We start from the raw sequence: 142,570 nt of genomic DNA, 5'->3' as shown, positions 1-142,570 counted from the left end.
TGCTTGAAATTACTCACAATTGCTCCTGGCTGAACACCTGGATGGGAGCTGCCTTACACCTGCTCCTGCGTAGCAGCTAAAAAGGTCCACGACAACCCATCACTGGATTGAGCGAGCAGCTCGGGAGTGGGCAGTGGTTAGAAACACAGCGTTCGGATCATCCTTTTTCAAGCACCGCGCTCTGCCTGCCAGGCAGGGACAAAAGGCCGGTCCTCACCATTTCCCAGCAACTCACCGTGGGAAGCTCATTCCTGCTTGCCCTGGGCTGGCTGTCAGCATGGGCTGGGAATGCAGCCACCGCACTGGGATCCACAGGGCCTCTTTCTGTAAGGAAACAAAGCCGTGCTCCTTGCACAGGAGCACTGCAGGGCTCCCTAATAGCTAGCCATAGACCAGGGCCCTGCTGTGTGAAGAGCTGTAAATACCAATAAGGATGGCTGCTGCCCCAAAATGCTCCGAGTCCCACTCAAGCATGAGATGGGGATCACATCTGCTGCTCGCTGGAGAGTTTTCCATGTCGATTGATGCAGCATCGTTTCCCACCACCTCCACTCTGTGCGTGTTGTGGCTATGTGCAATCTCTACCATTAGCATTTGAGTGCAGAGCGAGGAACATCGTTCCTGCACAGAAGAGGTCCTCCATCTTTCTGGGGAGCAGCCCTAGCACAAAGTGGACAAATACATTTTAGGACATAGCTTCCGATACAAGCAGTTATGGGAAATCTGACCACAGGCATGGATGGTTACCCCAACCACCAGCTTCAAGGATCTGCAAGATTAAAGATTTAATGGCTTTAAAGATTTAACATCTTCAGCAGCATCCTTGGTTGCAGCAAGCACACAGCCATGACAAGCACATTTGCTCCACAGTACACGTGTGTCATGTACTACCCCGTGTTGGCTGGTGGGAAGAAATCCAAGCAAGCTGAACTGCATTGGGCTTGTTGCACAGCTCCCAGTCTTGCTATTTAGCGGAGCGCTCCTTGTCCATCCTCCTTCCCTAAAATATACCACAGCATTCAGCTTTTAAAGCTGGATTTCTTGGCTATTGCAAGCAAGTAAGCAGCTAGCAAGGACGAGATCTAAGGAAGCATAGCGTGGGCTTTGCAAACTCCTTTGCTCTTCCTCTGGCCATGGGGTCCCACAGGGAAATCCCCTATGTGGGAGCCCTGAGGAGGGGTTGTGCTTACAAGGAGGATGTTTAGCTCAGCTTTTCTTCAGGTCAAGGCTTGCACAGGAACATGCTTCCTTCCAGAGAGGAGCCTGGATGCTTTGGAGGCAGGGAGGGGAAAGGGAAAAACATAAACACTTAGAAAATGCAATTTGGCCTTAATGGGATTTACTTTGTGCCTATGGTCTCCCTGAAGAGATAACACCACATAACAGATTGCAATTCATTAAAGGTGGAACAAGGCATTAGGGGAAAAAAACCCCACCTTTAAGCAGAGCCCATGTAGTTTGTTGCTGGGCCCAGGAGGAGAAGGACATGGAGCAGAGCAAAGCTTTGGGCATGGGGGCTAAGCTAAGTGGCCAGTGAGCAAAGGAAAGGGGCATTTCTCAGGCTATTTCAGTGCCACCGAGCTCCACAACTGGCAAGAGGGGATGTCATGCGTGGAACGGAGCTGGTGGGCCTCTGCAGAGGTCTGGTTGCATCTATGCTCAGGGCTGCAGGAACCAGAAAGTTTCAGCACCATCCTGTTACCTTCAAGCCAGGAGAAATTTCCTTTGCCTCTCTGCGCTCAGAGGTTAGGTTTCAGGAGGCCCATTGACATGCAGGCTAGAGAAATAGCCTGGTGAGCAGAGATCCTGAATGCACATGGCTCCCCTTGGCCTGGTGGGATCTGGGGGGCTTTGCACGCCCAGCAGCACCCAGTGCTGAAGATGCTGCAACCACCATGGCTGGCTTTTGGGGCCAGGGCAGCACGGTGCCAGCCCTCTGTGAGTGCAATGCCCTTGGAGGCCATCACAGGAGGACGTTTTCCTGTGCAAGGATGGAAGATTTCACCCCACCTTCAGTGAGGTCTGAGGGAGACAGATGCTGGAGGTGGGTGAGGAGGTGCTTGCAGAGGCAGGAAGGCGCAGAAATGTTCAGAGAGGGCAAGTGATCCCATAGCTGTGGCCAGTGATGCCATTATGGCAGTGTGGAGCCTTAAAAAAAAACAAAAACCACCCGAACTAACAAACCCCCCCAAAAACCTACATCTGGACACCCACACAGCATCTTTGTGGCCTCGTGGGACCTTGGCCCGGGATGTTTGGGATCTGGGCTCCCTCTAGAGGGATTTGCACAGCCAGCAAATACCCACACCGTGGCCTTGGGGAGGGGATGGGGTGGGAGCCCAGGGCACAGTCCTTCCTTCCCCTGAGGTCCTGCTTTGCATGGGGTGATGGTAAGAGCATCCCCAAATTGCACTGAGCCAACACGAGCACCTTCAGCTTTGCCAAGGGAGATGGCAGGGGCAGACACTCAATATGTCCCCGGCTCTGCCTCCAGCCTTGGCACTCACCAGCGCAGCGGCCAGTTGCTGCTGAAGGGCATTAGTGCTGCATAAGGCAGCAGTTGCAGGTCTGCCCTTTGGGAAAGCTGTGGCACTGGCAGCACTGGTGCCACGGTGCTTCTGGTCAGCCAGAGACAGCAGAGCCCTTGAGGTGTTGATGTATCTGGCGGCCACACATCACTCAGGCTTGCAAGAAGGTTGTTTACATCAATTGCTTAAGCCAAGCAGGATTTGGGGAGAGGGGTGTTGGAAGTGACTTTGCTTCGTTGGTGCAGGCAGAGCTGAATCCATGCTTGGAGATCCTGTCAAGGGGTTGGAATGATTTAAGGCCAAGCACCATGTCCTGCGGTCAGAGCAGCAGGACTACAGCCAGGAGATGCCTGAAGGCAACTGGCCTGCATGTCCAGGAGAAAAAAGCTTAGATGGGCAACAGAAACTAGAGCAGGGGGTCCCACCAGGAGACACATCCCACCATGAAGCTCCCAGTTTCAGACACCAAGACAAACTCATCATCAGAGTGGTGCTGTGCTGCCGTGAAGGGCAGCCTCAGAGGATGATCCAGCCAGAGACCTATGGTGCAGCTCATCACCAGCCAGGCTGCTCCTGGCTGGGAGTGGTGGCAGTGATTTACCGTTACTGACTTGTCCTCACATACATATGGTTGCTCTTGCGTCAAAAGGCATTTTCACTTTCTAATAAACCTGCTTGACAGCCCTCTGAGATATTTTGTCATAAAGGACGATCGTAAAGCTTAAGTTTCATTGCTAATAACTTCATTACAGCACAGACTGCCCAAAGCAATGAGGCACTTCAAACACATCCATAAAAAAAAAAAAAGAGCCATGTTAACTCATCCTTGAGGTTTTAATTAGAGCAACTGTAGGTGGCAGGTAGGCAAGTCTGCAGCATCTCACAACCTTTGCGACAGGATCTTGGCTCTCTGGCTGCTCAGGCCAAAGTTGCAGATAAAGAGAGGTCATGCATCAAAAAACAGCACTGGGAAAGAGGGTTTGGCTGCTTTTAAAGTCTCATAGAACAAAACCTCGCCTACAATGCAAGGTCCAAACACATGAAGTAGCAGGACACCTGAAATTGTCCCCAGACCCTTTCACAGAGGACCCTGCTCCACTATGGCAGAGCCAGAGGGGACGACGATGTCTGAAAGATGAGCAAAACCTTGAGTTGTTCGTCCGCGTACGAGTCCCAGCTGCCTTGGTCACTCCGGGAGGCACAGGAGAAAGCTAGAAAAAGAAGACCCACAAGAAGTTGCGCTCCTCCTGATTTCCACCTGCTCTGCTGCTGCGACCAGTTTTCCCCATGCAAACACTGGGAGAAGACAAGCAGCTTGCAGCAGCCTGCTGGCCCACAGGCTCCCTAGGAGCAGCAGCTCCTCTCGGAGTTTGCGGCTGATGTTTTTTTCGCTAACCTGCACTAGATGGAGCCCTACACCCTCTCTTGAAAGCCCCTTCGCGGCCAGAGAGTTTCTCCTGGGCTGCATTTTCAGCTGTAGTCTTCGATGGGAGGAGAAAGGGCTCTTCAGGGGATGTTTTCTGCAGAGGCAAATCACGCCGCACGGTGGCAGTGGGATTTGGAGAAGCAGCCGTCTCTAAGGTTGCGTTGAAATGCAATGGGAAATGCTTAGAGGACGAGGAAGTAGAGCAGATAGAGTGAAGGGCAAGGCCATTTGCCCTCTGCCTGGAAGGTCCTGATGTGCATGGATTTGCCCTCCACAGAGGAATCACATCCCGGCAGAGGATGTCCAAACTTGCCCTGACCAGGACTTAGCTGAAGGAGGACACTTTACCCCTCTCCAGCTGTGACTGTGGGCACCTAGTTTGCGGGCAACAGCTTCCAAAAGTGTCCTGGGAGCTTCAGCGCCTCACAGCAGAGGACCACAGTGCTTGTGTCCCCTCCTTCCCCCCTTCAAAACCTGAGTGCCAGCCCCAGCCAGCCCTCCCTCCCACAGCCAAAGCCATGGGCTTGGGCAGTTTGTTGTAGCAAACAAAATGCAACCTCTGGTGCCTCAGCTGGAGATTGTGGAGCTGCAGCGAGCTGAAGCATGAAGTGGGCCAAATGACAGGCTCTGCCCCTGTGGAACACCAGACACTCTCCAGCACCCTCCTGGCATCAGCCTGGTGAGCCAGCCGGTGCACCAGGCGGGAGGACACCTCTTTTGAGTTTAGCAAACGAAGCTCTTAAGTGGAGCTTGTCAGCCAACAGATAAACACACTTAGATTGTGTTTATCACCCTTTGATAGAGAATATGACGTGCTTATGTATAGCATGGAAGTGGAGAGGCTTTCTGACTGTGCAAGAGAGCTACCCAGCAGTGGAGATGGGGCTGCTTTGGGTGGAAAAAGGATTTTCAAGGTTTAAATGATGAATTTTTTTGTCTGGTTGCCATCGCTTGTGTTTCTTTTGCCAAGGTGGGCTCCTCGTCTTGAAGCGTCTGACCCACGAGTCAATGCTTTTGCATTTGTTGCCCTTTTGGAAGCCTGTTCAAGCCCCCATGGGGAGATAGAAAACATTGCCCAACAACAAGTCTTTCCTGAAAGCCACTTTTGCAGGGCAAAACTCCCAGAGAGGCTGCCTGTACCCCATGCCATGGATACTTTCAGCATATACAGCGTAAGACGTCTCCGTTGACAAGCTGTGAAGAGCTTTCAAGAGGCTCTTTATTGCTCTACACACCCTGGCTGTGAAAGCTTGAGCAAGCAGATTGGCTTTGTGAGAGTCAAAAGCCAGTTCTCTGCTCAGATGTGGGGGTTTGGGCACTGCCACCCTCCCAACCTTCGTTAGTATAATTTCAGTGTAACAAAATAGGATCTTAAGCAGGCATTGCTGCCATGGGGGAATGGGGTTGTTTCAGGTAGGTCTTTCTTCTGAGGCAACAGGTCCCCAATTTTTCCTGGGTTGACCAGATCTCTCCTTGCCCTCACTTCAAGCCTTGGCACTGTCCAGGCTTCCTAAAGAAAAATTTCCTGGGCACACAGAGGAGAAGCAAACAAGGCTTGGGAACCACAGTCAGAGTTACAGGCTGTGATCTCACCTAGCCTTGTCCAGCCACCAGGTTCAACCCAGAGCAGATCCTGGGATCCAGTGCAGAGCCGATCTAAGGAGCATTGACAATGTCCACTGGAGACGCCACTCGCAGCAAAGCAGCAGCAGCAAGTGCTGTTCCAGAATCTGAAGACCCAGCATTTCTTTGATTTGTGATCAATCAGTGTTGAAAGACGGGAGATCTCATCACAGTTGAGGAAGAGAGCTGCCTTTCTATCAGAGGAGGGCAAAGGAAAAAAACCCCACTTGTCTCACCAGCTGAGTTGGAGTCATTTCCCTGACCATGTCTATCCCAACACTGTGGAAGACAGTATGCTGGCAGCCATTCCAGTCTCGCACAACACCAATTATATTTGCCTTTTGAGAGACATTTGAAGATCAAGAGGATTACAGAGGGGTGTGAGGAGATGAGTAATGAGGAAACAGCCTTCAGGAGACTGCTGGGGCCAGTGAGGAAGCTATCTGAACCCTTTATGCCAAGTCTTGTGTCTTCCGAGAGGCTCAACCACTTCTACAACTGGACAGCATCAGTGGAAGAGGGCGAGAAGTAGAAGCTCCTTTTTCCCCCATGGGCTTCTCTGCTCTACACATCAAAGGCAACATCATGGGAAATCCCACAAGTCGGCCTCATCCTAGAGATGGTCTTTCCTGGTGAGCGTGAGGACTCCCTTTACGCCAGCCCCAGGTCCAAGGCTTGCTGGGAGTTGTTTCCCTGCCCTTAGGCATCAGATAGCCCCACCGGCTGGGCTGAGTCAGTGACGGTGTTGGAGCACCGCTGCCTGCCTGTCCCTCCAACGCCTCTGTGTTTCCTGAGGCAAATGGGAGGAAAGCACTATTTAACTTAATGCTGGAGGTTATAGGTGGGACTAAAATTCATCTCACCAGTGCTTGAGTTTCATGTAGCTTGAGGGCTGGTGTGAGCCAGCCCCAGGATACCACATGCTGCTCACTTCCTCCCATTTAACAGACATGAAACATGTAAGGGTTCATTAATATTGAAAAAAAACCATCTCACTGCACCATCATGCCACTTTGAATCATCTCAACTGACTGCAGCAAGGTCTCTGCACCCATGAGTGAATGACTACGTGCAAGTCACCCTTGATATGCAGCCAGCACATTAAAACCTGACAGGATTTTAACACAGGCTCCCTGGGGAGATGCTTGGGGCATGTACCCCAAGGCCCGGGTTGCAATTCCTGGCTGCTTGAAACCTGCACATTTGTTATGCAGCAACACCTCTGCCTGGATTATGCCCTCGGGGGGAGCCCCAGGGACAGGTTTGCAGGCAGAAAACAGGGTGGTGAGCAGGGCTGGCGTCCCATGCAGGGACACCGGCACAAGCATCTGAGCCAGATCGCCAGGGCAGCTCAGCAGCAGGAACTGCTGCAGCACTGTATCATGGGCATTTTTGGGATGGCTCTTTGCTTTGCTTTGGCTCCTCTCTATACAAGCTGATAATGTGCAACCGATACTGTGCTCAAAAACTTGCTGCAGGGAGCAGGGAAATCCATAAGCAGCCATGGCTGGTTCTGCAGGATTTGTTTTTTGCTGCAGGGTCAGGAAACAGCTGCTGCCTGGCATCAGTGTCCCCACTGCCACTGCCGGGTGGAGCTGCTCCAGCATGAGGGACACCTCGGTCTGGTGGCAGCTGAGGCCAAATTTCCCAAAGGGCAGCAGGGATCCTCCCTGCCTCCAGCCTGGGATATGGGCAGGAGCATCATATTGCTGAGTGCTCTCAGCCACCCTCTTCCTCCTGCTCCTCCATGCAGGGCTGGTGCTGGAAGAAAAGGGAAAAGGATCAGATGCTGTGGAAGTCCTGACCTCATTACTATGCTGCCTGCATACGTTTTGTGGTAACACTGTGATAATTATCAAATGCTTCCTTTCCATTTTCCCAGTCAGGCACCAAAATTATTGCCATCACCCTGTCTCCATGTCTCTGCAGGAGTGCCCTCAAGGACTGCCTTTGCATTTGGCTGAACAAGATATTCTTGTCTGAGGAACCACAACGGTGTTTTTCCTGGTTTTCCACCCATCCTTGTAAACCACACCAGCAGCTTTTCTTCCTACTATTTTGTGGGGTGCATTCTTCTGGCTAGTGTTATATATGAGGACAATATGCCTGTCATTTCCCATCAGCTTTTGGTTAGGTGAGCCCAGTGCTCCAGGTCAGAGAGCTGGTGTGCCTGATGGAGTGGTAGCATGAGGAGATATGCAAATACAGTATCCCAAAACAGATTGGGTGGTGTCTTCCCAAGGAGACATCATCAGAAGCATCCAAACAGTGGCTTCTTGCATAGGGGTAGAAATGTCCACAGCATCACTGATGTGTAGGGCCTGTCCTGGGTACCAAGGAGTGATCAGACAATAACACCCCATGCAACACCTCTACCTGCTCAGCGGGTGATGGAGGACATGTGTAGCCCTAAGCCAGCCTGGCCATTGCAGGTCATTGGCACATCAGGCATGAACTGTGGGGTTTTCTGCGCTCACCTGTGAGCTGACAATTAGTCCTTGCACAAACGCTCAACTAATTTATGCATGAGTGCTCAAGTAGTTCATGCATGAGCACCTATTTAATCCATGCATGAGTGCCCCATTAATTTATGCACAAGAGCCCAAATAGTTAATGCATAAGCACACAATTAATTCATGTGTGAGCACCCAATTAATTTATGCATTATTGCCCAATTAATTAATGCATGAGAACCCAATTAGTTGATGCATGAGCACCCAAACAACTCAAGCATGAGCGAGCCATTAATTCACACATGGGTGCTCGAGGAGTTCATGCATTAGTGCCCAACCTACATATGCCTTAGCACCCTCTTTATTCATGCATGGGCACCCAATTAGTCCATGCATGGGTGTCTGATCAGCTCATGCATGACTGTTTACCTAGTACGTAATTGCTTATATTTTCTTTTTCTCGTTACCAGACTAATGATTAGAAGTTTCTGTTAGTCGGCAATAAATTAAATTAAGTAAAAATCCCCCCCCATAAAGAGCATTTTGCCAGCTGGTGTGAAAGCATGGTATGGGAAGGGGCTGCCCTGGTGATGGGGATGGTACAGCCAGGAAAGAGGGTGCAGGCGGTGGTGCCGTGGCAGATGCTCCTGACAGCAGCAGTCGCTGTGCTTCGACAACCATTACAGCTCCCCTGCACTTTGCTTGGCGTGCGCTCTCTCTGTGTCTTCCTGCTCTTCTTGTTTTGCCATTTAAATGAAGGCAACATGGTGCTTGCACCCAAGGTGCGCTCACATCTCATGCAAAAGCAGGGACCAACCCTTTAGCACTCATCACACTTTTAAGACTGCATAGCTACATCTGCACTAATTCTGAGCTTCCAGTGCGAAGCCACACACCGAACCTTCCTGCCAATGGGGACAATCCTGCTGTTCTGCTCTACAGACCTTGCAGAGTACCAGGAACCCCCAAGCCCATCGCTCTGACTCCTGTAGACTCAGCTGATGGCTACATGGTGACCATCTCCTGACCCTGCCAGGAGACACGCATAAAACCCATCACACTGCTCTCTTCCAGCACTCACAGTTCACAAGGGTAAAAAATATAAGGGCGTGCTGGAAATACACTATGACTTTGCCCCTGCTGTTGTTATCAGGCATGCAGCAGGTGTCTCCTCATGATTTCCAGTCTTCTTTAAAGGTGTCCAGGATGAGCTTTTGTCTGATGGGACTTTTCATACCGAGTCCATCACCATGCCTGGTGGGAACTTTCTCATGCCAAGGGTAGTAGGATGGGGCAGAAACACATTTGCAGGGGGCAAGGTGCCCCCCCGAAAGGGGACACACACACACACACACACTGGGTCTCCCAGGAAGCTGCATTTTTGGCAGGGACCACGGCCCAAAACAACAACAACACACGGATGTTTTCTCCATGCTATTTTTAATGGTCTTAAGGTAAAACATCGGGGCGAGGAAGCCAAGGCTCTGGCTCCTGTGCCGATCTGGCACAGCTCTCAGACATCTCTGCTCAATCCCTCTGTTCCTCTGTCAGCCCTAGGGCCATCTCATAGCAAATTATTCCTTTATTCTGTTCCTGCAAAATATGCGTTGTCACCAAGGAGAGCAATAGCAGCCACAGGCACAAACACACACATTTTTTTTTCTCTCTTGGATAAAAATAATTCGTGCCATGGGTCACTTAAGTTAAATACTTTCCAATAATGCCCTTTTTTTTTTTTTTAAGCTCAAATTTTTATTAGAACAACATTGAGACAAAACAAGTTACCTGCTAATGTCACTGTTGCTTCCAGCACTCCCTAACCCTAATCGGTCCCATCCTGAGCAGGCAACATCCCTTCTCAGTTTGTTAAACATCACATTTTACCAGCTGCTTGGGCAAAGGTCTTCAAGAACCTTTCTTCCCAAAGAGGAGGGAAAAAAGACAGCGTCCTTGTGTGGCTTTTCAAGGGTTTTGAGTCAAAGTTTCCAGGGGGAATGCCCATCATGCTATCACATGGCTGATGTGTGCTCCGGCTGGTGTCTGGGCTCTGCCGGGAGCAGGGTCAGGCTCTTGGGCTGCTCCAGCTTTTTTTCCCACATGTTCAGCCCATGCATGAGTCCTGCCAGAGCCCATAACTCTTTGCTGAGATGCCTTTGACAGAGGGAGCTGAGCTAATCTCCCGGCACGGGGCTGTGCTGGCTCTACACAGATAAAATAAATATTTAGCTTGAAAACATCTAACAGTTTTCAAAGAGCATGGGATGGCCCAAGCATGTTTAGACTGTGTGCATAGCAAAAAGCGCTGATGCCTTTAATCATCATTGCATGTATTTGGAGTTTTTATCTGGAGATCTTCACAGTCCTCCACAGAGAGCCTTGTCCTGTTCATCTCTGCCTTACAGATAAGAAAACGGAGTCGCAGCCAGTGAGGGCTGGATTTGCTCCAGCTCCAGAGGATGAGTGTTCAGGTCACCACGTTTTTGAGCCAGCCTACGTTGTGTTTCCTCTCCAAGGCCAATGCTCCTCCGATGAGATGCCTTGGGAAGTCACAAGGCACCAGCAAGAGTCTCATCCATGTTTTCCTGCTGGTGGTGGCCAGCGTGGCCGGTGTCACTTACGCCTGTATCTCAGCATCACTGCCCATATCTTGCTATGCCCATCACCCCCAGCTGCAGCCAGGCAATGGGTTTGCAAAATTGCTTTGAATTGCAGATGAAAGGCAATCCTGCTTTGTGCTTTGGTGCTTTGCATCATGGTGTAACCTCTCTTCTCTCCAGCAGGCTCATTTTTATTTATTTATTTATTATTCTTTTTCACAGATGCTTTAATATAAAGTAATTAGTACTGAGGGTAGCATCAAGCCGGGAACAAATTAGGTCATAACACAACATCTCCTCTGCCTGGGTGCTCTGGTTTTGGGGACCCCAGCAGGAGAGCCTCCTGCCTGCACTCTGCCTGAGCTCCATAGCCAAGAGCATCATGAAGGGAGTGTGGTGCCCTGGGGCTGCGGGCAGGACGGGCTCTGGGGAGCACCTCCCAGAGCATGCTGCTACTGCTGGTGATGGTGGTGGAAGATGTCAAAGGGAAGCCTGCCTGATTCCAGCATCTCCTCCGCTCTCATGGTGGCTGAGAAAGAGCCAGCTAAGCCCTAATCAAAGAAACAAGGCAAATTACTCTCTAGAAGCCACATGGGCTTTAATGAGAGCCTGATCCAGGGCCTTATATCCCCATTTTTTTTAAAATTCCTTTTGAATTAACACATTTGCTCTCTCAGTTCAAATGTATATTTCCCCTGACCCACAGCTTCTTCCATGCAACATTCTTCCAAATCAGATTTTCCCAGGAACTGTTACTGAAAACAACTATCTCGCAGCTTCAGCAGCATCCAGCCCAGCTGATACAGCCCTCCGGAGAAAATATTGCTAAATTGATGGGTCATCCTCGGATGGAGGCTGCCAGGCACAGAGCAGGAGTGAGCCTGGGCAGGAGCCGGCCCCAGGCAGGGGAAGGAGGCATCCTCAAGCATCCCTGGACTCAGCACTGGGGGTGTCTACCCAATGGTGGTTTACAGATCACCCTACTTTTCCCTATCCCCCTATTTAGCCACAGAGCGAATCCTTTCAGAGGATAACAAGTGTATACCCAGCTTTTAGTATCAGAAAGCAAGGTACGCCTTTGTGTCCCAGGAACCATGTCATGCCTGGCTTCGACAGCCCCATCCATCTTCCAGCCCCATGTGGAAGCAAGGTGGCCCAGGGGACTCAGGACACAGCCTGGGCTGGGCTATGAGAAACACAAGCATCTGCCAGGGCCCTGAATAGCCTTTTCAGAAACAAAACTAATTTTTCAGGCTTTGGGTTCTTAAGGCCACCAGCTTTCCAAGAAATTTTAAATCTGGTAAAATTCACCCAAATCCTATAATCACTCGTGGAAACAAAGGCTGGACTGATTATTTTTGCTAAAAAGTTGGCAGGTTTCCAGCTTCATGAAATGCAGCTTTGCTGAAAGAACATGGTCTTGTGGGCAAAACTGCATATCAGTGGGTTTTAACAACAAACGAAAATAAGGCATTTCAGGAAAAAAAGGGCCTTTAGAAATAGCCTTGAGGCTATCTTTAACCCCAAGGCTGGAAGAGGAAGGTTCACACTTATTTTTCATCTGTTTCTCCCCCACCCCAGCTAAAAGACAAAGGGGCAGGTGGAATATTTTTAGGCTCCTGTCCCTGCCACAGATGCAAGGAAAGCCACTTTTCCCAAAGCTGGCTGGAGTGCTGTGTGCTGAGACAGCTATGGGAACCTCTGCCTCCCCCAGCTCCAGGGAAATAGTACTTGGAGAGGGTTTTGGGGACCAGGAGCTTATTTGTGGGTGGCCAAATGGGGGTTGGGGCTTGCTCAGCCTAATCATCTCGGGGCAGTTGCCAGGGGCTTTCTCGCAGGGAGATCTGCAAAAGATTAACTGGGTTCTGCTGCAGCACCTCATCATCACCACTCAGGAAAGGCCCCCTGAGGCTCTCCTCACAGCTCATTTTGGAGGGGTGAGAGCAGGCTGAAGAGCAGCATCTGGCCCTGTGCCACCCATGGCAAGGTGGCCACAGGAAAGGGGCTCACACACCTCCTTGCCAAAGCTGTTCCTCAGCTCTGGGGTGCACAGATGGACAGGGAGACATCTCGCTCCCTGATGCATCACTCTTCTCCAAACCCTCAACAATCTTCCAGAAGTGCAAGGACCAGAACTGCACAAAGCCCTCAAGATGTGGATGCGTGGTAACTTTAGAGAGGCACGAGGGTGTTCTCAATTTTACTCCTTTCCTAACCATCCCTGATACATGGTTTGCCTCTACTGCTGCCAGATGTGGAAATATCTGGGTGAGAATAGCTACCATAGCTCCATGCTCTTGTGCCTGAGTGGCAGGGGCCAGCTCAGAGCATGTCACTTGAAAGGTGAAGCACAGCCTAGTTTTCCCTTTATGTATCCTTTGGTACATACCTGCAATGACTTTCACCTATAATTTGCACTGTCCACTTTCAGTTTCGTAAGAGCTTTTTGCAATTCCCCAGTCAACCTCCTCTTTTAGCATTGTAAATAACTGTCCATCATCAAAATATCCCTTGGTTTTTAATGACTACATTATCCAGCCCAGGTCTAATGACACATGCCACCAGCAACCTCCCTTCCTGGAGAGAAACACCCCTCTATTTCCTAGCTTTAATCACCTATGGGAAGATATTGCCTTTTATGCCATAGCTCTTGAGCTTCTTTAGAAGCCAGCAGCAATATAAAACAGTTCACCCTTACCTCTGTGCTTTTTGAGCGCTTCAGAGAACTCAGAGACGTTGCGAGACACAACTTCCCTCTACAGAAGCCCTGTTGACTCTCCCCAGCTAATTTATGTGTTAATTTTATTCTGTGATAGAGTTTCTAGTCATTTGGCCAGTACAGACATCAGGTACAGACACAGAGAAAGCCACTGAAGGCTTTGTTCGATGTCCTGTGGAAAGGCAGTGCAGCTGACCTGGTCCAGGAACTGTTTGCAAAGCCCTTTCTTAGGAGGATGCAAAACCTTCCAGGGCTCCCCATGCATTAACTGTTGCACAGCCTCACAACAACTACTCACCTTGCCTGGACCCCTTAATCTACACACCAGTAGATTTAATACCACTGTATTAAAGAAGGCAGCTTATGGAGAGGCTGCTGGGAATTTGCTAGCTGGGGTCTTGGGAGGCAGAGCTTGTAAAATAGAAGTTTAATGAACAGGGTGCTGGGTAGAGGAGTTTAAAGTCATGCATAGTAATCTGCATCACCCAAGTCTCTGCCTCTAAGGTTGATGAAGGCATGATCAGTGAAAGCAGCTACACCCAGGAGCATCCCAGCAAGCAAAGGGCAGCTGGCTCCAGCAGGGGACCAAGGCCCCTGCAGAACCCAGGGCACAAGCAAGGCAGGAGCCAGGACAGTTGCTTTAGATGATTTACAGAGTTAGTGGAAGAGTGGTAGAATTCACCAATTTATTTGAAAATAAAACAACATAAGAGAATGACAAGAGCAATTGCATTATATAGAGTTTGTTCTTTGTTAAATGTAAACAACAGCACATGTTATTTTGGAAGATTTTTCTTTTGTAATAGTATTGCAAGATATTCAGCATCTGAAAGCACCTGCCATGTAGAAACACTTTCCAGACACCAGTGAGACACCATCAACTCTCAAGTAGGCACAGGAAATAGAGGCAGTGGGCCAATTCACTCAATCCACTTTTAGGCTTCTTAATACCAACTCAGCAGCAGTAAAGCCACATGAGAAAGCACTGATCCAGGATGAACTCACTCCACCAGTTCAAAGTTGTTTTGTTTTTTTTTTTCTCTAAAAAGGCTTCCTTTGAAGCAGCAGGCTTTACCCCAGATCAGGTATCATCTCATCTGTACATCTAACCTCTTGCCAGAGTGGCTACAAACCACGCTCCAGCAGGAGGCATCCAGCCAGCACAAACTGGGCACTGCTGGCTCAGCACAGCTCAGGGAAAGGCAACCCACCACACCATCTCATCTGTCTTACAGGCAGAGCAGGAACAGCACAAATCTGCTGTTATTGTGGGTCCACAGACAGAGACACTGACATAGTGACTGACTTAACTGAGAAAGTCAGGAAAAACCAGAGCAGAGACCCAGATATCCTACTGGATGCTGAAAAGTGAATGCATCTTTGGTTTCTAGAGCTACAACAGGCTGCAATAGGATGAAGGCTTGCAGAAGTATTCAGTCACTCCTCCTCCCCCCCCTTCGATATCAAACATCAGAGCTGACACCACAAAGGTAGATCTCTCAAGTTGTAATATCTGTTCCCATCATGAAGAGGAGGAGGGAGAGGAGCAGTCGCTGCCTGCAGGAGATCTGCTCACACCACTGGGGCTTGCAGACACCCAGCACTGAATGGCCAAAGGAATGACAGACCTCCCACTGCTCACCTTGACTCCCAGGGACAGTTCACTTAATGCTACACTTTAAGAAAAATGAACTACCGAGGAAAGAATATGAACAACTGTCTGTGTGAGCCTGCCAAGTGCCTGTCAACAGCCCTCATTGCATTGGCAGGAGCAGAGAGTCACAGCTCAGTCATCACAAAGGTATACAGGGCTGTTCAGCTGAAGGACCTTTTCCCGCACTGATTCAGAGTCAAACCAAATGAAGGAGCATGCAGATTCAAGGTGGGGCTCTAAGTAGCTGATCTGAGGGAATGTGGGAGCAGGACAGGTTTGCAGACACAAGCCATCCGCATTTGGAATGGAAAGCAATAGTTACAGAAGAGCACAAGGCAATTGATACAGGAAGGAAGGACCAGCAGATGCCCAATTCTCTTTTCTCCTTTTAAAGGATCTGCCACAACATGCCAGAGGTCTCAGGCCACTGTGCCTGATGGGGCTGTGGTTTCTGGTGCTTCCAGTGGTCTCTTACAGTGTCTCCATGTGACTAGTCCCAGCCGAACAGCAAAGATCAAGCAAGTCACTGCCAGCAGAACAACTAGAAGAGAAACACAGAAGCATGTTAGTGCATGAAAGAAAGTCAGTGATTCTTGTCATACCCCAGCTCCCCAGTATAGGCAGCATTCAGGGAAAGAGGAAAAAGAAACCCCCTGTATAGGAATCATTACCCCCCAGAGTTCAGACTTTCATGGCTATCCAGTCAAACTTGCCCAATGCTTCCAGGTCAAGACATTTCTAAAAGGGAGAAGGCTTTATAGACACAGGAATAAAAATTTATTACATTAACAAAACACTCCAAGAATAGTTCAACTATATAAAAAGAAACATACAGTAGTTTGGGAAAAGCAGATTCTCGCCCTACCAGCCAAACAAGCTGAACCACTAAGAAAGAAGTTTTGCTGGTAGAAATGCCTACTGCAGGAACACAGCTGTCTGCCAGAGATCACACATACCTCTACATTCCTGGTGGCCATAACCACCAGGAAATGAGTCTCCAGTGCCCTCATGCCTTTGGCAGACAAGCTCTGCTAAGTCCTGCTTGGTGTTTTGAGGCATTACCAGGATCCAGCTGCCCTTACAGCATAAGGTTACATATACTGGAGTGGCTGCGATAGTGGTGCCAGTCCAGAAATTGGCTTTAGCCACTGGTATGTAACAGTGGGAAGGCTGAAGGATGGGAACATGCTCCCCTCTGCTGACCCTACTGTGGGAACAGGCATCTCAAACTGCTACAGCAGGATTCAGAGTTCACACAGCTCAGTCCGTTTTGTGCCAGGATAAAACTACTCATGATGGCATAGCTTTTGCCAGGCTGTGATTGTACAGTATTTGGACAGCTTAAGCCCTTTTACGATGGATGACTACACTCAACTCAGCTACAGTGGCCTGCAGCAACCAAATAATCCCAGGAAAACTTGTTAAGGCTAGCCTGAGCTCTGTAGAGGAGGGGAGCATGTGCAGGGTTTTGCATTGTGAAATTTAGACACAACCCCTCCTTGGGTCAGAATGCACTGCTCCTATATCCCAAATGATATAGGGCAAATGGAAGTCCACAGCCTTCATCCCAGCCCCACTTTTCCTCTGGTCTGCCCTGCATCAGATGGAGCTACCAGCAGAGGACCCAAGTGGATGGTGGAGAATTGTAGGGCAAACATTGCACCAAGAAGTGAATTTGAGGCAACACAAGGTTTGAATCCAGCCCCAAGGCTCCTGGGCAATGATTTCTGCTCTACTCTTTACTTTGCAGAATGAATACCTTCTAATCAATCCTTAGTTCTGCTTTTTACAAATATACTTCAAGAGGCAAGTCTGTCTTTCTGCCCCTAATAGACAGGAAAGGTGTGGAAGTGTTTACTGGCTGCCTTTTCCAAGAGCTGGAAACAATCCAAAAGACTCACCTATGAAAATGCTGTTTGTTGTCGGGGATGAAAACGAGAAGTTCTTGCATGCACTGCCAGTCAGAGCTATTATCAGCACTGGGTAGACTGTAAGGTTATAGCGGACATACTTGTCAAGAACGAAGTTTTCTAGATAAAACCTGTGAAGACAAAGACACCAAAGTAAGCATTTTCTCTGTACATTTTTTCCCATAGAAAGTTTAAGAAAGGAATTGGACAAACAGTGGGTTTTTTGCAGGCCAGTTTGGACCAGAGTCCAAAATTGTTCACTTACTAAAATTCAGAAGATTCATTAAAAAATTATCTAAGGTAAGTTTAGGGAAAAAATAAAGCCATGTTTCATATGTTTTCCATATCAAGCCCTCACCTGCAAACCTAGGGCAGGCTGGGCTCATGCAAGTCACAGCAACCTGTTCCTGGCCCACAGCGTGTGCTTACTGGCATCGCTGAGGGTCAGGGAAGAAAGGCTCTGCCCAGGCTCCAGGTTCATCTGCCATGAATTATAACAGAGGCCTTTGTACACTGTGTTGGTAAAGGGACAGACCATGAATGAATTGGGACAGATAGTCCAACCCATTTGTGAGAGGTGGAAGGGGTCTTTCAGGCTTGGTGGGAACCCATGAGATTGCTTACCATATTACTAGGTCAAGAGCAAGGATGCTTAGAGAAGCAGTTGTTGCTGTCTCATTGGACACATTCCACTTGTAGATCAACACAATGGCAAAGTTCAGCAGAGTGGCAATGGTGGTCCATGTTGCATACAGTGCCAGCCCATTCTGGACCTGCCACATAGCACAGCAATTAGACAAGCAGTAATAAAAAAGGTAATTCCTGGTTGTCTTTTGTGACCCATAGGTCCTGGGGCAGTTAAGCCAGTCTTCTGGACCTAGCTGCAGGGGAAGTCCCTCAACAGGGAGAAGAGTTGAAGCCTTGGAGTCCCCAAATTACCCCCGAGAACCACCCCAGTGGCAGCCGCAGAATTCCCTGTACAAAGCCCTGCGACCCCAGCAAGGAGTTCCCATCTGCACCCCAAAGCACACAGGCTGCCTGGCTGCCCAGCCCAGTTGTTGCAGGCTGCTGTAACTGGCAGAGAGAACAGTTTTCTTGAATCTCAGCCACCTCCCAGCAAACATCTTTGCCACATGGAGCCTCCAGTAGGCAATATCAAGGGCTGGAGTCACTCCTGAGTGAGGATGGGGAACCCAGCTATATTCCCCTTTCCCTGTGTTATACTGGTGTCTCAGGAAATGCAATAGAAGGGTGTAAAGAGCAGAGCCTGCTCCCAGTTTGTGCCAAGATATGTAGACACATTTCCAGCAGGGTTGGTAGGAACTTTCCTGTGCAGGGCCTCTCAGCTTTGCAGGCTCCCCCTCCACTGAAAACCCTCCTAGATCCTTGGATGGGCTTTTTCAGCTGACTCGCTTTCTCACTGAGCAATGCCATCATCAAGCAAAGGAACCAAAGGTGGTTAGAGCACACAGAGCAGCCATGGGAGGAACTGCAGCACGAGGTGTCCTGGATGGGGAGTAAGGGATCAGGGTAGCAGGTTTGAGCTAGGAGAGGCACAGGGAGCGAAACCAAGGAGTGATGGAGTATTAGCATGTTTATCTTATTTTCTCTGTGCAGTTTGCCAAACACACCCCCACTCTTCTCGGGAGAAGCGAAAAGTCATTTTCTTTCAGAACTTGGCAAAACTCAGAAAGGCAGCTGTATTTGAAACCTTGAGCAGTGCATACTTCCCCATATAAGAACTACATAATTTTTTGCAGTCAGATACCTGGGACATCACCATCAGCTACAGCAACAGAAGCCACCCTTAGCAATGGCTTTTCCCTCTGCAAGAAATACTGTTCACACCCCAAACACAAGTCTGGGCTGAAGTTTTCATGCTTCACTGAAAACTTCATTCTGTAGCAGCTAGAGAAATACAAGGGATATACCTTGCTCTGAATCATGCCCATGATGTCTGACCAGAAACAGATGTAATTAAGCCCATGTGCACCTGCAGCAGGCACAAGTTAAAGTCACAACAGAAATCTTCCCTTGCTTATCTTCTGCCATTGAATCTTTCATTCTTGATACCTTCAGCACTGCACAGAGGTTTTTAGCATTTACTAACAGCACAGCTTCCCAAATGCCACTTACTAGGATGCGGATGAGCCAGAGCTCAGCTTTGTGACCCTTCACAAGCCACGAGGAATGGATGCTCAAGGCTTGGTGTGAAATGAAGAGGGAGGCACACGTGGTAAAAGTGAGAGCTGCCAGGAACACCAGGGCTGGTAGGAGGTATCTAGGACAAAGAACATGCACGCATACAGTACACAATACATTTTTTTCAGTGGTGTCACAATGCCTTAATTCATAGCTTTAGTGTTTGGCCTTTACTGACTTTAAGTTAATCAGCCTTTAATAAAGGTAATCACTACATGTAGCCCTCATTTTGACATACTGCTGTTTTACTCTGTTAATCACAAAGTTATTTTCCTGACTGCAACTGATTTCTTCACCTCTTGACAGTGGTGCTTTTATAAGCCTTTCACGTGACCATGATTATGAAAACAATCCAAGGCAAGGAGCTTAACTGTATTTATGAAGAGAGGCATGGCTCCTGTCTTACCTGTGGAGAAAAACACATGGAAGAACAGTAGCTTTGAGGAAATCTTAGACTTCAATAACTGATCCACCTCACAGGCAAGATGAAAACTTTGTGCAAAAACCCCAAACTTTTACAAAGGCCGCCTGTCCCAAGGCTTGCCATAGAGTTTTACAGGTGTGATTAAGTGTTCACACGCAGTGGAAAGGGCAAAATGAAGTATTGAGCCAGTCCCAAAAAAAGGGTTAGAAAGCATTTGTAACAAAAGGCAACTTACTCTCGGTCCCACAGAAACAGCCAACCAACATTGAGGCCATTATTCAGAATCCACGCCACATAAAGAGGTATTGGCAGCAAGTCTGGCTTTATGTAGACACATCCAAGTTCATTCCTGCCAGGAAAAGTGGGTATGGAGAAAGGAAAACAATGCCTGCATTGACCAACCAAACTTTCCTGGCCTCATTTTCCTCATACTAACAGGGACCCTACATTGGAGTTAAATATTTCGGCTTAAATCAGACTCTCTCCTCTGCATCCTTCTCTGACACAATACATTCCCTGTGGCTTTCCCCATCAGGACACTGTCCCATGGTACAGAACTCTTTGCTGGTCTCTGCACCACCACAGATTTAGTGGGTACTAAGGATTGCTCCACAGATGCTGCAAAGCTTGTGCCACTGGTGGTGGTACCACTGGCATGGTCATGGGATTCTAGCCCAGTTCCTGGGGAAAAAGGCTTTTGGGATCATAGTGCAAGTGCATATGTGTATATGTTGTGTGTGCATGCACATACGTGTATATGGACTTGATCACTCTTGTACAAACACATACTTCATTCTTCCTTCAACCTTCAGCGTTGGCCAGTATCAACTGAGTGACTTCTTATAAGTCATGTGAAAACAGCAGATACACAAGACTCAAACTAAGCCATCCATGGTTCTTCTCAACAGAAGAGCTGCAATGTAACTCTACCCCACAGAAGACATCACAGAATATTACAGATATTGCATGGTCCTGCATGAAGCAGTTATTGATCTCATAGCCCCAGGAAAAGCTTCAAGTCCAGTTCAGTGACCCAAGAGACTTCCCAATGTCAATTCTCTGATCTCTAACAGTAAGTAACCTAAAAGCATTAGCTCCGTAATTCATTAATTTTGCCCCTGTGGATTCTCAGCATCTAGCAGCAGGTAAGTGCAGCTACTGGGTAACTCTGTCAGATCACATGAATCAGTGGAAAACAGGCCTCAAAAGTTTACGTGCTTTGTAACACGTCCACACATTAGAGCCATTCGTACACACCTCGAAATTGCTTCCCAGCTTTGGATGCTGAACCTAAGAGACGCTCCAGCAGCAGACATTCAGCATGTCAAATCAAGAGGAATTGCAGTGGGTTTACTCTGACTAGAAACCCCAGAAAAGGGGGTAAGAGACTGAGCTACAGAAAGGAAGAGCCACTGTCCCTCATTTGTACTGTAAGCAGGGAAAATACCTTCGACAGATCCCTGACAAGGCGTAGAGAAGCCAGGCAAGCTGCCAGGCATAGATGACATTCCAGATGAGGAAAGTCCAGCCAGCTGGTGTGAAGTCAGTGTTGTACTTCTCCGAGATGTTTCCAGGGGTTGTCCTGAACAGACCTGTGGTGGTGAATGTTATTGCAGGCAAAAGCATTACCACATACCAAGGATGGGGAAAGACTGCTGGTTTCCCTCACCCTCCAATCTTCCTCAAAGCTTAGTCCATACTTCAATGGATCCGAGGGAGATGAGAGGATGCCCTTGGTGAAAACAAGCTGTGTGCTGCAGTTGGCTTGCCTTCAGACACCCATTATGGGATCGCTGTCCCTATGGGGAACCCTGAGCACCTTCCCTCTTATGCAGAACCAGAAAAGCCAGTTGCATGTGAAAGCCAGAGAGAAGCACAGTGTCCATTTCTGACAGATTCAGCTGGGTAGTGTTCAAACCAAGCACCACTGCCCTCTACAAACCCACAGCAGCAGCCTGAACAGCTTCCACCAGTGATACAAGGGCAATGTATGCAAAGATTGCCTTTCACCTGCCACTAGATCCAGGTTCACCAGGGACAAGACCATTTACTTGGATTTCAAGGGACTGGATAGGGCTCAGGCACCTGGGTATAACACCTGGAGGATGCACCTGCTACTTCTATCTTTCACAGATCAAGGTGTATTTGGAGAAGTAATGAGGTAACAAACAGAGCTATCCCATCTAAAGACACCTTATATCATTAAATGATATAATGCACAAAATCCACTTCTGAGCAAAGACAGTTTGCTTGTATTACCTTTGAGTATCCCAGTGGCATTTCCAGCATTCAGTATCACCATGACCGTGAACGTAGCCAGAGACAGAAACATCACCAAAATCTTCAGCTTGTGTATAGCATCCATTTTACCCTGCAACAAATTTGAGATATTGTTTGGCTATCCTAATATATGCCTAAGTTTGTTCCACATGCAAGAGGTCATTTTAGAAATAACATTGTAAATTCCCCAGTTTTGACTGCTGACTTATTTGTGGTGTTTTCATAAGAACTAAAAAGGCCTTGTGTGGGCTAGTAGCATCTTTCTTTGAAACAGCATCCTCTTGAAAGCAGCCAGTGTCAGCAGCCCAGAAAATAGCCTAAAACCAGGGCAAGCAGCTGATACTTCCCCAGAATACTCTTTCAACAGCTCAAGGATTTCTAGCAGTAGTGTCTTTAATAGTCTCTCATGAGTTTAAGACTGTAAACTCTCCAGATCCATGAAGTAACCCAATGATCTGGGGAAAAACCTGCCTCAGTGTCCAAGATTGTCCATTAACCTCTACCAGCCCCTAGCACTGCAGTGGCTAAAGACCCCCATACAAGTTTCAGATGGAGAGCAAACACTACAAACACATGGGAAGGCTGCCTGGGTTCTGGACAGCCCTGACCCACAGAAGCAAAGAGGCCTTGCTAAGTTGCAGATCTGAAATGGGAAGCCATGGTTTGCCCAACAAGCAGCCTGCTCTGCCACCACCCATCCCTTACTGGCATAGTGCAAGAGACATAGCTCAGGTTTGCCTATGGACATATTGCAAAGGTTTTAAGGTCTAAATAATTAGTGAGCAAGTGTAAAAATGATCCCAGCTTATCTTACATCACTATTGCAGTTTTACTGAAGCAAACAGGCTTATCAATTTTGCCTGCTTTAGGAAGGAAATATGAGAACATTAAAGTCTTGGCTTTGCAGCCATGTGCCTTTTAGTCCAACATAGCTTTTCACATTTACCTCTCTAATCCTATAACTCCTACAAAATAACATCTTTTCATGGTGGTATTATCTCCTCATCTACTGGCTGCAAATAAGATTTAAATGCTTTAGCAGGTCTCAAGAACTTTATAGAATTTACAATCTACATACTACTTTTTTTTCAAGGTTTTTTAAGTAGTGACTTTAGCTCTCCCAAGTGATCTCCAGTAGTCCACCATTTGTTATATCAAGGAAAAGTTCTGTGCCACCTGTAAGAGTAAGCATACATGCATCCACACTATAAGCAACAGCTTTATTTCCCCTCACAGCTCAGCACTTGAGCTGCCTTCTCTATACAATAGCACTTCAATGCCTTCCAGGGCTGGCAGGAATAACCACCGAGTTGTTCCAAGCTGCTCAGTGTTGAACTAATAAATTCCAGTTCCCACTTCAGTGAATGGTTTTATAGATCCGGGCTTTGTTCATGGACTGAGCTGCATCCAGACACATCACAAGGAAGTGGGAGGGGAAATTGTTTTCTGTAAATCCATACAAGCTTTTTGCTTTTCAATTCCATCTAAACAGAAAACCACTTTTTTTTTTAAATTAAAATCCTATCCAGAAGAACTCATTTAACTCAAGATATCAAATCCCAATTAGATTTATGTCAGTCAAATCCCAAAACAACTTATTGTTTTCAACAGATACACTGAATTAGCAAATTCTGAAAAAAAATCCACTTGTACTATTAAAGTTATCATTTCTGACTCAGGAAATAAGTGACCTGCAGATTTCTGAAAGCCAGGAAAATGTAGGAGGGAAAATACCACTGTACACTTGTCCTATTCTTATATTCTTTCCTTGAAGACTGACTTTTGGCCACTCTAAACCAGCACATGGGACTAGGTGGTCCTTTGATCTTACTGTCAGGCCAAACCTACGTTCTCCTGACAGTCCTATAATTGAATTCAGCACCACATTTCTTAGCATATTTGGAGGAGACTTGATTACACAGCTTTAGAGAAACCCATACTTGTTTACAGAAGTCTAGGAGGAAAGCGTTATTTTAAAAGAGGTCAATAGTTTCACTGCTGTCTCTCACCTCCTGCCTCCCTCTAATTTATTGCCAGCAATAAACATCTGCAATATTTCCCTGCCTGCAGTTATCACTCAAATACCCTTTAGAAGAACCAGAAATATTACTCACAAGGATCTACACAGGCTTTTTGGCAGCGTCTTACACCTGTAGTTCAGCTACCACCAGTGCTGGGGAGTATCCGCCGCTCAACCTTATCTAAAGAGATTTTATACAACTTTCAGCAGATTAATAATCATGCATTATTAAAAAAAAAAAATCACAGTAGTTAGACATGCTTTCCATCTAAGCTGCAGCCTCCAATTGGCTAAAGCCTTCCAAAACCAAGCACTTATGCAAGAGAAATGTGATTACTTAACAAGGGCCTTTTATAACAGCCAGAGCAATGCACACTCCCAACTTGCTGGCAGACAAAAGCTAATGAGTGCACGCTCTCAGGCTCTTGCCTGCTTCATCCTTCCCTAACTCTGCCGTGAGGAGGGAAACTCACCACTCCAGTGCAAAATATTGCAACTCAAAATTGTAGCCAGGGCAGCACTCCTGTGTGGGAGAAGGAACACTTGGAGGGGTAGCTGCAGAAACAGCCTGCATTTGGGGTTTGGGGAAGCTAGAGGTGTAACACATAGCAAGGTCTGGATCCTCTGAGCAGCTACAGATCTTCCTATAGCCCCAGAGGGAGCTGAAAGCTGAGCTTCTCTCAGGACTTGGCACTCAGGGCATTTTACAGTGTTACACATTGTATAGGTACGAGTAACTTCTCTTGCACAGCAAGCACATGTATAGTAATCCTGTATTTTTATACTTCACATCTATTCCTTGCAGTGCAGCACATAGTCTGTTGAAAATCCCTGAGCCTTACGGCTGGGCTTTAAGTAATTTCTAGACCTGAAGGACTCTAGAAACCCCAGGGAGAACCTTCCTGATGTCAGAACCAGAAAGGAAGGACAGGTGAGAAGGTAACCCCAAACCTGAAGTTCTAAATAGACTTTTCCAAGATTTTTTTTTTTTTTAAGAGATTGGTTTCAAGCATATTGCACAAGTAAATTTTTGTTTGCAGATATGGAAAATGCTCCTGCCCCCCACTGCAAGCCAGTCCCACAGAAGCAGAGCAAGCCACACTGATCAGTCTCCACCTGCATCTCTGCCCACTACAGGACTGCTGTCTCACCACATCCACTCCTCTCATTTTGTATTTCTGCTTGTTTCCCCTGAAATTTAAACTATTATAGCCAGTTAAAAATATGCTTCAGCATCAAAATGTTATTTATCTTGTGCAACTACTGTGCCTACCAAGCAGACAGTCTTGCTGGGGATTCCTCCATATCAAATAAAGGCAGTGAATAAACTAGCACCTATCCTCACCCATTAGAGGCAACATCACAGGGCTAGGTATGAACCCTGCTAAGGCTTCCTTGGCCTTTGGGGTAGGGGTACAAAGCCTACATGAATATGGATTTGCCAGCTGTGGGGAAGGGCAGGGCATCCAGCCAGCACTGCCACTGCCTACCTTTTCTCAGTGAAGGTCTGAGGTCCACCCTTTGAAGGTCTGAGGTCCACCCTTTGAAGGTCTGAGGTCCACCCTTTGAAGGTCTGAGGTCCACCCTTTGAAGGTCTGAGGTCCACCCTTTGAAGGTCTGAGGTCCACCCTTTGAAGGTCTGAGGTCCACCCTTTGAAGGTCTGAGGTCCACCCTTTGAAGGTCTGAGGTCCACCCTTTGAAGGTCTGAGGTCCACCCTTTGAAGGTCTGAGGTCCACCCTTTGAAGGTCTGAGGTCCACCCTTTGAAGGTCTGAGGTCCACCCTTTGAAGGTCTGAGGTCCACCCTTTGAAGGTCTGAGGTCCACCCTTTGAAGGTCTGAGGTCCACCCTTTGAAGGTCTGAGGTCCACCCTTTGAAGGTCTGAGGTCCACCCTTTGAAGGTCTGAGGTCCACCCTTTGAAGGTCTGAGGTCCACCCTTTGAAGGTCTGAGGTCCACCCTTTGAAGGTCTGAGGTCCACCCTTTGAAGGTCTGAGGTCCACCCTTTGAAGGTCTGAGGTCCACCCTTTGAAGGTCTGAGGTCCACCCTTTGAAGGTCTGAGGTCCACCCTTTGAAGGTCTGAGGTCCACCCTTTGAAGGTCTGAGGTCCACCCTTTGAAGGTATTCTGACGAGGAAACCAGTGGCTTAAGTATGATTATTTCATATCAGCCAGACAATACATCATGCTCTACACACCGATCACAGACAAGAATAGCTCATACATAACCTGTTCCTTGAAGAAAACTAAGGCCTGAGCTTACAGCATGGTGACATTAACACCTTCATCTCCTTTTTTCACTTTGTGTATCCCCCCCAGATATGTTCAGTGACTCTCCCCATGTCCTAGAAACTGCCGTTGGGTTACAAGTTTATAAGCACTGTTACAGCAAGTGCGGGCCGAAATACAAGCAGAACCATTACGTACATCATATGGTCCTCTCTTCCTAGTATATTAAAGTCTACAATGCACTTTTTCCACACTGGACCATGTCTTATTCATGGCTCACGTGTGTATGGTATTCATGGCTCATGGTGTGTATATATGCATATATACATTTTTACTTATCAGATAGTCCAAACGACCTCACCACAATGTCAGACATTACATTTTCATCCAACAAATGGGTGGTTTGAAATTCTTCACTTAATACAGACCACTATCTTACAACTATTAGGCAGAGCTGATCAGGTAGGTCCATGCTGATCTAAATCCAGGGCAAGTTCTGCATGCAGGAAACATTGGCCAGGTCAGAGAACCAACAAACACTTTGATGTCCCATGTTCTTGCTGGTTATTTCATAATGCCTCTGTCCTGGAATGAGACAACTGGAAGCAATGCCACCATAGTGGTGGCCTTGTCCTCTTGCTGCAGTAAGCCTGGCAGAAGCTTTAGGCCCACATTCTGGGTTTCCACAGTTATTTTTTCAGAATAAACTGCAACACAGGCCTTGGATAAAATATTCAAAATTATTTTATCATGCAGCTCTACAGAAATCCCTAAAGTAAGTTTGTAACATACAGAGGAATATACTCAGTGCTTATAAATGTGTTAAAACTGAATGGCTCTTGCTTCGCTAGGCTGCACAGCGTTGCCAAAAGTGGGAATGCTCAAGTACAGCTACAGCTCTACGATACCAATGTCAAACTCAAAGCAAGCATTTATGGAAAGGCCCTACCTTTCTAGTATATCTTCACTGAAAGATCTTTTAGACTTATGTCTTCCACATCGGTTTCAGTTGAATATCCTTGCTGGCCTGTTGAGGAAGAAAAATTATATTGTCAGATGAGTGACAAATGCAGTTATATACATTTCAGCCAAGAAACGGCTGTTAATGTTTGTATGGACAGACAAAGCAAAGTGTGATACGATCCACATTCCCAAAAAGATGTGTCTTGAAATCAAGATACCCAGCAACAATGCTGAATGAAATCACTGGAACCAATTCCACAACACAGCCAGTGTTCAATACTTTTGAAGACAAGCTGCTTTGAATCAAATACCAGTTTGTATTCACCTGGGTCATGATAGAGGAAGATAGTTTCCAGTCAACAGTTATTTTACCACCATGGCAGTTTTCCACTGATAAGCAGAGGAATATACGTACTCTTTCTGTATTACCAAAAAATCTTTAAGAAGGGTCTATCTTTAGATCCCTCATTTGTAAGTTTCCCAGTGCAAAAAAAATAGGAAAAAAGTTGCTTTTCAAGAAGAAGAGATCTGCCATGCCCATCCCTCTCCATACACACTCCCTGCAGCAGCATGTTGTGTTCCACCAGCATCAGTGCACCTCAGACACCAGTCCACATGCAATAGTGGGACTGGTTGCAATGGGACCACAGCTCTGCTGTCATTCCCCCATGCACTAGAAAGCAGTGTAAGCATTTACAAGGTGCTGAGCTAGCATGAGCAGACTTTGCACTGGAATTAATGTCCTGCTGACAAGAGGAAGATCCTCTTTTTTTTTTTTCTTTTAAACATGAATCTTCCTGCTAGTAGCTGAAATAAGACATTATGAGCACAGATAGTTTTGAGTCCCAGCACAGAAAAGGGAAGCCAATTGCTTTCTACCTAAAGGTACCACTGTGGAGGCCCTGCCCTCAAAATAAACTCATTTTGCACAGTGCAGGAACTAAGGCAAGTTCATCCATGGGCAGCTCACCCACTTAAAGGCACACACCATCATTAGCAGGAAACTCCAGAAGCAAAGCACCAGAAAAACCACTTTTCCTCACCAAGGAAGACTCTAATGTCATCTAGGACAGAAGCGTTTCTCCTATCTGGAAACCAGCACAAATAGTTGAAAAAAGCTAGTGCCAGGGTAGTGGTTATATTTACTTCCAGCCCAGGAACTCAAAATAAAATAGCCTGTGAAAAGGAGATGCTCTCAACACCAAAGGATGCGCACAGGCAGGGAAGAGCTGATCTGAAAAGCTGAGTCCCAGATGCAGATGTGAGATGACCGATACAACTCCTTGTCCCAGATGCAGCCACCAGCAGGGATCCCTGGTTCAAGTCAGAAACTCTCATTGCCCTGACCCACACTGAACTGCATGCGGGACAGCCATCGCAGCTACCCTGAACACCTCCCCAGCAAGGCAGGAGCTCAGCAACTCCAAACCAGACCACCAAAGCCTTTTGTCCCCATCAGCAGCAATGACTGGTTTAAATCCAAAACGCATTCTGCATACTCAGAGCTCCAGTTTAATCTTTACAGCCACTTGCTTTAACTCCAGCCTCTCCAAATGTGCCAGGCAAACTGGCACCCAAGAGTCAGCATCTGCGTTGAAAATAATTTCCAGGCCAAGTTCAGCAAATGTTGACAACCAAATACACTAATCTTCTAACAACAGATCAAGATCCTAATCCTGCTGTGGGTTAATCTGGGTGCCTTCAGTGCCAGGGATTAGCCTTTCTACACTGCTAGAAGGGATGGGATTTGACCGGACGCACTAGGATGGGCACACAGTGAAGGGGATCTGTGTTAGCAATCCCCTTTGGGTATTTTAAGAAGGAAAATCATCTGATTTTTATTGTTGGAGAACAGAACAGATCCATTCTTTGGCAGTAGGGAAATCTCCCTAAGTTTGAGGGAACAAGAATAGTGATAGGAATCCACTACCCACTTATTTTCAACCAGACTTTAAGGCAGCTGCCATGCTAAAATTCATTGACTGATCTCCAAATCTTTTCACTGAGCTCTAGATTAAGGACATTGTTGTAAGCATTTAAGTAACTCAAAACTAACCCCTGCCCCACTCCTGTGAGAGAAAGAGCAGAAAAAAGACAATGCAATTCTGTCTTTAAGCTAAACTTTGAGACAAACAACAGAAAATATTCTCCCCAGATGTTCTCACTTACTGATTAAGTATTGGTAAGTTTGCCTTCTTCAAGGGCAGCCCAAGAGGCAGCAGCAGTGTCTGGCAGGCAGCATCCACAACATCAGACTGGAAGCACAGCAGCAGGCAGCACTTTCTGGAGCTGGCAGGCAGACTACAGGTACAAGAAACCAGAAACTCACCTGTGCCACCCACCCCTTCAAACAGGATGACTGTGAAGAGATGACAAAACCAGTAGAGTTAAGCAGGGATGAACAAATACACATTTATATGGCTTGATACCTCCATTTTGTAAGCTTTATTTTATTCAATCACATGGCACTACTGCTGCTCACAGGACTCCCCCGTGTCCTCCTCTGTCACTGAAGGAGTGACACACAACCAACAGCATCCATTCAGTACTTTCTTTGGCCAGCATCACTTCTGTATCGTTACTGATTTTAATACAGACATATTTGCCTCCTGGGTAGCTTTTCTCTGCCCTTACTGCTATCACCCTGAATGCTTCACAAGCTTTTTTTTTTTTTTTTTGTTCCCCTCACCACAACTCCATGAGAAAGAGCAAAAGGCGCCCAGGAAAGAAGCCCCTTGCACTGACAGCAGCACAGCAGGTGTCTATAAGCCCTCAGTGGGTATAGATAGCTATTTTGCAGAGCCCCCATGGCCACCCAGCGTGGTCAGGAACAGAGACAGACAGGAAGGGAGAAAAGGCACCTGGATTATAGTCAGAGCACAAGTTTTTCTGACTTCTGGTAGAGCAGAGAGCTGCCTTCATTTTATAGCTACAGCATCCAGGTCAGCAAAAACCTCTCACACAGAAAGCCTGCTTTGTAACTTAGGTGGCCTGATTTTCTTTATAGCATTTTTGTGGCACTTTATATGTTTAAATGCAGAAGTGTCACCTATAATTGACAGCATTCAATGCATCTCTCAAAAGGGCAACATGCATCTCAAGATGACCATCTAGAAAACGAGAAACACCACAAACATTTTGATTGCAATAGTTTTCCTACAAAAGGGCAGCATGAAGCGTAAACAGACAACTTCAATTCGCAGCAGTTGAGTGCCTGACTTTAGCATGAATACTCCTTTAACATAGCAATTTTGCAATTTAATTATCAAGGTATTATTTTAAAGGCAACTGGAGTATATATAAAATGCCATCACATGGCTATATATCACCTCCTACATGAATCATTAGCAGAACTGGAACATTTAGTTCCATCACTGTGGGACATTAGTAGAACAAAACTCAGTGCTAGACCTTACAGACAGGGAAGGTGATTTTTATTAAAAAGAATCCAATAAGTTGATTCTACCCACTCTCCCATCAACATACTTGCATGCACAGAGCTGTATCCATCAGTCTAGCCAGGATCACCTGTGTGCAGCAGGAAGCACATGTGATAACACCATCACCACCTCACTGCATCTCCTGGGCTCCTCTATTTTTTGGATGCATCTTTTATACCTTTTAGCAGTGGATACTACAATCTCGAGCCTCACTGTCTTGCCTCACCCTTCAAGAGTTTCAGGCAAAACTGAGTCTTCTGTTATCCTTATCTGGATATTTCACAGTTTCAATACTGTTGGTCATCAACTTGTCACCTTATTTCTAAGACCTCAATTTGGTTTTTGCCTTTTGTTTCTTTGCATGAAACACATGGGGTGGCTCTGCAGCAATACATGCCACTCCTTTAACCCTTCATCTGCTGTTTTTCTGGTCTCTTCAGCTGTGCATTTCCATTCACACCAATATTAGTATTTCTGTCAAAAATCTCTACATCAGGCAGGTGTTAATCACAAGATGCTGGCACAGCTAATACAAGTCAAAGCTGTTAACTTTCTGTGGACCAGGCCAGGGGACAACCTTGGCAACTAATTACACAGCTTTTGGCTGGCCATACAGATATATGGACATTGAAGATTTCTGCATATTGTGGCAAATTTCAGACAGCAGTGTCTCTAAGTGGTTCTCGTGTATATGTTACCATACAAGCTTCATTCATCCTCTTTCCCATATCCCTCATCCTTGCTTGTGCATCCACTCAGTGCACATCTGTCTCAGTTCTCATCATTCCACATAATTGCCCCATCCCCTTCCTCCTAGGGAAAATAACTTTTCTAAGGGCTGTTTCTGCCAGCTTCTACCTTCTCCTCCCCCACAACATGGATGTGCACAAGGATTTTCAGACCTATGACTTGACAGAATTATTTGGCTACTTTTCACAAAGGCAAAAAAAGCACACCCTTTGCTCCAGGTTGATCTTCCAGCCAAATTCCCAGGCCACCTTTCAGAACATGGGAGTGTTAAAATAATTAGACAGCTATTTCAGTCAGAAATTTAAGACAAAACATCAGTTTCCTCCTAAACTTCGTCAAAAACAGCAAGACCTTTTGTATTATAACTTCTCAGAAAAAAGCAAGCCTGAGGCAAGCAAGAAACAATGGAAAACAGCAGTAACAAGGGAAAACTGGAGCCAAAGAAGAAATTTTGGTTAAGTCAAATGAAGAAAGGGAGCTCTAGCAGGAAGCATAAGGAAGCTATAGCTGTAAACAATGTTGTCATTTTGGCCTACACAAAATGCATTTATTAATGAAGACATATATGCACACCCACATATGTAGATCCTCACAGAGTGCTCTGCAGCCTCTCCAGGGTCATGGAATACACTGCTTTTCTCACTCAAGCTGGAGACCAAGCATGCCCATGGAAAGCCAGCTAGAGACAGGGGCTTTACATCTCAAGGAGGTGAAATGCTGCTTCTCACAGAGGCTTTTTTTCAGCCTACAAAGGTTCCTGGGCCCCACCACACACCACTTGAGACCTGCCTACTCCTGCACAGGTAGTTAAGGACCTAATCCCAATGCATCTGGTGATTTGGGGTTACCTCTGTTTTGGACCTGAGGTGCCTTAGAAGAGGCTTATTCTTTGGAGCGACTGGAGTTCCTTCCTCAGATAACACAAGAAGGTGTCTAAAGAACAGGCATCCAGAAGGGTCAGCAGCAAGATCAGCCACCTCTTTTGAAAACCACTAGTAGCAAACTAATGAGGACTGAGCTCCCACAGTGTCAGAAAAAGCCAATGAGAGTCCCAGCCCTGTGCACCTTGGGAAGGCAGCATCAACTCCGCAACACCAGCCTCTTACCATATTTTCCACTGAACACCAAAAACCTGTTGTCTTAGTCCAAAAACCCTTCAGGGTTATCATGGTGTTACTTTTTGCAACTCAATCTTCAAAGCAGTGCCCGCCCTTCCTCCCTTTCTTCCTTCCTACTAATTAATTTTTAGTGAAACTTAATGTGTTAGCAGTTTTGATCTGGTTATTCTGTTGAGACTTGTCTGGAGTCAAAATCCACAAAGTCTCAGTAGTGCCATCAATGCAAGCTCACTCTCTCTGGATAATATGGCAACATCCTTTTCTTCTGCATTACAGTTTCCAAGTGTCTGAAAGTGCCATCAGCACAGGGCTCTGGTAGTCTTACAGTCTAAGGCACATTACTGGCATGGAGTGTGAACCATACCTAATACAGGTGGCTGACCAGTCAATCCCCACACCTCTTTTGTCAGCATTACAAGCTCAGACCATCACACAAGTTGAGGCATATCATGGCTTATTTTGTTTTAAAGTCTGTGGAAGTGACAGAGTCAGGTCCTATAGATCTACACAGCATCATTCTCACTAAGCGTATTTTTTTTTTTTTTAAGACACAGAAAGGTTATTACTGCAAAAGAGATTATTTAAAGGCTACATAATCTGCCAGTCTACCACGTGGCCCTGCAAAGCTCCTATGTATAAACACTAGCAGGTACAAACCCCACTTTGAGCAACTACCTGTAAGCAACTGGGAATCAAGGAGAATCAGGGCTAGTATTAATTATGAAAAGACTTGCTCTGACCACAGATACTTTCTTGGATACCTCACCAAGAATGTGAGAGGGAGAGCACATGAATTCCACCTTTAAAATTAGGAAATGCACACTGAAGAGAGCAAACCTCAACAGCAACATTTTTTTTCTGCAGGGTAAAATAGTCCACACCTGACATGCAAGACTGTTTTCCTTAAGTGGGTTTGAACCACAACAGCTCGTGTTTCCCTTCCTAATGCATTCATCCTTTGTGGCAAGTGTAGTTCAAACCTACCTGTTACAGTAATAAAACAAAGTAATAACTACTACATTCATCATTCATTATGATGAAAGGACGATCTGTCATGGCTGGATCACGTTATATCCATGTAGGCTATAAATCTCCTCTGACTTCACTCACCATAAAAAGAGCACTTACCCAATCAGAGAAAGCTACTGAGCCACAGACATGCTCTCAAGACATGTAAGTGTTTTCCAGGAACACGTCTCTCACTTGGCAGGATTCAGCTGAAAGGAGAACCCTGGGTGATATGGCACAGCAGTGAAAGCCTTCTTTTGCAATATACCATACAACAGAAAGTGGAAGTGTTTGAAGGAAGAGAATTCCAGTTTTGCTGGAGGAAGAGGCATCACAATCACTTAAACTCTTAATATTAAAAGCCATTACTCTATGCGTTCACACCCTATGCACACCATACTGAAGAAGCTCCACTTCCAAAGGCTGCTCCAGCTGCCAGATACACCTTTTATACATTAACATCTACATCCAACAGAAAAGGAAGTTAATATTTAAAACCAAACAAAACCCCTCAAAGTCTCAGTAGACTCTCCTACCTACACCATCCTGGCCATCAGCAGGAGGCTATCCACATACACCAGCAGGGTCTCCACAAGTACTGATGGTTTACTCAGACCCCTGGGTGCACAGCACCAGAACAGCCCTGCTACATTTCAGCCCTCCCAACCATCAGTGAGAGTCAGACTTATGCCCAAAAGGTCATTGGTCTCTTAAAATAAGAGAGCTTGGAAAAGAGCTCAGACCATGCCAGAAGGACAAGTGCTAAGCTAAGGCCTCCCAGCTAGACTGTCTGGGGGATCTTTGTGCCTTGCATAAGGCTAGAGCTTGTTGCTCAAAACTACTCTTTCATGGCAGTCACAGACAGCAAGATTTCATCATCAGTCAATAGAGTTTGCAGAGATGTTTCAGAGAAACCATCTCATCGACAGCTCTTAAGAAAACCTGTGAGACCATCCTGAGAAGAGGATTATAGATATAAAAAAATTCAGTGGGCTTGAGTCTTCACTTAACTGAAAGCAAAGACCAGCTTGTGGGTAGAAACCTAACAGACAGCAAGGAGGTGAGCAGGCTGAGGAACCCTGTGGTAGGCAACAGGGAGGCTCAACAGGCCTTGAGCAGATGGTGGCACGATAGGCTTCTCCACCTTCTTACAAGAGGATAAATCTGTTCATGATCTTAAATATAAACCTGTTCCCCAGAGGAAAATATTAGGTGAGATAGCTTCCGGGAGAAATATAAGCAGGAAAAAAAAATACATATATACATGTAACAAGAGGAACTCCTGTTGAAAAACCCTGGAGGAGATAGTTACCTGAAGGACAAGAAGTGGAAGAGTAGCAATAGCATTTACCTATGTTAGGGACCAGCACCGCCCCACAAAGGGGGACAAGGACACCCCGGCACAGGCAGTGCCCTCGCCCACCGGCACAGTCCCACAGTACCTGAGCAGGGCTAGGTGCCGGGAGCAGCTTCCATCAGCAGCCCCAGACACAGCAAAGGGGGACACCAAGTCCAGGCTTCACCCAGGGGTTGCAGTCAGTAAAGGGGGCTAGAGGCAAGCTACCACACATCCCCAAAGGCCCCACCCAGACAGCAAAACCAGAGACCAATTCAACTCAAAGCAGCCCAAGGCTGAGCTTAAATAGAGCTGCTGGGCAGAGGGTGTGGGTGGAGGCTCCAGCTGAGGCTGCTCAGAGCAATTAGGACCCATGGGTGCACTGGGAGCTTGTAGGGTTTTTTGCTGAAACCCCACAGCTGCAGCAGGTCACAGCCAGGAAGCTGGAGGAGCAGAAGCAGGTGCAGGAGCAGGAGCAGGAGGATTGTGTCCTCCATGAGGAGCAATTGCAGCTGGGAGGCTTCTTCCCATTGCATGCAGCAGCATTGTGCAGACATCTAGCAGGGCCTTTGCCTGCTGTGCAAATGAGGACGACTGACCACTACAGTCCTTTGTTCTTTCTTTTGTCTGGCTGCTGTGACTGTCAGGAATTATAAACATCAGCTCTAGGGTTTTTGGTGTTGGTGCCAAAAGGCAGAGCAGTCAGAAGCTGTACCTCCTCTTCCTTTCCCATTTAAAATGCTGCAGCCAAAAACTAAAAAGATTTTTCTTCTCAGTGCCACATAAACCTTAATGAAAAAAGAAAAACCACAGACTTAAATGCTCTGTGTCTTGAAAGGCTGTCTAAACTGGTGCTTGATGGGCATAAAATGCCCCTTCCCCCAGAGCTGTGGTAGGGAAGACCTCCAGTTTATTCCCCACTAGTGCCTGCAGACTTTTCTTCTCCCTCTTTTTACTTTTTTTTTCTTGTTTCTTTCACCCGCCTCCATTCACGGCACTTCTTTTGGCATCAGCATCCCCTTTCCTGGTGCCACGTAAAAATCCCTCCCTTACATAACGGAGCTTTTCACAAGGCCCCAGGGCAGCTCCCCTCTCTCAGAAAAAACAAGCAGCACATTCACTGAAAAGATCTGGGAAGGTCAAGCTTGTCTCTTTGCTTCCAGGCTTGGGATGCCACTGACACCCTGCAGAAATGCTCATCTTGAGAATAGTTAATAGGGAAAATGCCAGTAGGTGGTGTCCAAGAATTGCTTCTGAATTCCGTGATGCCAGTGAAACCTGTACTACACCCAGGGCTCCTCTCACAGCTGTTGGCACCTGCACAGTGGAAGGAGGTGCAGGGGGGCTGCGGTGGCATCTCCACTCACAGCACCTTCAGCTGACAGCTGCTGCCTTCCTCCAGCCTTCCGTCTGGTTTTCACAAATAAGCAACTTTTCTGGACATTGCTCCTGAAGCTCCTCTCTTTTGAGATTTCTCCTCTGAAGAAGGTAGCTGGGCAACAGATCAGGCCACCCCCGGAACAAGGAGCCAGAGTCTCCACTTCTCTCTTTAAGCACTTGAGGCAAAAAGCAGCACGTGGGTATCTTTAAGTGCCATCTGATCTGAAAGCCGTGAATCTAAAGTCACACTGGAGAATCTTAAACAGGAGATAAATATAGGTACATGCGTGTATATGTATGTAGCATCCAAAAATGTCGATGACCACTTCAACTCAACCTAGTTAAGACAGCAAGTTTTCAAAGGTACATTTAAACCAGAAGAAGTGTCTGCCGCACGTGTTTCTGTCCTGGAGAACATTGATGATGGCATAACCAGACACAGCTCGTGGCTTCTCAGCCACAGAGGCAGAACTGATCGTTGCTGCCTTTGGGATCTAGCCAGGTGTGGAAGGAGGGACTGGGATGGAGAAACCATGAAAGCGTGGCTTACTGCTTTGGCTGGCGAAACGGGCAGAGAGGAGTGACTGTTGCTGCGGCAAAGGGCTACTTTACCTTGCTGTCAACACCAGCCAGTATGGCTTCCAGGGCTCTTGTGACTGCTCTCCATCAGTCTGCTGCAACAAGTAACCTACACTTAATGCTTGGCCTGGCCGAGTCCGCCCTTTCTTAATGCCAGAAGCTCTCCCTTGCCAGAGCTGCACAGGGAAACCCCCTCAGCTGTGTGCACGTGTGCACCCAACCCACACCTTGAGACAAGCATCCCCGCGGTGCCTCTTCCCACGCTTGTGGCTCGGAGGGGCTGGCAGCTGCCCGGAGGAAGGAGTTAATCAGATCCAGGCAAGGGAGGTCACGGCAAAGGCCAAGCGCAGACTTTGGCTGTGTGAGCATAGACCGATGCTAGACCTGGGCACTGAATTTCAATTGTCAGGGCTATCCCTGGCAGGTGTCTGGCTTGTGCAATTTAACACTCATCCAGAAGGTTTCTGGGCATGGCTTGGGAATTAGCAAAAGCCAGGGAGAGCTCCCAGGAGGCCATGTGGAGTCAGTCATCATCTTTTGACAGCTGAGTGAGTTTAATTGTATGGACACAAGCTCGTCTCTGCCAGTTAGCCTCGGCACCAGAGGAAGGCCCTGGGTGTGATTAATTTGTTAGGATAGACGTGGCCTCAGAGAACTTCCTTTCTAACCTGGGTCTCAGCTCCAGCCCTCCTCTGACTTTTTTCTAACTTGCTACAGACAGCCAATTCCCTTCTTTTCTACCATTTTGTGATTCCCCGCGCAGCAGCACTTGCATATTTTCTGCCCTCATGTTGCTGTGCTCCTGCTAGTCCCTTTGCCCCATCCCAAGTTTCTCCTGTGGAAGCCTTTGGGGCAGGGGCTGTGTTCTTCCTGCAGCACAGGTGCCTGGCTAGAGCCCCATCCTCGCTCACCCTTAAGCTTTAGTGGGATAAAAATGACAGCTACATTGTCCCATAGTAAGCTGAGCAAATGCTAAATAGGTCTTCTGCTTGTGGCTGGAAGCAAAAACTATGATTCCTATTTACAGGTTTCTCTCTGCCATCAGAGTTACCCCTTGGCACGGTTATAGCTACTTCCACTCTCAGCTAAAGCAGGTATTGCTCGGGGAGCGAGCAGCAAGCTACCCGCTGGCTGTGCTAAAGCATGTTATTTCAGCCTGGAGTAGAAATACCTCCCTCTTTTGAAAGCCTCACTGCTGCAATGTAATAAGTCATCAGTAAGTGCTAAAAAAATCTCATTCTGGGCATTTTAACTTGATTTGCTTCCCGGAGTTAGATAAATGGCTGCAGACACACGCCACTGTGCTCAGGGAGCTGCAGGGAGAGGAGTCTGATCTATTGCAAAAGCTCAAGGTTACATTTTGACCCAAAACAGGAAAGGGATGTCACTTGTGTAGTGATAAATTCTCCTCATTTGCTGAGACAACTTCTATCACAACTGTAGGGAAAAAAAAAGGTAAGTAAGTCAGATGGGTGGAGAGACCTCCAGAGAGCCCGTGGACGTGCTGCGAGCACCTTGACTTCCACAGCTGTTATGATAGCTGGAGGTGCATAAGGAGGACACAGCTCAGCATAGCTCTGCACCCAGGCTGTGTAGGCACTGAGAAAACAGAGAGTTTGAATATTCCTGGCCCGGAGACAGCGAGAGGGGTGAAAGAGAGATCCCTTCCTCTGCTTTGGCACTGTTTATTCAGAACAGAACATTTTAAGGCTATCCTTCTCCATCGTCAGCCTTTTGGGAGAACAATGGCTAAATGCTGCCTTTGAGGAATCAGTGCCTGGCTTATCTCATCTCCGCACCTCTTAGTACAGGCTATTCTTCCAGGCGCATGGCTTGGCTTTTGGGAGCAAGGAGTCGCCCAGCGCAAGTCTCGATGGCCACGGGTCCTAGCTGTGCCTGCACGGATGGTGAGGGGCAGGTCAGAACAAAACCAATGCAGGTTGGAAAGCAAGAAGCCTAAGTGGATGGCATAGAGTGTATATCACTCTGGCTTCATCCTACACCACTGACTTTCCCGACTGGGATAAAGCCAGGAGTCCCAGGTTAGCAGAGCTGCAGTGGTGGAGACGCAGAGAGCAGCTGGGTGGGCGATGCCGCAGCAGGAGCCCTTTCCCACAAGCATACTTTAGGATTACTGTGAGGACAAAACTATGAGGAACAAACTGGTCTCTCAGACATACAACGTGCAGGTTCCTGACGCTGGTCCGGGTTCACTAAATGCCAGACCATAGGCAATAGGTGTATCCCAGAGCCATTTCAGCTGGCCATGAGACTGGCTGGCTACCCTTCAGGCCACCCTCAGCTTTGCCCCATAGGGACTTTTTGCCTTGTTTATCCCGCTGCAGTTGCTACCTGATAGAGATGGCACTGGGATCCAGTGACTAAGGCATGAATGGCAGTCAGGAAAACCGGTTTCTGTTCCCATCTCTGCTACTGATTTGCTGTATATCCATGAGTAGTTAATTAAGCCTCAGCTTTCCCCACTTTAGAACTGCGATAATTACATTTATCTCTCTTTGTGAAAAGCAAGGGCTTGGAGACATTTGGATAAAAGCCCTCAAAGAGCCAAGTGTTGTTATAGTTTAGTTAGTTATAATAATCTTGGTCCTCCCTGAATTTATAAAAGTTGTCCTGTTCCAGTGACTGTTTCATAGACAAGGCAGAAAAACCAGGAACATAATTAGAGAGTGACTCCATATTCTGCTGCGGGCTCCTTACATTGCATTTATTTGGCTAAACCCAGCTCACCTACAGCCTGCTAGTTACCTTGCACAGGACCCAAGGGAGCTGTCAGTATTGCAATGGTATGACCACCACTGCAAAGCAACTAGGTTTTTTGTCATGCTGTGCTAGTGATTAAAAAGCACCATAATAGCTTTTAAGTTCTGAAATAACAGTGCAAAGTACTAAGCTGCAGGGATTCTGGCATTGCATAAATGACCTTTTTCAGAACAAGGGTAAAAATAAGATGCTGCTCTTCAAAGGTGTTTAGTACCCTGATTTCTCTTTAGGTGCCTAAATTTCAAGTGAAACTGCGAGCTCTACAAAGCAAATGGTTCAAGTATTACTGATGTTTACAGTGATGAGCCACTCCAGGTTTTATGAGAGACTTTGTGTACAGGGCCAGTGGGGAAATTTTACCCCTTACGCTCTGTATGAGCTTGTTTCACAGACTGCAAGGTCCAGGCTTAATTTTCTACTTAAGTAATACTCCTGAGGACTTACAAAGTCTGCGGCAGAACTCACTGCTTTTGCTGCTAATAGATATTAAAATGTGAGCAAGTTATAACCTCTATATCAACAATATTTAATGAATTAAACAACACTGGGCAACAATCCTAGGCCCTGGGAACAGATCTGTGTTGTTTAATTCCTTAGAAAAATGCCTGGTTTGACCCAGGCCAGCCAGCAGTCTCCCAGATCGAGCCTGAACAACTGCAGGAGTTAGCACGGAGCACAGACCTTTCTTGACATGCGGTTTGCGTGTGCCTGCTCTGCGCTGGAAGCTTAAGGGCGTTTATGGTACGGACAAAACCCTGTAGGATGGGTCCCACAAACCTCAAAAGCTCTTTCGTGCTTTTGGACACAAATAAAGGAGATACATAGCAGAAAGAGTTAACCATACAGGTCAGATGTGCTGCTCCAGAACTTAAAAGCTCCAGAAGAAGGGGGAAGTGTCTGCATTTGCAAATGTGTGTGAGTCTCTGTGGGTGTGAGTGTAAACATGCACATTCAGGGGGAAAAACCTTCCAAGAAAATCACAGAATATCCACCAACAGATTACAAGGAAAAGAGATGCCAAAATCTTTGAATTAATTATTCTCAGTGAATCATTCTTACAGTTAAAAGCCATACCAGCATTTCCAGAAAAACTTTCAGTTCAGTATATGTAAACAAATGTAAAGAAAACAAATAAACAGCCAAGAAAATTTGAAGATAAAAGGCTTGAGATAATAAGATTAAAGATGTTAATTGGAGACTGCACTTCTACAGACTTTGACATTCGTAGCTGAGTTTCTACAAAATACTCCAGCTCTGACCTGCTGGCCTCAGTCAGTGTAAGCCTATAGCCCAGAAATCCTCTCGCCACAACCCACCTCACTGTGCAGGCTTTGACTCAGCAAAGCACAGAGGCACATGTTTAGGTGACACAAGTTTTACATTTGTGCAGGTATTTTAATGCATCGGGTCTGGGTTTAAATACATAATTACAGGCAAGTACCTGCATAAGTGCTTTGAACTTGGGCAGTGATCCCCAAAGGATGCATGTGCCCCCCGCCCCCAGCTTACTGCTCACTCTCTAGCTTGCTTCATTCCTCACCAAGGATGCCAGCATGTTGCCTTTCCCACCCCTGCTTCCTACCAAGACATCGCTCTCCTCCATGTGCATATCATACTTGCTCCTCATGTGTAGTCCATGATTTGAAAGTCTTGAACTAACAAGTTTCCAAAATAGATGAATAGTCGAAAGAATAGGTGGGAAGAAACAGGCAGAAATTTTATGGCGTGTTTATTTTACTTTACACCCTACATTTACAGCTGATGAACTCACTCTGTTGACTGTAGTCATCTATTGTCCTTAGTGTGGTTGAATGAATAGTTTTACCTGAAAAGGGAACCAATGAATTAAAGCATTCGACCTTAATTATCCCACAGTTTTAAGTGTTATTCAGGTGGTGACAGAAAATTCCTATCATTTTTAAGCCTCTGTTTTCCAGAAAACCACAGGGTGAGTGTGTCTACAAGAAAAGCATGCTCTTAAGATAGGCAATGAACACATCAGGGGTAAGTAGGCACGTCAGTGTGATTCTTCCCACTAAAAACAATCATGGTTTGCATGTACCATGCTATTTTAAATGTATTGCTGCACTATTGCTATTGTAATACTGCATCTGCAAGAGATTGTGTCAGCCAGAATAATAAGCCAAGAAACACACTAAGTCTTCCCCATTTTTTCCCTAACAAGTGCTTGTTCAGGGCCACTCCAAATGTTGAAAAAGATTAAAGATTCTTTGAGAAGAGTTCACACCTTCTGATACAGCCAAAACAGATGAGGGGAAAAGGAAAAGCTTGTGCAATAATAGAGATGGGCTAAGGCATTGCAACAAAAACATTTCAGCCTAAGAAGCTGCTACTGCGATCATTGGCTGCCAGCAGGGCAATGTGCCAAAACGCTTCTGAAATGTGACTGCGGTTGTAGATGAGCAATAAGAAAGTGTCTCACATACGGGTGCAAACCTCTACTATCCCAACATAAAATAAAGAGGGAATGCAAACGAAAGCCTTGTGTGGTTAGCTGGAAGACAAGCCCTCATTCCCTGACATGCATGCCACCTAACGAAGTGTGAGACAGAAGGGGACAGAAGTACACTCTTTCTCCAGCTTATAAATAGTGAAAAATCCTGCAGATGTAGTTCTTCTGAAACTGTTGCTCCAAAAATGAAAAAATCTGGCCTGGTTACGTAAGGTTTCTGCTGTGTCAGACCAGCTCTGCTTCAGACAAAGCAGGACACGACCATGCCTCCGGCTGGAATGCCAGCGGTTTAATTACCACCTCTGCCACCGACATCCCCGCCAACCTTGTACAAGTCATGACGTCAGCTGGCAAAATCTGTTTCGAGTCTGTAAAATTAAGGTAAGTACGTGCTGTCTCCCACCCCTTCTCCTGCCTTTGTGGATGCTACACCTCCCTGGGCAGAGCTGCTCTCCTGCATGGTGGAAACATGCAGTCCTAAGCACGGAGGGAGAGGGACGGGCTGAAATAAAATCCCCACTGGCGAATACTAATTGTTTGGGTCTTTTTCCCTCCCTCAGTTTCACATTTTTCCCTTGCAGGCTTTCCACGCTGCCCTAGCCTTGAAGACCTCTTCCGTAACTGGAGCTGGCATCAGCCAGCAGTGATGCTGTGTCTGAACGGGAAAGGAATCACAAACCTTCCAAGGCAGAGCTTTTCTGGCATATTTTCTGCTTGCTACCTGTTTACAGGGAAACGTCCTCAGGGCAGGAGCCTTCTGTGTCGTGGGTTATATTCTGTCGGTACCTTTCAGATAATAAAGCTGTTTTTAATTAAGACAGGCTGAGCAGACTGGTGCCGTGTATCTGCAGTGGGCACCGTGCCCAGGTGAGTGGGAGGTGAGACTGGCAGTCTGGAGACCTACTGAGGATCTCAGGGTTCAAACACGGGATTTATCTAGCCGATACTGGATATTTATACTGTAAGTGGCAGATCTCTGCTCCTTTATAACCCAGCGGATAGAAACAGATTATTCTAGACCACGGTTCATCCCATCCTAAAAACCTTTATACAGAGAACCTCCAGTGTCAAGCTGTTGGTGCTGGGGTTGGACAGCTGAAGGTGGTGAGATGAGTCTGACTCCAACTCACTTGACCCCTCACAGTTGCCCTTGTCAATATGGTGATGATGAGGATATATTTCTGCTTGGTGGCCTGTGAATGAAAAATAGCGTCAGGCTTATTTTGTTTAGAGTTATATTCAATTACAGTACTGGATTTCCCAACATATAAACAAAAAACATGTTCTTGCTAGCATAATTTATACTGATTCCCAGAACCATGCAAACACATGCATTTTTATGCTAGAATAACCACATGTACCTCTGCTATGCAAAGACTTTAACATTTGAATGGCATAAAACTGTCATTAAAACTAATTCTTTCTGCAAGTAAAGTTCCTCCACAAAAAGCATTTCTAAAGGAGCTGTACCCTCAGCAAAGGGGACCAGACACATATCCCTGTCAGAACACATGGAAGAAACAAGAACCAATATCTCGCTGACACTTTTGTGCTCTAAAGTCTGCCAGGTTAGGAAGTGGATTTACGCACAAAAGAGCTACCCAGCTATTCTCTGGCACAAATCAATGTGATAGAGCTGCTCTGATGGAATAAAAGCTTCATACAGCACTGCCATTATTGTATATTGACCTAGAGTGCCCGCGGGGTCTGTCCATTTAACTAGTGTACTACTTTCAAAATGGGGTTTGGTGTGTCCCATCATGCTGCATTTCTGCTTTTGGAAAGACCCGATGGATTGTCCGAATTGTTTTTCATAAGGATGCCAAAATCATTGCAGTTACTGAAACAAGTGACAGGAAACATGGGCACCTCAGGACCAGCCACCCTAGCAGGACACTAACTTATTATTCAGATCACAGGTTCTGGGAAAATATGGCAACCTGAGCGTTGAAGGGCAAATGGAAAGGTCAGCTCTTCTGCAGATTGTTTGGTCAGTAAATGCCCTTGCCCTCCAGCACTGCTTGTTTAAAAGGCATAGTGTTTCTTTAGGAATAGGAGTGGCTGGTGACCTTGATATTTAACTAACAATTAAATATGATCATTGCAATACAAGGCAAAAAAATCACTTTTTGACGGGGATGATTTTGGGAAGAGGGTTCTACAGGCAACTTTTCGGGACATTCAGGTTGCCCTTGGAAAGCCCTCTTCAGTTGGGAAGACCATACCACCCTGGGAGTTGCCTGCCAGAGCTGAAACTGCAGGAGGAAGCCACAGAGAAAAGATGGGGAGGTTAGGAAAAGGGTGTGATGTGGGGAAGTTGGAAGGAGCTGGGAGAGACTCAGCAGGGGGAACAGCTGGAAAATCTGCTTTATTTATTCAGTGGACAAACGAGGCAGCTCCTCCATCAATAACAATTACTCACCTTGGGCGCTCTGGCCACAGACTGACAAAGGGTTTAGGTGTGGTGACAGGAGCTCCCACACCTCCCTTCCAGGTGCCTGGCTCCTGAACCCCAGCTACTCACCTACACCTCCAATAGGAGGTGCCATAATTGCTGGCTAATTGCAATTAACACCTAAAATGGCCAATAAGGAATGCTAAGGAAATGGGTCCCCTCCCTCTTTGAGGTGGATTTTGAATCCCACCAGTATGTGGGCACAAAAGAGCATTGTTCCTTGCTTTACCTCTCACATTGCCACGCCAAGGTTCGATGCATCAACCAAGGGGACAAGGACACTCACCAAAGGCAAGGCAGACATAGAATTGCCATCTTCAGTCTAACAGAGATCAAGCCAGCACCTCCTTTCAAAGCGCCCACATTGGCTGGAGGGAGGGAAATATTTCTTGGCTCTCTTGACATCAGACCACCAGGCAGCGAGGAATGTTAGGTTCATGAAACAGGAAAGATGGAGGACCACGACTACCTCACCCAGTAGTAAGGATATTCTCCTGGTAAGGTGTGAAGAAGTGGGATCTTCATGTATCCCTTCTCCACCACCATTTGTGTATGTTCCCCAAATAACTCTTTTTGAACAACAGGCTGTAATGCCTTGCTAGTCCAAGGAACCTATTGGTAACCAGTGAAAAGGCTTGGTATTAAGAGAAGAATATTAGTGAAGCACCTGGGGATGTGAGACATTCAATATCCAAACAGTAGAATAGGAACCATTGCTAATGGGTGAGGGCTCTCCCCTCCACATAAATCATCCCACCAAGAGTAACCAGACACACCAGGATCCCACCCGCTGTAGGTCCCAGTGGAAGTGTCACTCACAGCATGTGGAGGGAGAAAAAATTCTGTTTAGCGAACTTACTTTCACTTGCAAATTCCATGTTGAGGTCTTATAATTTATAGTCTTCAGTACTTGTGAAAGCACAGTTTCTCAGTGCTTGGAGAGAAAGCATGTGAGAGGTAGGAGACCCAGTTTCTACACCACTGGCTTGGAGTTTTTACTTGGAAAATGGGCCTTGCTTTTCCTATCTGGAAAACTGAAGTACTACTAAGTCTTTGAGGTCTGCTCATAAACAATGCCTCTGGGACCTGTAACAACAGAAGTACGAAGAGATGCTCTAATAACAGAGATGCTAAACAGTATTATCATAGGTTGCATAATACAATGCACTATAATATTTAAAACATAAAGAACAAAAGTCTGTTCAGTTGATATATTACATCTGAGATTAGTAATCTGAGCAGCAAATGTATTCAGGTCTGCTGGCAGACACCGCAGAAGAGACACACAAGGCAAAGAACCTGCAGGGTTTCTGGTAACATTAATCTGCATTTATATAGCACATTTCACTTGATGATCTAGAAGAGTTTATTATTAAAACTCTCACAACCCTCCTGTAGGCTAAGAACAATGCTGTGTCTTTTTAATTGATGGGTAGCATGGACTTCATCAAGAAAAAAGAGTTGAAGGTCAAAGAGGGTGAATGTCAAAGCTAGACAACTTACCCCTACTACCCACCTTTTGTAACTTTTGTCTGAAGAAGCAGAAAGCAGACAGGGATGCACTATTAATCAGAAGGTTACACTGCAAGCCATTTCAAAGCAGTTTTCATGATTAATAGCTACCAGTTGTGTAGCTCAGCTTGTGACAAAGGTGGACAGTCTGTTCCCTGAGCCAAGGGCTGACCTCCCAAGCACAGCATGTCCAACAGCACCCTGCACACATACAGGTGCGAGGGGCAAGCCCAGACAGACGTCTTCACACATGCACAACCAGAGCACAGATGCTCTCCTACAGACAGAGCCAGGATCTTGGGTCCTGACTCCGATTGATTTTGCTGCTTCCAACAATAAGAGTAGAGAAGGAGAATCCACCAAATTCTGTCTAACTTTCAGAGGCAAATCCCTTTATGAAATATACTCTAAGATCTTCAATTAACTCATGGCCACATCACGCCATGAAACTCTATAGACTCATAGAGTGGCTGTCTTCTAGTGCTTAGAGGGAAAGATGCTCCCTCCTGAGGCATGAGAAGCACTCCTGAAATACCAGGCTTGTTCTTTAGAGCAATTGTTTTCAACTTTTGGCCAGTAGACCTGTGGCATCCATGGCCTACCTTTAATGGGTCCATTAAAGCTGAGAAAACCAACTTCTTATCAGTAGGTTTCAATTTACCATCAAGGAGGCTGAACAGCCCCCCAAAGTATTTTCAGAGTTCACAAATCAAAAAAGCTTGAAAATCACTACTTCAGAATTTCACACCAAAATTCCTGTTCCACCTCTCCCTCTCTGGGTAATGAGATATGACAGGACCATGACCCAAGGCAGCATGGCTGCAGGCATAAAAGTCTTCTCACTCAAGTTATTCACCAAATGAATAACCTGAATGAATCTCACTTCGTAGTGAGCCTCTCAGGGCTCAAAGAAGGTGCAGCTACAGAGTTGGAAGCCCAATTTTGTGTTTCCTCTTGGGAAAAATTTTCCCGTAAGATTAAACAAGTGTGGCTACCGAATCAGCATTGTGAACATCCTTGCTGTACCACCCTTTATGCACTTTCAGAACTCTGTTACAGAGAAAAAAGTTCAAAACCGCAGATCTACAATATTAAAACGTTGACTGATTGCATAGTTCCATAGGATAAGTTACACCCTATATTGCAATGCCAAGACAGACATGTCTGTGTGTGCATGCAAGGACATATTCTTTGTGACTCCACTAGCTCACAGTGATCACACCTGACAGAAAGGCTCAAAACTTCTCAAGTACCCAAAAGTTTTGGGAAAACAGACAACAAAGCTGAGGAGCCAGACTCCACCAGTGCCCTTAGTGAGGGCAAGGCTGCAGAGGCACCCTGCGATTGCACCATCAAAGGCCAACGTCAGACAATCCCTGGACTACACTTTAGACACAAAACTGGAGGAAACCAGGCTTCGCTGGCTGCACAGCTTGTGGCATGATTTGCTGCTCTCCCTGTAGTGTCACGGTGCCTTCATTACACTTGGGACCTGGGCTGTCCTGATGAGGCAAGGATGGGTTTCTTCTCCTCTGCTCCCTCATCTCCACCTGCAGTACAGGCTCGCAAGACTCTTGCCCTGCTTTGCCACTGACCTGCTAAACCACTTTCCCTCTCAGTACCTGTTTCCTCATCTTTGAAATGAGGATTATGACCTCTGTGATACGCTTTGATGTCCACAGATGAAGTGTGCTGTGGCACATATGTGCGTTCTCTCTATTTTAAAAGCTAGGTAATATATCGTCATGGTTTTTTTCTTTTGTTTATTCACCTTTATCATTAAAAACGGAAATCAGTGAACCACCCTGAAAAAAACACCCAGAGAAAACAATTTTGAAGCAGTGGATGGCAAAGTGCAATGCTTAGAAACTATAGGGCAGAACGTATTTGTCCACCCCACAGTTCACTGTTGCAATATTCCTGTTCTCTTCCATGTTCTAAGTCATGCACAAAACATCCTTCCAAAATAAATTATTTAGCCCTGAACTGCTGCAACGCACAGCAGGATGCTTGTCAGAGCAAAGTGTCACTAATGGAGGATACCTCATGTGACCCAGATGGGGAGACGAGTTCAGACTGCAACATGCTCTGAGTGAGAATACGGCACCTGAAAGCGACGTGCACAGGCAGTGAAACCCTGGCTTGATCAGCCACCCAAAGCGGTTTCCATCTCTCCTTTTCTTCTCAGGAATGGCCTCATTCCCAGCCTGGGCAGATGTGCAAACTGAACTGGGGTCTTCTAAAGGCACTGTTGGAGGATGAAGGGCAGTTGTCAGTCTTCTGCTGTACCTGCAGATGTTTGGGACTCAGTCAGATGCTGACTCTGCTCCTAATGCACCAAAACCACTGCACCACTTTGGACCAACCAGTGACATCCAGCAAAACCACTGCGTTGCCCACATATGATTGAGTGCAGAATTTGCTCTGCATATAACTTTAACCACTGGGGCTGGCAATTAAAATTTAAAGATGCGATTCCCATGTTCCAGGTTTCATTTGCAGAAAGCACTGTCGTGGTTTAACCCCAGCCAGCAACGAAGCACCACGCAGCTTCCCCCCCACCCAGTGGGATGGGGGAGAGAATCGGAAAAAAAAGTAAAATTCGTGGGTTGAGATAAGAACAGTTTAACAGAACAGAAAGGAAGAAACTAATAATGATAATAATAACACTAATAAAATAACATTAATAATAAAAGGATTGGAATATACAAAACAAGTCATGCACAATGCAGTTGCTCACCACTCGCTGACCGATGGCCAGTTAGTTCCTGAGCAGCGATCCCCCCAGGCCAGCTCCCCCCAGTTTATACACTGGGCATGACACCACATGGTATGGAATACCCCTTTGGCCAGTTTGGGTCAGCTGTCCTGGCTGTGTCCCCTTCCAACTTCTTGTGCCCCTCCAGCCTTCTTGCTGGCTGGGCATGAGAAGCTGAAAAATCCTTGACTTAGTCTAAACACTACTTGGCAATAACTGGAAACATCGGCGTGTTATCAACATTCTTCTCATACCAAACTCAAAAACATAGCACTATACCAGCTATGAGGAAGGCAATTAACTCTATCCCAGCTGAAACCAGCACTGTAAAACCAGAAATATTAAGGCAGGTCTTTTAACTTACAGATGAAGAATATTTTCTGTGGAGCTTCTCAAAATAGTAAACAGCTCCCACCCTGTCCTGCAGACCATGCAAAGCAACAGGAAGCCTCTTCTGGACTGAGCAGTGTCATGGTCTGTTTCGATCTCTCGCATTTACAGGACAACATACTCTGTAAATTTAACTATATTTTATGAGCTCATTAGGAAAACAAACAAACAAACAAACAAAAATGGCAAACAAGGGCTCAATCCCCTTCAACTGGAATAGCCTAACGTGGATTCACTCATTCACCACTTAATTCATTAGGTTTTGAACTCACAAGTTCTCTAATTCATAACTGGTAATCTGTAACTGATAACTTGTAACTTGTGCACTTATGAGCAAAATAGTTCCCGAGTCGATGGTGAGAGTGCTCATCCTTCCTCCTCCATCATGGTGCGGGTGTCCTCTGTATCACACCGGGATACACAAAAGCTTCAGCAGTCCGGCTGCTGTTGGAGCTGCTTCAAAAGCTTTTTGGGTGAGCTGACACATTTATACTGCCCAGCGTGGAAGTTAATCTATACCATTGCCATGAGTTAGGGGGGTCTGAGAAAACTGCCTGACAATCAGTGTGCAAGGAGGATGGCTGCAGGGGACAGCAAGCTGCAGGTGACAGTGGCTGCAGTGGACCTTTAGCCCTTCCTGGCCACCGTGCCCTGCCTATGCCTTGCCCTTGCTCTGACCTCATGGCGCTGCTCCAAGGAGATACCCAAAACTCACCAGGACATGGTCCTGGGCAACCTGCTCTAGGTGAGCCTGCCTGAGCAGATGTTGGACCAGATGACCTCCACAGGTCCCTTCCAGCCTGTGTGATATTGTGCTCTGGTTTCACTCCTAAAGCACCTCAACTCAGCCCTGATGCCCACTGGAAAGGATGCTGAACAAGGGATGATTCCAAACTCCTCCCCGAGGATTCATCACAAAACAACAGCTCCCCACAACAGAATATCCTATGGCAGACACAGTCAGAAGAGAGAAAAGGTCATTTTATTGTGGACATGAACTGTGGGGACGCAGCAGTCATAGCGGTTCAGCCAGTGAAAATGAATCAGCACCTGCAATGACAGTCAGAAAGCTCTGATAAATCCACAAAGGCAGGAAGAGGCAGGATTTTGTTCCCCTTTCTTGGGGAACACTGTTTACAAGGAATTGTTTATGGCCCAGGAGAGAGAGCTATTGCTGCCATTGGCTACGGAATGGCTCTGGGGCCTTATCCCCATGGGTAATGCCCTTAGAGACCTGTGCATGTGCAGAGATGCACAGTGCCCTGGTGCCACGCAGCAGGGCTTGATCGGGAGGCCCTGGGGAGCTGCCATGGAGTTCTTTCCAAACCCTGCACAGCACCATCCCTCGCCGTCCCCTGTCAGTGAGCTGGACTGACTTAGAGCAGTGTCGAGAGTTGAGAAAGATGGGCAGCAGAGCCTGGTACATACCTGGGCTTCCTGACCTTCTGCACCTTCCTGCATCTTTTCATTGGTCAATCCCCCAAAACTTTTTCTCTTCCTCCTCTTCTTTTCCACGTGGCTTTCACTCTCGCTCTCCCCAGCCCTGTTTTCTCTTTTTGGTTTCTTCTGTTTTCCTTGTCCTGGGGAGAGCCTGCAAACCTTTCCATCCCACAGTGGTATTAATTAGGGAAAGCCACGACCCACTGGAGTCAGTTCTGATTTTAACCAAAGCAAGCTCATTTTACCTTCTTTCCCCTGAACGGCTCGCCAGTTCTTCTGGGTGCCCCAGGGAGTCTGCCACGCTCTCGGGGGTGGTCAGAGGCAAAGCTGGAGGTGTCTACAACAGAAATGCTGGAGTTGGCGGGTGGCAAGAGATGACCTGCAGTCATAAGCGACTGTTTGCACCATTGCTACGTTAGCTCTCCAGAGCAGATCCCTTTGGCTGGTTTGCAGCAGCCACATCTTGCACAGACAGTCTCCCCGCCTCCCCAAAATAGACTTGATGAAGTGGGACCTGAGCAAAACCCCTCTGAAGTTGGCAGCTACTCCACCCTGTCTTTTTGTAGGTATTTTGTGGGCATTTTGTTTGATTAAGCACATGCCTAGTTGTACTGGGTTTGCATGGCAAGGTTTGGGGGGGGGGGGCTACAGGGGTGGCTTTTGTGAGAAACTGCTAGAAGCTTCCCCTGTGTCTGATAGAGTTAATGCCAGCTGGCCCCAAGACAGACCTGCTGCTGGCCAAGGCTGAGCCCATCAGCAACAGTGGTAACGCCTCTGGGATAACATATTTAATAAGGGAAAAAAGTTGCTGCAGCACAGAAACTGCAGCCAGAGAGAGGAGTGAGAACATGTAAGAGAAACAATCCTGCAGAGCCCCAGGTCAGTGAAGGAGGAGGGGGAGGAGGTGCTCCAGGCGCCGGAGCAGAGATTCCCCTGCAGCCCGTGGGGAAGACCATGGTGAGGCAGGCTGTCCCCCTGCAGCCCATGGAGGTGAGCGGTGGAGCAGATATCCACCTGCAGCCCGGGGAGGACCCCACGCTGGAGCAGGTGGACGCCCGAAGGAGGCTGTAACCCTGTGGGAAGCCTGCACTGGAGCAGGCTCCTGGCAGGACCTGTGGACCCGTGGAGAGAGGAGCCCATGCTGGAGCAGGTTTTCCGGCAGGACTTGTGACCCTGCGGGGGACCCACACTGGAGCAGGGGAAGAGTGTCAGGAGTCCTGCCCCTGAAGAGGATGAAGTAGCAGAGACAACGTGTGATGAACTGACCATAACCCCCATTCCCCATCCCCCTGTGCCGCTGGTGGGGGTAAGTAGAGAATTCCAGAGTGAAGCTGTGCCTGGGAAGAAGGGTGGGGTGGGGGGAAGGTGTTTTAAGATTTGGGTTTATTTCTCACTACCCTACTTTGGTTTGATTGGCAGTAAATTAAGTTAATTTTCCCTAAGTCGAGTCTGTTTTGCCCATGACAGTAATTGGTTGAGTGATCTCTTCCTGTCCTTATCTTGACCTACAAGCCCTTTGTTATATTTTCTCTCTCCTGTCCAGTTGAGGAGTGGGAGTGATAGAGCGGCTTTGGTGGGCACCTGGTGTCCAGCCGGGGCCAACCCATCACACTAGTGCATTTGAGAAACAACCTTGCCAGTCTTCCTTACTATGTATCATCCCGGGGGGTGGAGGAATAACCCGGACACCCACCAGCTCTACTGCCAGGCAGAGGCACAGCCGCAACTTGGCCTCATCAGAAACCCCCTCTCCTACATCAGACACACTGTCGTTGTTTGAGGATCTGACATATCTCTCCCATTTCAGACTCCACCACCCTATCTCCCCCTGCTTCATTGAGGACACCAAGCAGAGAGGGGGGGCTGTGCGGCAAGGCTTCTGCCCGATGCTTGGTGTCTGCTGTGACTGCAGGGATGTTTTGCTCGTCCAAATGCAGACCTAGAAAGAAAAAGCATGTGCAGCAAAGAAGTGACTTCTTGAAAGTAAAACAGCTCAAGCAAAACCCACCCAAAGCCCTACGTCACTTATGATTTCAGCCCTCTGATGCCCTGCCTGCAGTCTTCAGCTCATCTTGCAGAGCAAACCATTCACGCCCCAAGAGGCAGTGGCCAAAGAGGCCACAGGACAAGCGGGGCTGAGAGGACAACACTCGATGCCCAGCCATGCCAGAAATGAAGCTGACATTTCTGGCATTCCCAGCCCCAGCCTGTGACAACCCTCAGTCCCTCCTCTCACCTCTGGATCTCTCCATGAGGGCTGGTGACTCCTTGGCTGCTGGACAGGAAGGGTCAGTTGTCTCCTCCCCAAATTGTTCCCTGCAGTTCTCCATCAGAAACTCCACCAGCACCTTCACCTGCACACATCAAACCCTTGGTCTCAACCCAGCTGCCTGAAAACAGACCAAGCAGCCTTTCCCACTCCTGACCCTTGCTTCTGCGCAGAAGGCTGTGGCTGTGGGACTGCCTTTCTGGGCAGCCACCCCACCAGCATTTGCTCAAGGGAGAAGGCATCCAGAGACCTCTGAGCAGCCAAGCTCCAATGGGCCAGGAAGGCTGCAGCCAGCTGGCCAATACAGCGTACCTTCTCAGTGACCTCCAGCATGGCCTCCAGTGGGAGCAGGTCCTCATTGGGTGGGCTCAACAGGTTAGGCCCAACGCAGATGGCCAGGTTGCTGCAGCTCATCTTGCTGGCAGCTGTGTTGTGGCCGATATGCTGGAGGAGGGACAGCAGCCACTTCAGGAGGAGGAGATTGGCTACAGGCAACTTCTCGGCCACCGTGAGGGAACAGGAACACAAGATTAATAAACCAGATGTTGCCCCACAGCCATCCCCCAGGCTTGCCCGAGGGAGGTGGGAGCCAGCAGCTGTGTTGCACAGCTTTCCAGGTGCTCTCAGCCAGTGGTCGGGGCTCCTGCTCAACAGGCAGGCTGCTGCCCACACTTACGCTTTCAGGTCTTCCATCTTCTCCTCCTTGCTGGTCTTCTGCATGGCTGCCATCCAGTCCTCGTAGAGGTTGTTCACGAGGAGCTTGGAGGGGATGCTTCGGAGGAAGTCCTGCAAGGCCAAGGGCTCCATCTGAGCCTTTGAACACTCCAGGCCAGCCAGGACCTCCTCCAGCTGCAGGTCAGAAGCACTCACCTTCAAGATGATGGCCAGCAGCAGCACAGGCTGGCTTCCCAGGTCGATGTCTGCACCACGGTCCAGGGCCTCCCACAGCTCCCAAAACGCTGTCCTGCTGGCAGCTCTGTGGAATATCTCCTCTGTCGAAGGCACTTCCTACTGCAGGACAGCCAGCAGCTCCTGCAGAAGAGGCAGGAGGACAGTTGCTTGGCTGAGGAGCTGCCTTCCAGCAGCAGTGGTCAGAGCACTGCCCCAGACCTGGCTCCTTGCTGGGGGTGAAGAGCCCAATCTCCTGTCCCTAGAGCTCCTGGGGACACCCACCGCCTCTATGGAGGATCCGGAGGGAGGGCTGGGGACCCCCTGGCCAGGCTGGCTTACCTGGATGGGCTGGGGCAGTGTGCCAGCCTCCCTGCAGAGGGCTGCCAGGGACTGGCCAAAGAGTGTCCTGCTGCAGCCGGAGCTTGCCTGCCCTGGCACCTGGGCAGCAGCCAGGGTCCGACGCAGAGCAAAGGGCCAGGGCAACCCCCTCCTCCTCCTCCTGCTGCTGCTCCCTCCTGCTGCAAAGGAAAACAGAGAAAGAGCCTGTCAATGGAGACCACCAGGCCAGCGCTCCCAGAGACTGTCCTGCCCTGCCTGCAGTGTGGTGCTGAGCGGTGCAGCAGGACGGGCAGGAAGCCAGCAGCTGGAGCCGTGGCTCCAGCTCGGAGGCCCCTGAGAGCCAGCGTGCCACTGGAACAGCCTGGCCCAGCCCTCACCCTGCCCTCCTCCAAGCTGTGGGCAGCAGCAGAGGCTCTGTGTCCCCACAGAACCACATCTAGCAGCTGCTGTCCAGTGGGTGTCCTTGCTCCTCCAGGTCACGTCCTCCCTTAGGCTGCCCAACCGGCATGGAGAGACTCAAGGGACAAGTGAGCACAGCTGAACCGTTTACAGGAAGGTTGCCTTTCTTTCCAAAATGCACCTGGTGAGCAGCAAAGTCCCCTTCTGTTGCTAGACAGGACTGTCGGAGGCCCTTGCTTGTGATCAGCCTGTAAGAACCAAGCTGCGCTTAGAGAGCAGCCCCACAGCAGAAAGAGCCACCGGCAAGGAGCCACCCGGCACCAGCAGCCTGAGCGTGGCAAAGCTGGGACCCTCTGCCCTCCCGGGCTCTCTGCCTCGGGCGGCAGGTTTCCTCCCAGCGCTGCCAGTGAGGACATGCCACCATTCCTGGCAGCTCCCCAACCGTCTCCCGCTCCCTGAGTAGCATCATGGGACCCTCCCGCACAAGCTCACCCCACTAGCCGCACTTCCTTGGCACACCAGCACAGCCAGAGGTAGGTGAAAGGCAGCCATTCTCACCTTTGCCTGGCCCTCCATCAGCCCCTCCAGGCTCCTGGTGCTGAATGACCTCCACTGGGAAGAGAGAAGAGGTGGAAGAAGGTGAGCAGAGATGCCTCTCTGGGAGCGGCTCAGCTCCTTCTCCAGGAGTTTGAGTGATGGGAGTCAGGTCACCTGGGCTCTCTTGGCTCCTTCTGGTGTCCTGTGCACTGGGAAGGGACAGGGAGACAGCTGGGTGAGCCCCAAGCTGCCTCTTCTTTCTTGTCAGGCAGCTCTGCCTGAGAGCTGCCCACAGCCGCAGGGGCACCTCTGCCTAGCTGGGGAGCCATGTTCCCCTGTCCGGCTGCGCCTGCAGCATCCCCCCGGTTTACCCCAGCAGTGTGCCCACCCACAGCTCCTTCAGCGCCCAGGAACTGCAGAAAGAGAGGAGAAATAGCATCAGGCCCCACTGCCCCCCAGCCCATGGACAGAGGCAGGCACCTGCACAGCCCTGCCCCGTGGGGAAGGACACAGGGGCAGGATGAAGCCCTGTGGAGCAGTACAGAGGCACTGCCCAAGCCCTGGCTCCCTCCATCCTGCTAGAGCAGCTGCTTTTGCCCTTCCCTTCTGGGGACCAAGAGGTGACCAGGGGATGCAGGACATGGAAATGCCCCAATCAGTCCCTGCTGGCGTGCTGTTTGCTCCCTGCCCAAGCTCTGCATGGAGGTCAGAGGCCATTCACAGGATGGCGTGGGCATGGTTGGGAACCTCTCCTGCCCGGCCATGGGACGTGGCACCACAACTCACCCAAAATTGGCAATGCAGGAGCCGGTGGGCCAGATGAACATGAGGGAGGTCCTGTCCTCATCACTGCCTTCCTCCTCCTCCTCCTCTTTTTCCTCCCCTGCTGACTCCTTCCTGCCGCTCAGCACCCACAGCTGGTCCAGGGCCAGGTGGAGCTGTGGGCACATGGTGGTGCCACATCTGCAGAGAGGAGAGGCAGGCGGTAAGCTGGAGGTGGCCTCCTTGGGGTCCCTGCAGCCAGAGCCCTGTCCCCCACCTGCCACTGGGATGGACATTGGTGCATTCAGCACCAAGGTCCCAGGGCCTTGGGCTGGCGCCAGTGTGTCCCTGCCCTGGTCCCAGAGCCAGGGATGGGTGAGAGGCAGCTAGGCTCTGAAGGTCTTACTGCAACTTGGCGAGCACCCGTTCTTTCTGGAGGAGGAGAAGGCACCTCTCGCTCCTCTTGTGGCCCCGGGTCAACTGCATGTTTGCGCTCAGCACTGGCTCAACATTGGTGAGAGCCTCCCTGCAGAGCAGAGAGCAGTGGGCATGAGAAAGGCCGCTGCTGCGGGGCCCGGCTGTGCCCGCGTGCCCCGAAGCCGCAGGGAGGAGAGCCCACCTGGAGCCGCAGCAGCAGTTAGCCTGGCCCCTCCCACCCGGGACAGGAGGACCCTCGCCGTGCACCAAGGACGCGGCCCAGCTGGTGACAGCGACGATGGGAAGTGAGGTGCCGGTGCCGGCTCAGTGCTGCTCGGCCAGATCCTGTCTCCTCCCAGCGCTCCTCCGTGCCAGCACAGCTCCGTCCTGCTGTCTCTGATGGCTGTGGGCTCCAACTGAACCACGTTTCGACCCCAATGGAAACTGGTGGGGAGCCCTAGAGCGGGCACTGGGGTGGGGGTTCTCTCCAGTATGGCTATGCCTGTCTTGCACTGGGGAGCCCAAAGCAGGACAGAGCAGAGGGGAAGGACCACCTCCCTCCACCTTCTGGCAGTGCTCCTTGCCTTGGGGTTCACTGCTGGCTCCTGGCCTCCAACTAGACTCGGTGTCGCTGATCACCACCCTCTGGGCCCAGCCGCACAGCCAGTTTTCCATCCACTGCACTGCTCATCAGCCCATGTAGTGCTTGTTTTCTTCCAGTCCTGAGGCACACCTCCCTTTTAAAGTGGCCTCGCAAGGCCATCTGCCAGCTCCCTCAGCACTTGAGGGTGCACCCCAACGGGACCCATCAGGGACTTGCGCATCTCCAGTTTGCTTAAGTGTTCTCTAATCTCATCCTCTTCCACCTGATCCTACCAGACCCTCTTGCACTAAGGGTACCTCTTCTTTGCTCCAGCCTTTCCCCCAGGTCTCCAGGGCCTGGGATGTCTGAAGGCTGGTCTTGCTAGGACCGTCATGCCCCAGGATGATTGGCAGAACCTAGACCAGCCTGAAGCACAGGCATAGCCTAGGGAAGTTCAAGAGAGTTTTAAGAGGGAGAAAAATACTTCCCTAAAAATGTGGTCGTATGATGAGTTCTTGTGGCCACGGGGAACTGGGCATTGTATCTGTTTTCACTGCCTTCTCCTGTGCTTGGTCCTGCCTTATGGTGCTCAGCAGCTATGGTCTTCACTTCTCTGTCAGCAGTTTAGTGGGGAAGCCGTGGCCAGGGTTTCCAATCAGCAGCAACGTGGTGTTGCCACCTGCTTAGCAAGGAGGTCCCTAAGCCACTGTGCCTTGGTCAGGGGGGTGTGTGGCTTTCCTTGGATCCCCCGTGTCCGTGCCTGGGGCATTTGCAATCAGTCTCACCCTATGTCTGCAGGTCTCCCTGGGCCACTGCGATGAGGATTACAAGTGCATCTTTTCTGTTTCCAAACTAGCAAGGCCACTTCTTGTTAGGGGACAGGGAGAAAGAGGATAAACAGCAGTCACTAATAATTTAAAATGTACATAGAAAGAAGAGCTTTTGACATGCTGATACTTATGGGTAAAAGCCCTTTAGCAGTCTTTTTCTACATCCTCTGGTAGATGTGTTGCAGGCATGATGCCCCATGGTCATGAATCTTCACCTTTAAAATCATGAGGTTGGACTGAAAATCACAAGATTTTTAAATACGTGTATGTAACGGTCCTTTTTATTTGCCACTAGATTTCAGTTGTTAGGAAAGTAGCCAAATTCTCAAATTGCTAGAAACTGCCTCTTTTAAAAAAAAAAAGCTTGAATAAAATAAAAGCTAGGTATTTGTGAAATTGAGATGGGGGGCTAGAAATTTTAGGAGAAATATATCAGCATGGTTACTTATTTTAGATATAGGTAAGGGTTTTAATGATTATGGTAAAGAATGGATTTGGGTAGGAGCTGTTTAATGATTATCTAACTTATAATAAAGTTTCAATGGCAATAGACATAGTTCAAAGGGATGAGGGACAATGATTAATGTATATGTTGCTGTAACCAACTGAAGCAATAGTTCCTGATGAGAAGCAGGAGTCAACCCCAAGAACTAGCCAAGATCAGCCACACAGTTTGAACAGAAGCCAAAGGACGACTGCGCCTGTGCAGAAGCAAGAGGTAAAGAGTTCATCGCGAGGAAGACATACAGCCTTCATCTTTACGACCACCACAAGGAGGCATTGCGCAGGCTCAGTTAGGAGGGACTTAGGGAAATGACTTCTTGGGACTAATTTTAATATGAAGCGGGGATAGGTCATGCATATGTATAGGCGTATTGGGAAATCTTATGTATATGAACACTTGACTGTTTAAATTTGAAGTAAGTTGCCGCGTCAGGTGCGCACGACTTTGGTGGGACTACCGCCCGTGCTGCCCAGTGCTGAATAAACATACCTACTTTACAATCGCACTGATTGTGAAGTCTGTTTCCGCACGTCAAAATGACAAAGACCTCAGAACTGAAACTGAAAGACAAAAGAACCAACATTATGAGATTCAGGATAAAATTGTTGAAATATGATAATACCGAAGTCCCAAATAAGACACAGCAGGAAAGACCAGCCTCTGATGCATTTGGACATTGATTCTCTGTATAAATGAGTGGAAGAGCTGAAAGATTTCAAACATGAACAGCCTTCAACCAGCAAGTAATGCTTTACCTGACATGCCTTTATGTACATGCCCTTGGTTCCTGGTGCAGACTCCAGCAAACAATCGCAAGACAAATAATTCTGATACACATGTGCTCTGCACCAGACGTGCAGCAGTTCTGTGTGTGACCAAATGATTCACTCACCAAGACCATCTCCTTAAACACCAGTTTACACAATCTCTGTTACTGAGAGCCCCAGAAAACTGACTTCTCCACTGGATTCATGCACAGTCAGAACTTGAATCCCTAAGGGCAAGACTCAGACCGGAATAATTCAGGAGGCAACAAGAAGCAAGGAAGCCATATGAAATAAATGTCAAGAGAGGGGGTGCTGCTCCTGGCCCTGGATTCCCTCCTCCATCCAGGAAGATGTGAAAGCACTAGCCTGTGAAAGCACACAAGCATGCTAAACACCCTCCCCGCACTGTCCATACCAATAACTGTCATTTGTCTTTCCCACAGGTGAGCGTGGGAGGGCAGGCTTATGAACATTTCCACGGGTACATGGCACCCCACACTTTAGCTGAGTCTACGCAGTGCCAAGGGAATCCATCCTCGGGACACTTTGAAGCCACACGGCAAGCAGGCAAGTACAACATCTTCCACTCTGCTCTCCAGCCCCTTGCAACGTCGTCAGCACTGTCCTCTCCCAAGACCTGCCTTGGGCACCCACCCAGGGCAAATTTATGCAAGGTTGGGTTTGGTGTCCCAGACCTCTGCCTGATGATTTGCAGTGGCAAAGCTACAAAGGTCAAAAAAAACCACCCAACCCAAATAATTGTTTATCAGCACTGCAGTTTTACTGCTGCAATTCTGAAAAGGAGTAATTCCTCTGAACTATTATATACTTGGCTCCAACCACTCAGTCAAACTTATTCCCAGACTTTCTCTCTTATTGTATTACTCAGCTTTCTCCAAGTCTTACAAAAACCAGGACTCCGGTGCCTTGCCACCCAGAAACCAAAGGAAGCTTCCATGAAACCAGCAAACACCTCCCATCTTCTTACCAACGTCATTAAAAAAGCAAAACAAATCACAGAAGTTGTACAAGTCAGCCTATAAATGCAGGCGTGAAGAGAGCAATGTCAGTGGTAATGGGGCAAGAAAGGCAGGGTAATTATACCACACCAAAATTGCGATCGTGCTGCATTCCTTTCTGGTGAAGGCCGGCTAAGAATTAGATACACCTTTTTAAATCATCAAAGGGAGTGGCTGCAAGATACAAGGTGCTGCGATTAAGATGAAGTTCTGGGTTTGCCAGTTCTCAGCGATGGCCTTGGTGGCTGGGCTGGGCATGTCATTAAGTGTTCCCAAACGGTGTTCACACCATGCCACTTCTTTCTAATCTTTATACACTTTCCAGTATTTCAACAGTCCCAGGCTCCCACTGAGCAAAGGACTGTATGAACCCAGAAATGGAAGACAATACCTATCCACAAGGTTTTTTGTACTTGGTCAACCAGTCAAGTTCAGTAACTTGTACCTCAGCGTTATTTCAGTGGAGCACAAATATTTATCATACTGCTCCAGATACTACCATGAGGTCTGAAAGCTCAGGCCCTCAAGCATGAAACCTCAAGAGCTTCCCTGTCAAGAAGGCTGGTACAAATACTGAACAGGCCCCATTTAGTGCAGGTGATTTAACAAGGACTGCATGGGTGAGGGAACAGATTTGGTTCAGACCTCTCCCTTTTTCAGAAGAACAAGTGCAGGAGCTTAGATGGCAGGACTCACCCTGCACCCCTTTACAAAGGGGAACCTGCTGGGAAGCTGGGTCTCAGGGAAGCTCCTCCACAGGTGGGAGGCACAGTGCTGCCCAGAAACGCAATCCTGCTCCACAGACCACTGGGCAGTGCAGAGGTAGGTAGTCCTCTTCTGCTGGAGAACGCCTCCCTAGGAGAAACCACAGGAGTAGCCATCACACAGGCAGGACAGCGGCACACAGAGGCAGCTCAAGCTGCCTCACCTTGTTTGTGGTGCAAACAGGATTTACAATGTCCTCCTGGGCTGTTATGGGGCGAGAGAAGAACATGGCATGGAAACAGAAAGGCACTGACTACTGGTGCCTTAAAAACACGGGGATGTCCTCCCACATTGTAACTTCATATTGCAGGTTGTTCCAGTCAATCTTTCCATGGCCAACAAAACAAACACTGCATTTGTGCTAGTTTTTGGAAAACACACCAAAAAAGACAAACGCAAGGCAAAGCAGCTAGCCAAATGGCCAAGTCTTGCTATTTAATTATTTTGAAATGAAAAAGTTCAATTAAAACCAGCTACAAAACAAAGACATAATGATGACCTCTCTCCTCACAAGAATTCATGCTTTGGCACAAACAACTGGCTGGCCTGATTTTATGTCCAATAAATTTAATCTTATCCAATAAAGTGGCTCCCTGTACAGCAGCCGAAAAACTGAGGTGTTCTGAAAAGAGCTCTTTGGGCATCATGTAACACTGTACCACTAAATAAATAAAAAAAAGCTTAGGGCGATTTCTGTTCTCTCTTAGGCCAACAGAAGAAAAAGCACAATGCAGCTGGCATCAGCACTGGTGAGGCGAGCAGCACACGGGAGCTAACAAAACCATCAGGCTAACTCCAGTTCCTCTTTGTGGTGAACTTGTGAATGCACTCAACTCGCCACTCAAAAGCCAACTGTTTCTAATGTGCGATGGTTTCATGTTACTGCACTGTTTATGAATTCAGTCTCCTGGCAGTATTTGAGGAAGGTGCTTTCCCACGTGGTGATGGCTGACACCCAATGTTTTGGCATGAAGAAAACAGTCCAGTGGTTTTCCCATGCTGAGACCTGGGCTACAGGGATGCCTGCTGCCATTGTGTCCAGCTATGCTGGTGCAACTGAAGAAGTCGTGACTTCAGTACGTGACTTCCAGCAGAGCTGTATGCACAAACATAAGCTTCTATGAGCCATCTCCAGCTGGGCATCCAGAGATGAAAACATCCCCAAATTAGTGGGCACTACTGAAAAAGTAACCAAGCGTCTGAACACTTGCACAATCTGTACTTACTCTCAGTAGCTCTTGATTTCTCTAATGGCATCACCTACTGATTGCAAGCATTTCCCAATGGACACACACCGTCATATTGAAACCCTAAACACTGCAGTGACTTAGCTTCTTCCACTCCACTTTACTCAACATAATTAATCCTCGCAGTACCCAAGAGGAGGAAGGACAGTGACATTCGCCAACCCAGCCCAACACACAGGTAAGAGGCATGAAAAGCCAAGAGACCCGTGCGAGGTCCTGCAGAAAGCAGGCCAAGCCCAGTTGCTATGTCACATTGCTAAAGAGATGTTCATGCCACCAAATCCCAGTGGCAAGGAAGCGAGAAGAAAGCCTTCCTCAATTCCCCCCCCCCAGGACCCTAAACTCGTCAACAGGATCATTACAGCATGCTTGCCGGGACAAGTCACTCCTGCTGTGGTAAAGGCGAGGGATTCCTGGCATTACATGGCAGCCGCGAGCAGGGCTGGTGGCCTCCATCGGAGCTTTGCCATGCTTTCAGCAGAGTGGGACACCCACAGACACCACCACGTTGCATAACTACGGACACTGCATGTAAACAGGAGCTCCCGCTCTGTAACGAGCCATCGACAGCCAACCGACTTATGCAATTACCGTGTCTCATTAGGAGGTTGGCGGGGAGGATTTCAAAGGAGCTGCTGCCTGACTTGGCCGAGCGGCTGCAATTCGCCCAGCAGCACGCTCAGCAGCCGCCCGCTGCCACGGGGCCGTGCCACCCTCCGCCGGGAGATGTGCCCCACCAGAGCAGCGGCTCGGGGACTCGACCCCCCTGGGGGTCCACGCCGTGGGGCAGGGCACGCCGGCACGGAGGGGAGCGGCGTGACGGTTCATTTGGGGGGGGGCTGAGCCGCCTCTCCATCTCTGGAGAAGGGGAGTTAGCCTCTTGGGTAACCCTCTTCGCCGCGGTGTCCAAGCTCAGAAATAAAGGTGCTCCCACAAATAAGGGGCGCGGGGCTCCTGTGACCTCCCTCCAAGTACTCATCCCCTAGAGGCCCCACGCCCCTGCCAGGGGCCACCACCGCCCCCTCTCGGCGGGGCCGGAGCCGGGGCCGGGGCCGGGGCCGGGGCCCGGGCCGGGGCCCGAGCCCGAGCCCGAGCGCGGCCAGGCCCAGGTCTCCCCGCTCAGGGCCGGGCCCCGCGGCCCTACCAGTCGGGCCCCGCCGCGGGGCAGGCTGCGGAGGGGAGGAAGCGGCAGCAGCCCCCGCCCTGCCCGGCTCCCCCCCGGGCCAGGGGTTGGGCTCCCCGCCGGGCGAGGCAGAGCCGGCCACCTCCCCTCCTCCTCCTCCTCCTCCTCCTCCTCCTCCTCCTCGCCTTCCTACTTCTGCACCGGCTCCGCTCCCGCTCCGGCTCCACCACTGCCCCTCGGCCGCCGGGGCTGCCACACAGCCCCCCTCCCTCCCTCTCTCTCCCCCGCCCCCGCCGGTCCCCCTCCGCCCCGTCCCCAGCGCCGCCGCCGCTTCCACAAGATGGCGGGGACCGTGGCCGAGCGGGACGCGCTGGTGAGTGCCGCTTTGCCCCCTCCCCGGGGCTCCGGGTCGGGGACCGAGGACGGGGCTGGGGCTGGGGGGGGTAGGCAGGCAGGACAGGCCCCCCATGGCAGGCACCTGCGGGGCGGGGGTGCCGGGAGGGGCTCCGCCTGCCCCTGCCTCAGCGCTCTCCTTTTTACCTGCAGAAAATAGAGGACGGGCATTTAAACAACTCCCTAGGATCCCCGGTGCAAGCTGATGTGTACTTCCCTCGCCTGGTAAATCACCTTTATCTGGGGTTTTGGGGGGGTGGGGGGTTATTCGGTTTGGTTTTTTTAAGCCCTTTACCCCCTCCGCCCCCGGCTGCACAACGGCGGCCGCTGCTGATGCCGAGTTGACCCTCGCCACCCTCCCCCCTGTCGTTTCCAGATCGTCCCCTTCTGTGGGCACATCAAAGGAGGAATGAGGCCGGGAAAGAAGATCTTAGTTATGGGCATAGTGGACCTCAACCCCGAGAGGTAACACCCGGGCAGGGCTGCCCGCCCCGGGGGCGCTGGGCCTGGGGAGGGGGCGTGGGGTGAGGCCACACGCACACACACAAACACACATACACACGGATCCCTCCTTTCTGGAGAGGGATTATTTTTATCATTTTAAATATAGCGTGCTGATTTCTCCTTTGACCCATAGAGGGGGCATTTCTTTAAGGGATTCTGTTTCCCAACATTTCACTTGGGAGTAAAGGAGTGTATAGAGCATAAATATATGTATATACACACATATATGCACAACGCACATGCACACACACACATATATATATATATGCTATAACCATGTTCTTGTCCCTGCTGAGCTTTCGGAGCATTCCCTGAATGAGCTGAGCCATCACCCCCCTGTGCCGCTATACCGTCAGCGGTTTTAATAAGCTGAGAAATGAGACCAGTGGCATTTGGGGCTTATTTGCTTGTTTCTGGCTGAATGAGAGCTGTTCTGTTTGTGTTGCAGCTTTGGCATCAGTCTGACTTGTGGGGAGTCGGAAGATCCTCCTGCGGATGTAGCTATTGAACTGAAAGCCGTATTTACAGACAGACAGTTTGTCAGAAACTCTTGTGTAGCAGGAGAATGGGGGGAAGAGCAATCATCTATTCCTTACTTTCCGTTTATACCGGACCAACCTTTTAGGGTGAGTACCAGGATGACAGAGGCATGCGCCGTGTCTGATAGAAGTGTAATTTGATCAGTCGCAACAGAACCCAACTTGCCTCTCATGAAATCAGTGTAGCCCGCGCTCACCAGTTGCCCGTTTGTTTGTATTGATCAGAAGTTGTGTGGAGATCCCGCTGCTGCGTGTAACTGCAGGCAGTTCAAATGGGGCTGTGAACACCTGACCGGGGTGCTATGACAAGTCAGAGGTTGTAATACTGTGTGATGAAGCGCACTTCCTGAGCTTAGTTTTATAGCTATAAATTAAAAAGTACCTCTATGTTATTAGTGCATTACAAGTTATTACTGGAGAATGTAAATACTCCATGGGACTGCCATATGTTTTGATGGTTTTTTTAATGGATATAGTGTTTGCAATTTAGTGCAGCTAATAAGGATTTTGTTCATCCTTTGTCTCCAGGGATGTTAGCTGAGGTTTACCATAACCCTTCGTGTTAGCAGATTAAACAGCTAAACAATAGTGGTATTCTTTTCTCAACCCTGGGATTAAACCTCTTGTCAAATTTAAGTCTGTATTCACTTGAAAATGGTGTACGTGGAAATGTTGTGGTGCAAGGGATGGACTGGATTGACCTAGAAGCAGATTCCCATCTGTAGTGTTTATGGTTATATGAAGATGTCTTTGCAAATCAGGACTAACAAAGTATGCAGCTGCAGAGGGCTGCTTCTCTCTCAGCGGCTTCACAATGTTGGCGAAAAAAGGCTGCATGCCTTCTCCATGCAGCTGACCCAGAAAAACCCTCCTCCTCCTCCTCCCCGCCCCTCTTATGAAACCTCGCTGGCCCCTCTGCTAAATGCCAATGCTCTGACCAGCTGCCAAACTCTTAATCCTTCTTGCCCCCAAGATAATCTCCCCCAGCCCCAAAAGCTCACCGTCTCCCCAGATGCTTGGGCTTGGAGAGGGTGTTTATGACTGGGTTTGCTGCGAATTGGTTGCGCTCTACTTGCTTCTACAAACTCTCCCATCAGAACTGGTAACACCCTTTGGTGCGTGTGGGAAATGCACTTGAAAGGGCTTGGAGGCTTGGTCCTGCTCTGGCTGAGAGGGTTATACTACCTGCTGCAGTGGGTGGTGGCTGGGCCCTCAGACAAGCCAGACGAATTACCCAGAGCATGTTTTGTGGGTGTCCCACTAACGACAGTTGACATTAGAGGACAGCAATATTGCACGTTTGGCATGAGATACTGTAGAAAGGGTGTTGCTATTTTTCTTTTTTTTTCCTTCCTTTTTTCCCCAATGCACAAATGGAATTTAGGCTCCCAATTGACTTTGTATCTTTGATGGTCTCCCTCTCAGTGAATAAATTAGACTATTAAGTGTTCTTGCCAATTACTTGTGATCCAGTCCAATTATCATTCTGGCGTGGCCCAGGGTGATCTGAAAAAATGGATCGTAAGCAGTGTTGAGGCTAACCATATCTTTTACATAACAAGGCCTAAGGCTGGATGCACCTGCCGCAGTGACACAGGAGCTACGCGGCAGCACAGGCGCTTCCCTGTTACGTGGTATGCTACCAGGTCCCCAGGAGCTTAAGCTTTCCTGGACTGTCTGCTGCCACTTATCCCAGTGCAACGTGCCCCAAGTCAGTTGGGCTTTGGCTCAGTCAGTTTATCACTGGCCCCGTTCCCGTTTTTATATGCTGCAATAGCAGCAGAGTCAAGTGCCTGGAAGCAGCGCTTCACTCCAGACTACAAGCCTCTTGAAATGACCCAGGATTTACATGTGGCTTCCCTGCAGATTTTCTTCTTAACCTGTCCAGACCTGGAGGTCTCTGAGGGCTTGTACGAGAAGCGTACGTTCTGTGCCCTCATATGCTTGCTTCCTGCCGGGGCAGCTCCAGCAAAGCTTAACTACAGGGCACCTTCTCCAGCCACCCCTAATATCAGGAGTCTCCCAGCCTGTCCAAGCCTGTTCAGCTCCAGGCTTTGTTGCTTTTCCAGAGCATTTCTGCTGGGCTCTAAGGAGGAGGGATGAGCTGTGTCCCTCCCTGATCCTGTTTGTGCCTCGTGCAAACCATCTAGCTGAATTCAAGCCATCCTGTACCACATTTCCCTCACTGCAGCCCCAGTATGGAGTCTAGTCCAACAGGGAGTCCTGGGCTGTCTGCAGCCACAATAGTGAAGGCTTTTAGTTCTGGAGCAGCTCTGTGACTACGTATGGGAGGGGAGAGCAAACCCATCCCTCCTCTCATGTTCACTCCCTTCCAGTAAATTAATGGAAGTGTGGAAGGCATTGCAGAGAGAACTGCCCCCTCATTCTGCAGCAAAAATAAATTCTGTAGCAGGAAATGCAAGTTTTGGGTTGGAAATACAATTTCTTCCCCCTGTAATTAGCAGTTTGAGTCTGTTTCTGGCATTATTCCAAGAGGCGAGACCTCCCTGATGCCAGTGGGACTGCGTTCCAGAGTCCTTCCTGCCACAACAGTGTGAGATTGGATTCATGTCCCTGTGAAGTAAGAGCAGATCCATCATGGTGTAACTGTTATCATGGGGGCAAACTGGTCTCAGCCCTGGCTGTTATGTGGCACGTAAGTAGCAATTTGTGTAACCACACCAACGCTACTTAAAGGCTAATGGAGTGCTTGTTGTATTCTGTGAAATAACCTCCCAGTTACACTGTGAACAACATGCTTCATCATTTTACTTTTTTACAGGTTGAGATACTTTGCGAGCATCCCCGTTTTAGAATATTTGTGGATGGACATCAGCTCTTTGATTTTTACCACCGTATTGAAACACTGTCAGCAATTGACACGATAAAGATAAATGGAGATCTTCAGCTTACAAAACTTGGCTGAGCTTGTTAGGACTGCAGATTCCAAACCGGCTCAGGTGCCATCGTCTGTTTGGAGAAGCGACAGCCGGCTCTGGACACAGCTATGGTAGGAAGGCTGCCCCGTTCCTTTTCCGCATGCAGTTCTTCACTCCTGTGCCAATGAACCGGGCTGTTGTTTATCCTAATGAAGAACATTGTTGGTTAATAGACATTGAGCCGTTTTTCTTGGATCAAAATAGCCCACCTGTGCTAGATAATCAAATTGGAATGGATTCAGAAAGACTTGCAGTTTTGTTTCAAATCTCACAGAAAGGCACTTTCTGAAATGCAGCGCTAAAACCAGTTACTGAACAGCAGTGACAACAACAACAAAGTTTTTCTTTTGCAAATATTGTTTCTGCACTGAAGTGGAGTAGTGTAGCACAACATAGGGCCACGTGCTGATGTCCTTACCAGGGGCCTGAGCCTGGTCCCATGGAAATCAATGGCAAAACTCCCACTCACTTTAACGGGGTACAATCAAACTGTCTAGTCCTTAGTCAAGCACAATTCCTACTGATTTCTGTGGGATTTTTGCACACACCTGGGGGCCAGCTCTTCTGCTGTTGTAAATCAGCATTACCTCCATGGCTTGCAATGGAATTTTGCTGATTGCTCTGAGCTGCTGATTTGGCCCAAGGACTGTGCAAAAACTGAATGAGGGTGTGAGGACACAGCCTGTATATTTTAGTCAGGGTATTTGCATAGAATGTAGGTCGTTACAAGTTTTTGCACAATGTATTGTTAATACAATTTTTAAAGCTTATCTGTAGTTTATTTATTTATACTCATTGTATGTATTATTAGTAAAAATGAACAATCTTACTGATGGTTAAGAACAGCAAAGTGTAAACATTTTGAATGTACAAAATGTCTTAGGTTCTTTGGGTAAACTTTACATATCATTCTTGAAAAAACATGTTTCCTATCAAACATTTAGTTACATTTTAATGGAGCCCTCTAGGCTCTGGGAAAATGTGGGCATGGTAGTTGGTGGGGGTAGGGGGAACTCTGCATATACACTAGAAACTGTTTTTCAGGGCTTACTAACTTTGCTGGACAGGATAGGTTTGAGTTAAAGTCAATCTGTTTTAAAAACCTTAAACAGCAAATTTGTAGGTTTAACTGTGCTTTTATAACCTGAGAAAAAGTTAAATTTGGCAGTCTCTCAGTTCAGAAAGAGAACCAGCCTCTTTGCAGGGGAGATGGGAGATTTTATGCACTTGTTTGAGAACATATTCGGCCTTTGATATGACAATTAAAACTTGTCTAGACAGCCAAGTTATTAATGCTTGAAAATCAGCTACTGCACATGAATAATAACTTTTCAAGTAGCTTTTTAAATAGTAGGTATAGCTGTATAAACACAGTCATTGTGCTACACTATAAATGAACACAGCCACTTTTCTTGACTTCTTTAGGACTAAATACACTTTTTTCCTTGGCTGCTCACAATAGACTGTAGCAGGTCTTTCTGAGTAGTTATAATCATGATATATATTTAGGCAATTTTGAAAACATGTAATATAGGGACTTTCTAAGACACAGAATACAAAAAGATCTTTTGTAGCACAGTATTTAAGGAAAAAAAAAAGAAGAATCTCACACAGAGAACTATGTTAAACCTGCAATAAAGCTGTGGTTTAAAGCAACCAGAACTGGAATATCCGAAGTTAAGGGTAGAATGCCAGTTGCAAAGCCTCATTTTGCGCTAATTTGGCCTGCAGTTAAGAAGCCTTAGACTGCAAGCTGAAATTCCAACTGTGGCTCTAGTCCAAAGCCTGTTGAGGTCAATCAGAGTCCTCTGAGCATAGAAGCCTGATTCTTATTTCATGCAAGTGCAAATCTCTTTGTAAAGCCAGGGGGGTGTTGCTGCTGCTGCAGCCAAGTTAAGAATCAGGTTGCCACCTATAAAGTATAAGTTAAAAATGGAATTTTTAGCCTTAACATTGACATTCCCTGACTCTTCCTCCTCCTTCCAAATTAAGAGAGAACTTGTTGTTTTCCAGATGATCTTTTTATCTGGTGCGTGGCTTTTAAGTTGTACATCAGAGTCTATTTGTACTCCAGATTGAATCTTGATATGAAATGTTCCTGTCTTGCTCTGTTTTTACTCTTTTACATTATACATGATGACTGTGTCATTTTCCATTGTATAAAGAATGCTGACAGTGTTTCGGTACAAAATATATTCTTAAAAATGATGATGATAATAAAAATCCAAGGGAAAGGTGCTTCTACATGAGGTGTTTGGATTTTTCTCCAGCTTGGAAATGCTTTACGGTTCCAAAGCAGATGCAGGCAGAAGATGAATTCTGTTTGGAGAGATATTTAGCACCCCCCTGCCTAGCACTTTCTCCAACTAGATATGTAAAGCCAGGTTTGCTGATGCAGTGCCACTGCCTGAGGCTTTCCTGCTAGTCCAGTGGGCCATAAGTAGGAGGCTGGAGAGAGGAAGTAGCACCATGACCCTAGAGTAGCACAAAACCAAAAGAGATCATCTCCCTTACAGCACACCAGTGGAGATTTCCCCTCCTTGCCTTCACTGTAGCCCAGAAAAAGCAATTTGGCTGACTGGAATTTTCAGCCGCTTGGGATTCCTGGTAGGTTAGCACAGCCCTCAGACTTTTGCTATCCTGCATAGGCTCGGCACAGCACAGTGCCTATGCCAGGGATGCCAAGATGAACTTGATGCAGCACCGTGTCAGTGGCTTCTCTGTCAGGAGTAAGGGCTCAGTGATAGTGCCTTGCCCCTGTTCCCACCCACTGCGCTGGGCACTCCCCGTTTGTTTCTGCTCCAGTAGTTTTCTGTCTCAGGAAAATGCTTTTTTGAACTTGATTCTGGTTTTGCCTTTGCATAACTCCACCAGCTGCGGCGCCCACCACCTGATTCTGCCCTGTTGTGGTTTCTGACTTCGAGGCAGAAGGGCTGTGAACCCACTTCTGATGGGTTGTGGTTTGGCTGAGAGCTCAGGAAAGGGCAGAAAGTCACAGTTAAGGCTTCCACATCTATTTGTCTGTCTAACACCAGTTTGGAAGCCTGGAAGCCTTTTTATTTTTCTTTTGCTCTTGGGCAGTACCAGGCTATGGCAGGCGAAAGAAGGATGTCTATGTAACCAAGGACTGTTCCCCACGTACTTAGCTTACATTGGCTGATTGTGTTCAGAAGCAACTGCTGAGCACTTCCATGTGCAGTGTAAGTCAGAGAAAACTGAGGCCTTAAATGTTTCTGTTCAGTTGGACTTTGAGCCAAATACAACTGTTTAAGATGGGAGACTGTGCTGCATAATTTATATCTGAATTTTTTGGTCTCCACAATTTAGGGATTATTCAGGTCTTCACTTTGGATATAAGCCCTACTAGACCTGAAATAAGGCTGTTTAGAAGTTAGGCCAGGCCTTCAAAATGTTTTTCAGTACGGACAAGTAGTCTGTGAGCTTCTTGGAAGCTGCAATTCTTCAGGACTGAGTGTGTGAACCAACTTTTGAGATCTTATGCTAGAATTTATTAGCTGAATATTTCTGGTTTCCTCTGAATGAGGGAATTAATTCTGAAATGAAAGAAGCCTTTAATGGGTAAAACCCATGTGGAGTGGAATCACTCAACTTAGCATAGCTTTATTTTTTCCAAAGAGGAAAAAGCAAAAAAACAACCAAAAAACCATGACCAAATTATTTAGTTGTGTTTGGAATTGGCTGTGATAAAGCTGATTTAATTAAAAAAAAAAAAAAAAGAGGTTATTGCCTACTCAGAGCCTTGAAATACTTCAGTATCATGTGAGGTAGTCTGTGTCTAAACATATTTCACATAAACACTTTTTCACAGCCAAGTTGTTAAAAATGTTACAAAATACCTTCTTTTTGTGTCACAATTAGAAATGTTTGCCCCACCTTGAAAGAACATTTTGTACTAAATATTCATATGTTGTCTATGTGAACTTGCACTAACATATATTATATTCTCCCCCCCCCCCCCTTAACTAGCTTGAGAAGAAATAGGCGTAATATTGCTAAACCGGTTGAATGTGACATCTGCTTGAGGCATAGCATCTCTCTCAAGGGCTGTTTTGAGTAAACAGCCTGAAAACCAAAGGGAGAGCCTGATTCACCATTCTGCTGTGCCAGCTTTCCACCCCTGTCACTCTCCTGCTGTGAGGCTGAGACTGAAGCCTTGAGATTTTAATGTAAGGGAGCAGCACTGAGATTTTTATCTTCCAGGATTTAAAACTATTCACTGTGGAGGAAACAAGAACAGAGTAGCCACAGCACTCCCAAGCTTGGTAGTAGGGTTGGGGTAGCATGACGTGCTGTAGTCCTAACGGAGTATGAGTTCAGAGGGAGGCAGTGGGCATTTCAGAGCCAGCGAAGAGCACAGGCTGTGGAGCTGCATGACAGTTTCCCAGGGATAGGCATTTGCCACATTGCTAGCTGCCACCTTCTGCAACCCCATACCAGGACACACAGCAAAAAAAGTGTTGCTTACAAGTTTGGAAGGCATGAATGGGTTCATTTTCCTACTCGCCTTCTTTAAAAGAGGCTCCCAAATAAATAATAGGAAAATTTAGGAGTAGCCATGTCACTAAGGTATTTTCTTCCCCACAGACATTCAAGCAGTGTATCTGATGTGGGGCTCATCTTGCCTCCCATCTATGAGAAGTGCTCCCCACAGAAATCTACAGCGCTGCCTTCTGCACTGGGGCTGGTTACAGTGACCCTTCCATGCAGAAAACTGCAAAACCACAATTCTGCTGAGCCAGTTAGTGGCAGCTCTTAGCAACCTCCCAGCATCCCTGGAACTGATATGACAGTATGAGGAACAAGAGTCAGGCTGAGGGCAGCCCTAAATGCTCACTGTGATAAGCACATTAGTTAGAAAAGCTACACAAGTGTAGGAACAGTTAGTGACCTGGTGAGATTTTTTTGTAATCCTGGGTATTGTTCTGATTTTCTCATGTGGATCAGAAACGGTACAGGTAAAAGTCACTTTGCAATGAATGGTGTGTGGGGTTAGAACCAAGGCCAACACAAACGGGGAGAAAAAATGAGCTGCAGACGCTTTATCTGGCTTTGATACACCCTCCCAGCTCCTCCCAGCAATCACTGCTGTTACTAACATACACAATTACTGCAACAAGGAGATTGAGCGGCATGTGCAAGATCAAAATAATAAACTCATACTTTGCCACAGGTCCTCCCTAGCTTCTGTTGCTAGGCCTCTCCATCTGTCTGTCAACAAATAACTATATCCTGCTGCTTTTAAAATCCATGGCAAAAATCCCTTTGACTTTCATGGAAATAGGTCCATAAGAAAAGGGGTATTTCTAGCTCTCCCTCTCCAGTTATTTTCAGCTGGGGCATACTCTAAAACTGAGTTTATTTTTAAGTATGAATAGAGGACTATTTCTGTCTGCATGATCCATTTGATAGAGTCAACAGAAAGCACGGCCTCTCTCTGCTGCAGTTAACACTGGTTTTGCAGTTAGCCAATGAAATGTCTTACATTCATTACCTTCTGATTTTAAAGAGTGAGGGTGTGCACGCAAAGACTGGGCAATAATAGCAATATGTATCATTACCACAGATCTATTTTTATGTGTTGTGCCAATTTCATAATGAACTTTTAATAACAATAAAACGTGAAATATTCACTAGGTTGTTCTGTCTTTTATCTGAATTATTAATGCTCATTACACACCCTCTTGACTTCTTTAACTTCTGGCTTCTTTTATCTTCTGTTTTTCAGATGTAGCTAACTCTTTCCCTCATAAAACTGTAGTGTGAAACTTTAGTGCAGCTTTGGTAGCAGCTTGTGTAAAACTCCTTTACAGTTTAAATGCATTATACAGAACAATCAAATAACTTCATTAGAGGAAAGAATAGCTTGCTTACTCATGCAAGACTCCTGCTGACATCACCGGGCAGTGTAAGCCTCAGGAGTTAACAGACACAACTCAGACCTTATGGCCAGGCCATAAGACACAGATCGCTGATCACTTTTGCATAGGATAAAACAGCCTGTCAGCAGAGTAACTCACACGTGTGCTTCAGTTCAGTCTGGTGGGACTGGATTCATGGGTGAGGGTTACATGGTGAGTAAAACCACCAGATCAGCTCCAGAGACATGTTATTATGAGATCCAGTATTTTACTTGTTGGCATGATCCTAACTAAAGTTCGCATTGACCTGAGTAAGTGCAAGAGGAAACTTTAAGGTCTCAGCTTCTTTCAGTTAAAGCTATTGGAAAAATTCTGCATGACCCAACTGGGAAAGGATTATGCCCTACATCCAGTTGTGGCTGTAAAAAATGAGTGAGGTTTCTGAGGGAAACCTCAAAATCCAAAGAGCACTGAAGCAGCAGATGAACAGGATTTGAATACAGTTAGTTTTGGGTTTTTTCTCCCGATAAAATGACTATGAATCAGATGCTCCCCACACAGTTCATCCTAGCTCTAACCCATGAGCATGGATCTGCGGCCATCCCTGCTCAAAGCCAGCCTGAAACTGTCCATCTGTTTACTATACATACCTAAAAGAAGGTATGTTAAGACATCTAGAGATTCCAAGTTAAAACACAGCATTAGGTAACCTAGATGCAAACCAGAAATGGCTGTGAATGGTATAAAGGCAGCATCTAGTCCCCACTAGACAGCAGAACAGCAGCCGCCTAAGTGCCTGGGGGGATTTTCAAAAGGGGGAACATAGACATTAAATTTCACCACTTGCATTGGCTAACTCCTGTAGAGGCCCTTGAAAAGCTCTTGTTTGACCTGTAATACTGAGTAAACTGCAGGCATGAGTTTTGGGGGGAAGGAAGGGAAGGGGCTGCCCACTCCACTGAGAGCACCTGATATGGCAAGTGCCATGTGTACTTCTCTCCCATTCAGATCAGTACTACAGACGCCTCACAGCTGGGCCTTATTTTGGTGGAGTATTTCCGAGCTTGAAGTCAAGCCAATTCATGTTGAGGGATTTACTCACAGGAATACCACGAATATGACTCTTTGCTAGCACTGCACTGGATCTTATTTTTAAATTATGACTTTCACCACTCCTCTAAGAATAGAGGCTGGCTCTGAAACATCACGTCGGCTCCAGCGTTCTCCAAAAGTTACACATTTCTCATCCTCTTCAGGTTTTGAGGCTTCAGTTTCAACACTGGCACCTTGCTAGACCAGAGCTGTGATGGCTGGGGGGAGGGGGGGGCATTCTGTGAAAGACCCTGAGAAGGAGATGTCTTTCAGCAATTCTCATCCCAGCAGGCAGAAGAAGACCTCAAAGTCTCCCTCAGCAGTCAGAAGCGACAGTGAAACAGAGCTACACTGACTCCTGGTTTGCAGAACAGGGCTTCCTTGCAACTCTGAAAGGTAGGAGCAAAAGCCTGGTTAATTAGAAAAACTTCAGTGAAGCTGAACAGTAAATCTCAGCAGCAGAGAAAAGAGGAGGATTTCAGTACTAGGCAATCTAATACTAACAGCAAAGAGCCATGATCCCTTGGTGCCCAGAGGCTGTGGGCAGGTGTTCCTTCGATCAAGCAGGGAGGCAGATCTCTGTTCTGTGCAGCAGCCTGCTGACAAGCACTGATGGAGATGCTGGAGGTTTCCGAGAGTGCTCAGTGGCTCTGCCTTTGCCTGGCTCCAAAAACCCTTGTGATGGGAGAAAAGCCAGTGCTGACAGTATTGTAATGTATGACAAGCTACAGTAGCAGCTCCAGCACTGCATGCTCGAAGAGGCAAAGAGAATTCTTTCCTGGCTGCTCTCTAAGAAATTTTCTGTTCAATGTGAAAGATAATCACTGTCTAGAAGAGATCCAGCCCAGAACTAAGGACAGAATATGGCTCTAGGTAGAAGAAACATTCTTGGGAAAGCAACAGATTCACTACAATCTCCAGGGGAAAATTAAATATTTTAATTTAAAAGTACAAAGGCTGCAATGAGGATAGTGGGGTTCCTTTTACACCCCATTTTTGGAAGAAAGGCTTAATGAACTACAGTGGTTATAAAACAGATTCTGAGGAGCAAAGCTGGGAGCAGCTCTGGATTATTGCATGGGTGCAGAACACAGCTTCCACATCCATTCCCCTCCATTTCCACTGCCTTTTCTCAGGGGTGGCCGGTCCTCTCCATGAGACAGAACCATTGCTGGAAACCCCCCAGCCAGAGGAATTCTCCTGTGGCTTCAGACCTTTATGTGTCCTCTACAGACACCTACCAAGGTGTACTTTATCGAGCACTGCTCACTGAAGAACTTCAAAGCACTGACAAACTTCACAATTTGTGTTAATTCATGAATGCTCCTTGCCATTTCTAGTACTGCTGCTGTTATTCTATGGGCAGGGAGAGGGAAGAACAGAGATGTAACAACAGTTTCTCAGCAACCAGTGCTGTAATTCGGAATATACTGATTTGCACACACTTCATGTCTCACCACTGTGACTTTTGGCTAGAACACTGAAGTTCAGGCTCCCCAGTCCCCTCCTTTGCTCACCAGGCAGACATGTTCTTGTGGGCCAGAACATACAACAGTAAGGTTAAGTAATGCTACACACTTGAGTAGCTCCTCTGGGATCAGAGGGGCTATCTGTAATGCAAAATCCTTCCAAAATAAGATTTTTAAAAATAGTATAAATTACATGGCATTACGTCAATTTTTTGCAGCCTCCACTGACTCACAGTGCTTTCAATTGCAATTTCAATAATGCAGCAGAGAAGCTGGAACATGGAAGATCAGGTTTCTTAGCAGGGAGTTGTTTGCTGCACCTCAAATTCAAAAGATGATGTGCACACACATTTCCCTAGACAAAATACAGCAATCACAACCTGAGTGATGCAAACAGGTAGATCTCTCTCGATTTTCGTGGAAATACACTGATTGATCGCGACTGAGCACCTGCTGGAGTATAAACTGGTTTAAGGTTCCCATAACAAACCTAGCCTTTCTGAGCTATTCAAAAGATGCTCTCAGGCAAAATAACAGGATTCTATTTAGCAAAGGGAAGCACATGATTGTTTTAATGCATTGTGCAGTTGACGCTGTGATAATGTGGGCTGGAAGATGATGTTTTTAAGTGAAAGGGAAATCAGTTGTAATTATAGTTGTTGTTGTCTTTATGTATTACCAGCTGTATTGATTACCTTCATCCTGTGTGACACTGGCAACTAGGGAACATGATACATTACCTTGTGCTAGTGTTGGAAAGCAGCAGAGATTGGTGTATTTTTAGAAACAAGATTCCCACAGTGTAATTGTAGCAATTGGATGATCGTACACACGCATATTAAAATGCCAACAGATGAATTCCTGGACAGTGCCAGCAAACATTTCACTGTTTGGGGTAGGAGGAAAGGGCAGCAATGAACAGCGCATAAGTTCAACAACTGACAAGCACAGCGTTTTTACCTCTAAGAGTGTCCTCTGAGAGCTGTGTGGCTCACATCGGCCAGCGTGAAAGAGAAGCTGGTAAAAAGCAGAATCTCACTTTCCAGGATGAAGAGATGATGCATTGCAGGTCAGAGTGTCCATATCTCTCCTGCCTCACCTGGTCCCATAACACATGAAATTACATCTCTGTAAAGAGTACATCACCAGTAAAGAGAACTGATGGCCATCTATAGATATCCTTCAAGGGCTCAGTCCTGGGTCTCAGCTGCCAGCTGGCAGTGTTTGGGGTGCCTGTGTTGCACAACAGAGCATGATACAGAGGTCCCTGGCTCACTAAATCTCATCAAGATTGCAGAAGTACAAGGCTTATTACTGGGCACAAAACGTACAGATGCGGGCATACAGTTGGTAGGGCCAAGCTGCCTGTAAGCAGAGTCAGTTGGAGGCAGCCAGGAGCTGCCTGTGCAGAGCAGATGTGCAGCAGCACCTGTTTGGAACTTGCATGTCTTGTAAAGCATTTATATGTCTTGTAAAACAGAAGAAGCTGTTTCAGACTCTCTGGGAATAGTATCAGCCAGCTTAACAGTCCTGTCATTGGGCTGGTTTAGACCGGAGTTGTACAGGACCGATCAAGGTCTGAACCTTTCCACTAAGAGCCAACCCAAGTGTCTAAGCAGAGCACAACATGGGTTCACCTGTAGAAGAAATAACTAATGTACACTTGAAGCATTCAGCAGTCATTCAGGTAAGCATCAGAATACCAGGTATCTTTCAGTAGACTGTTGCTGTATTCAGTATAAATAAACTGATGATCACAGACCATCACAGGAGCATGGTGACTATTACACTTGATAAAACTGGTAGTCCAAGTAGTTCACAGTCTTTGGCTGTGCTAAATGGAATGTGTTTTGGAGAACAGCACAAGGCATGCTGTGAGAGACAGCTATAGCATAGCTGGCCCCAGACAGACTTTTCTTTCAATTCTCTAAGTAGAATTGGTCTGAAACCTATTCAATAGTCCTGAATTTTATGTATTTATCGCTGACATTGCAGTGATTGCAATTGGTGTTGGAGGCTATTAAATGTCTCATCTTTTTCAGGATCCTGTTATATTTATGCATGCTGATATTGTTCATGAATGGCAATATATTCCATGCAAAGAAAATTCCCGTCTGCCTTCAATGTACCACTCTTCTACCTCATTATATGCCCTTTTATCCTTTAATAGGTGGATGAATAAAGAGAAGACCCTAAACTACCTTCTCAGTATTATTTAGCTTTCTATACACTTTCATTATGCTTATTATCACCTTTTTCAAGGTACACAGACCTTTCCAACCTAATGACCAAATAACAGACTGGAAACTTTTCTAAAACATGGCTCCAATCCACACCATAAGAATTAACAGTCACCACAGTCAAACTAAATTGCAGGTGGTGGTATATTGCCTAACATCCTGATGTAAATGTAAGATAAAGGCCTACTCCAGAGGGTACAGTGCAAAGTGAAATCCAAGTGTACAGACTTTGCATATCAAGTTTTATCTTCATTTCAGAAAAGCCTCTAATTATGCTGAAATGTATGCTTTCAAGCTTTCCTACACCTGGCCTTCAGATCACCGCCCACCACCCCCCCCTCAGTTAACTGCAGCCAATGACTCCCTCAATGTCATTCTCTCCCCACAAAGTATTTTAGACACTGAATCTACATAGCCACGGCACTAGACCACACAGACCTCCATCTCCTCAGCCTGTTCCCACCTGCCTCTGGCCAGCCTCCAAATAATTTTTGTGGCTTCCTTTATGTTCAAGCCATCTTCTTCTACCTGCAGTGCTGGAAGGGAGTAGCCAGATCTGGCCTCTCAGAGCGTACCACTCCACAGAGAACATCTTGTTCTGGAGAGGGCATGGCAGGAAGAAGTGTCCTTCATAGCATTCAGGGTGACGTGAACCAGGTTTCAAAAAGGAGGCCACAATTTTCACTGCCAGACACTGCCACCTGTCTCAGGCATGTAGCAGCTCCGCTTGCCCTCTTCTAAGCTGCTTGGTTTAGACCTCAAACAGATCCAAAGGGAAATTCTGGATACCTTCACAGGTGAACTTCCATATACAGCCATGAAGTCACAGGCTGTGATGGCTGGCATGCAGATACATATCAGCATGCCAAACCTTCCACAGCAACATGTAACTAGTGTACACAAATACAATTACACAGGCATTTATTGGGAGAAGGTGGTAGAGTGACTCAAACATGTGTCAACAGCTTCCCAGGGTGAGGATTTAAAAGAGCTATTTGGTGCAATAAAGACTGATGCTTAATACACAATTTTCCGCAAAGACGGTTTTTTTTGCTTAGGCGAGCTGAGTGGCTACATTAATGGGAAAACTGGAAGCCTTTTATTGGGTGAGTAGTAGCTGAAACTGCAGTGGTATTCATGCCACCTTCTGCAGCATCTAATTTCAGCTGTGGAAATTCATTCTGGTCTCTGGGGGTTCCCTATATAGGCAGTGGAAAGAGAGAGATACTTCTCCCAGAGGATGATTTAGCAGAGACAATTTTGATGCCCTGAACAGTCTTCCAGAGGCCTTACCTCCAAAGTTTATAAAGGGACCTTGAGGACACTGGCCTTCTACCAAACACCCAAATGTAGATGGCCTTTCACACACATACACACCCTTTGAAGTTAAAAAACAAAGAGAGCTGGAAACAACAGGCTACAGATAGCTGACTCCAGATGTTTCCTTAAGCACCCGCTAATAGGAAGGAAACTGCCACCCTAAGAAAGTGAAGAACAGCAAAGGCTTTCAGTGCTGAAGGCAGAGGGTTATGCATCACTCGCACAACAAAGACAACACTTGCAATTCTGCTTCCACAGGGGGGTTCACCTGTCCTGCCAGGCTTGGAAAGAGATCTGAATAAAAAGCCCTGGAAGGAGCTGAGGCACTTAGGGCAGCACCTGCACAACATCCCTCTTCAGCATCCCACAGGTGATGCAAACATCTTCTACACGTAGGAGTAAGAAACACAATACACTCTATCAACTAGAAATGCTAAATGATGTGGAAAGGGCTCTATAAACATGCGACCTTTATTTATTTTTAATTACTTTCCATATTGCTGAGAGCAGAGTTTCTTATTAGCCAGATCCGAAGTAATTATTGGTTATGGGAACTTTCAGTGGCTTTCAAGCAGGTCCTGCACTGCCAGAAACAGGTGGCAACAGGAAAACACTGTGTGCCTCCCCTTCCACCAAAAGTAAAACCAGATAAAGCAGTGTCGTATTTCAAGAGAGCAGACTTATCACTTTGCTTAGAGTGAACGGTGATTTTTTTTATCCCTGTCCTTTTTGAACTGTTCAGCACCGACATATAAAGGAAGACATAGAATAGCACCTTCTCAGAACCCAAGCTACCAAATAGCTCTTGCCTGGTGGATTTCTTTGCAAACAGCACTGGGAACGCTAAACATTTCAGTATTCAGCCTTCATTCCTTGGTGGTCTCCTACTCTTCAATGTAGAGGAAATAACGCTGGTACTCTACAGATGTCAAGGAGGTTACAGCAGCAAACAAATCTGACCCGAGCTGTTTTGGGTTGCCAGTTTTGTGCATAGCTTACATTTTATCCCCCCAAAATGGCCAAATGCCAGAGATGGGTGAATGACCACTGGCTACACAAAGTCTGAGTCAGCCTGATAGGTGTTTCGGAGCACTTTACCAAAAGGTATAAATACCAGGTATTAATTATTAAGTGACCACCTTTGGGGGAATGGGACAGAAACAATTTGTTGAGCTCAGTCTCAACTAGCACTAACGCTATGATATATGTGAGCGTGCTCACCCTCCCACAAGACTGCAGCATTTACAAACAAGGGGGAATGGGCAGAGTGCCTGAAAACAGAAAGGGAACAGGCCCATGGCTCTGCACAGATATAACAGCCCTCCAGCTGCTTATTTAGCCGCAGTCAGAATGCATCCCATTTTGTGAATCTGCCAGCACACAGGAGAAAAACAGGGGCATGAAACCCCTTGCTCAGCAGATGCAGTACACAGGCTTTTCATTTTCTAAGACAATATTATTTTTATATGCAGTCTTAGCTAAACTCAGGAGTTCTTACTTCAAATTCCTTCTCTGCTTTGTCCAGCTAAAGACTGAGCAAAGATTTGGGGCTAAAGACTGATGAACTTCAGAAACAGAAGGACAATGATATGTTCATCTATTTTGTTAAACCTGAAGACTTCAGAGATACAAGACTTTGCATTTACAGGCATTTTTTATTGCCAGTGGGCTTCAGGATGGTGAGGTCTTTGGAGCTTAGAGATTCAGAGCCTGAATCTTTTTTTTTTTTCTTCTGCCTATTTTATACTCTTCATATCAGGATAATCCATTTTAATACACCCCAAGGAAACGAGGGGAAACCCCTCAGATTCCTTACTAGGTTAGGGCTATACTAAACCTTCCATGGGCAAAGATCTAGGCAAGGGTGATCTTACTCCAACAGAGCGACACCATTAAGGATGTAATTTAAAGATAACAGAAGTCAAAGAAGGAGATGTCAAAGAAGGACTGCAACACAGTCTTCTGGGGTTTAATTGCAGCTGGCTCCTCTGGAGTATCCTTTGAAGGAATTTTACACAGGAGCAGCCCACTAGCTGTAAAAGACCATGCACAAAAGCTTCAGAGAAAACAGTCTTCATGCAGACAAACAATACTAATCATCAAAAAAGCAGGCATCAGTTTCTTTTTTTTTTGTCCTTTGCAAGAAAAGTGTCAATACAGGCAGGCAGTCACACAGATTTATTCCTGACCTTCAAAATGTTTTTAATGCCAATGAGTCCAAAGCCTACATATGTGTGTTAGGTAGGTATCACTGCAGCTTGTTGCATTCTACCAATAGAGCAACTTACCACCTATAGTCCCTTAGGAGACGCCTCTCTTCTAGCAACCATTGCCTTGGTAAAACAGTGATTCTGTTTTTTCATAGCTGAGCAATACCAGTGCAATGAGAAATGCAAACAGCACCTTCATGCACCAGAGAAGGTCCTGTAGTGGTGATGTTTCCTTCCTGGGAGGTGCAATGGTTGAATTCAACATCAAGGTGTTAGATCAAAAAGAATCATGGGAATAAAACCAGTACTCAAAAGTTCTCACAAATGCTGTATATTTCCCACACACTAGCACTAGCTGCCACAACTGCAGAGATTATTTCCTGTTCTTCATGGGACTCACTCATTCACCATCATATTTTCTCTAACGAAGTTTTGACTTCCAGTAGAAACTTGGAGACCGCTGCAGAGCCTTACCTAGGGCCAGCATTAGACTGGGGTCCAGCACAGCTCTGACCTACTGCTCTCTGCCCCCTCATATCAGTCCTAGTGCAGAAAAAGAAATGTTCATGTTTCAGCTCAGGGTGTAACGGTCCAGCATATCCCACAGAAAGCCAGGCCTGACACTTTTCACACATGAAGCTTTCCCACAGGCAAGAATGAGCCTTGAGAAGCTGTAGAGATAAGTTTATAATGCAGTGATGACTCCTTCTACACAATCAAGAGACAAAAACACCACAGACACTTACTGCACTGGGCCCTGGGGCATGCTTGTAGCTGTGCAATGCTACCAGAATACACATTAACAAACAGAGCAGTAACAAGGTAGTTACTGTGAAGGGGGAAGAAACCTACCTGATCCACTCTTAAACTGAATTACAGGCATCACAGTAGCTTGCATACAACAGAATCTGACTCAGGAGAAACTGGTCCAGCTCTGTAAAAGCAAACCAGCCCCAAGGCAAACCTGAGCATACAGTGACTCTTTGTCATGCTTTGTAGGGGGTCATCACCCTGCATTTTTTTAGGTAGCAGAAAGTTGTAGCTCTGTCTGCATGCATCCCTGTCAGATTGAGAAAGGGGGACTCTCCAGAAAAGTGGCCTAGCTAGTAACAGCGTATAAATCATCAGCCAAAACCAGAGATGTGTAAGTAACACAGGCCTCTCTGAAGGCACAGCCTGTAGGATAATTTAAGCATGTCTTAATGGTGCAGAACTGCAGAGTGGAAAAATCTCAGTGTAACCTGCTGTCAAACTGCATCTGAAGACATTTATACGGGGAAAAAAGATCAAAGACTCGTGGTTCAGCAGCCGTGAAGTGGATGAACCATCCATCCCTTACTGGCTGGCTATAAGCAAGAGAATAGGTCAGTTTGCAACAGCTACCCCAGCAGGTTCAGTCCACATCTTCCTCATCCCTGAAGCAACTCTGCAAAGGGCCATCTGATAGCAATCGAGTTCCATCAGCACAATTCAGATAAAATGATCCAAGAAGGAACAAGAGGATATGCTAGAGGGGGGACAGTCATGTGCTAAAATGCCTACATTATTTCTGAATGAAAGCTGGTTCACATCCCACCATCTCTTTGAATAAGAACAAGAAGCACCTGACTGGTGAGAGATCTCTGCAGTGCTCCTGAAACTCCCTCCTGCTCCACATAATGATACACACAGGAGTCTTTGCTCCTCGAAAAATCCAGGCTATTGCCAACAGGTTTTGTATCAAGAATTAGTTGCTGCTCAGAGAACTGTGAATGATCTCATAAGCTGCAACATTTCCTAAGTGAGACAGGCTGCCGAGGAGACAGAGACCTGATTTTGGGAGATAGCTGCATCACTAGCAAGGGTCATGCGTCTTGGCTCCTCCACAGAGGACTTGTTAGAAACTCCACCCAGTATGGGGTAAACAGTGAGTTACTGAGGATATGCTCTCTGCCCAGGGGATTTCTTGCTGAAGGAGACAAGCCCCTTTGCAGCAAAATATGGATAAATATGGATAAAATATGGATTGTGGCCAAATTTGGAAATAATTATATCTGCTCTGCTCACATAACATTCCACAACTGGACAATTGGCCCAATGCCATTACCATGCAAACCAACTGTAAGTCACCATCGGTCTCTCATTTAAATCCACTGAACTGCTGACTTGTATCTGACCAAGCAGAAAGAAAAGACACTGTGGCCTACATTATAAACAATTCCATAAATGCAGGGAAATCAAGACAAAGTTGCTCCTTTGAAACATCTGGCAATCAGCTTGTGTTGGGAAGACAGGTCTTCGTGCTTTTGGTGCTGTTTGGAGCCATGTTTCCAACTCACTAGCACTGCGTACGTGGAAGAATGGGGGTAGGAGAATTACTCAACATCTAGATTTGATCTTCTGCCAGATGAGGGTACAGAGCCCAAGCTGGTGCTCTGAAAATAGCCCTCCCTCAGCTATGGTGGGAATCGAGGCTCCTTGCAACAAGCACTAGACCCTACAAATTGATAAGTTTATTGTGCTTATTAAACTTTTTTTTCAGTTCAGTGGCTAAAAACTGAAAACTGTGAGCCAAATTCGTGACTAATGCACACCCCTTGAGTTCGGTAAGGTTAGAGACGGGGTGGCTGCAGCTCACTGCTCCCTTGAAATGACACAAGCTGCACCTAGACTGTATGGTTGGTGCAGAGATACAAGGAACAGCAAGGGGAAGTGGTCCCTGGCAAGGGCTCTTGCAGAGCACATCAGTGATACCACAGAAACCTGCTGGGATTGTATTTGCTTACTAGAACCAAGAAGGCAGCTCAGGGACAGCACCCTTTTCCCAGCACTGAAACCCAATTAGCCATGATTTAGAGAGAGGGTTCCTACTTAGAGCCTAGTGAATTTAAAAAGATTGCTCAGGCACCCAGATTTACCTAATCTCATGTTTCCTAGCTCTCCTTGTGGCAACAGAGCAGTTTCAGCTGCTCTCAAGAGATCTCTGACTGATCCTGGATATTGAAGAGGTGGAGGTCAGACGTATCTCCTCATCTGCCTGTCTTTGTACTTGCCTTTGTCATCCTGCTGCTTCCCTCCCTGACCAGTGCTCCACCCTCCCCTCTGCCTGCTCTTTCCCGCATTCTGCCTGTTCTTGGTACAAATGTTAAGGGTTCAGTCTTGCTTCTTTCTGCTTGTGAGACAACAGCAGGGGACCACACAGAGACCAACAGACCCCTCTGTCTGAGGGCTTCATCCTGAGTGCTGGCGCAGCCAAAGGCCATTGCACGCAGGACTCCAGGGCAGCTGGGGCAGACAGTACTTCTACAGCATTCAAAAACATTTTCGCTATTTGGAACATGGTATTTTCTCTCTAGATTCCGTCTTCTTGTTTATAATTTGCCTCTGACAACAACCCTGTCAGGTAGTTTAGGACCAGATATGGCCAATCTCACATATTTCTTGTATAAGAGCTTTCCAGAAAGCAATCCTGTTTTTCCGAGATCTACACTTGTCATGTGCCTACATCCCAGATGCTTTGCATCTCAATGAACATAGATGAAGAAAGCAAACCCATTGCAAAAAAACATGACAGAGGATAAAACTGACATACATGGTACTGAAAACAGGCATCAGATATGAGTCTGAAAGACAATGAGAAGGATTTTGACAAATATCTGCAAAAGGAACCACTTTCCTTGCATGGCAGTTGCATTTGAGACAGAAGTTGTCATTAACCCAGAAAAACCTCAGCCATTTCCATTTTAAAACCTGGAACTGAATCCTACTTTCACTTATGTTTAATGGACATTTTGCCATTCACTGTAAAGAGAAAAGGGCATGATCTTTGGAAAAAAAATTCTCGGATAATTTTTATTGATATGCATCACTGCCAGTCACACAATATTGGTTCATGAGGAAAACTTGTCCAAAACATCTGAACCAGGCACCTGAATTTCACTGACTGTGTTGACATATAGATGTGAAATGAACTCATGCAATTACAACAGGATATTGCAGGTCGTCTTATATATATATAAAAACTAGCTGTAGAGGTAAGTTTCTATGTTCCTAAACCTCAAAAAAACCCCAAAGAACCAACTCTCTGAAATGCCTTAGAAATGAAAAAAGCCTTAAAATAGATGTTAATATAGATTACAGGCATGTATGTTATTACCCTGAACAGCTCAGCATGCAAGAGACTGCTGTAATACTGCCCATCACATACACAGAGTTCATAGTTTGTACCTCAGAATTTACCAGCTGATCTGCAAGGGTGTTTGGAGTTGCTTGACTCCTGTCATCACAGAAAGGAGCTGACAGACAAGGAAGAAGGATGGCTATGGAAATCAACTCACCTTTGTCCAATAAACTGGATCATTAAAACAGAATAATGGTCTTCAACCATTTTTAGCAGTTTTCATCTTAAATGTACAAAACTCAAAAGCCATGCCTCCTAAAGGCAAGGGACTGTCTTTAAACAAATAATTTGATTTCTTTTCTTATTGGCTTTCTGCATTTAGAGCCTGTATTGAAAAAAACAGTCACAGTGGAAAGCTTTGCTCTGCTACTGAGAGAGCTAGAAATCTTGTTTTCCTGCTGACAGTTGAGGTACTCACACAATACCAACTTCTAGGAGAAGGAAGTATTGTCAGACCTGGGAGGAAATAGTATGTGTTGCATGTACATAATTTTGGCTGTCCATAGCTTGCTGAACTGCTACACTTGTCAGCTGTTTTTTCCTCCCAGATTGCCTGAGTAACACAGGAGCTGAAGTCAGATTGTTTTCAGTCTGCACTCATCTTGAAGTTTGTTACATCTCCTTCACACCTGAACATGCCAACACTGCCAACAGCTTGCCAGTTTTTGCCAGCTACATTGGTTTGTCTATTGCCTCTGCTGACAAGCCTTGCTGTCATTAAAAAGTACATACACTAAAATACACTTTGCACATGCTGCTGATAAGTTACATATAAAAATAGGTTGAGGCCAGGTGTACAAGTAGTATTGCCACACTGAAGTCATTAACTTCTGCCACTTTGAGGATGTGGTCTAGACCACGGCAGATAAAATGGGGTTGTATTGACATTCATGAGCTGGTTAATCCATTGGGTAGCCCTCATATGGCAAGAATGTAAGCCTGCATGTTCATTAGACACTCCAAATCAGCTGCAAACATGGTTGAGACTCAGAAAGGAGTTCCTCAGAGGAAAAAGAACAACTAACAAAACAAACCAAAAAACCCTCCCAACAAACACTGTTGAGCGTCAGCAACCCTATCCTTGCTCAAATAAGCCTGAGCCAAAAATCAAAGAACTTACATGCCCTTCAGATGTAGGAGATTTCTAAGACCCACCTAAAATTACTGCCACTTCATCTGGTTTCTGTAACTACATGGGGTTCTTTGTAGTTAACACATTTAGGATTGTTTAAGGACAATTCTGGGATTTTTAATGGCTTGTGAGTCACAAGAGAATGGGCTGCTGATGTAGTAATTCCTTCCCACTTTCGTAACTATGACTCCAGTAAAGATACCTAGGAAGATTTGTAAAAAGTAATAATAAACTTGCAATCTGAACAGCATATTTATATGTTTCATCTAAAACATACATTACAATGTTTTATATTTTATGCCATTGCAAGTAGAACAGATGGAGACAGTGCCTTCCTTGAAGAGCTGGGAAAAGCTAAGACACCTTTGTCGGATCCCCAAAACAAGATAAACCGGTGCCTGGTCATTCTGCATGCCCAGAGGTCAATGCTAAAGGAAGTAGCAGTGATGCAGAAGATGTGGGTATTTGAAATGTTTAGAAGAGTATCTCTGTGCCTCTGAAAAGATTTGAGAGGTACTACAGTCCTGGGAGAAAACAGAGACCACCACATAGGGGTTGTCATAACAGCTAACACCTAGCACAGGAAGGCTGGCTCAGCAAATCCCTTTCACTGTCAGCAGAGACATGTGAAGACCACATGGACCAGGAATTAATTGAAGCACTGTTAGAACTGCAGGGAATGGGGATCCTCAGGACCTCTGCTGCACAGCCAGCTTAGAGACCCAGACGGGCTCTTCACAAGGGGGTCTCTGATGTGGCTGGGGGATGCCCTGGGGCCAAGAGGCACTGCTGGCTCTCTCAACTCTTAACACAGACAAGAGCTCTGCAGTGCCCTGTGGAAGAGTCAGGCAGTCTGCACTGATACTGGATGGAGCTCAGCACACCAACCACTGCTCAAAGAAACAAGCATCAGCTGCGCATAGATCTGTTTTACCACCTTTTGATGACAAAGGACAGATCAGCAGTGGAGTTTAGTAACAGGCTGCTTTAGTAACAGCTCATTCTCTGCTCAGCTGCAGCTTTGTTTAACTTAGCTAACAGTAACTGCAGAATTTGTTGTTTACTAACTGTTGCCCTTTTAGAAGCCAGCAGAAAGCACATATTATTCCTTCAGCTAGCTTTGATAATGCCCACCTTATGAAACCACAGTCACAAACAATTTTCATGTAAAGCTTTTGAAGTTGATTGGCGAATTCAGTCACACACACTCTTTCTGCTTGATAATGCAGTAGTAGGGGTTATTTCAGCTATAATGATCTAAGATAAATGCAGTTTTACTGAATTAAAAACATTTCAGAGAAATGTGCCAATTCAGTTTCATGTCAGGACGGGAGAAAGTCAAAACATTCTGTGAAGATAAACTGCAATGGCTTGATTTCCTGTTTTCAATTTGCTTGATTTTTTTTATATTTCATTTCCACAGAAAAATTTAAATTAGTTAGCGTTGCTCTGACAATAGCAGAGATGAAAGCCTTTGGCATTGGTGAAATGAAATGATCTGGTAGGTCCAAAGACCATTTTAAATTCATTCTACAGGTAATTTCAAATCTTCAAATGTCTGATTCAATTGTGAATTAAAAAGAAAAAAGAAAGAAAAATCAAGCATGATAATTTCTCAGGAAACTGACTATCTAGTTTCTTTCTGATCAGCAGCATTGCCAGACACAGCAGAGAGGGAAGCAAACTGCCTGAAGTTTGAAGATTTATCTAGTCTTTGATTAGAGCAAGTTTCTTCCCCATACACTGAGCGGGGAAGCCACAAAAAGCTTGCAGTCCCAGAAGCCACATTGTACTGTACATATTTTTGAAATTTAAATAAAAAGAAAAAAAAGAAAAAAAGAACTGCACTATCCACTGCTAGCAATCCAACATCTTTCAGAAGATACTCTGCATTACACTACACAATATATGGTACAGCTTTAGTATCACTAAAAGTTACATTCAGGAACCACGCTGTAAACTCCAAAATGAGAAATAAAAAGCTAAACTGTTTTCCTATAAATACTCAATTTTCTTGAGAATTACGAATGACTAAGTTTTATGAAGGACATGGATGTAGACCGTAACAAGTTCTCCCTGCCACCCTCAACCCCCAACCCAGGAGTGTCTGAGCCTCCAGACCATGCAGTTTTTTGGGAGACAGCCTTTCTGAATCATCTTGACACACCACGATACCTTTTTCCATTTGAGACTTCTAGGAAGGCTGCGCCCTCTCCTGACAGTTTAGGACTCAGCAGCAGTGACTGATGAGGCTGCTTTGCTGCAGCTAACAAGTTAAGGTGGGACCTCGGAGTTAGCAAGACCAGTCCTGCTTAAAACCTCTATTGTACTATGCAGAGGGGCTTCACACTGAGATGGATATCTCAAAATTACAACCTTTCTTCACCATGCTGTAAGAAAAGAAATTGATTGGAAGTATACGCTTAAAAACAAAAAACCACCGTATGTTTGAAAATGGATAGAACACCACTCTAGAATAATCTCCAAATAACATACAGTGTTTACAATCCATGCAATTCTGTAAAGGAAACTTTCATATGTTGAAATTACAACCTTGATATTATGTTGTAACCCATGGATTCCATTTCACAGAACTAATACATAACATGGCTAATGCTATCATAAAGAGTTAGTCTGCCTTTGTAAGCAAATGTAAGCTCCTTCAACCAGCAACGCTTACGCAGGAATGACTAAAGAAATCCCACATGTTTTGTTCACTTAGGCATAGTGTGAATGATTGACATCACCTGCATTTTTTTTATGTGGAACTCTTACTTCTTGTCTGATCCTGCATTCAAGTTAAATGACTTTTACAGACTCACAACTGCATACGGATTAAAGCTTTTGGTCCTAGAAACCACTGAATACTACCAAGAAAGAGAAGGAAACTTTCCCCTGGTCAAACTGGCAGGGACCATTTGGGGGGATTTTCTGCCTTTCTTTGTAGCTTAGGATATGAGTCACTTTGTCAAATCATCTGGGAATTTTACTTAACAAATTTCCTTTTATTCTAGGACCTAATTACTGACACTGTCGATCTTTCTGGCTCCTTTCCTGTGGTACAGTGCTGTGCTTGTGGCTTTCATCTTTTTGACAGAAGGGCTTCACTTTTTTTTTTTTTTTTTTAGGGTGCTAGGGCTCAGGTTGCTGTCTGGGGAGTTTACAGGCAGTGTGTTTATTCTGTATGCTCATTCAAATCATCGATACATCAGCTGTGTAAGAGAAGATAATTATTAAACTACCTCCTCTAATTATATTATTTACAATGTTGCCATAAGGATGGTTAACACTCATGGCCAATGACCATCAACTAACACAGCTAGAATGGTAAACGATTCTTTATGGACTAGCACCACGCACTGAGGTATATTTTGGGCCCCTGGAACTTAATGACCACTGCCAGATATGATCTAGTTTGTCTGTTGCTTTACAACAAAGTATTTCACTGCTTTTACAGATTTTTCTCTGCACCCTTATGATTTGCCAAACACATTGTTGTACACTGGGTGAAGGTCAAAGATCTTTGACTGCTAAATTGCCCTACCTTCCAGTTCCCTCACCACTTCTCCTTCTGTCCTAGCAGGTTAGCACAAGCTTTACACTGGGTTTCTGATACTAAGCTGAAAAAAAGAAAACAGCCACCAGGTGGCGAAATGTAATACTCATAGAGCCTCATTAATAGTCACCTATGATGTATCTTCAGCTACTGTAACAGGATTCCTAAGGTAACAGAAACATTGTATTAACAATATAATTTCTCCATGCTTCACAAAGGCCTTATATTGCTTATTAAATTAGCAGGTTAATTATAATTACTTTTAAATGCATTTGAGGTATTTTTATTCCACAAACCTATCTCAAACATTAAAAGTTCTACAAATAGCCTTGTTTTAAGCCTTCCTCAGCCAAACTACTGTGTGTTTAAATATGTGCTTAAGCCTCTGTAGGAACAAAGCTTTAATATTACACTTTGATCACTATTTTATTATTGTAATTTGCCAGTATGTTGTAACTGCTGTACAGTGTTCATTCAGTTCACTACTGTCAAAGGATGAATGGCAGGCTTTGCACATTATTTAAACCCATGTTATGCATTTTTAAAGACCTAATGTGCTGGTAGTTCTGACAATATTCACTGGTAGAGTGTAAACAGGTATTAGAAAACAACAAAAAAAATCAAAATACTTGAAAAACAGGAGCATACATGTGTTGTTATTTCTCATGACTTCATTTAGTGGTTTTGCTGTAAACGTTCTTTCACCTATGAGGTCAAACCATTGCCTACTTGTGCTCCTTGGGAAAAGAGGCAAATAAAATATATTAAAAAATATTAAAATTATTTTTAAAATAGAGTATTTCCTTGTATGCCTTTTTGCCAGTCTTTCTAGTCCTTTTTACAGAATTTGCACAACCAACAAGCAAACAAAACCATAAAAAGCCAGTTCAACTAAAGCATGACTTGACTGGCGTTGCACTTACAACTAGCCTCTGTACACACCTTCCCTATGAAGCATAGGCACATATGAATCTCTTTTTCCAGAAACAAATTTGTACCAAGCTACTCTCTGAAAATGGTAACTCTGGCAGACCCTGTTGCTTACAAGCCAAGGTTTGAGCACGATGCAGACAGGCCCTCAGGGACTCCACCTGGACTAAGCGGTTTGCAACGCTGAAGCTGAAGGAACTTACCCTGTAGTCACAACGAGACATAAAAGGTGGAATAGTGGTATGGCAGCCTGTTCCAGAGGTAGGTTTGGAAACCAGGGCTGCAGGATCATACGTATAGGATCAGACTACTTCCCCCCCCCCCCCCCAACTTCAAAGGGGTGAAACTATGCAATAAGCAATTTCCTATGCAGAAATATTAGCCTAACCCTCAAGACTTGGAAATTAAACCTTCCCATAGCGCGGGTATAATCACGATCGTGTTCGCGGCGGAGAAGCTACGCTGGGGTCCTCACCCCCCCGGTGCTACCGGTACCAGACCGCCGCTCCTGCCCGCGAAGCGCAGCCCTTCCGCCAGCTCTCTTTCCGCCACCTCCCCGCACCGCCGGCCAGCTGCGAGAAAGGATTCACTCCAGCTTCCCCGTTTCTAGTTCGGATGGGTTTTTATGTCACCGCCTGTTTTCGGCGCCTCTCTGCGGGCAAACGCCCGCACGGCCCCGGCCCCCCTCACGGGATCCCTGACAGGATCCCTGGCACCGAGTGCGGTCAGCCCTTAGCGCAGGGCTTCACCTGGTGCAGCCCACAGGACACCCCTGGGGGGGGGGGGGGGGGGGGGAGAAAAAATAATAATTAAAAAAAAAAAACGTAAACACCTCATATTGCCTACGCCAGGGCACAGAAAACACCGCAAACCCGGCGCTGCCCTCTTCTTCCCAAGCTCAACATGGCGGCCGCGGCGTCCCCCACGGCATCGCCTCACCCCTCGTCCAAGGTGGCCGCCCTACCGCGGTGTAAGCGACTTGCCAGCACTTAAGATGGCAACTGTGCGGTTAAACCACCGTCTAACCTTACCCGGGGGGGGGTAGGTATCACCACAGCAGCGTTAGTCGCTCGTTTATTTATTATTTATTTATTTATTTACGTGCCCGCCCCGCCGGCCGCTGCTGGAAGTGACGCGCGTCCGGGGGCGGTGGCGCGGCGCGGCGCTTGCCGGGAGGCCAAGTGGGCGGTGGCGGGGCAGGAGGCGGTGGCTGCCGGGAGGGGGCCGGGCCGCAGCGACGCGGTTCCTGTTGCCGTGACATGGGTTCCCCCTCGATGGCGGTTGCCGCGGGAGGCCTCAGATAGCCGGCCGCGTCCCCTCTCCCCTTCCCTCCCTTACCCCCCCCCCCCCGCCCGCCGCCGCCATGCCCGCTCGGGCCCCGCCGCCCCCCGCGCAGCCCGCAGGTAAGAGACGGCGCCGCCGCTACCGTCGAGCGGGGGGCGGCTCGTTTCCTCCGGGCCTGGCCGAGGAAGGGCACCCCCTGCCCCGCAGTGGCGGGCGGGGACCCCCTCGGGGCTTCCCCCGGAGGCCTGTAGCGGCCGGGGCCTGTCAGGGCATCGTGTTCTCCGTCCTTCCCCGCCGCCCCCCCGCCTCCATCGTCGGGGGAGGGCGGCGGGGCCGGGCCGCCCTGCCAGGCGGGAGAGTTGGGCAAAGCGAGTGAAGCCCCGCAGCGCTCCCCCTCGCGGAGGCGCCTCTCCCTCGGCTCGTCCCGCCGCGGCTGGAGCGAGGGGACGGGCCGCGGCAGGGCCGGCCTGGGAGCCGGGCGGCTTTGTCCTTCGGCGGCGGGCCCCGGGGGTCGCGCGGCGTTATGCCGCTCCTGGCTGCGGGCGGGGTGGCGGCCGCCCTGGGGCGAGTGCCCCGCGTTTTTGTGGGGTTCAGCGGAGCCGCAGCTGGAAGAGAGGGCTCGGTGGTGTGGTACAAGAAGCTAAGCTGACCTGTGTGTTTGGTTTTTCCTCATAAGCTTTCTTTTTTTAAGGGGTGTAAAGTGTGGCTGTTGCTAAATGCAACTGAAGATGACATGCTGAAGCAGAGTTATGGTTTGATTTTATTTTTTTTAGAAGTAACGCCATTCTAAAATGGGGCAAAATTGCTGAAATGCCTATTAGGTCCTAATCCTTCGGTTCGCTATTGTAAGTGGCTACCTGATGAACCAAAATATTCTTTTTCCTTAGACAATTGCTTGAACCAGGGGTTTAAGGGTTAAGCCTTGGGATTCCTTCAAAGCTCAGTAAGTTGGCTTCTTGATGATGACAGCCCCTTCCTTCCAGCTTCAGCACAGAAATTGAAACCTTCAGAAGTCTGACACTCCTTTTAAAGCAAACATCTGTTCATAAATGGAGTAGAAGAAGCATCATTGACAAGAGCTGTAGTGCATTGGTTGTATAAGTTTTGTTTTCATGCATGGTTTACAGCGCGATGTGTTTCATTAGAACTGATTTCTTAAGCTGTTGAATCCATGGTAAAATGAGTTTGATGGATGCTAGTTTTTAACTGGGCTGGTCCTTGGAGGTTGAACAAAATTAAAAGTATTTCTTCCTTGTTTTATTCTCTGGACATATGAACTAGACTTGGAAAACCAATTAGCCTACTTTAAGCATAAAAACGTTAGGTTGTATTGTCAGCACACAGAAGTTTGTATGCATGCTCATACAGCTAATGCGTAGGCAGCGGTTCCTCTTCCTGAAGTTGGAGCTGTACCTGGAGGAATATAACATTAATTGGGAGAGCTGGGCGAAGAGGTGAAGTACCTGTAGCTACTGAGGGTTTGTTTGTTTGGGGTTTTTTTGAAACATTCCTTTCATATCAGTGAAAATAAATAGCATAAATTTGAGGATGGGATAATTTAAACTTAAAAAACCAAATTAACTGTATAGTAAAGAGACTTGAGAAAAGCTAATGCGGCTGTGGTGTTTCCATTCCACATGATGTTTGCATAAAAGTACATGTCGTGTGACCTTCTAAGGTCATGTGAAAGTATGACCTCTTTTTACTTCCTTAATTTGTTTATAAATAAGCAGTTGAAGGATCTCGGCCTCAATAGATCAGTTCATGCTGTCCAATGATTTTTTTTTTTTTAATTTTTATTCAGATCATGGTTTTGTTTAGCAAAGGATTTACTAGTCTATAAAATTCAGTTATACACAGTGAAACATATTTGTGTTACATATTTCTGTTGATGAAGGCAGCATGGGATCTTACATTTATACTTAAAAATTTCTGTAGTAAGCTACTAAGTTAATGCAAGCATTTTAACACCCTAATTACGTAAAATAATATTCTGAAACTTTCAGTACGTTGAAAAGACTTGTCTTTCACAGTGGAAATAATAGAGCAGCTTAGATGGACTTCTGTCAACTCTTTGCCCTTTCCTCTTGAAATATTCATAGAGCTCTCCTTGCAGCTATATAGTGGTATCAGTTGGAAACGCAGCGGTAAAGAAACTGGTGCTGGATCTGGTTGTTTTCACTATACTCAGCAGCATAATCTTCTTTCAGATAATCATTATCTTTTTTGACAAAATGTTCATTCCTTTCTGTGCTATTGTACTGTTTGACAATTCAAACTACATCTTTGTGAACATTTCAGTGCAATGACACGCTAACCTTTTCATGGGGATTCAAAATACTCATAACCTTTCTGGATAGTCCTCTTCAGAGAAGTGTCTTAGATCCTACTCATTGCTAGGTTTCAGAAATTCTGTCTGTTGATTTTATTTTTCCTTTGTGCAGAAAACACACTGTGTAAGCTGCTCCTATGCACACAGAAAAGGCCTTGAAATGTGCCTTGTTTGAAAACTGACAGTCTCATTTCTAGTAGACTTTGCTAATGTCTTTAGCAATTAAAGTTTTGGATTGATACTGCAAAGAATATTTCTGTATTGGTAACAGTTGCAAGGTGATGTAATGAGTCTGCTTCTATAAGGCAAATAATATGTGTTTTTCAAATCCAAAAGTCCTGTTTTGGAGGAACCACAAGGAAGGGCAAATCTTGTCTTTGCTTTAGTGCATTTGAAAGTAGGTATCAGCGGGAAGGAAATGTGAACCCTCAAGTTCTTGTGTCTATTGAAAAGTGATGGAAAATAGATTTTATTCTTTGAAGTATTAGGTGTCCCTCCTGTATTGTGTTTTTAATGTGAGATAATGTCTGTAGGTGGGATGAATGATGAATAAGGTAAGCCTGTTCTTGCTACGTGTGTTTAAATTGATTCAGGTGGGTTTTTTGCTTTTTTTTTTTGTCTTCACCTACTTGTTCTCTGCATGTTGAAGAAAATATTTGTTCACTTAAAAACAAGCAAAAGTTTGCAGTAATAGAAGGAAGAACTATGGTTGTTCTCCCTATGCAAACGTTATTTCCTCTGCCAAGCTGTGGGAGAACCTTTCATGTAAGAGGGCACCTCTGGGCAGTTGTAATCCTGCTCTTTACTGTAGTCTATGTGAAGTTTGAAGGGTTTATATGTGATGGAAAACATACTACTCTGTAAATAAATCACTGAGAACAGTTGACTTTAGGTAATCTAGTTCCAATACTTTCTAATGCAGCATCTTTTCGTCTTAATTTAGAACAGGTTCCCAGCTAACATGTTTGAGGGTAACATCCAGAAATAGATTTTCTCACCGAGTTGAACACTGTTTTAAAAGGAATTTAAGAAATGGTAAGAATGAAAACATCCCAGTTATGTGTTACTTATGACATCTGTCTTTACACATTGTACGGATGTGTGCTGTACATTGGACACAAATATTGTGTTCCCACAGAGCCAGATTTTAAACCTGATTGACTTTCCCAGCCAGTTGTGTTTACCTATATGAAATAAAAACATGCTTGTTCTTACAACATTTTCCCCACTGTCTGTTTATGGATTTAGGTATAGACAGTGTCTTTATCTCAGCTGTTAAAGCAAGTCAGTAGATTTTGAGTTGAAACATTAAATTTTGTTGTTTATAGTAACTTTATAAAAATAATCTGGTCTTCTGGTTTTGGGGAAGCGATGCTGTTCTTGGTTAAAAAAGAGTTTCATGAACTAACAACATTTAGATTCATATTTTTCAAGTGTTCCTCTGATTCCACAGCTAAGCCAAAATGAAATAGGGAGAATTGAAACAGCACAACTACTGAAAGTATGGGTTTGATTGCTTCTTTATGTAATCTAACAAGTAAGATTTAAAGGGAGATATCTGTATCTCAGATCTGTTTAAATTTCACATTTGTGCCACCTAACTTAGTCTTCCTGTATTGTCAGTGATGAGAGGAAGAGCAGCAGTGTTAAAGAGGTTTGAATCTTGTATGCTGGATTGTCTGAGTATGCCTGGTGTTTACTGCCATCCTCGGGAGGGCAGGAGCACAGGAAGAATGAGCTGCCTGAGATAAGTGGCTGAATCCTGATGGCAGTCTCCTGAGTTTTGTTACTTTAATATTAATTTTACATACAACGTTTTCTAATAGGAGGTGTCTAGCATATTCAGTGTTTGTTGAAACCACAGTAATGTACAGTGGTGTTGCTTAATTCCAAGTGTCAGATAATGAGAAATAAGGCTTAGATACATTTGCTTTACTGGAACTGGAGAACATTGTTTTCCTCAACTCATATATGTCCAAGAAAAAAAAAGTGCTGTGAAACTCCTGCTTTGGGTAATTGACCTTCTGGCTGTAAGAGCGTTAGATTAAAAATCGAAAACATTGATTTCTTGGAGGCTTTATGAAGTAAACATTTTCTTGCTGTATTTTGTTTGCTGGTAACTTATTCCAAAAATACAAGTAAACTTATTAAACCCATTTAAGAACATATTGACTTCAGTCTGGACAGTGTCTCTGTCTCTAGAGTGGATTTGGGTTGTAGATACTATTTTAACAGACAGGCTCCCCTCATTTACAACAACCTTTCTAGAAATAAGTTCTCAGATTCAGAACGACTGTAAATCCATTTTCCATTATTCATAAGCCAATGAAAAGGCAAAGTTATAACAGAAGAGGACAGCTTTTTCTACTGGAAGCCAACATTTGGCTGTAATGAGAAGTCTAAATCTGGTCCTTACTGTGGTATTTTTGGTATCTGCTTGAGGAATTTCCTTGCAGTAGAAGAGTTAAATGTTCTTGGAAAGATCAGATGCTAGCAGCTAATGACTTAAATCCATCTCCTTGCCATTGCAAGGCTTTAACTGTAGGGCATTTCAGTAATGTTGTTTCTGTCATGGAGATCTTGATCATGCCATTTCTGATTATTTTGTTTTCTTTATGCTTTAAGTGATGGGTTGCTTAACTCAGCTTTGATCTCAGAATAACCCACAGCTGAGGGGTTATCCATTGTTTTGCTAATGTTCGTCTTAAGTTAAAGGGAACATTCTGGTGTACAAGGAGTTTCTTCTTTTGAATTTACATGCCTCAAGTATTTCTTTAGAGATACTTTTTGTTTGTGGGCTCCCAGTTTTCTAGGTCTTACATAAGAGCAAAACATGCTATTTCAAGTTTTGCCTTAGAAGATACGCAGAGAAGGAACTATTTATACCTGCTTTTGTGTATTGTAATTACATTGTTCTTTTTGCTGCCGTATCTTTGTTAGACAGTTACTATTATTCTACAAAAAGGTAATGAACAAGGATGTGATCCGTGTATGAGGAAAGCAGATATTGTTCCCTATTTACTTGCAAGCAAATAAGAAGATACCCTGGTTTGATAATAAATGTTTTAGAAACCTGGTTAGTGACTTGAGATAAAAGAAGGGTATGCATTTTGTCTTTGTGAATCCTTGCCCTATCAAAACTTAAGTGAACTACTACTCTTATCTTTTCCAGCATTACTGATTTCTGTTTTGTATCCTCTTTTGAGTGTTTTAAATTAACCTGAGTTACATTCTTAAATTCTTGTGAACTTAGAAAAAAGGTTTAAACCAAGAGCTGCAGTAAGAGAATTGAATCTTACCAAATTAATCAGTAATTTTTTTTTTCTTTATAGTAAAATGTCAATGTGTACTCATAGGTGTATTGGTGAATTACATTTCTACTATTAACTTTAAAAGTGGTCTTCTATTTATGATATTGAAATTTGTTTGTCAGATTCCTTCATAATGAATATCAAAGTATGAATATAAAGAAACACATGGAAGCAAGAAGTTAACTAATGTTTTCAGCTTTTTAAAAAAAAAAAATCAAACAGGTAAAAGACTGCAGAAGATGGCATCTGAAAGAGAACACAATTCTTTAATAGTTTTTTTCTGGAAAATATTGGACAACTGCATGTCGTGAGGAATTGATAAACATCCATCATCAGTCTAATATTAAACTATGGTGATCTGAAAAACTTGCTGACACTTGTCAACATAAGTATGTGATTGTGGCTAACATAATTCAGTCTAAACATGAACACTTAAACTCTGTCAGATTCTTCACTTCAGGGTGTAAGGTCTGATGCCGGAAAACTGTGTTGTTTCATATTACAAATCATAGAACTAGCTGCTCTATGATGTGCAAGTAAAAACTGTTATAATTTCACTCAGAGGAGAATCCTTACTATATAGTGTGCTGAAAAATTGGTGGTTTCCATTTGTTTAAAATTTACATGTTTCAAGAATGTTTAAATGAACAAATAAGTGCAAAACTGCATGTTAACTTCATAGCTGACTCTTAAATTTGGGAGCCAATTCCCTCAAAAATAGGGAGAAGATAAATAATCTGCATATCGGTCATAGAATTGTTCAAATTCTACTTTGAGGTAAATCACGTTTTGGGTTAATCACTTGAAATACCAGGTTTACAAAATTATACAGCCTAATGTCTTGACAAAGAATATGTCTGAGTTGGGTATAAAGTACTACAAAAGATGAAGCCACAGTTCCAGCTCTTAGCCCCTGTTTGAGATGCCAGACAAAGCAGGGATTGACTAAATGAATTAATGAACAAAGTTGTTGTTCTGTCAGACCTGTGGGTTTTCACCATGTTAATGTTCCAGTGGATGATAACGAATTTGGTTCAATAGTTTGTGTGACAGGTGGAACACTTTTGGATGTTGGGAAAGGGGATCATAATGAAATTCTTTCTGAAGAAAACTGCATTAAGGCTAAAAATGCCCATGCTGTTTTTATATTTCAAGGAGAATTGGGATTATGCCCTGTTTAAAAATATCACTAATTAGTCAGTCAAGGAGAGAGGGAATATTAGTATGACTTTTTTCCTTCTGTTAGACTTTGAGTATGGTATTCTTTTGAGTTCTGTAAACAACAATTAAATTGTGTTAACATAACAACCTTACACATATATAATACACATTCTTACATTTTGGAGCTCTTTAAGTTTTTAAAATGCAGCTGTAACATCGTTGGAAGTAGCTGACATTTTTAAAAAAAATTTTACACAAGTCCATACAATCGATTATGCAGTTGGTTCTTATGGGTATAAACTGACTAAACATGTAGTAGACTGTCAAACCTCTGATCAGATTTTTAAAGGCACAGTTAATGTTTCTTGCAGATCCTGTTTTGGCAACTGTTACTGAAACATCTCTGGAGCAGAGTATCGTGCTACTGGACTGCTGCTGTGTAAATGATCCCTGTGATGTTTCAGAAGTGCTTTGAAATGAAAAATTGAAGGAAGTTTCTTCTTCTCTATGGCAGAAGTTGCAGGAGAGGAAATTTTTAGATGGTCAGAGATCTTCCTACGTGTCTGATTGGGCTTTGGCAGTCTGCTTCAGCCCCCATGCAGCCTCTTCCCATTATCTTTGTCCTGTGCTTGTCCCTACTGTTCTTGTTCCTTGCCTCCCTTTTTTTTTTTTTTTTTTTTTTATGTTAACTGGAAAGAAAAGGAGTCTTGTAGGTGAATTCCCTTTGACTGTGATGCTTGCTGCTCTCACATTATTCAGTGTGTTTTCTGAATGCTGCATATTGGGGCTTTTTTAGATCATCCTTGCCTCTAAGGATTTTCTCAACTCTATTATGATTTATTTTTAGCTGAGGTTAAGATAATAATAAACTAAATGGCCAACACAAAAAATGGGTAAAGTTGTTATGATGGATAATATATGAATGTACATCCAACGCAGGTTAAGAATTAATTTCTGTCAGCATTTCTTGCATGAGATCTTCTGATGTCAAGTGATGGAGCGGTTACTAATACAGAGCTGAATGTGATATTTGAAATAACTCAAGTGCAAACCTATAACTCAACTTATACAAACCTATAAATCTAAAAAGACTTAAAAATAAAACAAACCACACATGCTTTTGGTGAAAAATACAGACAAATTTTCTTTTTAATGGAAAAGTTCAGAAGTTTTTTTCAAGGCCTCTGATTCATAGTGTTAGGATATGGCTTTGAGATATAGTAAAAAAAAAAAAACAAACCCCAACTTTTTAGTTAGGCTTCATTGTTTAGTCTGAGTTGTGATGACTGCAATTTTTTAATTTAAGTAATATTGGCCTGTATATAGGCATAAATTAGGAGGCTCATCAGCATCCTCCTGCATCTAATTCCTATCCATAAAGCTATGGTAATCTAGGCAGGCCACTGAGCTGGCAGTGCTTCTTAGCCAAGCAAAAGAGTTGCAGCTGATCAAAGTACTTTCCAAGATGTTAGAAAACTTGAGGCTGTAGGAGTAAAATGTGGATTTGTTTTATTACTGAACCAGCAAAACTATACTTTGATGTCATTGTCTATGTACAGGGCTGTGAGTTTATATATTTGCCAGTTGGAAACAAATTTGAGGTTCCATCTGTCTTTTGCTTTTTCCTCCCCTTCTCATGACTTCTCAGCAATAAAAATAAGGTTTCTGGGAGAGGGGAGGCTGGTCTACCTAGATTTAATCTCCCTTTTACTTGAATATAATTGCTTGCATGACTTGATTATTCTAAAATTTTGTTTCAAAAGAAGAAAAATCTGATATGTATCTGTATTTTTTATATATATATATATAAAAATACTTTGGTGTTAAACTTGGATCTTTATTACTCATACTGCACTGAAAGCTTCAAGACTGGGTCTTGTGGACTTCAGAAATCTTGGTTTCAAAATCAAACGTGTTAGCTTCCTAGCTTTAACTTGTGTCAGCACACAAGCATTTGACTTTTTAAGCATGCAATGTTTTATAGACTACTTGTTTGAGAGTAACTGAAATATTTAGGGAATTTATTTGGGTTTCTGCTTCAGATTTCTATGGGTTTAGTTATATGGCTTTTTCTTTCCAATGTAAATCAACATACTGTGCAACTGTCACTTTCTGTTTTAAAATCTTTTCTTTTTAAATTACTTTAGAGATGTGTTTTAGAGGGCTTTTCCATCTCTGCCTAATAAAGAATAAAACATCTAATGATATGATAAAATTACTGTTGAGGTTGCAGTGGCTCCAATCATAGTACTCGGTCTTGGTCAAGGAGTTGCTTATCCCACCCTCCAGTATTATTCTCCAGAAGCTGATCAAAGGTGTTTTTTGTGGGACACTTGTTTTCACTTTCCTTCTTTCTAGCCATTTCATTGTTTCTGTTCAAGCTCCTTTTTCTCTGGGATAATGAATGTTTATATTCAGTCAGTGCTGTCCTTGAAATAGTGTTGAGGGGTTTTTGTTTGTTTCAAGAACTAGTTTCTTGCCTTTACAGTCTCTTCAGCTGTTTTCACATGGGATAAGATGATAAATATTGTGTCAACTGAATTTTCCAAGTAGGTGTAACAACTCTTGTTAAATTTCAGGAGGTTTGATAATAAATTTATGCTATTGTCTACTGAGATTCAACTGGAGACTTGTGAACTCAAATTTAATTACAAGGGATGATCTGTTACAAGTAAATAAACCCACTCCTTTTTTTATTAAAAAAGAAGAAAAAAAAAACCAAACCAAGAAATCCTTTCCCTTTTCCAGGAATTAGAAGCGGGGAGTGAGTCCCATCTTGACAGTTTTCTCTGTCCTTTCTCCTAAATGTCAGTGTGTTACTAAAGAGCTACTGACTTGTGACCATAGGAGTCATGAATTCCAGACACAATGCCATTCACTGTTTAACCAACTCCCCTATAGCTCCGTATAGTGCTATCCCCAAGATAAGGTGCCTTGAGATGAGCTAATATATACCAATATCTACCTAATCGGTCTTTTTTCTACAAAAGAACAAAACCAGCATTTGTACCTACCAGGGCCTATCTTTGTGTATAGCGTATGGATCTTCCTCTGCGGTAAAACATTCAGAAATCAATTGTAATCTGGATATACTGGGTGTTTAATCTTAGCGTTGATGGTTGACCACAGTAGATCTTGGAAATTTGGTTATAAAGAAGGAATGGCTGCTCTGATAGTTACAAAGAAGAAATGCTATTATTGTATTTAGTGAATTGAAAAACGAGAAGCTTGGAGACTAAACAGTTTGGAGTAATCTCTGTGTGAACACAAAGTCACACTCTACAAACATCTTGGAAAGGATCTTTACGTTCGTGTATGACATTAAACAGCAATTGCTAGACCTTGATGTGAAAGGGAGAGTGCTCTTGATAGATGAGGCCTCTGAGATAAAAGTGAAGTGCTTCTCTCAAATACCTTGTTAAGCAGCTGGTGCTGAGTAAGCATAAGTGGGAGCTTGTTGACAGCTTACTCTTTATTCTAAACAAAATTCCTTTGTAGTCTTCTTCAGTTTGCATGTGATGTTACAAATTATTTCATGGTTTCATCTGATAAGCATGATGTTCTTTTGTAATTGCAAAATACCCTTTAAAAAAAAAAAATGAAGGTATGTTAGTCACCTTAAAGATGCCAGACTTCCTTGGCAAATACCAAGAGTTGTTTGGCTCAGGTGCTGGGCTATTATGCTTGAGAAGAACCGCAGAGCTTCATTTGTTGTTGTTATACCCTTTGTGTGCTGCTGTTTAGGTGCATGTACAAAGTCATTTGTGAAAGACATCAGAGTTAAGGATCATATTTTATTTGTGTTTCAGAACTAGTATTGTAAAGTCTGTACTTATTCTGGTGGTTAGAAATTCAAATATTTGCTAATATGTATAGGTTTTTTCCACTCTTTTTCTGTAGATAATGCTTAGTATGTTGTTACAGTTTATTCATGGCAGGTGTCATTTGAAATGGAAAGAGCTTGGTCGTAGCTCTCCTTTTAAGGGCTCCAAGGTATGAACTAGTTAAGTGATACGTACAATTGTGAATCTATAAATAGTAGTAGTTATTGTTTCATTAATTACACACCATATTGGGGAAAAAAAAAATCAAGATCACTCTTTAGGAAAGAAGATTTTCCATCCATACCTTACTTGTTACTGTAATGGTTTGCAATGTTAAGATAGAGTTCTTAATCTGTTTCTATCTAGGCCATGGGAATACTTTCTTCTTCTTCTTTTTTTTTTTTTCCCTGTGATTTAGTGATTTGCATTTAAATATTTTATGGATAATCTTGCTCCTTTCTGCTTTTGAGAATAAGCTTTGATGAAGAAGTTTGTTTTGCTCTAGGCTTTGCTGGTGCTCATAATGGCATTTCCCAGCTGGCGGTTCGTAAGACAAAAGCAGGCTAGTGGCAGCAGCTGTGGAGACAGTGTGTTGGCTTGCAGTTATGAAATCCAAAGAACAGGGGGACCTAACAGAAACCCATGAATTGGTAGAAAGAAACAAACGGTAGGGCAGCAGGTCATAGTTAGCAATTGTAACAGCAGTTCCTTCCTCCACTCCTTCATAGTTTCAAAGCTTATGGAAACATCTTTCAAAGACTTTGGTGCTACTGAAGGTGCCTTACGTACATGACTGTTGTGGCATAGTCCATCAAGTGGCTTAATTTCTGTCATACAGTACAGCTGAGTGCACAAGTGAGTGTGGTAAAAGATGGACCAGGGTCATTGGCTATTTTATGAATTGCTGGTGACAGGAAGTAGAGAACTGATGGGTTAAAACTGAGTTTAGTTGTGTCGGTGTGTTGCACAACAGCTCAAGACAAATGTGTTTTGTGCTCTGGCATTTCAGCACTGTCTGCTGAGAATATGATCATGTAGTAGTTTACAAGAGACTTAAACTGTCTCCAGTAGATTCTCTGTGACTTCTAAGACAAAAGAATTGGTTAGAAAATGGGTTTGGGGAATGTTCCTTTCTCATATTTAGTATGGACTTTGACCTATACGCACACTTTTAAAATAGAATGTGGAACAGTAAAAATAAAAAAAAGACATGACAAAAGCTAGCCAAATTCTAATATACTTCTTTTTTTCCCTATTATAGAAATACATTAACTTTGAAGTGGAACTAAACAATGGAACCAGACATTATTCGAATGTACTCCTCATCCCCTCCACCACTAGACAATGGAGCCGATGATGATGATGAAGATGAATTTGGAGAATTTGGAGGATTTTCTGGTGTAAGCACTGCTGGTGTGGCTTTTGCTGATTTTGACACACCAGACTACAGTCATCCAAAGGAAGAGTTTATACCCACAAATCATTTCATCCCACTTCATGATTATTCTGACAATGTAGCTAGCATTGCAACTTTCACTTCTGTTAAAAATGTTAAAGATAAAGACTGCATTGCAGAGCTTCCTACTCTTACTAAGGAACTTTCTGATATGTCAGCTACTAGTACCAGCAAAGAAAAATCTAAGTTTAGAACTTCAGGTACCACTTTAGAAGATGTAAACAAAAGAGCGGAACAAAGAGACAACACTGGGAAATCAGAGTGTCTTTCTTCTCATGTTGTTAGAACTGGTATAGTAGTTGAGAGCCAGGATGAGCAAATAGATGCTTGTAATGGTGAGAAACTTCCGTGTCTAGAGATTCTAACAAATGGATTTGCAGCATCAGACCCTGTAAATCCTCAGGGAACAGAAGATCTAGACAGTATTGGTGACTCAAAGGGACTGAAAATTGCTAGCACCCATAGTACTGAGCAAAATTTGAACTCAATGCCTAGCTCAGGTGAAGACTTTGCAGATTTTGCTACATTCTCAAACAAAAACCCAATCCATTTAGAGGGAACAGGACCTACAATATTCACTGTTCTTAATGAAAGAGACTCTCTGAGCATTCAGGAGAACAACAGAATAAACGGAGTAACTCGTATTGAAGAAGAGGTTTGCATTTCAGAAATTAGTTGTGAACAGGGTCCCTCAGCACTGGAAGATAATGAATCTGCAATTTCTAGTACATCTCGAACAACTGGAAGTTCGATATGCACTACTGAAAATGGAGACCACAGTGGGAGGAGAAGACAACATGGCATAGAGAATGGCAAAGATTTTACTAGACTTGATGACTCTTTGGGAACAGAGGACATCAAGGCTGATAAGATCCAAAGCCTAAGGTGTGATCTTGCAGGAGAAAAATTGGGTGATTCTGAAGATCTTAAGAATGGTGGAAATAGTACTGAAGTTGTAGCTTGCAGTGACACACATGATGATGATTTTGGTGATTTTGGTTCAGTCAGCAGTGCATCTCCCACCTTCATTAATGCTCAAGAATCAGTAAATGCTCTAGATTTAGAAGGATCTTCCGAACAGCCCACACATATTAGCAAACCTAATGATGAATTTGGTGAATTCAGGGACAAAAGTACTGTTTCTCAGCAGCCAGCAAGGTTGGATCAGGCTGAACTAAATCAGACTGCTGACAATTTAGAATGTGATACTACCAGTAAAACTTCTGGCTTAGAGTTCCAGCATACTACTGAGGTAGGAAATGGTGATGATAGTGAATTTGGAGACTTTGATTCAGTGCCAAAACCTCAAGATGAGAGTGTTGCTTTTCAGGACTCTGATGACTTTGCGGACTTCAGTTCAGCAGGTTGTAACCAGGCTACAGACTGGAATGCTTTTGAAGATGAACAAAAAGACAGCTGTTCTTGGGCTGCCTTTGGAGATGAGCAAGCTGGTGAATCTCATCATAGAAAAAAGACGTGGCAGTCACATAGGACAGATGCATCTGCCAGGATTGATGGTCCAGTATTACACAAGACTGACAATTTTGCTTTAGCATCTTTCCAAGGAACTACCAGTAAGCAATCTCAAGAGCCAGCACCTTTGGTTCAGGTAAGGGTGTTCTTGATTTTGTTCAGTCTTGCTCTGCTCTTGTGCATACAGCTCTTCCTGGTTCCTGCTTCTGCGTACAATAAATGTTTGAATAGTCCTTGTTTGTCTTGTGGGAGAGATTTCATTTGGTGGGTGAGATGGGCTGGTACAAAATAGTATGCTGTGTTTGCATCTTGTATCTTTTGCACTGTTACTTCCCGCAGAAAAATGAGCGGGGTATGCTGGAACTTGTATGCATTTGTTTTGATGATTATATGTGGTCCTCTACATAAACTGATCAAAGGAATAAGCCATCATAAACATTTTGGAGCCTGTGATAGTTCTTCCTTTGCTTCATAGTTCACTGCCTTTTGCGGGGGCACTCTGATGTTGCCTTTTTGTAAAATAGTGGTGTGACTGGAAGCTGAGATTACTGGTTCCCAAAATTTTTCATAACCATCTCTATCACGTTTTCAAAATCTGATTGAAAATGATGACTCGATTTGTAAATACCTGCTCTCATTTGCTTAGAACAGAGAGCATGATAAAATATGACCTATGGAGTTCTATCACTGGTATTCCAACTCCTGGGAAGTTAACCATTAAAAGTTATTTTAAAATAAGTCCCTGTTATACATTAACTGCGGGAAGCGCCACATTATAGCAACACCACAAATATAGGACTGATGATTTCTTAAAGCTGCTGCTATTTCTAATTAGGAGTTTTGGGAAGGGTGAAGTAGATAGGTTTTATTTCTTACCCCCACCCCCTAGGTTTTCTGCCTTAGTTGCTAAGTATGTATTAACTCCTAATTAATTCCTTCCTAAGTCTTTTCACTGGTCATCTTTGAGATCTTTGCCTGTTCCTACATAGATAATTTTACTTTCAGAAAATTCAGAACAACAGTTTGAGTTTAAAATTCTCTTCGATGCATCTTTTTAATCATGTCATCCCATGTGAGTAGTTTAGAGTATGCTCTGTCTTTTGGAAGCATGCGGCAACACCAGCAAGAAAGGGTGTTAGTGGTAATATGTGTCTGAAAGGTTTGGATCTTCTCTGGCAATAAAAGGAAATGAGGTAAGTCCTTTCTACCAGGACCTTGTGCAGGTTTGGTGGCAGCCCTGCCTCTTTCTGTTTCCTACCAGTGACAGGTGAAATGGATTTTCAGAAGAAGGTCGTGCCAGCCGGAGCTTTGCAGCAAATGGAATGGAGCTTTAGGGGCTTAACGCTGATTTCTTGTCACGTTAAAAGCTATGAGCTTCAGCTCCTGACGCTTCCTTCTTGCTGTTTCGTGCAAGGACTAACACACCAAATTTCAGAGTGGCTTCACGAGCCAAAAAAAGGCTCACAAGTGAACCTGCAGGTGGATTTTTGTGCCTATGCAAAACCTTGCTCGTCATCACCTGAATGTGCGGGTCCATTTCTCAAGGTGAAAGCACGAATCTATTGTTACCTATTCTGTTGGTCATTCACCCACAAAACTGGAGAGTACTAAGGTCGTTAGTGCAATTAATCTAAAGTGTTCCTGTTGCCACTTGAAAGACTGTCCAGAATCTGACAAAGAAATGGAGTGAGGAGATGATTCTAGTAAATCATCCATTTCTCTAGTTAATCATGCTATTAAGGGATAGTCTGAAGGTTTCAAACATTTATTTTTACTTACAAGTTTCCATAACTTTATGATGGATTTTCAATAGAAAACACTTCTGAATGTAGACCTGTATAAAACCAGAACCTTCAGAGGCTCTGTAATGATTTTTTTTTTTTTTTCCCCCTCCCAAAGTCTGCCTTAACAAAAGATAAAAGCCAAGTTACAATGGAGTTTCTTTGGTGGTCTGTCATGAAGTCATACAGTAGTTTGGTTAGATTGTAAAGCAAGTTTTGAGACTTAAATATATTTTCATTCCTTCTCTTTATACTACAGCCACTTGTGACTGGATATAAAGTGATGTTCTGCCTCCCCTGCCAGTGAGGAAGTACAACTCAGAGAATGTTTTACACAAATAAGCTGTAGAGGAAGTTGAGCTGGATATGTTTTCTCTGTTGCAATAGTTTCCTTAGCCTTGCAAGTACAGTTAGTTGCTAAATCTTTTTTTCAGTTAACTCTTAAAACAATAGTTACACATTTTCAAAACTTACTTTGTATTCTGTAAGTGCTTTAAGTTTTGGGAGGATTTATTGAAACCTTTTTATATTAAAAAAAAAAAAAGCTTTCTTTTAATCTTGCGTAGTAATTCGTTTTTAATCAATTGAGCCACAGTTTAGTAAGTTGCAATTAGAAACATTGAGATTAGCTGAGTCAACATGACGCAGCAGACAGTCCCAGTACTTTGAGTGCAGAATCTTAGCAAAATTAAACTCAGATTTTGATCGGCTTCTTTACTTTCGTTTAAGAGGATGTCACTGAGGCCAAACCACAAGTTTTAAAGTATTTGCGCTCTTCTCTTTCCCGTGCATTAAAGTTGAGTTCTGGAGCTGTTTGATGCAAAAGCAGGAGCACTTGCATGCAAAATAAAGCTAGGGAGAGGTAAGCAAAAAAAGCTTTTTATTGCTCTGACCAAAGAAGGATATAGAGGAGTAGATCACTTGCATCAACGTATTGCTGGCAGATCTAAAAAGCACTTGCTGTAGCAACTTAAAGGGAGCAGGCTGTGCAAGAGAGAAATACTGCATGTGTTAGACACTTGAGATAGATGTGAAAATTGAGACCTCAGCTTAGGATAAAAGTGAACTTGGATCGTTTACAAGATACTATATACACTTCATCTGTGGTGTTGAGGCTAGGAGAGCCACTGTAAATGTGGTAGTGAAATAATTTTGAATGGTGTGTAAACAGAATGACCCTAACGTAATTCTTTGCTTTTCAGTTTTCTGCTTTTGTATGCTTAGCCAGCAGCATTACTGTTTAAATGTGGAAATGATGTATACAGCAATTTTCGTCCATCCAGAATGCAGCATGAAATGAAAGTTATTTAGCAGTAGCTCAAGTTCCCTTGCCAATGGTCTCTGTGTATTTTTGTTTCTGTTTCCTTGGTTTGTGTATTCTGGTTGTGGAGGTGGCAGCAAAATTTTGTGCTTTCTGAATGTGGTCTTGACTGTGAAGTGTATGTCAGGCAAATTGTTTTAAAGATTGTGGATTTGTTATAATGTTTAATTAGAAGTTAGACTTTGCTTGAATTTAATTAATCCAGCTTTTCTTACAAAATGTAGGATGTAAAAGAAGAGAATAAGAGGAAACAGGTCACAAAAATGACCTTCTGTAGTGACATGTGGCAAAAAGATCATTATGTCTTTTCTCCTTTGCCTTTGGTCTTAGGCTCTCCGAATACTGCACGCAATCTGCAATGTAGGATTTGTAACATGCTGACCTTTTCTATTCAGTAGTGCTGCATGGAGGGGAGAAGCAAAAGGACACAGTATATGGTATTGAGTTAAAACCGCTGAAGGAATTTGTAACCCCTTAGAAAAGGTACCAGTTTCAAAGGCTGATGGACACAGATACACAAACTATTATTTGAACCCATATTAATACTACCAAATACCTTAGTCATTTAATGTCTGTCTTCAGCTGAAAAAATATGTAATAGCTGGTTTCAGTATAGCTGCAGGTTTGTAGTAGATACGGATGTGCCTTTGTGTTCATTAAAACTGAATTAAGATGTAGTGGCGAGTGAACTGGTTGATCTAACAAGTTTTGAGCGAACCTGTACTGTACAATATGCATTAATCCCCTTTATGTGATCACGTAGCACGCTACTAAGTTATGCTTATAAGGAATATAAGGCTTGTAGCACAGCTTTTTCCATAAGATAGTGTTGAACATTAGTTAGCTGAGGGGGTTACTCTGCTGTATTGTGCATTAAGAATATGTATAGGACATAGGCAGCAAAGCACAAGAGCAGTTATTACCTATGGTAATCATATGGGTGGGTAATACAGCAGTGCCTAGCTGTGTTCAAGGTGCATGGGCATCTCTAGAGCAGGAGGAGATGAATAGTGGCTTGGTTGGAAGGCCAAAACTCTTACCTGATTTAGCTGAGAGTTAACAAATACTGAAAGGGAGGAAGGGAAACCTGAACAGTCCTCCAAGTGGGTTTTAAGATCCTCATCTTATTAGAGGCTTTACCTCTTCAGATTAATCAGACAGTGTGGGTGATGCACAGTAACTAAGCCACAAGTATGCATCAAGACAAAGAAAACCCTGGATCACTCTCACTTGCGGAGTACTTTGTCTTGGGCAATGAATGAAGTCATGCTCTGGGAAAAAAGAAATGATGACCATAAAGACTTCAGCCTCCCAGTTCACTAAGATAAATTAAGATCATGTTGGCTAAATTAAGTTCAGACAGTCTGGTAACAACTTGCAGTGTAAATATGTCTGTCTGGAAAGGTTTGGGTTTTTTTAAGTCCATAGCATAGTTCTTAAGTGTGTGCAGCTGAATAACAGTAAAAACCAGACCATTAATAGCAGCCCATAATTGCTGTATTTCAGAACACGTTGGCTAAGGGTATCTTACAAAAGAAAATAGTTTGGGAGAGGGTTGTTTTAGCATTTCTGTTTATGTGTCACAGAACAAAATTATTTTCCATTTTGTACACATAAATTTTGTCTACTATACTTCCTCTCAGAGCCTGACTGAAAAGTTAGTACACCACCACTAGATAATAACAACGTGACCAACTGAAATGAGAAGGAAGTTTTATGTAGTCTAGATAAATAACTGTTGAACTTCACTTTGCCTGCATGGAAGATGCAAGATTTGATACATTCTTCCAACTGAGGGAGAAAAAATGTGCAAGCCTTCCAGCAAGAAGGAGGGAGACAGATTCACATTTCTACACTGAACTTCCCTGCGGTTTATAACTCTCTTGTATCAAGCAGTAAAAAGAGCAGAGAAGTCTTGTTCTTCTTAAGCCTCTAAATTTTCAGATTTGCTTTGCAGCTGAGCTCAAGACCTTTATAGTTACTGTTTAAAAATGTTTTTGGGATATCTAGGACTATCATTGCCTTCTTTAATTCTTTAAATTATTGTAAAAAATCTTACTCTTCATTTTGTGTTGTTGAGGGGTTTTAGCTCTTGTGGCATCCTCTTCGTGGCTTGTAAATCTCAGTTTAGGACCAGTGTTTCCATTATAAATTACCTGTGGTAATAAAAATGAAACAATTCCATTTCTTACCTCTAAGAAATTTATGGCACTATCTTAAATTTATCTGCTTTTCAGGATGGGTGGAGGAAAGCCATCACATTTGAATCATGAGAAGTTAAACTAGTGTTCTTTGTAAGCTTTGCGTCTCTTTTATACTCGGGAGTTTTTCTGCCTGCAGCTGTTCTCCCATTGCTTTTGAGAAGGTGTTCTCTTTGCTCAGCAGAGCCTGCACATCAGAGAAGGAACTAAATTGTTGCTATGTGGAAGGGAAACTGATTTTTAGTTTAAGCAGTCCATAAACTTTTCCAAAGAAAAAACTGCCCCCACTTAACTAGGAACTTAGTGATTTGTTTGTTTGCTTATGTGTGTTTAGTTAACTGTTCAGCTTTGTTTAATGCTTGAGTCCAGAAGATTTTGAAACCCACTGAAGTTGATTGGTGTGTTCTCCATGGTGAGTTGCATCCATTGAAATCAGTTTTTCAGTTGCCCTGGGTTAACGGTATGGTCATGTAGTTTAGCTCATTAAAAAAAAAAAATCCTCAAAACCTAAAAAAAACCCCAACCCCCAAAGAAACAACAACAAAAAAACCCCGCCACCCAACCCCACCCCCCCCCCCCCCCATGGTGAAGGTACAGGAATATATGGCAACTTAGCTCCTCACAGGCAAACGTGTTGCTGGAAAATATGGTTTGGTGGTTAGAAAACCCAGCAAAGGCAGTTTCTCATTTAACCTCTGCTTTATTTTGTTAAAATGGTCATAAATACCTGTGTTAGGCACTCTCCAGAGCAATGCATTCATGATTTAAAATAAATAAATAAAATCTCTCTGGTTAATGAGTTTCTTTTCCTGGCTTCTGGCCCCTGAGTTTTGTTCTGCTGTTTTTTGAGAGCCTTCACTTGGCTTCTGAATTCTAACTAGAAGCCAATCATGTCCATATGGACTTTATTCCTTTCCTAAATTACATATTTATCATCTTGGATCCTTCATATGCCAATTTCTGTCTCCTTTCTTATGTTTTTCTGTCAGATAAGACTTGAATATCTAACTATTCTCAATAATTTAACTATTACACTGGTTTTATTTATTCTTAGGTCTTCTAGTTTTGTGTTCAATAGATGCAAACAGCCCAGAGCTTGTGTTGCTTCCTCCATAGCCTCTTTTCCTGGCAGCAAGAAAAGGAGGGCTGAAGGCATGCTCTGCTTCCAACTCTCTCCCTTCTTAAAGCACCTCCGAAGACTGCCGGAGCAGAGATGCTGTGGGCCGTAAGTGAGAGTGGGGAAAATGAGGGATTGTGTTGAGAAATGGGACTGTCCCCTCTGATGGAAAGTGGGAAGGAAGGAGGGACAAAGTGCCACTCCACTCTTCAGCTTCCAGCATGAGAAGTTCACTGGATGAGCTCGTGTCTGCTCCGCAGCTCATGTGTGATTGGGACTGTGGAGAGAAGCAAGACAACTGTGTTGGGGTTTTTTTCCCCTTTGTACACAGAGTTCCCTGAAACTTCACCCAGAGAAGTATTACAGCAGTCATATAGTGAAAAATGCAAATGTATCAACTTGTAGCCCAAGTATGTTGTCTTTATGGCAAGTTTTATTATCTCCTCTTTTCATAGCTCTGAAGAAAGGCAGCGACCTGTCACTGTTGAGTTCATGTGGACGCAGCTGGGGAGGATTTAGTGTGCTGGGTGGCCAGTGTAGATTTGCTGTGTTGAAGGAGTTCATTGATTCTATAGTCTTGTGGTGAAGAAGAGAAAAACAAATTCTGTAAGCCAAGTACTTTGGCCTTTCAGCACTGAGGGCTGAATCTTGCCCCCTGTTTAACTGCCAAGGAGATAAATTCTAATCCTGTGGTTATCATTCTCACTTGAAAGTCTGTTACATCTGTGATATTTTGATTGTTTCAGGTGATGATTACCACATATCCTAATTGTTTACCAAAAACTTGCATGCAGTCACAGAAACTACGGGGCTTTGAGTTTGTCACTGGAGATTCACAGTTAATTTTTAGAATGGCAGCTGTAGCCTTCGTTCACATCTTCAGAAAGTGTCTTTAAGAATTACTCTTCTCAAATGGCAGTGGAGATACTTGGGTATCAAGTGCTTTTAGTGACATGTAAAGTGGAGAAAAGTTCTTGTTTTCTTTTCTGCCTCTTTTTTTCAGGATTTTTCACCCTGAAAGACATGACATTACTGTGTATGTCAGAAGTAATATTTTCTTACAGTCTGTTTATACAAACAATAGATTGAGGTTTGTAGAAGATGGACATTTACACTAATTTCAAAATCTTGGTAATGCCCTTTATACTTGGGAGCTGTGACCACAGGATTTCATTACCAATTAGAAGAAAAAGTTCAGCTGCTTCCATTAAGGATGTTGCCACTGCCTGGGAGGTGTGTGTTGGTATGCTCATCCCTGTGTCCATTTGCACACATAGAATTAATTACTCTGGTTTGCTATGGAAACCATTCTTCTCTATCGTATATAAATAAGGGCTAAGCATTTCTGGAAATTTAGAAAAGATAAAAGGAAGTGTAAAGAATGCTATAATTAAACTGTTCCTGAAATTTTGGCACAATTCTTAAGCTCAAATTTGAAATTGGGTGCTGACTGAAATGCAGCTTGGTTCTTGGTTCTTAGGGACTCTCTCTTAATTCTTTCATTACCTTAGGAAGCGTGTTCTTAGACACTAGCATGTTCTCAGATGTTGATGCTTTTCAAAAAACCTGATGTCTTGCTGTTTTCATGATACAATGCCTTTCATCTGCCTCTGTTTTCACTGGGGATATGTATTCCTGCTGTATTACAGAAATGAAGTAAGCCTCACCTGTTCATGTAAGATAAGAGCAAGTGATATATTGTAGGTGAAGTTAAGTTTTAAAACGTAAGTGAGCATGCTTTTGTATGCTGAAGTGTTAGGCTATAATCTGGAATAGTGTTTAGTTTTGCTTCCTAAAAATGTAAATTAGTGTCTTAGTTCAGGTCAACAAACATGAAACAATGTAACGAGTATTATACCTTACTGTATGGCCAAAATGATTGGGCGTGAAGAGATGATTAAAACGAAAATTATATACTGTAGAACATGACTCATTATGGTCAAAGCATACCAGTAAGGTAATGAAGAGGAAAAAAAAGTGTGAGTCAGGTATGCTGTCTAATTCAGATTCTTTGATAGTATAGTAATATGGCACTTTGACGTTATGCTTTGCAAATAACTGAACCTGGTGGCTGTTCCTGTCAGGCATTTCTTTCACAGGTAGCAAAACTGAAGAGCTGATGTTCTAAGCAACTTTGTTTTCCTGCTTTTTGCCGCTAGCAGCTGAATAGGGAGCATAGAGTGAACAGACTTGATTCCCAGTTCCCAGCTTGTCATCCTGACTCCAGTACAAAATCAAGATATTCTGATAATGTGGTGTCTGCCACTCTGCTATGTTTCCTGTACTATGTTTGCTGATGTACACGGTCAGTGGTTTGCTTAATTGAGACAAGAGACGAGGCAAATTTTCAGATAAAAATTCAAATGAGAAATGTTGTAGATACCTATTATAATTATGAAGCAGATACTCTGGTGTCTAAAGGTTTGTCCCAACTGTATTGGTTGGTCTAATTAAAATATGTAACTTCCACCTACCAGCCTTGCTTCTCTGAACCTTAAATCATTTTGATTGCAACGCAAAACTTCTGTCTGAGGTTTATGTTTGTAAATTCAGCATTGCTGCTGGAATATGCTGCATCTCCACAGGAGGGCTCTGCTGGCATAGCTATACTAGCACACACTGTGGGATGCTTGAGGGATTTTTGCCTACTCAGTTTCTTTTCCATTTCCCCAGTAGAAAAGCTGGATGCTGCCCTGTGGGCAGTACAGCAGAGCATCAGAAAGGTGGCTGTTGAGGGACTCCAAACTAGAAAGACAGAAATGTTCCTTTTGTGCCAGGCTTGTGTCTCTTTCCCCTAGCAAGAAGAGATTTGAGTGCTGCTGTTAACAAGTGCATTGAAAAAAGGCTTTAATTTCTTTTTTTTTGTGCATATAATAAATGTTAAAAGATTGTCAGTTACCAGTTTTTAATGGGTTGAACTGGGGAAAAAATATATTCTGTGGCAGTGGTACATCTGATGTCTGAGACAGTTCATAGAGCTATAATAAAGTTGAGATTCTATGGCTACATGGAAATAGAAGAGATAGAAATGTAAGGGAAGAACTTAAAAAGAGGAAAGCATACTAAGCTTGTACAAAAAAAAAAGGGGGGGGGGATTTTTTTATGTGTTTTTGTGGGGGCCGGAGGTTGTTTGAGGGTTCGTGAGGGTTTTTTTGTTTTAATATTAAATCCAGCTGCCAAGGCCCAAGTGGCAAGAATTGGAACATTCTTCACTGCATGCTATGGAATTAAAATGCCTGGAAACCATTAGTACCAACATGTGCTCTTTATATTGCTGGGACCTCATCCTACCCAACAGCAGTGATGGTGGCACTGGTGGAGAGAAAAGCAGGAGACATTTGCTGCGCTATGAAACTTAAGAATCCTGTTGGCCTTCCTAAGATGCTGAAGTTTCCTTTCTCCCAAGGGAGACTGAAGTAATAGTGACATCAAGACATGGTTGCAACTCTGTGACAAGCAGGAAATCCTGCCTAGTCTCTCAAAACTGTGGGATATAGATCTGTAGCCCTCCTGCAAAACTTCTGACTATTTATATTTACATACTCTTGGTGTGAGTTTATAATGTCAGGCAGCAGAAAGAAGGTCAGAAAAGAGTAATGTAGATAAAGTTGTAGTAATGCAAACCATGGTGCTATCTAGCTGGCACCTTATTCGGCTAAAATAAAACTTAGTGGGGATTTTTTGGTTTTTTTTTTAAGTTATTTGGTTAGGATAGCAACATTCCCCAGGTTGGCTTTTAACCCTCACAGGATCACAGCATTCAGCATCAACTATCTGAATCATGAATGGGAGGAAAGGGAAATTGCTTAAAAGTAAGTAATTTTTCTATTTAAATTAAACAACCTCTAATGTGTAAAAACACACAAATAGGTTTGGGGACAAGAAATTAAGGCATTAAGTAATTCTTCTTTTTCTTTGTTAGCTTTTTGGTCTGGAGAAGTACCAAACAAATCTTACAAATACTTTTTGACAAACGATAGGTTTAAATGCCTTAGTCTTGGCTCTTCTGCATTATACCTATCACGTGAACCATAGCAAATGAAGCTGGGGATTATAGTTTTTCTACATCTGAGTCACTGATACTAACAATTTTTTAGGAAGTGTGTAGTCTTTGGACTATAAATAGTTTTTCCTTACCATTTTTGAAGTTGTTACCACACCACGAGCATATTGCACATCAGGCTAAGTTTTGTGAGACCTTTAACTGCATACATCTTACAAGAAGTGAAGCTGTCTTCTGAATCAAAGTTAAGTCTCAAGTTTGGATTGAAGTGCATCGTCATTAAGTGAAATGATATTTATTAATACCAAGCTAGCTGAGAAAAATGTGTGAAGCCCTTAGCATGTGTAAATTTGGAGACTTTAACACATCTTAAGTAAATGTAGCATAATACTTGTTGCACATATTTTCTGCTAATTTATAACAGAGTGACTCTGGTAAGAACTGTTGTGGACTCTTCTCTAAGAACTCGCTTTGCAGAGGGCAAGATCCTTACTGTTTCTCAGTAGCTAGCAGCCTGTATTTGGTACTTAAAAAGTCTTGTGATACTCTGACACTTAAATATTTTGTTGTAAGTGAAACTTTGTATTTGCTACATACTGTCTTCCATCTTATTTTTGTAATTTTGGACTCCTTTTCTTTAAAACAGTTAACAAAATTTGACATAAATATTTTCGTTTTTATATAGACAACATTGCTAAGTCGTCTGGAACGAATATTTGAAGTCTGTTTTCCTTCCATACCTGTTCTTGAAATTGAAGAAGAAATAAGTTCCTTGAATCATTTGTTGGAAGCAGGTGAAAAGCAGATGACAACTGAGGAGACCTTAGCAAATACTGGGTAAGAAGCCACAGTGCAACAAACTTAAAATGAAGTAGAAACGTGTGTTCTTTGGGAACTTAAAACATATAGCAGTAATTTAAAATGAGTTGTTTGCTTCAAGCGTTTTGAAGGAACTATCAAGTAAAAATTAGCTATCTAGCAGAATGTTTTGTTTCAGTGACTACGTACACCAGGAGTATTTCACATAGCATATCAACATAGTCAGCAGCATATCATCTTTTAAGTAATGTCTCTGAGTTAATCAGAATATGTCTTATTAGTTACACTTGATATAAATGGCTATATTTATTCATGTGATGACGAAGTCTAAGTAGGCCTTGTCCTGTCTGCTGTAGACATCATTTTCCAATAAGAAGTCTGAACTATAATTGTTCTGAGAACACTGTGCAGTTTTAGTTCCCCTAGGTGTTGTGCTTGGGCATAAGTTTAATTGGAATGTATAATAAGTCACTTGCGTTAAAAACTAGAATAAATATTCAAGGCTGCTAAGCTGTTACTCCTGTTGATAACTTGATTTATGATGGGTTGTACAGGGAACTGATGGATGTGTGGACAGAGCTGCAGGATATCCATGATGCGTATGGACTGAGATACCAGTGGGGTGGCTCCCACAGCAACAAAAAGCTTTTGTGCTCCTTGGGAATCGACACAAGAAATATTGTGAGTCTGTCAGTAAAAAGTGCTTTCTAAATAATGGAGCTGCTTTAAATGTACAACCAGGTGAAAGTCCTTTTGTGTGAATGCTTGTTTCTTAATTGCATAGCTGCACTGAACATGGATTTTCACGACAGACCATCTGACAAATTAACTTTTTGTAAGCCCTATTAATATTAAAAGTTGCATTAGTTTTTAACCATTGTGTTATATTTAACATAGTATTTATTCTCTGATATTAATCTTACACAAGTTATATAACATTGAAAAAATATCATCACTGACACAGAAACTATTAAGTAAATTTTTTTGTTGTTTTTTTATCAGCTCTTTACAGGCAACAAGAAACAGCCTGTTATAGTACCTATGTATGCAGCAGGACTGGTAAGCTTTTTTTGGTGTTATTTTTTGTTATAGTTCCAACAACGTTATATAATTAAATATATTAAATGATATTAAGCACCAAGTGTGCTGCAAGATACTTTTGCAAGTACGTTTATGGCTTAGGCATCAGTAGAAATGCTAGAAAAGAATCATCAAATACACAATTTTCATTACGTGTGCAAGCAGATACTTTATTTTAAATGAAAAAAGTATTGATTTACTCATTTCATAAAGCAAGATGTTTATCTAATATGGTGGACTAGCTAGTCTAAGCTGAGTTTGAGGCATTTTTGAAAAAAAAGTTGATTGAAGTAATGTATCAATGTGTATGCATCAATGAAAAGTTATTCTTGTTGAATTTTAACTATTAAATATAAAGTATAGATGTAAAAATGTCAACTAAAACACGAGAAACTAGATTGTTAAATAGGTGTCAGAAATGACAAAGGAACATCGAAATGTACTCTGCTCTCGTGAGACCCCACCTTGGGTACTGCGTTCAGCTCTGGGGCCCCCCAACATAAGAAGAGCACAGACCTGTTGGATCGGGTCCAGAGGAGGGCCACAAAGATGATTGGGAGGCTGGAGCACCTCTCCTAGGAAGACAGGCTGAGAGAGTTGGGGCTGTTCGGCCTGGAGAAGAGGAGGCTCCGGGGGGACCTTATAGTGGCCTTCTAGTACCTAAAGGGGGCCTACGGGAAAGATGGGGGGGACACTTTAACAGGGCGTGTAGTGATAGGATGAGGGGTAACGGTTTTAAACTGAAAGAGGGTAGATTTAGATTAGATATTGGGGAAACATTCTTTATTGTGAGGGTGGTGAGACACTGGAACATGTTGCCCAGAGAGGTTGTGGATGCCCCATCCCTGGAGGTGTTCAAGGCCAGGTTGGATGGGGCTTTGAGCAACCTGGTCTAGTGGAAGGTGTCCCTGCCCATGGCAGGGGGGTTAGAACTAGATGATCTTTAAGGTCCCTTCCAACCCAAACCACTCTTATGATTCTATGAAATTAATCAAAACATCAGTTTGCATCAGCACTTGTGGGAAGCCTGGCAGTAAGACCAGATGCTTCAAAGGAAGGTTAAGAACTGCTAGGTAGTTACAGTATTCCATGAAATGTGTGTAGGAAGTTTTCTCGGCTCTCTCGAGCATTTGTCTTTGTGCAACTCTTTCTCTGACAGACTTGATTGCATCTCAATATCTGTAGGTCAAGAGAGATGCATGGTAATGCTTTGCAGCGTTATTGGCATAATAATAAAGGACCGACATATATATATATATATATTAGGCTATTTATGCATACAAAAGCATTGTATAGACAGTATTATTGTCTTGCTCCAACTGCTAGATAAAAATAACAAGCATAATTTAGATTTCTGGAGATTGAAGGAAAATCAAGTAACCTAGTACAGCAAGATCAACTGTTTTCACTTAAGCCAGTATTCTGTAATTCCTGTTTTCAGACAGGATTTCAGGCATTTCAGACTCTGTGTAATGTCTGTAGTAGTAAAAACATTCGGAAGATAAGATTTGCCATTTTTGCTAGTCTGAGCAGAATAAATATGTTCTTTTTTCTGGAAACCTAAATGAGTATATATGCATACAAACACACATATGCTTCTATATGGTCATTCACAAATTGAATATAAAAGGATTACAGTTTTCTTTGGTATATATTAAGCCCATTTAATCTGTAGGTTAATTTTGTAGAGTGACTTCTACAGTCACTTTCCAGAGCTGCTGTTTTCTGATGCATCAAGGTCAGCTCATGCACTTCTCTGGATGTAAGCATGGTATTCTGATACAGAGAGAAAACATCTCATAGTAATTGCTGTTTTCTTCCTGTAACATACTTGTGAGCAAGACTACGTTTGTATGCAACACTTGCAGTTATTTTTTGCAACAGATTGTTGTTGCTGATTAATTATCTTCTAAATTTTTTACATACTTGTGCACACAATAAGCTGGATAGAGATGATGGTAGGAGTGTTTTCTGTTGTCACACTGCTTTCTGATGTCACACTGCTTCATGTGTTTCTCTGCTGTCCAAAAGAATTGATTTCACTGTGGTTAAATTCTAAGCTCCCCTAACATGGTGTAGAAACATTTGTGGGACAGCTGATCTTGGTGGCTGACTTCCTGAAATTGTTTTAAAATACGCTAGTTGCAAATCCAGTGGCTTTATTTGGGGGTTTCTTTTCTCATACCTCATTGTTCTGAGGTCGTCTGCATGTTTCAGTGCAAACTTTGCTCTTTCTTTAGATCTCTTTCTCACCCTCAATTTTATTTAGGAACACTAGATGTTTCAGATGTTTTTCATAGTACAGTCTATCTTTGAACAGTTTCTTTAAAATTAAAAATGTGGTTTTAATTATTTTCTTAATGCTTTTTAATGCATCTATTTCCATGTCAATAATTATTGTTCTTGATATCATTCTGCAAACTAATAATTTGACTTGATTCTTCTGAATTACTTAATTGTTGAAATGGAATGAATGCACTTGTACCTTTCTGATGGGCCGTTTGATATTTCTGGAATAGTCTACACACAATTGGGAGGAGAAGTTGTCACCTTATCAAGTAGATGTTTTCTCCAGCTTAAATTACATTATTGAAAGTTGAAAGCAAGCTCCAGCTAAGCCCTTGCTTTTCTGTTATTGGCTCTAAAATGTTTCTTAGGCCTAAGGAACCAGGATGATTCTCTCCCCTGCCCCGTCTCCTGCCCCTGTCACTGAAAGTGTCCCAGAGGTGTATGGTTACCCCCAAGTCCCTAGTTGAGGGTAGTACTACTTAGTAGTGTGTTTTCTAATTTTTTGCATCTGCAGTTCTTGGAATATATATATATGTGTGTGTGTGATTTTTAATTTATTTCTTTACTTATTTAGGGTATGTTAGAGCCTACCAAGGAACCTTTGAAACCAATATCTGCAGCAGAAAAAATAGCTTCAATAGGACAGACACCTCCTGTATCACCAGAGATGAACACATGTACATCTGATCAGTTCCAGGTAAAAAACAGAGGAAGGAAGAGGAGGAGAGGAAAAGAAAGAATGAGGGAAACAATGGGATGCCTTGCCTCTTCCTTCATATTTAAAATATGTAGATGGTGTGTTCAAAGAGATCTGTATATCAAGGGCAGGTGTTCCTTGTGTCAGATTGAAGTCCTGCCCTTGGATCTACTTTTCATGTGTGACTGGAAGGGAGTCCCTATGATAAGACTGTAGCAGTTGGTGGCCAGCATTTAAGAGTCCTGATGATATTTGCTGTTCTACAGCAGTTTGCTTTAAAAGGCAGTGGACAGTTAATTCCACAAATTTTAGATGTAACTTAACAGTTGTCCTTCCTCTGGCTAACATTTTTCATCTTTGCTTTTTCTGAAGCTTATTGTAGGAGTCTTGATACAAAATGAGTTCAGAGGAGTTTAGGAGTGATCCTTTGAGTTCCATGAATTCTGTTTTGTTGTTGTTTTGATATTACAATATTAGAAAACCCCTTTACTGCCATGCGTGTTGCAATGTGTGTCACTGGCAACTAGCTAATGGGATATGCAGAGACATCTCATTTTCAGCATCACTACAGTGGTACTTGACCCATATTCAGAGAATCAGCTGTGTCTCTCCTTAGTGCAGGTCTTGTTTAATCTGCCCAGCATCTTTAGTTACCTGCTATGCTTGTGACTTCTGATTGAAGGCATTCCAAAATGAATTATCCTTGTGCTACACCTGACCTTAATACTATGTACTTCTGATTATAGTGATTTCCTTGTGCTTTTTGCTCTGCCATAGTGCAGAGCTCTAAATGAAATTTTTTTTCATTGTGGAATAGCAGTATGTCAGTGGGCTTAGAACTGAGGCTATTTTCTATAGTAGTATATATGTTTGGTGACACTTCCTATGCTGCTTCTCACAAATACTATAGTGGAACTAAACAGCTGAACTGGGTATTAGAAAAGGTAACAATAATGGTTATTGCAGCCAGTCTGAGCTGAAGAAATCACTGGTGTGATTTATATATATGAGCAAAGTAGGAAAATTTCACTGGCTTTCTGCAGCATTCAAAGTTCCGTTTTTTACAGAGGGGAAAACGTAGATTAAACCATACACTAAACATAGTGTAGAGAGCTGCAAGAGCCTGAAGTAGCAGCATCTCTGACCTGCCATTTTCTCAGTTGCTTGGCAGTCATAGTGCTGAGTGCTGAAAATGAGAACCTCTACTTACCAAAGTCTCTTTTTTTTATCTCTTAATTATGAATTTGTATTTTTGGGTACTCCTGCAGCAGAATTTCCCATTACTTGTCAGTTTGATAATCCTGTCCCACAGCTTGTTCTGACAAGGCCATCTCAGTTCAATAGTTGCGGTCCATGAATACTTACGAGAAGCTTCTATGCTATCTGTCTGCACTGCTGGCCTTAGGTTATTTTTTTCCAAAAAGACAAACACTAAAATAAGCTTTTGGGGAATAGATGAGTTAGAGCTCTAACCATTAAGAATGCTAAGAGGCCACAGTTAAGTGACATTCAGAAAGTTTCAGGGCATGAACAATCAATTCTCCACCTCAGAGACCATGTTTCATTCTTGGCCTTGTCTTCTGTTAATGTTTGGTGGCTTCTGTTTGCTTTTGGGAAAATCCAGTTTCATTTCACTTGTGCAGGCTGCCTCTTAGGAATATTCCAGATTGTAGTAGTATTAAGATGATGTGCCCAAACTTTGGTAAACATTTCATTAGGAACTGTGCTATAAACATTGGTAAATATGCAGTGGAAATATAGGCAATTTTAGTGGATCCTGAGACTTCTTATTCTAAACACAGGTAATTTAGGTGTGACAATTTAGGTATTTTTAAGCTTACCCAGTTAATGTGTAAATACTTAGTTAAAACTTCTAATTTCCTCCATTTTCAGATAGTGATGATGATGGGTCATTCTTATATTCAGAAACTTTGGAATATTGGCTTTCTTACTGGAAGGAGAGGCTCTGGTTAATAGATTCCTATGCTTTGCTTAAGGAAAAGAGAAGAGTTCTCCTTTGTTCAAAGACTGGCATTTATGGGACTTGTATACAGATCAGTGTCTGTGCATGTATGTGCGTGACTTCCTGCTGAGGGAGTACAACTGCTGATGCAAAAGTAGGAGTGGAAGGAACATTTGTAGAAACACAGAAATGCCTCCTAAGTTTTTTGGTTGTAGGTGAACAGAGGAAAGCATGCAGAGATTTAAAATAGAGACCATTAGGAATCAAAAGAATGAAGAAAAAAAGCAGCAAATAAGCTGCAACAATTTTTCTTAGTTATTATATCAACTCTGTATGTTTTGGCCTCCTTCCCTGCAGAGGGTCTCACTGGGTTGGTTAGGCTGTGGAAATACAGTGGACAATTTTCCATCTGAGCCATTTAAGCTGTAAGGACAAGGTTTTTGAAATTATGGTATCTCCTCTCAAGCAAGTTAAGTTACTGACTGATCTATCACATTAGTTTGTCATATAAAGATGACTTTTGTAGACTCGTTCTGTTTTATATTTGAAGGTAGCGTCTAAATTCTTCTTTGATCTGTTGTTTATCTTGACAGTTGGGGGGTTTATTTCTCTGTTTCTCTGTGCTCATAACTGTAAGACAGTAAACAGAATATGAAATAATCCCCTGATTACTGTTGCCTTTATCTAAGCACGGTGTCTCAAAGATTTCTCAGGTCTGAAGTAAAAGGCTCTATCAAGGCACATCAGGTGTAAGAAAGAGTGGCTGCTCAAATAGGCAACCTTGATTGTGAAACCTGAGACAGGTACCCTTCTTTCCTTACAGCATCTGCTATAGTGGGCTTCTACACCATAGCCAAGTCTTCAGGCAATGCAATTAAAATATATTCCAGTGCTTGTTTAAAAAGGTTGCTGTCTGGACTTAATGTTGACTGCTTTCTCTTGGTTTGATATTGTTCTCTGGTTAATGTTGTTTTAAAGTTTATTTACCTGCTTCTCTTTGGCTTTCTTGAAAAAAGTTATCTAGCTATTTCTGCTCTTTCACTATTGCTTCAAAGCATCCTCTCCTCTCTATTTGAGACTACGTTTCTTTGGTAGAGTCCAGTGATAGCTTTGTCCCAGCATACAGGATAACTTTGGGGTTTCTTACCTGCCTAGTTTTGCTTAAGTTTTATATTGGAATAGAAGTCCACAGTGACCCAGACCTTTCTAGAAGAAAATTACCAGCAGTTCTTTTCTGCGGGTGCCTATTACAGCACATCTGCATGCATGTAAACCACTGAATTAGAGATCAGGTTATAACGGAAATATTTATCTTATACTTGCTGGCTATTAGGGACTGAACCTTAATTAAACCCCATGGGGCGACAGTCTTTAAAAACACTTTTAATTACATAAGGGACCATCAGGACTTCTAACAATGACAGATGTAAACTACCATATTATTGGCCACCAGCCAAAGGCTCCATCATGGAACTGCTCTCCAGTTATACATATGAGAAAGATCCAAGAATATACGTAGCTTTGTCGACAGAGTAAGAGAGAAAGATTTGCGGGTAAGAGATACTACAGAACTTGCTATTCTATCAGATGTGGCAGTCGCTTAAAGGTGGTGTCTGAGAAGAATAATTTTCAGAACTGTTGTAGTTTTGCCAATGAATACACACAATGAAATGTATGGATTACTTCCTTGTAAACCTTTTTCTGAAATGTTTATGATGCTCATTTGTGGGATCTATCTAAATATTGATATATTTGTATTAGAAGCCCTTCTATTTTCTTCCCCCAGCTTTAAGACAGCATGATACTTCCTTTTTTTTTTTCCTTTGTTTAATTTTCCTTGGGTAATAATTGGCGCAGACACAAACATTTACATTTTACTCTTGGATTATAAAAGCTCTTACATAATACCATTCTAAAATTACTGTGTGAAAACATCTCTCACTTTTGTCAAGTGAAATACGATGCAGTAGAACCAGCAAGTATATTAGTTTCCTCTTTCTCACTTCCTTAACATTCAGAGTAGTATTCTGACAGCTGAGTATACTTTTTCATTTCTGTACTGTGTCCTCTAATTTAAGATGGAGGAAGAAGTGAGAGCAGTTTGCCCCAATTTTCAATATTCTTCCAGACTGGGTGCTTTTCCTTAAAGCATGTTATTAAAATAATGGTTGTAAATGCAGTAGTCTAGCAACCTTGCAATCGCCAAAAGACAAAACATTATATTCCCATTTGCAGGGCATGTTCCTGTTGTCTGAGATTTCAATGCTGTGTTCAGGTGTCCCAGTATAGTTAGTTTTCTAAGGGCCAAGGTCACTAGAAACAAAAAACTTTTCCTTTCTGTTTAATTGGCTTTTGCCTCTGTCCTCTCCTTTGTTTGCTGTTGTACAGACCAGGGCTTGCCAGTGTCCTGTATAGATGGGATCTGCTTTACTTGCCACCCCCTTCTTTTGCAAGTGGTTGAAGTCAGCAGAAATGGCCTCATCCTGCAGAGCAGACTAGTATACTTAGTATACTCTTACTGATTTGGAGTCAGATTTTTTTTTTCCCCATTTTAGGAAGAATTCATCACATCCTTTCTCCTTTCCTTGGCAAATTTGAGAATCAAGTCATGATTAAAGGGAAAAGCTTAGCAAGCAATACCTTTTCAATGCAATTCTGTCACACTCAGTCCTGACTTGGTCTTTTGACACAAAATGTAGTGGGTGTTTTCCTTAGTAAGTGAGAGTTGGTAGGAAGCTACTTTGTTTCAATTTGAGTGCATTTTCCTCAGAGCAGGAAGCTATTAAATTGTTATACTCACCTTTTTTTTTTTTTTTTTTCAAACCCCTTTTAATATACTTTAGATGTGACAAACTTTAAACAGGCTACTGATGATACTGATGATAGTGATCATTATTTCATCAGGTGTTAGCTTCCATACTGCTAACACTGTTTCCATGCAAATAATTTCAATGCCAGTAATTTCATTACCAAAGCAAAGTAAAAAGCGTAGCATCAGCTCCTTAAGCTCTGTGGAGTGAGTACTGTTCTAGTTGTGTTCAGTACTGGAAATATTTCCAAGTTATTAAGTAGGAAGGATTTTTCTAGGCAAGGCATTTACTATAAGTAAATACAGAAATCTCCAGCTCCCTTCATTTTTCTTCCTGTAAACACCTATCAACTAGCAAAAGCCTCTTACAGTTAGCTTAATCGTACAAAGCTAGCTCAGGTTGCTGCAGTCTTGATTTGTGAATCTGCATATTTTTTCTGTGTTGGATAGTTGAAAGTTTTAAAAGTTTAAAAAAAAAAAAAAAAAAGAAAAAAAAACCAAACCAAAAAAAAAACCAGCGCCTGACTTTCTACAAAAGCAGAGAGAAGGTATGTCTCAGCCACTGGAAGCTTGACAACTAGTGATGCATTTTGAATAATGCTGCAGAGAACTTCCATTGCTTTTCTTCCATAAGTGTGATTGTTCTATTAGAAGTTGAGGGCACATCCATTCCCAGTACTTCTTGACAGTTGACCTCACTGAGGAGAGAGCAGAAAGTAATGCACAGAAGTAGAAAGATCAACTAATTTCAGACATTTCTGATACTGTCCCAGCAGTTTGTGTCCTGAGAATACAGGAGGACAGCACTTGCAAGTTACACTGCACCCGAACACACTTTCCCTGTAAAGCATGGTCCCTGCTGCTTGCTTGATTTACCTGTGTGTGTGCTAAAAGACTTAACAAGAGGAAATGAAAAGGCAGGAATGAGCTCCCAGAAGGAGTCAACATTTCCATGCTCCTCTTGTTTAAGCATTGTTACCAATGCTTTGTTTATATATTGAATGAGTTAATTGTTAAAGGATAATAAGTCACAGAATTATTTTTTTAAAGCGGGTGGAATGAAGAGGGTGTTGATAGTTTGTCCCTCACATGGTGGGATTGTCTCTCAAAAGCAAAACAAACCAAAAGAATCATGGGTTGTTTGATGGTAAATAACTGATTTTATATATTATCAGGACAAAGAATGGAGACAGCTTTCACTAATAACCCTATTCTGAACTTGTCCTATAATTGTGTATACATAACTTTTTATGCAAAATGCCTCATTGTCCATGAAAGTAATAGTAGTTTAACTTTCAACTATGCCTTAAGGTGTTTTATCCAATTCATATGTTTTATTTAATTTGCAAATGCTGTTTGAGTTAGAAGTTACCTAATCTGTACTGTTCAGAATTTAATGAGACTTCCTGTGGTAGAACAAATCTATTTTGAATCTTTAGTGCATATTATGAAAATACATGCCTCCCAAAGTTGGGGCTTGCTCATTTAGTTTTCTTTTTAGTATTTAGACGCTAAAGAATCTGTTGTTTGAACTGCTTTGCATTGTTGTAACCTGAACTGACTATAAAATCTGATTTCTGACTTTTCAACTCTAGGAATCTCTACCACCTGTCCAGTTTGACTGGAGTAGCAGTGGCCTTACTAACCCTTTAGATGGTACGTCTCTCCGTAGAGCCTCTAGCACCAGAGCTAGAGATAAGAAAGCTACAAAGTTCAGACAAACATCTATCTGCTGATTATTTTTTAAATATATACACACACACACACATATATATAAATATATATATAATATTTATTTCTTACTCCTAACTTTGGAAATTCAGGCTTTCTTTCTCATTAACTGTGCCCCTACGTGAAGTATTATGTAGTCTGAAAAACACTAAGTATTAGATTCCTGTCATATGCTAGTGACACAGTGGCAATATTAACACTTCATTATGTATAACTGCAGATTATAATGAAACTGAACACATGAGCATTTTAGATTGATGAGTTTTACTTCTGAAGAGTATTTTTCACCAATGAACTATCTCTTTAGACATCCTTTGAATGACAAACTTGTGTATAGTGGCTACTTCAAAGCACAATATTTTAACCACAAACTATTTGCAAAAGATACACTTCTTGAGCTGAAAGTTTTCAGATTTACAGATAATTTTATATTTCAAAAATGTAACTTCACCTGTTATCACTTTTGCTTACACTCAAGAGCTAATTGTAGCTAATATATTAAAGAGGTAGCTACGAACTTATTTGTATCTGTAAATGTATATAGTTATCACATAGAAGACCCTTCACCTATGTCTATTTTAATAGCGAAGTGAGTTGTGCCACCGCCTCCACTTTCAGAAATGTAAGTGCATGCAAAGGAAATAAAACAAGTTTTGGAAACTTGTTTGATTGACAGACTAGAAACCTGTAAAGAAGCTGATACGTTTATGAGAAGCCTGCTAACAGCAGTTAATTCATGACACCTAAGTTGTTCAAAAGCAGGCTAAAATAAACTGCATCTCTTACTGCACTGGTGTTGCCTCACGCTGTTGTTTCAGAACATGTGGGATGTAAGAGTTTGGATAGCAATATTATGGTGCTGAAGGAAAGCCTGGATGGACCCTTTTGCTGTTGTCTGGTGTCTTATTACTTCAGTCAATCATCATGCTTTCTTTTTAACAAACAACTTCCTTAAAATGTATCTTGGTTTGATTTCTGGTTTAGTACTAAAGGGGAACAGTATAACTTACCAGTGAGGAACTGGATATAAGAGTGGCATTTGTTACCCTGTGTTCACACTGCTTTAAGATAATGATAATTAATAGCTTAAAGCTGCTAAATAAAACTTTAAAGATTTTTTTTTTGGTTCTTTGCTATTTGGGGATCTGTTAAGTCTTCCTGATAAAAGAATGGCTTTCAATTTCAGTGAGGGGAGAAAAAGCCTGCTATATTCTGTCAATTGACCTATATATTGTTTCCCTTTAACTGATCACATCTTTCTCTCTGGGTCGTGCTGGTTCTCTTTCATTTTTAGATTGAAATAAATATTTCTATTTTAAAGTTACTAGTGTTGATTTCCTTGCTGCATTGTACATGAGGAAATGTGCACTCAATTAAGTTGTTAACATTTTAGAAGGTACAAACTAATACTGTAAGCATTGTTTTCATGTCAATTTTTAAATTGCGTACTGAGTACTAATTATAACTTGCATGTTCAAGTGTGTGTCTTACCCCTTTTTACACATAAACCCCTCCCTTGGCTTACCTTCTATATGGCTGCCTACCAACACGGTCACTGAATTTCAAGCTAGTGGAGGTTCCACTCTTCTGAACCTTGATTTCTTTGGGCCCGTGGATGACAGTAGCTCTAGCAGCACCACCACAATCCCAGGTCAGCAGAGTGTTAAAACCACGACTGTAATATTATAACGACTTACTAAAAGCATGAGCACATCACTCGACTTTCCTATAAACAAGGAGAAATTTTACATTGCATTTCTCTAAAATGTCTTTCTACTGCATTTTTCCTTTTAATCTGTGTTCTGTTTTCTGATGTTTTGTATCAAGTGCGAAGTATTTAAAAGGTACTGTCAGCTCTGTATTTGTCACATGCTGAAGGAGTGAATGGCTCTTACGCTCTTGCAAATAAGATGTTAAAACACTTGTTTCAAATGAGAAATTTGCAAAATTAACTTTTCTAAACACTTAAGAAAAATTGAAAATGCTGTAGATGTGATGATTCCCAAAAAGTGAGGTGTGTCTTCTGAGTGCCTCCAAATTATAGGATTGTGATGTTATTTGAAAGTTATGTGTGAATATAAAGTTACGGGACTTAACATATCACATCCCTGCTGGGATTTGTGGCTACCAGCAGTTTGTAAATTTTCTCTTTGTGTGAGCTACTAGTATTAATGATAAAGTGAAAAAAGTGTTTTAACAACATTCATAATAGAAAAAAAGGATAGTTGCATGTTTGTGGGACATAAGAAGTTCATGAACATTAATTATAAAACCAAAGCACTTTATCTGCAACTTACTCCCCTAAAAAGGAGATGAAAACACCACTCTCTCTATTGAAAAATATATGAAAGCAATTGAATTCATTTATCACGTGGTTTTGACATGCTTTGAGTATTTTGCGCGAACTTGTGAAAACCTACACTTTGAATAAATTTCTGCAGGAATTTAAGGGAACATTTTGGGGTTTTATCCCAGTGCATAGGTTAAGTAGATAAGGCAAATACTCTTTCAATACAATGCCTGAAGCCATGATAATCACTTTCTTCATAGGAATGGATTTTTTCCTCTTGGTGATTTTAATTTAAAAAAATTGATTTTTAAGAGGTTTGGGGTTTTCCCACATTTTAAGTAAGTGTTTGTAATTATTATTGTGGTTTTTGTTTTCAAAAACCTGCTTTTTTAGTTTTGAAATCTGATCATTGAAGGCAATTTTGTGGCATCACATTTCAAATGTCTTTTTATTCCACCCTTGAGAGATGTCATTATCAGATGAAAGATGGCAGGTTTGTCATGGAAATGATAGGTAGCAAATTCAAGATGCTTGAGTCTTACAGATTCTTTTGTAAGTGCGTGCAAGTCTATAGACATAAGTCGACAGTACCCAGTACATGTACTGCTCGTGCAGTTGGGTACCTTCTTGTGTCCTGATGGTGTGCACACTTAAAGTGATTACTGGAGGGATACTCTGTTAGCCTCTTATTGCATTATTTTTTTTTATGTTGCTGTTGTTGTTTCATCAAGTTACAGGTATTATCATCTTCCCTGGTATGCACTATAGTGCCTATTTTGGTCTTTTTGTTTTGTTTTGGCTCTTGTTTCCTCCTCACTTGTTTCTGGGAAAGTCATTTGTTTCTTGGCTTGCAGCTCGTGTGTTTGTGTGTGTGTTTAGGAGCTTTGTGTGCGGTTTGGTTGGCTAACTTTCCTTCAATATCTCATTAAGGTTTTGCAGTGCTTTCCTTAAATATTCTCTAATCATTTGAATAAAATGGAAAATATGCAACTCTTTAAAATAATAAAATAATTGAAAGATAAATTATTAGATCTTTCGGCTTAAAGGAGATACTTTTATCAGTAGAAGTTTGTTCTTTCTCTGAAGACCTTAGTTTTACTTACTATAGATCTACACTATATTCTTCTCAGTCTTTCATCAGTAGCCAAAATAACTTTTTAATACAAATTTGCGTTCTACATTGTGAACAGGGAGTTACTCATTTCTAGTATGTTCCCACAGATTTAGTGTGTTGTTTTAGTTTTCATGTTAATAGTTTAACATAAGTGTAGCTGAGCAAGAGGTGCCAAAAGAACAGTAAATTGAGCAGTGACATCACACTACAATGAAAATTAATTCAGGACCATAAATGTGAATATCTAAATGATGTAACGTAAGAGGTTGCATTTAACGTGTCTTGCAGAGTTGCATGTCAAAGGACTCCTTATTTCAATTAGTTTTACAATTTGTACCTTAATGGGATTTCGCAGGCTTCTGCAAGTCAAAGTGTATTTCTTCAAGTCTTCTCCCTGATCGAAAGTGGATATTCTATGGAATAGTTGGGCTTTTTCCTATTTCCAAGTTCTGTAAACATCTGACAACACTTAAAGTCTTGGTATACTGGTCTCAGGACAGTACATATTTTAGTGTTTTTCATGAAACTGGATGAAATTAACTTTGAAAATCCAGACTTTAAAAAAATGTATGTTGAAGGACAGCTGATTGATTTCTAATCAACTCATTAAATGGAGCAAATCTTCTCCCTGCCCCCCACCCCCCTGCAGCTTAACCAGATGATTTTCTTAATTTTACTTTTTGATCAGCTTAGTTTCCTAACAATGAAAGAGTACTTGTGCGCAAATGATGAGTGGCCAAGACACTGTTTGGGGAGAGTTCATGCAAAGCAGGCATGAGGTTTATTAACGTCATCCGTTTGTGCACATAGTACTGCAATTACTGGGTGGAAAAGACAGGACAATAGGCATAGGCATTTTTTTTATTTAGTAATCTTTCAGTATTTCAGGAGTACTTCTAATAGTGTCTTGATCCAGGCAAGTAAACAGGGTAAAATAATCAGCACATCAGTTTATAAACACTGTTTTTGTATTAGGTAGCTACATGGGACCATTGTGCCCAAGTATTTGTAGTGTTTGTTCTGCAGTAGTAAGAAATGCTTCTGTGTTGTCCAAACCAGCTGGCACTTAGTGTTACGCTTGTTTAGAACGCAGGTGTCTATAAAACACGATGCTTCTGTTTTTGAATTCTACGCTGTTTTGGAAAATACTTGTAATTGTGGGTGGTACATATGCACACTTCGTTTAAACCCAAGAAGCATAAAATAGCTGAAACTGTAACTAGAGGAATATCACCAATTTAAAATGCTTCTGAGCAACAAAATGTGTTGTAACAGTCTTTCCTCTTGATTTATTTTGATAATTCTAATTACTAGAGACTTTTTTAAAGGAAACGTACTTAATATCTGGAAATTCTAGAGCTACTTCCTACTGAGATGTGCTGCTTGATACTAAACAGGTAGAATTTCACCCATACACATGTTATTTTTTTGGATGCAGGTTTCCATTGTTTGCATTGTTTTCAGGATTACCTTTGCTGATAAAATTTGAAATCCATTCACAACGTATGTGATGTCAAAATTCAGCATCTGACTTAAGATATCCGAAACTAGGAAATCAAGGCTGAAACATCCAGATACTTGATGCTTTGTGAATACCTGAAAAGGGAGCATAACCTAAAAGTTTTGGTAGCGTTACACATATTAGTATGTAACTTTTTTAATGCCATTTCACTTGTATGTATCATAAAAGCTGCTTTTCCTCACTTAAAAAATTTTTAACACAACCTCTTGTGAAAAACAAGATACTAAATGTACTCTAATGCATGCCAGTGTTGTGTGTAATCTCTCGTTAAAGAGTTGGTCCCTGTTAACATGCAGCGTTCTTTTAATACAAACAGTTGAGTTGAAGTAACTGAAACATTCCATTTTAACACAGCTGACTTCTTTACAGGTGTTTCCCTCTAAAAGGTAAATCAAATTTGTTTTGTTTACTCTTGGACTGAGACCTTGTATGCCAGACTTGACCTAAATGTGTGTGTGTTTTGTAGTACAACTATAAAAGCTGTTGAAAAAGAGTGGGGAGAGAGGATGGTGTTTCAGAAACGCAGACATGTTCTGTCGTGTTCTTTTCATGTATCTTGAAATTATAAATGATTCAGATGTTTACAGAAAACAGTCTCTAGCAAGTTGGTGTGTGGCTTATTATGGCTATACTTGCCTCCAACCATCACTGATTATCATTTTATACTATAAGGTGTGGATCCTGAGTTGTATGAATTGACAACCTCAAAACTGGAAACTTCCAATGCAAGCAACAGAGTGACTGATGCATTTGCAAGACTCATGTCCACAGTGGAGAAGGCAAGCACATCCACAAGGTAAATACTCTTTGTTATGCTTTCTTCTTCTTTTTCTAAGGGTAGCATGAAATGTGAGGAGTGAATGTGTGTGCTATTTTAGAAAGGCTTAAATTTAATAATTAAATTTAAATATGAAATTCATAGTACTGTGGTTCGTATTTCAAATTATCATAGAACTCTAAAATAAGATGGGAAACAGTTCATGAGCTGAAAGAAAAGTTCACCAGGTCATAAGTTGAAAAGCTAAAGCCAAACACTGAACTGGAGGAAGAAACTTTCTGAAGAACAGAGCTTGATTCCTAAGATTGGAAGGGTAAACTGAGCCACACAGTTCAGTGACCTAGGACTTTGACAGAAGATTCTCCTCGGTCCTCCATGTAACTTATAGGTACGGAATGTTCCACAAGTAAAATTATTAAACTGACTAATAATTATGACAATATTTGTCCCTTCCCATATATTTCTAGCACCTGTCAAAACTTCAGTGACCAAACATCAGATTCATTTTGCTGTTGCAAGTTAAGGAACGAGCATGTAGTTGGTTTAGGATGTCCTTTCTGCTTCATGGATCTCATGTGAAGTTCTTCTGTACTTCTTTTACAGTTAGAACCTGTATAAAGGCTTTAGGTGTCAAATGTCTTCCTTGAAGTCTGGCCTGTTGAATGGGTACAGAATAGTGTCTCCATTTATAAGCTTGTATTCTCTGGGTTTATTTTTTGAATCTGTATCTAAGCAGTAGGATCATGGACTGTCTTAACATGTAATTAGTGTCTGTGCCCATTAAAAGAATCGCTGAGTGATTCTCCCCAAGTAAAATGTTCCTATTGTTTAGGAGGTGCACACCTCAACATGCAACAAATATTAGCAACTAATAGATAGCAACATATCCTCACTCATAAGTGAGTTTTAGGGTTTATTCAGCACTTTAAAACTAGATGCATTTCCATGCAGCATAGCACTTAAAAAGGAGGTGCGGTTGAAGAGTTGTGGCAAATGTAGTGATTTGTAATGGTGGGAGATAGTTGGCTTTCTTAAAATGACTAAAACTATAATTTTCAAGAGCTCTTTTAAAACATGTTCTTTCATTGAGAAAACTATCTTACTAGTTTTCCCGCAGTGGAAATGTTCAAAGTGAACACTGAATTAAAAAAGATCAACAAGCCGTGAAATTTCAAGGGAGAACCAGTAGAGGGAACTCCACACTTCAATGCTGATTTTTGTGTCTCAGCTTTTGGATTGCCTATTTTTCTACCCATGGAGTGCATATACTCTTTCCGAAGATACACTAGTGCGAAAGTTTGACTCTCACTAATTAGAAAACATAGTTGCAGTTGAAATATTTTTGTAATATATTCTAAGTCTAATTTAAAAGTAACCACAAATTCACAGCAGGACATACAAACTCCAAATGTATCTTTATTAATTATTTTATCTCCACTCATAGATTCGTAACTGCTTGTTTGCTGTAAGATGTCTTAGCTTACTTTTTCTTTACAAAGGAACAGGGAAGTCTACTTTGCTTAAGTTAATGTTGACCTTCATTTTTCTGTATTGTTTTGTTTTGATATGAGGGGTTTGGGGTTTTTTCCAATGCTTCCACGATGCACTTGAAAGCTCATATTTGCACTGTTAAAGCTCTTTATCCAGATATCAGAGTTCTTCCCTGTTCTGGAGAGCATTGCTTATGAGTAGGAAGAGGTTCTAGATCTGTGCTGTAGCAATATATCAGGCTGTAGAGTGAGGCTGGGGATGTTACACTTGGTGGTTAAGTTCAGACACACACAAGGATTTGCTGTTTTAAAGCAGCTGTTTTCAGTGTTCAGTACATTTTATATGTTTTTGTCAACTCCGAATTTTAAAGATTTCAAGTGTTTTATGATTTCATGATCTGCAAAAGAAAAGCAGTCTGGTTTTCTGTTTTCCAAGCTAGAAACCTTCAGAGAAATAAGAATGTCTTATCTCAGCAGTATGCCAATATGTTGCAGTATGTTAGCTTTTTGTAGTAAAATTGTTTTTCTTTTGAAATTTTTTTTATTCTTTTTTAATGAACTGGAAACTTTAAAAGAGGAGTGGCTGGGTACAGCCAGCTCAACAAAGATGACGTTCATGCATCAGCCTGCAAATGTGGACTATTAGCCATTCATGATAACTGATCAGGGGAAGATGTGGCCAGTGGCTTAACATCACTTTGATGGCAACTTCAGTTGTGCTGAGGCTATCCTGTGTCTGTAACTTGTCTGAACTCAGGATCTTTAGGGTGAAGTTTAGAGTGAAAATACCATTGTTCATCTGTAGGAAGCCGTGTGAAGAGTCACCTTTGTCTGAAATAACCCCATCTTGTGCTTGCAAACCCATCTCTTGAAGCTGGAAAGTCAGTTTCTCAGAAGGAAACTGTTAGGAGAGGAGGGGAAACTTCCCCCCCAGCTCGAGCCTGAAACCTTGATGGCAGCAGTAAGTGAAGGACAGGGATCCAGTACAGCATTCCGCAGCAACTCTGCAGCCTTGCCCAGTTCCATAGAATTGGCAGAGATCAAAAGTTTATCTGCTGTCTTTTTGAAGGAAAGCAGAGCACTGATACCTTTCCAGGAAATGCCCCAAACCCTCATTTAAACTGGAAATATTCCTTCGGGGTGGTGTTGGATGGAGCACTCTTGATTAGAGTGATTTTTAAAGTGCATTTTTCTAATCAACTCATTGTTACTATTAGAGCCTGGCCTTGCTGATGCTATCCACAAAATCGTTTGCAAACATGAAAGATGATTGAAGTCCTGAAAGACTTGAATGCTGCAGGAAGGGGTTGGAATGCAAAACAGAACAGTGAGGTGTGAGTGACGCATCGACAAAGCATTCACTATTTCTTGCTAAACTTTCTTCCAACAACTTTCCTGCCCGTCAGTTTGGCTAATTTCTTGCAGCTTAGTGTTAATATGCCTTTGAAAAGGAAACCTTCATGCCAACAGGTAGAGGGACTGGAACAATTGCTTGGGTAAGGGCATCCCTTCTGTCCTCTGTCTTGGGAGGAAATGTAACCTAGTGTAAGAGAAGAGATGGATGGGGACAAAGTGTTCTGTAGAGGGTAGTTTTAAAACCTGAATGAGGCAGAGACCTTGTTTTGAGCCAGAGCTGGGTCCTTTCATGGTTTAGTAATCAAAAGTCCTGGTTCCAAAGCAGACAGTAGTACAGCTGCCGCTGACAATCCGCTCACTTGGCTGTCCATTCTGTAAGCCGTGATATCTTGAAATTAAGAGTGCATGAGCAGGAGAAACTCTGCAGCGCCCCTGCCCAGACCTGGGTTTGGCAAAAGCAGCTCTTGACAATGGGAACATCTTCAGCGAAGTGGTGACTGAAATTAATGCACCTGACATGGTTATTTCTCTTGCCTCTATCAAAAGACACTGCAGTTATCAGGCAGTTTGGTAAGTTTTAAGGGTAAAAACAGTCTGCAGTGATGATGCTACTTTGTCTTTTAAATTTAGAGAGTTAGTGAGTAATTCTTTAGGGTTTCCCTGGTGATATTTGCTACCGAAGGTGTTGACTGTTACCCAGAAAGGTACTTGCAGTGTCAAGTTTTACTGTCTTCCAGAGGAACCTGCCCCTCTCCATTGAGGAATGGAGACTGAAGGCCATCTCATCCCTCTCTGCACTAAGATGATTTAAGAAAAGGTTTTGAGCCTCATTACCAAGTGATTGTATCTGTTGCTATAACTTGGTCATAGTTAGAATCATAGAATGGTTTGGGTTGGAAGGGACCTTAAAAATCATCTAATTCCAACCCCCCTGCCATGGGCAGGGACACCTTCCACTAGACCAGGTTGCTCATTCTGCCATCCAACCTGGCCTCAAACACTTCCAGGGACAGGACATCCACAACCTCTCTGGGCAACCTGTTCCAGTGTCTCACCACCCTCACAGTAAAGAACTTCTTCCTTACATGTATAGAAAGTTAAGTAATGTTTGCTGTGTTAGTGTGTTAGCTTGTCCTTTACAGATACTGTTTACAGAGCACATTAAGTAAATAAATTATTGTAAAGGGTCTCCAGCCAGGAGGGGAGCATTCAGTAATCAGGTGAGATTCACATCAGACTGTGCTCACTTGTGTGCATGTTCTGCAGTGATGTTGCAGAGACCAGCTATTACAGCAAGAGCGATAGCATCGTCCTGTGATAAAGGTCCTGCGTACGACCACCGAATAAACTGCAATGCTGCCTCTGGGACCCAGCAGTGCTGTTTCTTAGCATGCCACAGTTGAGCAGAGGAGGAAGAGGCATATAAATAGCAAGGAGTATGTGAGCTTCATCTCGGTGCCTGATTAACAATTACAGGAACTCCTTTTAATGCAGATCTCTGAGTCAGCCCTCTTCCTTTGGCTTCCTCTGTCAAACACTCCTTTGTTAGCTGTAAGTCCTTGATCACCAGGAGTTTGTACCTTTAAGAGGCTTGTGGTAAGTGATTACTAATAGTGGCACCAGATACCGATAACACAGTGGCGGGCGAGAACCACGTTTCAACAGCTCAGAGATAGTCCTCTGAGTGCAAACAGAGCTGACTGTGAAGTTGTTAGAGAAGGAGGCACATATTGGCTCTCTGCTTCTTCCTTCAGTAAATCCAGCACACAGCTTTGTTTGTCCTCCAGAATTTGGTAATCTGCCTAGTCAGTGGCTCATGAAATTCCACTGCAGCAGAGAAAAGAAAATATTGCTATTCTAGTGAAGGAAAGTCAGATTTAGTATCTAGGCTGCCTCATCTAGAGATCTTTCATCAAGTGGAGATTTCAAGTAGCAAACAAAAGTGATAGTTCAGTGTCAACACAATGATCAGTGATGTCAAGGATGAGTTTGACTCCAGCTTTTTTTTTTCTTCTCCTCCTAGCTAAGAAAGTCTGAGACTGCTGCTGAAGCAAATACGTAGCCCCTTGCTTTCCCCTGATCTCTGATCGGCTCAGGAAACAATCCTGATGGATGCTGACAAAAGAAAATATAAGTACATGCTGCTTTGTGATCAGAGTGGTCATTGCCCTCTCACAGGCTCGGTTTAAAGTTTATAGTTAAGACAAGATATAGAAAGGAAATTTCTGAAGTGTTCTAGGGAACGGCAGTTTATTGGGTTCAAGCCTTTTGTCTCAGCTTTTTGCCTCAAAGATGAGGGAGCTTATTTAGCTAGAATTTCTAATGTCATTACAGGGTGTAGCAGGTGCCTTTTTGGAACTGGAATAATGTTTGATGGAAAACTGAGTATTTCTAGTAATAGGCAGCATTCTTCAAAGATAAGCCAGATGTCTGTAAAGTATGGATGTTTGGGCAGCGGAGGGAGGTATTCTGTAGCAGTCTGAGCCAGGCTTCATTTTACTTAGGAGATCTGAGTTTTTTGCATAATAGAACCAAGCAACATGGGATTCAGACCTCTTTATTCATTTGCACTCAGTAATTCTTGTGAATAATGCAACAGGCAAAGTAAACACCAATGATTCCCAAACTGCTGTATGTATCATTATGGCTATACATACTACTGCACTTCAAAGCAAGTAACTACAAGTTGTGAGCCACCTTTTGCTGCTGATGAGCCCTGGGGGGGGAAGAAGGGTTTGTGGATCACAATGTAGAGCAGTATGATGTATCATCTGAGAACGGTCGTGTTGGAAACGCAGCATAAGTACCTTTTTATTTTAAAAGTATTAAGAGGTAAGTTAGGAACTTCTTAATGTCCTTTCAAGGTTTTTCCACTTCATTTTGAAAGATTATACTGTATTTAGGTAGTTTAGAACTAATGCTCCTATTGTCTTATCCCTAGAATATGGGCATGGTTGTCTCTTCAAGTGAGTCTCTTCACACAGGAACCTGCAAAAAAAAGAAAAATATATAAAATTAGCATCTGAATAGGAAATCTTTTTTTTTTTTTCCTTATTGCAACAATATACAGGAACATTTTGCTGACTTTCTATGTTAACATTTTGTTGGTAGGCAGGTAAGTATTATAACATTAGACTACCTTCAAGTAGCTTACAGAAGTGCCTGTCAATGGGAGACAAACTGACAGAACAATTGCTTCAATCAGTGCTTCTTTCAGTGATCCAAGGGATATCAGGTAGTGGATTAATGCACTTTGTTCTTTCCTTCCAACAGGAAGCCTAAAAAGGAAGAACATCTTAGCGAAGAGGCTGCCAAGGTGATTTCTAGCCTTCCTGACTTAACTTTCATGCATGCCAAGGTGTTGATGTTCCCAGCTACATTAACACCTTCAACAAGCTGCCAAGAAAAGGTAGACTAAAGTGATGTGAATTGGACATTTTCTATTGATTTTTTTTTTCCCTTCCCTCTGTGGGTCATAAAAAGCAATCTTGCTTTAATTAAAAAAAAATCAAGTTCAGATGATTTGTTGGTAAGCAGCACTAGAAAGGTATACATAGTAATGTATATTTATTTACATACTGGAGTCCTAAATTTATATTAGAGAAAAATGTAAATAATTGGGGGTAAATCTTTTTGAAGATCTATGCTTTTTGTTGTGCTGGGGTGTATACATTTATGTCTTTGTGAAATACACTGGTGGTGTCCTTCTTACAAAATTTTAAAAAGTTCAAAAAAAAAAAATCTTAGAAACACATAATGAAAACTTCAATCTTCACAATCTGTGAAGTCCCCCTTAAAGGTTTTCAGATTGCATTGAGCATCTTTTTCTTTCCTGCATATATTAAAATACTTATTGCTGGGAAAAAGACCAAAAGGTTACATTGTCCCTTTGTGGATTTTCAGTTATTGTTGTTTCTTTAAAACCCAATAATTTCTTTTGTGTTTTAACAAGCTTAAGATGTGTTTTTCCTTTTCTTCTCTTCCATCCCCTCCCCCTGTTTGATTGGTTGGCTGATCAGTTTTTATGTTCTTCAACTTCAGTAGTATGGCTCTGTCACTATATAGCTTTTTGAAAGGTATGCTGTCTGTAACTTCTTGTTCCAGTTATGGATCACTGTCTAAACACTTGATTTTTTGGGTCATTAGAAAGTTGTCTGCTTTTAATCAGTTTGATTTGGAAAAGAAGGACCAAAACTATATGAATGTCTTACAATGAAATTTACCTGTTAAAAATTTTTATGTTCTGTTGTACCACTATTCCTGTTTGATTTTGCACAGTGTAAAATGACATAATCATAGATTGCTATGGTTTTAGGCTGTATATACAGTAAAAAACTATGGGTTGTAAATGTTTGGGGAAATTCCTATGGAAAAAAGAGAGCTATGTAGAAGAACCTCTAAAAAGGTCAATGTGCATGCCCAAGGTCTTTTGAGATTTAAGTGTGTAAATTTCCTTTTAGCTTACACAAAATAAAATAATTTAAAAGATACATATGTATATAGTCTGCTATCTTTTTACACAGAATGTATACATTATTCACATTTCTGTTGATGGTAAAATCGATGCACTGCATTAACAGTAGAACCTTCTAATTTGTGTTGCGCAGTCCCGCAAAACTTACCTATCAGGGTCCTGCAGAAGGAGAAGCAGACTTGACTTTAATTGTCCTGTCTCTTTATGTTTATTTCTGTCTCCAACTTGCCTTCTGGCTTGTAGGGCGATGTGGCTCAAGATGTGTCAGTATTTTGGGTTAGAGACTCCTTCAAAGTAATTGGCAATATCCAGCTGTAAGAAACACAAATTACAGTGAAGTGAGAAAGGACAACCGGTTTTGCTTATTTCTTAGCTGGAAATAAAAATGTAAATGTAGCATTCACTTAAGTTTCCTAACATGTTAGCTTGCACTGTAGCTCTTTCAGCAACATCTCTTCAGAGGATATCAGTGTACTGTCTGCAGGTAAGGCATGCTCTGGGTGCTGATATTTCTTGAGGGTGCTTTGCATGGGCGTAGACTCCTCTATGTCTAACCTTTACTATGTGCACAGCTCTTTAAGTGCTCAGTAGTCACTACCAGTTCATCACTTAACATCTAGTTCTGAGAGATCTCCAATGCATCTTCTAACCTTTTCTTTGAATTCTTTATCATCTGACAGCGCTTGGGTCAGAAAAGTTGAAGTTTGAGTTTGATGTCATTAGCTGGTAAGCTGAAATGTCCTTGCAAAAGGAAGCTTTTTCCTTTTTGAAATCTCCTCGAGAGATGAGCGCTGGAGTTCCATCTTTGTGAATGCAGGAGTTTCAGTGAGTGCTGGCTACTCAGAATTGAGAGAGCAGCTCCTACGGTTGTGATAAAGTTAATTTGTAAAGGCTAAACTGGCTCCTTTGCCCTCTAATTAGTATTGCAGCATACAATGCTGTGGTATCAAACTGCACCCTGTTGTAGTTGAAAAGGTTTATGCAAAAGCCGTCTGCTTTACCATATAGCCCCAAAACCACTTCTGTTTGCTGCTTCTGCAGATTTTCATTACAGTACTGACTTCATGCCTGTTACATGTCAAAATTAGCTTTGCTAATCTCACAGGTTTAGCATAGTATTCTTTAGCGCATGCTTATTATATCATTCAGTTCTGGTGTTGGGCTGCTGTAGGTTAAAATCAGTCCTTTTGTTTTCATAACTGTGGCATGTCCCTTGGAGCCAGAGTAGTGGTATAGCTGCAGCAGAGAGCTATAGCTATTGTTTCAAGGAGAATATGTTTAGGAGCTGACTCATGATCCTTGTCTGGCAGCAAGTGGACTGAAGTATTAAGGAGAGGTGGGGGTGGAAGTGCCAGCTGCAAGTTGATCTTTAGTCTCCTCACAATTGCCTCTAGAGGCAGCTGCCCATTTGTCTTCCAGTCTCCAAGTGCAGTTCTGGTGGCCCGCCGTAGATGGGGGAGGGGGAAGAAATGGCAGGGGGGAAAGGAGATTTCTATTGTGACCGATGTACCAATCTGAAACTTTGTGAAACCTGGTACTACCTAGAGTGCGCTTATGGGGTTTTTGTGTTCTTCCTGCCTCCCACCCCACCCACCCCCAAAAAAAAAGAAAAAATTGCATCCCACAGACCTT

The 142,570-nt window shown here is 43.7% G+C and overlaps 4 protein-coding genes and 1 long non-coding RNA gene across 10 annotated transcripts; 2 read left to right on the top strand and 3 right to left on the bottom strand.

Moving 5' to 3' along the window:
• Nucleotides 1–14,377: 14,377 nt before the first annotated feature.
• LOC128140465 (uncharacterized) lies at nt 14,378–29,388 on the bottom strand. Of its 2 annotated transcripts, XM_052784205.1 has the most exons (10): nt 29,197–29,388; nt 27,014–27,091; nt 23,931–24,017; nt 21,796–21,907; nt 20,984–21,128; nt 19,772–19,885; nt 19,047–19,191; nt 17,535–17,683; nt 16,902–17,041; nt 14,378–15,541 (listed from the first exon to the last, which is right to left on the bottom strand). In XM_052784205.1, the coding sequence occupies exons 4-10, from the start codon at nt 21,899–21,901 to the stop codon at nt 15,420–15,422; spliced, it is 921 nt and encodes a 306-aa protein (XP_052640165.1). In that variant the 5' UTR covers nt 21,902–21,907; nt 23,931–24,017; nt 27,014–27,091; nt 29,197–29,388; the 3' UTR covers nt 14,378–15,419. The 2 variants fall into 2 exon arrangements, with proteins under 2 accessions (XP_052640165.1, XP_052640164.1); XM_052784204.1 differs by lacking the exons at nt 27,014–27,091; nt 29,197–29,388 and having other exon boundaries at nt 23,931–24,242.
• Nucleotides 29,389–48,647: 19,259 nt separating this feature from the next.
• Nucleotides 48,648–54,586, bottom strand: LOC128140464 (uncharacterized). Of its 2 annotated transcripts, XM_052784202.1 has the most exons (9): nt 54,324–54,586; nt 53,947–54,125; nt 53,587–53,748; nt 53,393–53,502; nt 53,029–53,211; nt 52,684–52,801; nt 50,693–50,784; nt 50,436–50,606; nt 48,648–50,057 (listed from the first exon to the last, which is right to left on the bottom strand). In XM_052784202.1, exons 1-9 carry the CDS (start codon nt 54,380–54,382, stop codon nt 49,968–49,970), a joined length of 1,164 nt encoding a protein of 387 aa, XP_052640162.1. In that variant the 5' UTR covers nt 54,383–54,586; the 3' UTR covers nt 48,648–49,967. The 2 variants fall into 2 exon arrangements, with proteins under 2 accessions (XP_052640162.1, XP_052640163.1); XM_052784203.1 differs by lacking the exons at nt 48,648–50,057; nt 50,436–50,606; nt 50,693–50,784 and adding an exon at nt 51,468–52,386.
• An 8,317-nt stretch (nt 54,587–62,903) lies between these two features.
• LGALSL (galectin like) lies at nt 62,904–69,519 on the top strand. The gene is made up of 5 exons (XM_052784201.1): nt 62,904–63,273; nt 63,447–63,518; nt 63,670–63,758; nt 64,246–64,423; nt 67,119–69,519. Exons 1-5 carry the CDS (start codon nt 63,241–63,243, stop codon nt 67,260–67,262), a joined length of 516 nt encoding a protein of 171 aa, XP_052640161.1. The 5' UTR covers nt 62,904–63,240; the 3' UTR covers nt 67,263–69,519.
• On the bottom strand, nt 67,076–92,411 carry LOC128140463 (uncharacterized). The gene is made up of 2 exons (XR_008234748.1): nt 92,095–92,411; nt 67,076–67,421 (listed from the first exon to the last, which is right to left on the bottom strand). It is a non-coding gene; the product is annotated as an uncharacterized LOC128140463 (long non-coding RNA).
• Nucleotides 92,412–92,538: 127 nt separating this feature from the next.
• Nucleotides 92,539–140,954, top strand: AFTPH (aftiphilin). Of its 4 annotated transcripts, XM_052784198.1 has the most exons (10): nt 92,543–92,665; nt 104,436–106,239; nt 117,212–117,363; nt 117,900–118,026; nt 118,348–118,404; nt 121,289–121,411; nt 127,779–127,839; nt 129,482–129,565; nt 133,513–133,636; nt 139,738–140,954. In XM_052784198.1, exons 2-10 carry the CDS (start codon nt 104,467–104,469, stop codon nt 139,880–139,882), a joined length of 2,646 nt encoding a protein of 881 aa, XP_052640158.1. In that variant the 5' UTR covers nt 92,543–92,665; nt 104,436–104,466; the 3' UTR covers nt 139,883–140,954. The 4 variants fall into 4 exon arrangements, 3 of the variants coding, with proteins under 3 accessions (XP_052640160.1, XP_052640159.1, XP_052640158.1); XM_052784199.1 differs by lacking the exon at nt 129,482–129,565 and having other exon boundaries at nt 92,542–92,665; XM_052784200.1 differs by lacking the exons at nt 133,513–133,636; nt 139,738–140,954 and having other exon boundaries at nt 92,539–92,665; nt 129,394–129,504.
• The last annotated feature ends 1,616 nt before the right edge of the window (nt 140,955–142,570 follow it).

The sequence above is a fragment of the Harpia harpyja genome, chromosome 4 (genome assembly GCF_026419915.1).
Source record: "Harpia harpyja isolate bHarHar1 chromosome 4, bHarHar1 primary haplotype, whole genome shotgun sequence".
Lineage (NCBI taxonomy): Eukaryota > Metazoa > Chordata > Aves > Accipitriformes > Accipitridae > Harpia > Harpia harpyja.
The sequence above is the reverse complement of the archived record's forward strand: the minus strand, read 5'-3'. Positions and strand labels throughout refer to the sequence as shown.

Coding starts and splice junctions, on each gene's coding strand:
- LOC128140464 (XM_052784202.1), bottom strand. CDS start 54,382: ATGTGGTTCTGTGGGGACACAGAGCCTCTGCTGCTGCCCACAGCTTGG. Junction 53,749..53,946: donor CACTGCCCCAGCCCATCCAG/GTAAGCCAGCCT, acceptor CCTCTTCTGCAG/GAGCTGCTGGCTGTCCTGCA. Junction 52,802..53,028: donor TGCTGGAGGTCACTGAGAAG/GTACGCTGTATT, acceptor TGATGTGTGCAG/GTGAAGGTGCTGGTGGAGTT.
- LGALSL (XM_052784201.1), top strand. CDS start 63,241: ATGGCGGGGACCGTGGCCGAGCGGGACGCGCTG. Junction 63,759..64,245: donor GTGGACCTCAACCCCGAGAG/GTAACACCCGGG, acceptor TTTGTGTTGCAG/CTTTGGCATCAGTCTGACTT. Junction 64,424..67,118: donor TACCGGACCAACCTTTTAGG/GTGAGTACCAGG, acceptor ACTTTTTTACAG/GTTGAGATACTTTGCGAGCA.
- AFTPH (XM_052784198.1), top strand. CDS start 104,467: ATGGAACCAGACATTATTCGAATGTACTCCTCATCCCCTCCACCACTA. Junction 118,405..121,288: donor CTATGTATGCAGCAGGACTG/GTAAGCTTTTTT, acceptor TTACTTATTTAG/GGTATGTTAGAGCCTACCAA. Junction 127,840..129,481: donor CCTTACTAACCCTTTAGATG/GTACGTCTCTCC, acceptor CTGAATTTCAAG/CTAGTGGAGGTTCCACTCTT.
- LOC128140465 (XM_052784205.1), bottom strand. CDS start 21,901: ATGGATGCTATACACAAGCTGAAGATTTTGGTGATGTTTCTGTCTCTG. Junction 19,886..20,983: donor TTGTCAGGGATCTGTCGAAG/GTATTTTCCCTG, acceptor TTTTCCTGGCAG/GAATGAACTTGGATGTGTCT. Junction 17,042..17,534: donor GCTCTTGACCTAGTAATATG/GTAAGCAATCTC, acceptor TTGTCTTCACAG/GTTTTATCTAGAAAACTTCG.